A 144,179-nucleotide genomic window follows, 5' to 3' on the forward strand; every position below is an offset into this window, starting at 1 on the left:
AAGATTTTTACTAATTAATGGTTCCCTGACCAGCCTGTGATGGCTTAAGTTGTTCTCACGTTTTTTCTGGGCATGTGTGTTCCTCCTCCCTCCCCCCTCCCTCTGAATTCCCCTGGCTGCTTTTAAATGCTTTAGTTCCTAAAATGTTTTACCCTAGTTTCTTCTCAGGGACTTAGATGTTCTATTATATTCCTCTGTTCATAAGTTCTTGCCCCCAGGTATCCATGGGTCTTCAGTTTCCCTGAAGTTTTCACGCACTGTGGTACCCACCACTGCCTTCCCCAGTGTCTAACCTAAGATCCAAAATTTTCCACCATTCCTGTCTGGGCTCAAGTCAGGTAAGACAGAAACCTGTCCCTTGGGCAGCCCACAGGCAAGGATGAATGCTGCAAACAATTTGCACTCCTATTTCTGGCTAGAGTGAGGGAGACTGGAATTGAGCCCCTTCCTCCAGTCTGCACCTTGCTCTACAGGATAAGGTATGGACCAACAGTGAGGGAAAACTGCATAACATTTCCTTCCATTCGAATTGGCTTCTTTTATTTCTTTCCTTTTCTTTTCTTCCCTTCCCTTCTCTTCTCTTCTCTTCTCTTCTCTTCTCTTCTCTTCTCTTCTCTTCTCTTCTCTTTCCTTTTCTTTTCTTCCCTTCCCTCTTCTCTTCTCTTCTCTTTCCTTTTCTTTTCTTCCCTTCCCTTTTCTTTTCTTCCCTTCCCTTCCCTTTTCTGTTCTTCTCTTCTCTTTTCTTTCCTTTTCTTTTCTTCCCTTCCCTCTTCTCTTCTCTTCTCTTCCCTTTTCTTTTCTTCCCTTCCCTTTTCTTCTCTTCTCTTCTCTTCTCTTCTCTTCTCTTTTCTTTTCTTCCCTTCTCTTTCCTTTTCTTTTCTTCCCTTCCCTTTTCTTCTCTTCTCTTCTCTTTCCTTTTCTTTTCTTCCCTTCCCTTTTTTCTTTTCTTTTCTCTTTCCTTTTCTTTTCTTCCCTTCCCTTCCCTTTTCTTTTCTTTTCTTTTCTTTTCTTCTCTTCTCTTTCCTTTTCTTTTTTTCCCTTCCTTCCCTTTTCTTTTCTTCTTTTCTCTTCTCTTTCCTTTTCTTTTCTTCCCTTCCCTTTTCTTTTCTTCTCTTCTCTTCTCTTTTCTTTTCTTTTCTGATTGGGTGTTCACTTCGTTGCTATAGATCTTTTGTCCAGGACTCCTATAAAGTTATTTCAGTCGGTTTGTAGTTGTTTACTTGGTATTCCCATGGAGGAAGGGAGACCAGGGCCTTCTTAAGTGCCATCTTGCTGACATCTACCTCCAGGGGTTAGTGTTTTCTTTCTTTAATTTTAGAGAAAGAGTGGGAGAGTGTGAGTTGGGGAGAGGGGCAGAGAGAGACAGAGAGAGAGAGAGAGAGAGAGAGAGAGAGAGAGAGAGAGAGAGAGAATTTCAAGCAGGTTCCATGCTCAGTGCAGAGCCCAACATGGGACTTGATCTCACAACCCTGGGATCATGACCTGAACCAGAATCAAGAGTCAGGCACGCAACTGACTGAGCCACCCTGGCACCCCAGGGGGTTCGTTTTTGAGTGCATGGATCTTTAGGCAAATAAATGAGCTTGGAGTTGAGTGGCCTAGTTTCCTGTCGTCTAATTCTGTACCTACAGACCAGTGGACACCTTTCAGAGACTAGGAACAGAATCTCCTGTTCTGAAAGGAAGGATGGGCAAGGTGGGAGCTGGGGTAGGAAAGACCAGAATTAAATGCATTTTTCCTAAGCCTAGGGCTTTCCCTCCACAACAACAGCTACTTATATGACAGGTGAAGCCAAGAGCAGACCTCTTCCTGGTCCTTCCACTTATTAACCATGTCCTTCTCCAAAGCACTGAATCTCTTTGAGCTCCAGGTTCCTCATTTGCAAAACAAGACAAACAATACACACTTGTAACACGCTTGTAAAAATGATAGTGGGGGAAGATGTGCAGCCAGAAATTTTGTTTTTTAATGTTGATTTATTTTTGAGAGAGAGAGAAAGAGGGAGAGAGGGAGAGACAGAGACAGAGAGAGAGGACAGAGCGTGAACTGGGGAGGGGCAGAGAGAGAGGGAGACACAGAATCCGAAGCAGGCTCCAGGCTCTGAGCTGACAGCACAGAGCCCGATGTGGGGCTCAAACTCACAGACCGCGAGATCATGACCTGAGCCAAAGTCGGACGCTTAAACGACCGAGCCACCCAGGCGCCCCCACTCCTGGGTTTAGACCCAAGAGAACTGGGGACACACATTCACCCAAACACTTGCCCGTGAAGGTTCACAGTACCATTATTCACAATAGCCCCCAAATAGAAACAACCCAGTTATCTATCAACTCTGGCACAGCCATACAATGGAATATTAAATCAGCCATGAGAAGAAATGAGGTACTGATTCGTGCTACAACATGGGTGAAGCTTGAAAACATTATGCTAAGTTAAAAAAAAAAAGCCAGGCAAAAAGACCACATATCATATAATTCCATTTACCTGAAATGTCCAGAGAAGGCAAACCCACAGAGACAGCTAGTAAACCCTCCGTCACCAGAAGCTATGGGGAGCAGGGTATGGGCACAGGGTTTCTTTTTGGGGTGATGAAAATGTTCTGGAATTGGTAGTGATCATTGCACAGCATTGTGGATATATGAAATGAAACATTTTTAAAGGGTGATTTTATGGTATGAGAATTAGATTTCAATTGAAAAAAATCGTTGCATGTGACTGGTGGCTACTGTATTTCCCAGCAAAGGAAATTATTTTTCCCTTGCCAGTGAGCAAGGGTCCTATTCAGGCCAATGAAATATAGGAGAAAGTTCTAGAATTCCTCTTGGTACAATCTTCCTTGCTGTTAAGAAGGGGACCCAGGACGAGGTGGCCCCTTTTTCTTTCTCCTACATTGTTTCCTATATTTCCTCCATTCTCCCCCTAAAATGTACTGGATATGAAGCTTAGCAAACCACGGATGCCATATTGAGTCCCTAAGAAGAGCAGGCAGTACAAAGCCCACAGGCTGTGAGGATGGCGGGGCGGGAAGACCGGAAACACATCGGTCTTAGGTGGTATTGTTCAGTCCTGGATCATACTGCACCTGAAGCCCTCCCTCTTCCTCCACTAGACATACAGTTACATGAGATTATAAACTCTTGTATCGTCTGAGCCACTTTGAGTCAGTTACTTGCTGCCGAAAACATCCTAACTGATCGTTATGTGCAATCACCTGCCGCCCTCCTCACCGTCCCCTCCCCCTCATTATCATCACCATAGTTTTCCCTTAAATGTTACTTTATGTTGGGTGAAGCTTCAGCACAAATACAGGAATTTTCAAGCCTGTGCTTGGCTGCTAGGAGGGGAGGAGTTGTCCCTAAAGGGGTTCTTTCTCCTCCCTAAGTAACTGTCGGAGCGAACAGAGAGGCTATTAATAAAGCAAGTGTTTTACCCAGCACTTTTTACCTCTCAAAGGTCCTGCCCATGCTTTATCTCATTGGGTCTTCACTACGACCTAGTGAGATGGTCTCAGCTGGGACCTTTACCCCATTTCGAACGCAGACAAGGTGACGTTTGGATGGAAGTGACTTGCCCCCACGTCATCCAGCTGACGGAGGTGACGGAGAAGCAGGCACTCAAACTCGGGTCTCCAGACTTCTATGCTAGTCGCACTGAGCGTGATGGCTTCTTTGGAGCAAACGCTGGGTGGTGGTGTTCGATCTGCATGGATTTCGTCCCTCCTTTCCAGGAGGGAGGCACACCATGGAATCTGCGGTCGTGATTTAGAAATACTGGCTTTCCCGCATTCCTTCCGACCCTCTCACAATTCCATGACCAGTAGGTCGCGCGTTGGGGCTCAGCCAGACAGAGCACTTCTGGATGTTCAGACTTAGGGACCTGAGTGTTCCTCTTCTCGAGTCATAGACATCTTGCCTCCTGGGCTCTCAACCCACGACGGGGGGTGGGGGGGTGGGTGGGGGGGTGGATCCCGGCTGCGTGGATTTCCTCACTACCGTGAATGTCTGCAGCCACCGAAAGGCGGACGGCTGGGTGTAATCGGTCTGGTCCAGGGCAGCACGGGCACCCACACCGCCAGCAGGGGTGAGGAGCAGCCCGGACAGAAGGAGCACTTCAGGGTGATGCCACCATGACTCCGCCTCTCAAATGCAACAGGGAAAGGAAGCTGGTGCCTGCTCAGTGCCCTCCATGCCCTCGCATCTCGAGTGTCTCAAGCCGTATCTGTCCCCCCTGGTGTCCCCCACTCACCAAAGGTGGCCTTACTGAGAAAATACAAAACAGCCGCAGCCAGGGGCCCTCCCAGCTCCTGGCTTTCCTCTGAGACTGTGGGACGAGACGTCTGGAGGGCGTGACTTTCATCCTCGCCAACATCATCTCCCGCGAGCAGCGCCAACAGCAACAGTACCTGGGTTTTCAGGAACCGACATCCACCGGGCTCAGTGCGCTGCTGGCCCCGTGACGCACTTGATCTCGCTGACTTCTCCCGGCGCCACCGAATAGCTTCTGATGTTTTCCCCCATTTTACAGAGGAGGAAGCTGAGACAGCGTGAGGCGGCCTGCCGGGAGTCACGCGCCCATTCACGCAGACACCAGGCATGTGAGCCCAGCCCCTCCAACTCTGAGCCCCAGAGACCTCGCCAGCAGAAGCAAGTCCCACCCCCTGGGCACCCACAGCTCCCATCCCTAATGCCCACCATCAGTGTGAAAGGCAGACAGGTGTCATCCGCTGAAATTAGGGACGGGGGTCCTGTCGGCCGGGGGTGGACCGCCCTGAGGGCGAAATAAGGCAGTGGAGACACCCAGGAGGACAAGTGACGGCTAGACAGGGAGTCGAGGAAGACCGGAGGCCCTCCTTCCCTCCAGGGAGGGTCGGGGGTGGCGGGCCTCGTCCCCCTGCTCACGAAATGCTGGCTTCCAATTCCCAGCGGCAAGGGCTGTGCCCAAATCCAACTTTCCAGGGCCTCTCCCAGCTTCCTCCAGAATTCTCGAAGGCAGTCTGTAGGCCCCACTGGTGAAGTTGCTCTCCTGCTTTCCCAGGAGGAGGGAGAGTCCTGGTGGGGTGGGGCGGGGCCTCTCCCACAGACACACCAGGACACAGGGGACAGAGGGTCCAGCCAGCAGCCTGGTGGGGCTCCAGTCTTGTCTGCGGAGCACGAGAGGACAGGGGGATCTCGTCCCCTCTTACTGACCCCGGCTTCTGAGTCACCAATAAGGCCATTCTGGGCAAGGCTGAGAAGTTCCTCCCCGCCCCCACACACCCTGAGGGCAGCCACAGAGGGACCCTCCTTACTGACGGTGACGAGGCTGTGCGCCCAACACATAGCGAGCCCTCCATGGGCAAAGCCTGCCAACCGCCACGGCATCATCGTGATCGGGATTGTCATTTTCACCGTGAACGTGGCCGTCATCTCCTGTCTCAGCTGAGCATCGCACCTGCCCTTTCCTCTGCGCCCCCACCCCGCCCCGCCCCTGCCTTGGCCCCCGCCTTGGGGATCCCCAAGCCCGGAAAGCGGCGGGGCGCGTTAAGAACAGGGCCCTCATGCTTCAGTGCTGCCTCCAGGAAATGTCAGAGGCCAGTCTGCTCCTGAATGTAACGTGTGCTGTCAGTCAGCCCCCAGACCGCAGACCGGCAAGGCCCAGGGACAGAGGCCCCCCGAAGATTTATTTTGTCTCACTTAATTGCCCTTTGTGCTTTGTAAACATAAAGGTTGCAGCTGATGGTCTGACAGCCAGAGTAGCCTTTTTCTTATCAGAAAAAAGATGACATTTGGGCTTTTTGCAAATCTTTCCCTCACTCCTAACAGCCCCACCCTCCTTGGCTCGAGCAAGGAAAGGGCCTAGCACGTCCCCAGCACTGGTGTCAGACAGACCTAGACCTGGGGCGAGGGCCTGTTCCTCCCTGGCCTCAGTTTCTCCTGCTATAAAATGGGAGTGGTAACCAGGCGTACCTCCAAGGGGTGTTGGGAACATTCACTGGGACAGCGCAGCGGACTGATGGGGAGCCAGAGCCAGGACCCGGAGCCCTTGGGTTCCAGTCCCAGTTCTGCCACTGGCTAGCTATGCAACTCAACCTCTCTCTGCCTCAGTTTCCTGCCTTGTCACAAAGGGAGGGTGCCAGCTGCACAAGGTTAGTAGGGTTGAATGACTTCATATGTGCATGGCCCTGAGAAGAGCGGCACACGGTGAGGGCTGGACCTCAGAAACCGCCTAAAGCAGCGTGTGCCAGGTGCTTAGCTCGTGCCAAGCGCACAGCAGGGGCTGTTATCATTTTCTTCCAGATCAGAGGTTACCAAGAGACTGCTCAAAGCGCACTTTATTCGCTGGCATTTAGCAATTTGGGGGCTTTCATATGAAGTGCAGGCTTCTGGCTTCTCTTGAGAGGCTGGGGTATCTCTGGCATCGGTGGGGCCGCTGAGGAGTGGCTGCTGCCATTACCATTAGCCTCTGTGGGCATTTGGGTCTCCCAGCTTCCAGCCACAGACCGCTGGGGATGTTCTTACCCCCAGAGGCTGTGGCCACAAGAGCCCTTCTTTTCTCCCAAGATGCTCATCGGGGTCGAGCTCAGGAAATCCATCATCTCGCCACGGAGTGATCTTCTAGCCTCGACTGACCGAAGACTGTGCCGTGGGCTGTGGTTTTCTGATCGACCCCGCCACCCTTGGCCCACACGGGGTCTGCTCATCTCCCCAAAGGGCTCGATATCAATTTTCAGAGGAAAGGTTATCAAGAATCCCCGTGTTGCTGCTTTTCAAATGTGCCCACACATTAGCCATTTTAACTTCAGTTTAGTTCCTAGATGGTCTAAGTCCTTCAAATATCTACGTATCAACATGAGATGTAATTATATGCTTCCCATTCTGAATGTAGGAAGGATCGTAAGCCATAAATGTATGTGCATACGTGCGGATTATCTACACAAATTGCTCTTCTCCGTACTCCAAAGAGTTACCACATCTCCACCTTTCTGGTTTGTACCACCTGTCTCGGTGGAAACATCGGCCTGACCACAGAATGGTCTATAAGCAAATGTCTAACAATGTGAACCTACAGAATCATTTCTAGGACTCACTTCCTCCCTGAAAAAAAAAAAAAAAAAGAGAGAGAGAGAAATGTCCTCAACAGCAAAGATCTAAAGAATTCGGCAGGTGTTAAAAAAAAATTTTTTTTAAATGTTTATTTATTTTTGAGAAAGAGAGAGAGCACACGCACGCGAGCGGGGGAGGGGCAGAGAGAGGGAGATACAGAATCCGAAGCAGGCTCCAGTTGTCAGCACAGAGCCGACGTGGGGTTTGAACCCACGAACCGTGAGATCATGACCTGAGCTGGAGTCAGACGCTTAACTGACAGAGCCACCCAGGTGCCCTGGGAACTTGATGTTTATAAGTAATCTTCCCATTGTTAGAAGCCGGCAATTAACAAGAAGTGCAAAGGGGAAAAACCACTCCGTGAGCCACACGAAGCACATCTGTGGGATCACACGGACCCTCTCTGCAGCGCAGAATATTGGTAATGGGCTTGGAATGTGGAGTCAGAGAGCCCAGGGCTGGACTCCTAATTTTGTCATTTACTAGCTGACTGGCTCTGAGTGCCAACGCCATTTAAACTGCCTGGAACTTCAGGCTCTTTATCAGTGAAATGAAGACATGACTATTTGCCTAAAAGAGTTAGTGTTGAAGATTCAATGAGAAAATTCTTGTACAAAGCTTGGTGCACTGCCAGCAAATAGTAAATGCCCAGAAAATAAATGGTGGCTTTTGGAGGCTTCCCACGTGAGAGGCACATGCTTTTGCAAAGCCTGCCTTTTTTTTCAAGCAGGCTCTGGCCACGGCCAGGGCACCAGATTATGGCCAATCAAAACATGCACATGGTTTGATCTCGGTCGTTTTCAGATCCTTTCCTGGTTCCATCTCCGTTTTCCCCTCTTGGCACTGATTTCTGCAGGGCTGAGTGCACCGACCTCACAGGGTTTCGTTCCAGCTTCCCCTTTCCCACCACCCACTGGGCAGAGAAATGCAAATACCGCTGTTTGCTGTGCGGGGGCTGCAAATGAATTCAGGGAAGACGGAATGGGGGGGTGGTGTGGCATCACATACGGAGTCGGAGAGGCCCCGGGGCAGGGGCTGCTGGTTGCCAAGTCCTTTCTTGGCATGAAGTGAGCAGTCAGCAGAAGGTGTCTTATACACTGCCCCAAATCCCTGTGAATTAGTCTGCCATTAGCATGAAAAATATTAAGCAATAAACAGTTGCGATATTTAACACTCTCTACAGAGGCCCATTGCCACAGGCGTAACCAATGCAGACTGCGTTAATGAGCAGTGGGGAGCCGTGCAGCAGGAGGGAGCGGGGCGGCTCTGGCATCAAGCAGGCTCTGGGCACCTCGCAAACAAAACACGCCAGATCGGAGCTGCGCATGTCGCACGTGGAGATGCACGTACAGACATGCCTCCAACGTGGGCACGTGCACGCACACAAACACGTTCCAGACGTGCAACCCGTCCAGGCAAATGCACACACATGCTGACTCACATGCATACGCACTCGAACACCCGAAACTCATCCTTGGACTCACACACAGACCCAAGTAGACGGTCACACACATACATAAATGCACACACACACACACACACACACACACTTGTCTCCCGAAGCTGAGTATCCTGGCTTGGTCTGATCTGAGAGCAGGACCCATTTCCTGTCCGCTTGGACTACACAGTTGGTCAAATGATGACTTCATTCAGTGATGGCCAACCTTGGTGACAGCTTATGTGATGGATTGTTAAGGACGTATTGCCAGAATAGAACATAGAACTAGGGGTACACATTTTGAGGCTTAAAGACTACGAGCAACCAGGAGAGTGTTAATGAATCATTTATATGATTGGAGACGGCCACAGAATCTAACACTTCTGCTTCCCTCCTCCCTAGTGGTGGAGCTCAATAACTTTCCATGGCTCCCTCTTACCTTAAGATTCAGTCCAGACTCATCAACTTTGTATTCATTCTTTCACTACTGGTTCTAACCCAACCTAGCTACTCTGAATTAGCTAATGTGGCACTTTAACTGAGTTATTGAAAGTATTTCGTGTCTGTGTTCTTCCCCAAGCAATAGTTTCCCAACATCCAGAGCTATGCCTTTTATCAGCTTACCACCGGTGCCTCTCCAGTGTCTGGCTAATACAGGTACTTGATAGGTTCTTCTCAGGCAAAGAGGACTCTATTATAATAGAATGCAAAGGCAGAAACCTGCAGTGAACTATAGGGAGAGCCATTGGCGTTAAGCCCAGTAGCGAGGGAAGTGGGTGGTGATCTCATGGACCTGATCCTTGTGGATGATTTTAAGTGCGATGCTGCGATCTCCCTGGTTAGCGAGATGGGAAAGAGCAGGCTGCAGGATGCTTCCGTCCCTGTGCAATCAGCCAGGGACGCATGCGGGGCCAGGCTGAAGAGGGCAGTGGGAGCGGGGATGGCCACAAGTGGACGAAAAGGGACGGTGGTCAGGACAAGGGGGCGTGTTGGGTAGGGTCGGGTAGAGAAGGAGGGTGGGGTGGGTTTGGCTCTCTGCCTGGATCACTGAGTGGGCAGAGGTTTCATCCCTGGGATGGGGAGATGGGAGGAACAGGTTTGGGAAACAGAGGCTGCTTTTCAGAGGATGATTCATGGGGAGTGTTTTCTTAGGAAGTGAATTCCCAGGAAGCACTGGTAGAGCAGTGGGAACAAAGGACGGGGTGGGGAAGGAGGCCAAGCAGTGGTAGGGTGAGTAGTGAAGTCCAGGGTAACCCGCAGGGGAGCCCTGGAGACAGCGTAGGTCACACCTCAGAGCTGTCCCTACCGTGAACCTGTCAATCATTGTACCTGTCAATCGTTGGGTAAAGACAGCCCCCAGTGGGGACATGAATCCTGAGCATTTCTGGTACCATGTGCAAACAGGAAAAGTGGCTTCCTGCAGCCCGTGTGCAGCTGCCCCAACAAAACAACACACGGGCTGGCTGTCAGGAGTGGAAACCACAGGAAGGATCTAGGGGCTGCAGGCAGAGCAGTGAGGTGGTGAGTTAGAGAGGTAGTTTGGGATGTATCGAGTCCAGGTCACCAGTGGGCTGGCTCATCTAAGCGGAGATCCTCTTTAGTGAGACGGGGGCTCTTTCCATCGATATGGTAGCGTCTGTGCTGTGTGTCTGGTTCTGTTGTAGATAACAAGGTCCTCACGGGACCCCACTCCAGCGGCAGAGGGCAGACAAATGGATTATAACATGATGTCAGGCAGCGATAAGTGTGAGGAAGGAAAATAAGGCCGAGGAAGGGGACGGAGAGGGAAGGGCTGGGCCGGGGTTGACTAAGTCATCTTGAAGGGGGTGGCATCTGGGTTACGACTTGCATGATGGGACAGAGCTGGCCACACAAACATCTGGCGAAAGAGCATCCCAGGCAGAGGGACCCGAGATGGAAACACGCCTGGAGTGATGGCAGGAGGGACAGTGAGGTGGCAGTGGGCTTGGAGGGGGTGGCCAGAGACTAGGACGTGGAGCCTGCCCCTCGGCCATGGGTTTTAATTCTGAGCGTGATGGGTGGTCATTGAGTAAATGGGTGATAGGATTCGTATCTGTTGATTGATTGATTTATTTGCTTTTTAACCTCTTTAGGAGGTTATTACTCTGGCAGCTGGGAGAAGAGAGGAAGCAGAGATTCCGGTATGCAAGACATCGCTGGTGACTGGGAAGCAGCAGTGTAGGCGTTGGGCACCACACAGATTCAGAACATAGTTCACCGTCACACCGACAGGACCTTGTGCGGTGTGGCACGAGGGGCGCGAAGGGGAGGGGGGAGTCAGGATGGATCTTGGTTTTTCTGCTTGAACAGCAGAGGGAAGGGGCCATTTGCTGAAATGGGGGAGATGGGGAGATCTACCAGAGAAGTAGGTGTGGGTGGGTGTCAGCTCAGCTCCCCTGTTGGTCAGATTTAGGAGTGAAGCATCCAGGTGGAGATTGTAAGTCTGGACTTCTGGGCGGACGTTGGGAGCTGTCAGCCTGTTGGTGATATTTAAAGACAGAGAGCTTGGAGAGCTCCCCTCAGGAGTGAGTGCAGCTAGAGAAAGGGTCAAAGAAGCATCCTGGGGCTTTTCCTGTCGCGTTAGGAAGCAGGAGGCAAACCCAGCTAAGAAGGCAAGATAGGGAGGCTTTGGGCAGGAGGAAAAGCAGGAGAATGATCATGAAAGAAGTATTCCAGGGAGGAGAGAGCAACCAACTGAGCCACGTCTCGCGGGGACCCTGGAGTCGGATGTGGCGAGACAGAGGTGGAAGGGGAGCTTGAGATGGTCTGTTGGAATGGATGCAGAAGAGAATGAATCTGGGAGCAGAGGCGATGAGCGCGGAGTCCTTCCGTAGGAAGCTGAGAACGGTAGTCTCGCTGGTTTCTGTTGACACAAGAGCTATTTCAACATGTCTTATGCTGATAGGATTGATGCCATCTGGACAGTCTGACTCAGGGGACACTTCCAAGCGGGAGACAGAAGTTTGAGAGTTGTCAGTGAGATGCTGGCCGCTCCAAATAACAGGAGAAAAAAAATGATCCCAATCGCCACAAATAATAAGGAGACCCCTTTATCTCATGAAACAGTAATTCCAGAGGTAAGGTGCGTTCCAGAGTTGATCGCATTGGTTTACCAGCTCAATGACGTCATCAAAGACCCAAATTCTTAGTGTGTCCCTTCTCTGTTCTCCATTGTTCAGGCTTCATCCGAGGGCTGCCAGTGGCCATGTGGCCACATACTTCTCTATTCATATCCGGTAGAAGAGAGAAAACCTCTCCAAAATATTACTGCAGCCATTCCCTCTGCCTGGCCAACTTAAATCATGTGTCCACAGTCGCCACAGGAAAGTATGCAATGGTTGGCTGGCAATGACTTAGACTGGAGCACTGCCCCAGGATGAGGCTAGCCCTCCTGATGACCTTTCTCATTTGGACACAGGGCAGGACACGTCCTAGCCATTCATACGAAGATGGGGGCCGTGGATGCAGGGAGGGTGCCAGCCTTCATCTGGAGTGAGAATTATTTTGGACAAGGACCAGTGTCTGATATTGGACCCTCTTTATGGCAGAAGGTTCTGTGTCCAAGTGGGGGAAAATATGCACGGGGAACTTATGGCCCGCCTAAACAGCACAGCCAAATAAAGGGTGGGATCCAATAAGGTAAGGCATTGGCCCCAGGCTAACGACCAGTTCAAAAGACTTCAGGTTAGGCCTATAGAGTCAGGATCTCTTTGGAATCGTGTGGGCCATTCCCATGGACCTATGCCCTCCAGTCTTCATGAACAGCTCTCTGAACCCAATGTCTGGCAAAAAGCATAGTCAATGCAGCCTAGCGGAAGGAGCATAAGTTTTATTTTATTTTATTTTTTCTTTTTTTACATTTATTAATTTTTGAGAGACAGAGCGCAAGTGGGGGAGGGGCAGAGAGAGAAGGAGACAACAGAATCCGAAGCAGGCTCCAGGCTCTAAGCCGTCAGCACAGAGCCCCACTTGGGGCTTGAACTCACGAACCGCGAGATCATGACCTGAGCCGAAGTCGGACGCTTAACCGACTGAGCCACCCAGGGGCCCCAAGAGCATACGTTTTAAAGACATACCTGGGTTCGTGTGACCGCGCAGAAGTGACATGACATTTCTCAACCACCATTTCCTCCTCCGTAAAGTGGGTAACATGTCAAATATTATCATGGGGTTGCTGGGAGTATTAAATGAGATAATACATGGAAAGCTTTTAGCAAATGCCAAGCACAGAGTAAGCACTCAACACGTTGAGGTGAACGGGAACCAGGGTCTTCCGATCACAAGGGCAGTTGTTCGCTTTACTCACAGGAAAGACGGAGACGATATCAACAACCACACCCTGGCCAAACCACCACACCGTGAGGCTGATGAAAACAGAACGCAAAAACGGTCAAGGAAATCTCCCTTCTTCGCTCACCTTGTCAGAGGCAATGAACAGAAGCACCTTGTGCCCCGTTCTCCTGACTTCATCACTATTCCAGATGCATGCTCATGGTCTCATCGTGCCAGACCCTTCAGTCGCTCACTGTCTTGGGCGGAAGCAAGTCCCAAATCCTTAATCTGACATTCAGATTGCTTTATGACCTAGAGTCCTACTTACATTTTCACTGTCTTCTCTTGACATTTAAGCTTTGTTCACTTGGCTCTTGCTACGTTCTTGTTGTTTCATTCAGTCTATGAAGCCGTGCTCCTTCATGCCTCCCGCGTGCTACTTTAGCCTGAACCTCCCTTGCCTAAAACTCCCACCTATTCCCGCCCAACCTGATCCCCCTTTCCTAGGTCAGCTCCTAGTGGCACTTTGGGTCTTGGCTTACGGACGTATCCTTGGTTTACTGACTGGGGAGGACTTACCTGGTATCCTGGACTACTGTTATATGTTCCCCTAGTACCTGAAGTTCCTCTTAGCGCCTGTGCAGTTGAAATTAATTACTTATTGGGATAATTGTTTATTTATATTCTCTCTGTCTCTCTTGTTGGTCTTTAAACTCCATGAAGATAGACAGTGTATTTCTTGGAAAAACAACAGCAACAACAACAATAACAACAAAAACAAAATGGTGCACTATGCCAGAAATCTTTTTTTTTAATTTTTAAAAAGATGTTTATTTATATTTGAGAGAGAGAGACAGGGCATGAACAGGGGAGGGGCAGAGAGAGATGGAGACAGAATCAGAAGCAGGTTCCAGGCTCTGAGCTGTCAGCACAGAGCCTGATGTGGGGCTTGAACCCACAAACCGTGAGATTATGACCTGAGCCGAAGTCGGATGCTTAAACAACTGAGCCACCCAAGCACCCCCAGAAATCTTAAAAAGTAAAACAATGGCAAGGATTCTTGCCTCTCATCTATCCATACATCGCCTATCCATTTGTCCTTCCACTCAGCTACCCCATCCATCCATCATCCATCCATCCATCCATCCATCCATCCATCCATCCATCCATCCGTCTATCCATCCATCCACTTATCCATTCATCTTTCTACTGAAGGACTCATCTATCCATCCAACCACCCATCTACCCAACCACCCATCCATCCATCCATCCATCCACCCACCCACCCACTCTATCTAGTTCATCCAAGATGACAAACGTTCTGACGAATAAGTATCAGACCCTTGCTAAACACCATGGAGCCTCATTTACACATTCATTGATTCTGCCACTCTTTCAAAATTTATAGGAGATGCACTTCGTTGCCGTCACAGGACAAGTGGGCAAATATCTAAGTCCTATCTGAAAGAGAATATTGAAGTGTCAAAAAGCAAGTCTAAAATATGTTTTCAGTCAAGAGGTACGGGGCAGGTTGGGACCCAAAGCTAAATGAGTTGTTACGATAAGCTGTGAAGGTTTAGTTGAGGGGAAGAAACTGTTGGCAAGGGCCGGCAGCCTGACCAGCGTGAGAGCTGGGTGTCTGTGGGGCTTCTGGGGGCTCTCAGGAGCACTGCAGTGTGCGGTAGGCAATCCTCATGCATAATGCATATATGATGCGTAATGAAGCGGGCAAGCCAATTCTTTTCTGGGGACTGGGCCAGGGCAGCAGTATTTAAGCTCACCCGTGGCAACGTGCTGGCGGTGGCTGAGATCACTTGTGAGTCCTAGCCCCTTGACTCCATTTCTGCTCTAGTCTCCTTACCTAGGATGTAAGCCCAGAACATTTGGCTGGAGCCCCCCTATCCTCCCTGGACCCCATCCTCTAAGCCCCTAAGGTGACTCTGATAGAGTCACGAGACTCTGATCGCCTGAGGCAGGCTTGGCATCATGGTCCGGTCTCCTATCTAAAGGACCCCCGGAACATTGGGCTTGAGTTCACCGCTAGCCCTCGTCCCACCTTGGTCTTGCACATAGTGAGCTCGGATCGTCGGAAATGTTCCCCCCATTCCTTACTTCTCCCAATGATTCTTACCAGACAGACCCGTTCAGAGGGTTAAGTGAGTTAACACACAGAACGGACTTCTAGCGGTGCCTGGGGTGTGGTGTTAGCCATTGTTTTTGGAGCCGCTGTTGCCTACGTCCCGGGTCACATGCCTAACCCTTTCCACTAATTCTTAGCGCGGCTAACTTACGTGTGATCTGGGGCAAGCCCCGTCACACCTCTGGATGTCAGCCTCCCTACCTGAAGTCACCCCGGAGGCCCTCTTTAACTACAACCTGCCTGGTTTCGACAGGCCTAATTCTCGGAATCCTGGAGTAGCGTGTCGGTTCACTGATACGGGTACAGTGGCCAGTGATTAAAAAGCAAAGAGCAAATGAGCTGAAGCGCGGGACGACTTGTGGTGGTTGTCGTTCACCAGATGATGTCACTAGGGTCACCGTTGTGTCCCCTTCTCCGCTTGAATGTCCTCAGTATTGGCTTCTTCCTCAGGCAGGCTCTCCCCGGGTGCTGGCAGGCTTTGGGTTTTCAGTCTACCGGCTTCGTAACTGCAGATGAAAGACGGTGCCTTTTTCCTTTTCCGTTTCTTTTTCTTTCTGTTGCAATTTTTAAAACTGTTTTAATGTTAATTCCAATATAGTTAGCATACAGCCTTACGTTAGTTTCAGACGTGGAATAGAGTGACTCAGCACTGCCGTACCTCCCCCGGTGCTCATCGTGACAGGTGCCCCCCTTCATCCCCGTCGCCTGTGTCACCCTCCTGCCACCCACCTCCCCTCTGGAAGCAGCAGTCTGTTCTCTACGGTTAAGAGTCTGTGATTGGTTTGTGTCTCTCTCTTTTTCCCTTTGCTTTTTTTTTTGTTTGTTTGTTTGGTTTCTTAAATTCCACATGTGAGTGAAATCATATGGTATTTGTCTTTCTCTGACCGACTTATTTCTCTAGCTCCATCCATGTCGTTGCAAATGGCAAGATTTCATTCCCTTTTATGGCCGAGTAATAAAAACAAATATATATATATACACGATCCCATGACCCTGGGATCGCGACCTGAGCCAAAATCAGGAGTCGGATGCTCAACCAACTGGACAACCCAGGGGCCCCTTCTTTTAATTTTTAAATAAATTTTTTTTAATTAAAAAATGTCTCCAGTGTCCTTGAGATGTCACTGACGTAGAGACAGTGCCTTGGATCCAAAGTCCCAGAATTACTTCTGCAGGGCTGAATTGGATCAGGCACCCCTGCCTGAAGCACTGACTACGACCAGAATGAGGGTGGTCTGCATTCCCGATCAACCCCTGAAATCCGTGATGGGGGTGGGCACCATCAGCCCCACCAGATTGGGGAACGCTAGGGCTGGAGCCCCAGGGCAAACTGGGGTACTCCTTGTGCCAGAAGGAGGGGTGGGTGCAGAGTAGGCAAAACAACGGATGTCTATAAAAAGGGAACATGAAGCGGCCTGTCCTGCGCTAGTTCCCCCTTTCTGGAACCTTCCCTCATTGGATTCCTTGAAGGTGATCCTCCTTTTCTTGGTTTTCCTTCTTTTACCAGAACACCGTCTTACCCTTATCGGCTTGCTGAGCAGTTCCTCAGCCTTGAGAAGTGTGGGGAACAGAGCCTTGTCACTCCAGGAAGGGCCCATTGTTCTTCCCCTGTGCTCCCATAGTGCCTTGCTCTGATCTACGACCCGGAGCCCCCGATGATGTTATGCGCACACTTATTGCCATGCCTGCCTCCTCCACTAAATTGTGGGCCCCGGAGGGCAGTGACTATGGGATTTATCTCTGTGGCTCTAGTGCCCGCAGTGGTTACAGTACATAGTAGGCACTTAATAAATGTTCCTTGCATTAAAAAGATTCAATCAAGGTGCAATTTATCTAAGCCTTGCCAGTGCCCCCAACCACACATCATTTGCCTGCATCCTGGAGGATGCTGGGAAGATCAATGCAACAATATCACAAAGGCCCTGGAGAGGAAGGCAGCCAGTGAAGACAAGGTTTTGTTATTAGTGGTGTATCGCTTATTAAGGGACCCTGGCACACTGCATCTGCCGGGGGGGAGGGGGGGGCCGGCAGAAGAATCGGAAAGTCGTGATCAGAATGCCCAAGTGGAAAAAAGTTCGGCTGGCAAATGCCGAAGACATCAGCTAAAAAGCCCATCATTTACATTGGATTAGCAGGTGAAAGATGATGGGACCGTTGCGACAATCCCTTCTTGGCGTATGAACATCTCATTTATAAAAATATTGATTCTACTCCTTTGGACATAATTGATTAATTATATTTTGGGAGAGAAAAATCGTTCCCAGGTCTCTGCAGGGTTCGCCTGGCCTCATCTCACAATGTCCGTCCCTCCGCCCCACCCCCCGACTGTGGAATAACCTTATTTTTCAAGACTGCATCTTCTCCCTCTCTGTAGGTGGGGGGGCCGCAGAGTCTACGAGAAAATGGGAAAGAATCTGTCTTTGCGAACGCCTTAGGTGGACTACACAAAGAAATAGGCTAAAGATAGAATATCACGGTCATAATCTTACGAATGGAAAGCATCATAGAAATCAACTCAGAAATTAACTTCAAGTCTTACCGTCCACACTCACTGCACCTTAGCGGGGGATGGGCCAGGAAAGTGGAAAATCTGAAACACATTACACCGTTACTTTCTGCCGGTCCTGAAAAGTCCAGGACATGTTCTCTGTGGAAAATTAGAACAATGCAGAACAAAGAAGAAAATAAAAAATGATCTTCCATTATCCCGTCACATTAAGAAAATCACTGTTAATATTTTAGAGTATGTATTTTCAGGCATTTTGTTTTACAACATTGGAATTATTCTCCACATATAACTTTGCAGCCTGGCCTTTCATTTATTATGAGACGGGGTGATGATTTCTCCTTGCTATTGCCTTTCACAACATCATTTTTAATGGATGGGTAGTATTTTTTTCATATATATTTGTATAATACTATCTTCATTTAGGGGCGCCTGGGTGGCTCAGTCGGTTCAGCGTCTGACTTCCACTCGGGTCATGATCTCACGGTCTGTGAGTTCGAGCCCCGCCTCGGGCTCTGTGCTGACAGCTCAGAGCCTGGAGCCTGCTTCCGATTCTGTGTCTCCTCCTCTCTCTGCCCCTCCCCTGCTCAGGCTCTGTGTCTCTCTGTCTCTCAATAATAAATAAGCGTTAAAAAAAAGTGTAAACAATACTATCTTCATTTCCCCAGTGTGGGGTTTTTAGTATGCCTCTAGTTTTCTTGTTTTGCTATTAAAAGTAACAGTGCAATTAGCATTGTGACCTATAAAGCTCTGCATAGATCTCTAGATACTTCCTTAGGCTGTATTTCCTACAGGGTGACCCTGCTGGAGCAAAGGTTGTTCATATTTTCAGGATTCTGATATATGTTTGAGACTGTCTTCCAGAAAATATGCATCAATTTATGTAGTACTTTTTTCCCCCCTATTTATTTATTTATTTTAAATATAATTTATTGTCAACTTAGCTAACATGCATTGTATAGTGTGCTCTTGGTTTTGGGGGTACAGTCCGTGATTCATCGCTTTCGCACAACACCCAGGGCTCATCCCAACAGGTGCCCTCCTCAAACCCATCACCCATTTTCCCCTCTCCCCCATAGCCCTCCTTCCCATCCACCCTCAGTTTGTTCTCTGTATTTAAGAGTCTCTTATGATTTGCCTCCCTGTCTGTTTGAAGCTGTCTTTTCCCCCTTCCCTTCCCCCATGGTCTTCTGTTAACTTTCTCGAGTTCCACACATGAGTGAAAACATATGGTATCTTTCTCTGACTTATTTCACTTGGCATAATACCCTCCAGTTCCATCCATGTTGTTGCAAATGGCAGTATTTCATTCTTTCTCATCACCAAGTAGTATTCCATTGCATATATAAACCACATCTTTATCCACTCATCACTTGATGGACATTTGGGCTTTTTCCATCATTTGGCTATTGTTGAAAGTGCTGCTATAAACATTGGGGTACAAGTGCCCCTAGGCATCAGCACTCCTGTATCCCTTGGGTCAATTCCTAGCGGTGCTATTGCTGGGTCATCGGGTGGATCTATTTTTAATTTTTTGAGGAACCTCCACGCTGTTTTCCAGAGCAGCTGCACCAGTTTGCGTTCCCACCAACCGTGGTACTTATTTTCTGGCACCCTGGTCCAGGCATGATATTAGCATCATTTGTTAAAAAAAAAAAGTTGCCAACTCGATAGCCAAAGAGAAGTGTCCCATTTTTCTTTGCTTCTTTTCGTAAATAGTTTTATTGAGATAGAATGCACATACCGTAAATTCATCGGTTTAACATGCACCCTTCAATGTTTTTAGTATATTCAAAAGGTTGTGCAACCACCACCCTGATCTCATTTTAGAACATTTTCATTCCTGGGGCACCTGGGTGGCTCAGTCAGTTAAGCGTCCGACTTCGGTTCAGGTCATGATCTCACGGTTCGTGGGTCCGAGCCCCGCGTCTGGCTCTGTGCTGACAGCTCGGAGCCTGGAGTCTGCTTCGGATTCTGTGTCTCCCTCTCTGTGCTCCTCCCCTACTCACACTCTGTCTCTGTCTCTGTCTCTCTCGCTCTAAAAAATAAACATTAAAAAAAAATCTAGAACATTTTCCTCCCTTCAGAAAGGATCCCTGAGTCCATGGAAGTCTACATTTCCTCTCCCCCTAAGAGGAGAGGAAATTGATCCATCTTCTGGGTCTTTTTATTTGCCCTTTCTGAACATTTCATATAAACCCCATTTCACATATATATTCTGGAATCATGTAATAGATGGTGTCCGGTGACTGAACGTTTTTCACTGAGCATAATGTTTCCAAGGATTCTCCATGTGGGAGCAAGAATAAGTCCTTCCTTCCTCTTTTCTCATGGCTGAACAATAGCCTGCTGTGTGGACACACATTTTGTTTACTCGTTCATTCGTTGATGGACATCTGGGCCGTTTCCACTTCTTGTCTGTTATGAATAGTGCCGCTGTGACCATTCATGTGCCCATTTTTCTGTGGATGTCTGTTTCCATTTCTCTCGGGTGTCTCCTGTGCATTGAATTCTTGGGTCATGTGTTAGCCTTATAGGTTTACCTTCTTGTAGAACTACTGGACGGTTTTCCACAGCAGCTACACTGTTTCACGTACCTACCAGCGATGACTAAAGGCTCCCATTTCTCCACATGCTCCCCAAAACTTCCTGTCTGTCTTTCTGATGACAAGTGACTTCAGTGAGTGCAGAGTGGTGGCTCAACATGGTTTTCATTTGTACTTACCTGACGGCCAATGACGTGGACGTCGGACATCTCTTCACGTGTTGGCTGGTCATCTGCGTATGTTCTTTGAGAATTGCTCCCGGGTTCTTTGCCCATCGTTTTTTGGTGTTTTGTTTTGTTTTGTTTTCAGTACTCTCCACGCCCAGTGTGGAGCTGGATGTGGGGCTCCAACTGAGGACCGTGAGATCAAGACCTGAGCTGAGATCAAGAGTTGGACAGTCAGCTGACTGAGCCACCCAAGTGCCCCACTTTGCCCATTTCTAAATTGGGTTATTTGTCTTCTTATTTTTTTTTAATATTTTTTATTTTTGAGACAGAGAGAGAGCATGAGCAGGGGAGGGTCAGAGAGAGGGAGAGACAGAATCTGAAGCAGGCTCCAGTCTCTGAGCTGCCAGCACACAGCCCGACGTGGGGCTCGAACTCACGGAGTGTGAGATCGTGACCTGAGCCGAAGTCGGACGCTTAACCGACTGAGCCACCCAGGCGCCCCGATTTGTCTTCTTATTTTTGACCTGTATAGGTTATTTGCATGTTTGGGGTACACACTTCTTACCAGATATATGATCGTCAATATTTTCTCTCAAATTGTGGATTGGCTTTTCACTTTGCAGACGATAACCCTTTGTTTGCAGCGCCCTTTTCAATTTTCATAAAGTCCAATTTATCTTATGTTTTTCTTTTGTCTCTCATGCTTTTGGTGTCCTAGCTAGGAAACCATTGCCTCACACCAAGTCAGGAAGATTCACCCCTGGGTCTGCTTCAGGAGTTTCACAGATTTAGCTCTTACATTTAGGACTCTTGCACCAAAAAAAAAAAAAAAAAAAAAAAAAATCAGCCCTGGGGTTGCACCTCCGTATTTTGTATGGTGTGAATTTTCTGCTTATCTGGTTTGTTCATTTTCCCATTAGGCTGATTTTTCTCTGATGCAATTTTATGAGTAATTTGTATGTTGAATGTTAGCGCTTTGCCTTATTGGTTGCAATTTTATTTGCTGCTTTGTATTTTGCCTATTAATTTTGCTTTTGTGCAAAATCACTCTTTTTAAAAGATACTATTCTTTACCCAGTAAATGAGCAAGGAGACCGGATTCTTGGCATAGGGATTAGAAAAAACTAAAGAGAATTTCCTCCTCAGGCTACATCTGTGATTAGGTGGGCAGCTGCACCACAGAACTGCATGCAGCCCTCCCACAATTTCCTGGTAAATGGGTAAAAACAAAACAAAACAAAACAAAAAAACCCCAAAAAACCCAGGTAATCCTGGATTAGAAGCAACTCATGAAGGATGGAAATTTGGAATTGAGTTAAGGACACAGACTTTGGAATACTTTGATTCAAATCCTGGTTCTTTGTTTTTTTTTTTCATTTTTTCAAATCCTAATTCTGATATTCACTAGCTCCATGACTTTGGAAGGTATTGAGCTCTCTGAGCTCATTTTCCTCCTCTGTAAATATGGGATGATAATCCCTTATTACAATGGTTTTTTAAATTTTTTTTTTAACGTTTATTTATTTTTGAGCGCGCGCGAGAGAGAGCACAAATGGGGAAGGGGCAGAGAGAGAGAGGGAGACACAGAATCCAAAGCAGGCTCCAGGCTCCAAGCTGTCAGCACAGAGCCCGACGCGGGGCTCGAACTCACGGACCGTGAGATCATGATCTGAGCTGAAGCTGGCTTAACCGACTGAGCCACCCAGGCGCCCCAAATGTTTATTTATTTTTGAGAGAGAGACACAATGCGAGCGGGCGAGGAGCAGAGAGAGAAGGAGACACAGAATCGGAAGCAGGCTCCAGGCTCTGAGCTGTCAGCACAGAGCCCGACGCGCAGGGCTCGAACCTACAAACTGTGAGATTATGACCTGAGCTAAAGTCGGACGCTTAACTGACTGAGCCACTCAGGCACCCCCAAAAAAGGCTGTATCCTCTAAGAAAGAGCATCCAGGAACTAATCCACTTGCCAGTAAAGGAAATTTGTCAATTTCTGCCTGACCTCGAGTAGAAAACATCCCTGCACATCTTCAAAACCACAGGCCTCCTGTTCTTCATGTACACTTGACATTCAGAGAATCCTGAAGCTGAGAAAATAAAGCAGCAGTCTTGAAACTTCTTACTAACGAGAGAAGAGGGTGATATTCCCCACTCATTTTACGACCAAAACATCGACACCAAACGATTTCGGGCCAATCTCATTTATAAACATAGACAAAGCCCAAACAAAGTTGTATTGAAAATAGAATCCAGGGGCACCTGGGTGGCTCAGTCGGTTGAGCGTCCGACTTCGGCTCGGGTCACGATCTCTCGGTCTGTGAGTTCGAGCCCCGCGTCAGGCTCTGGGCTGACGGTTCAGAGCCTGGAGCCTGCTTCCGATTCTGTGTCTCCCTCTCTCTCTCTGCCCCTCCCCCGTTCATGCTCTGTCTCTCTCTGTCTCAAAAATAAATAAATGTTAAAAAAAATTAAAAAAAAAAAAGAGAATCCATCAATACATCAAACAGATAACATATAATGTCCAATTTGGGTTAATTCCAGGGATGTGAGTTTGGATCACATTAGAAAGTCAGTTACTGCAATTTACCCCTTAACAGATTAAAGGAGAAATAGCGTGTAGTATTTTCAACATATGTAAAAAAATAAACTGATACAAAATTTTAGCAAAAGAAAAATAAAGGGTGTAAAAAATCCTCTAACAAACATTGCATTTGACAGGAAATGGAAGGAAGGAAGCATTCCCTTTAAGATCAGGAACAGGAATCTATTGTCACTATTATTCAGCACCATATTGGAAGTCCTAGCCGGCACAGTAATGTGGGAAAAGAAATAAAAGCCACAAAGATATAGAGATGAAGAAAAGAATTTAATCTTTCCAGATGATATGATTATTTATAAGGAAAACTCAAAAGGACCCACAGATAAATTATTAGAATTAATAAGGAAAGTTAGCACAATGCTTGTACAAAAATGTAATATACAAAAATAAATTGCATTTCTGGTCAACCTGCTATCAGTAGAGAAAGAGCAATAAAAAAAATACGCACCAATTATAATAGTCCATATAAAGAAATCTAAAGATGTTAAGAAACCTTTAAGCAGAAGAATTATAAAATGTTATTGAAAGAAGGTAAAGGAAACATAAAAGACTATTGTGTGTTCATGGAGAAGAAGACGCAATTTCCTACAGCTGTCCATTCTTTCCAAGTTGATCTAAATTGTCAGTGTTGTTAAGATTCCAACATAATTTTTAAAAAATTGATGGAAATACTACATTTTATGGGGGATTAATAGTATACTTATCACAAAGAGCACTGAGTCATGTGTAGAATTGTTGAACCATTATATTGGACATCTGAAACTAAGATAACCCTGTCTGTTAATTACACTGGAATTAAAAAAATGTGAAGACTACATTTTGTGGAATAATAAAGGGCTCAGATCAAGATACTCCTAAAGAAGAGAAATGAGAGGAAGCTTTACCTTACCTCATATTAAGCACTGCTAGGAAATCTGGTAAAACTCTGCTAATTAAGACCAGTGATGTAGAGGGGGCCCGGTGGTTGTACCCCCATCTCACACCACACAAAAGTCAATTTCAGAGGCATTGAAGATTTGCGTGAAAGGAAAACATGAAATCTTTTAGAAGACAGTATCGGAGTATGTATTTATGACGATGCGTCAAGGAACAGTATTTTAAAAACAATCCACAGCAAGTATAAATCATGAAGGGAAAGAGGAATCAATTTGGCTACATAAAAAAGCCCCTGTTAAAAAACAACAACCAGAAAAACAGAGTCGGAGTATAAGCCACGGTGTGGGAAAGGGTGTTTACAGCAGCAACACCGGTAAATGCTTCGTACCAAGGGAAGTAGTGTCTACAAGTCAATATGAATGAGAAGAACAATCAAATGGAGAGATGGACAAGCACCTTGTAAAAGCTATCACAGAAGTGGAGAATAAATGTCCTTACACCCGTGAGAAGACGCTCAACTCCATTAATATTCTGGGAATGAAAATGAAAACAACCGTAAGACACATCAGAACGCCTAGTCAACCAAAAAACGAAAATCGTCGGTGAGGCTGTGGCCTGATGGCCAATTTGTACTTTTCTGGTGGGAGAATAAAATGTGTAACCACTTCGGAGACCATTTTGGCTTTTTCTACTTTATAAAGGTGAAGATAATCCTATCTACGGCCAGACAATTTCTCAATGCTCCTGGTACATGTCCCAGAGAAATGCTTGCCCGTGGGGGGCAGGAGACACACATAGGAATGTATACGGCAACAATTTTTTTTCATAGTAGCAAAGTACTAGAAATACGAATCAGCTTTGGAATGGAAAAATACATACCCTGGTACATTGCGATTCTGAACAGCAGTGAATGTGAGCCAGAGCTACATGCAACAAGGACGAATCTCGAAAACGTCGAGTGAGCAAAGCAAATTGTCGATGAATCATACACCATAATTCTACCTACTTAGAGCTCGAAGCCCATGAAAAAGTAAACGGTATGTGGTTTATGGATACAAATATGGTAAACTTACAAAGAAAAACAATGGTTAAGCACACATGAGACGCAGGAGGGGGCTGAATCTGAGGGAGAAGGACCCAGCTGAGATCAGGGAGGGACCTTGGGATAAGCCACAAAGATGCTGGCCATGTTCTACTTAAACTAGGTGTTGGGTACACAGCGGCCCACGGCATTACTTCCTGTCTCACACGTATGTTCCATTCATTTGGATCTAGTCAATGTTGTATCACAGTGGTCAAGAAACTTTCTCTGTAAGGAGCCACGTGATAAATATTTTAGGGCTTTGCTGGCCGTAAGTCCCTGTTGCAACCGCTCAGCTCTGCTGTTGTTGCATGAAAAGTAGCCATAGACCAGATGGAAATGAATGAGTGTGTCCGTGTTCCAATAAAACTTTATTTACAAAAGTAAGCGGTGGTGGGACTGGTCCCTCAGGCTATATAGTTTGCTTACCGCTCCCTTGGTGACACCAGTTTATTTATTTATTTATTTATTTTATTTATTTATTTTTTTTAACGTTTATTTATTTTTGAGACAGAGAGAGACAGAGCATGAACAGGGGAGGGGCAGAGAGAGAGGGAGACACAGAATCAGAAGCAGGCTCCAGGCTCTGAGCCATCAGCCCAGAGCCGGACGCGGGACTCGAACTCACAGACCGTGAGATCGTGACCTGAGCTGAAGTCGGACGCTTAACCGACTGAGCCACCCAGGCGCCCCGGTGACGCCAGTTTAAAATTACACGCTAATTAAAAAATTTTCGTACTAACATAAAACAATATTTTTAAAGAGAAATTTATTATTAACAAAAGAGAGATGTATTACGGATGATAAAAAGGGTTGATACAGAACAAAACTAGGAGTGATTTATCAGGAAGATATAACATTCCAGGGCTTATATAGCTTAGATTCAGAACGTATAAAGAAGGTATTGACAAATTTATCAGGATAAGTAAGTATACACATCCAGAATCGGAACGGAGAGTCGAACAGACTTTCCCAAGTGACTGATAGGTGAAACAGACAAAAATTAGAAGGTTATGGAAGATTCACATAACGACACTAAAGTTTTCAGCTAATGGACGTGTATAGAACTTTGCAGGTGATATTTAGAGAACACAAAAATTCTTTTCCAAAATAATTGAATGTTTCTAAAAGCTATGATTCAGCCACACAGCAAATCTAAATAAATGCCAACAAACACTACATCCTGTAACCACAATACCATAACGTTAGAAAAGTAGAAAAATTTATGTGTTTTAGGATTTAACAATGTAAGTGTAGATAATTCATGTATCAAAGAAAACATCACATTGGAAATATGCATAGCTGAATGACAAATAAACCTTTTACATCAAAACTCATGAGATACGGCTAAGCAGGGAGAAAATTAGGTCTTAAATCCATCACTTAGAAAAGAAGGTTTCAAAACCTGAGCGTGTTTTACCCAATATTTAAGGAATAAACAATTTCTATTTAATGCAAGGACAGGAAAGGAAGCGGACAGCTCTCCAATCCCTTTTATGAGGCTCGTAGAAGGTTCTGCTAGAAATGAGAATCATATAAGGACAGTATAGTAAAATATACAGGGTAGTCATATTCCAATTATACCTAGGGACAAAAATCTTACGTGAAACAATCAGCAAATAAAACATAGCAACTTGTAGGGCTCCTGGGTGGCTCAGTCGGTTAAGCATCTGACTTCCGCTCAGGTCATGATCTCACAGCTCGTGGGTTCGAGCCCTGCGTCGGGTTCTGTGCTGACAGCTTATATTCTGTGTCTTCCTCTCTCTGCCTCTCTGCCGCTTGTGTTCTGTCTCTCTCTCTCTCAAAAATAAATAAACAGTAAAAAAAAAATTTTTTTTAACATAGCAACTTGTTTTAAAAATACGTCATGGCCAAGCAGGGATTTTTTTTTTTTTTTTAAGCCACATAAAAATAGTTTACTAATGAAAACTCTAGTTACTATAGTCCAGAGAAAACCATATGAACCTTGCAACAGATTCCGTAAAATGTATTTAATAAAATTCAGGAAATACTCTTGGCTGAAAAAAAAAAAAGCTTTCCAGTAAGTGAGAACAAAAGAAAACCCCTTAACTTGATGAGTATGTGCTGTTACTCTCAAGAGAAAAGACCGTCAAATCCTTAGGTTGGATGGAGAAACCAACCTGTAAGTCATGGTACTTATGATATAAATCTATATAAATATAGACCCTATGCATGAAGCAGGAAATTCCAAAGCCCTTCTGTTGCTTCACATGGAAACTTCCCTAAGATTTGCACCTCTCTGTAGAGATGTCGATTTAAATCCTACTTGCAGGGCAATGGATTATAAAGCAGGAACAGTTGCTTAGAGCTGGAGACATTTTAAGGTTATGGGTGATATTTCACAGCATGGCAGCCATATCTGATGACTGGGTGACTTAATACATTCCTTTGTGTGACTATTCCCACGTATGGTTTTATAGTAACAGGAAACAGAACGGGATTATTTATTTGTGCACTGTTCTCCACACTCAATAGGAGAGTAAGACTGATGAATTGGTTAATATTCTCACCATCTCCCTTTTGAAAGGAACTTTATGATGCAGGAATACCACCTGTGTGTGTGTGTGTGTGTGTGTGTGTGTGTGTGTGTGTGTGTTTTACGGCAGCTCTTTGGGGATTGAAGAAACATTTCCTTCTTCTTCCTGACATTTCTTTCAATAGTGGTTAAAAAGGTCTTTGGTTTCAAGGTTAAACACAGGAAATCCCCTGGCTGCACTGAGAGAAAGGAGTCACCTAAAGTACTTAAAATACCCAAAGAGGGGGAAAGAGGAACGGAAAGAGTTGTAACCAGAAGAGCATGACGTATCCATCACCTCCCAAAGTTTCCTCCTGCCCTCTTTATTGTTATTATTTATTACTTGGTGGTAGGAACACCTAACATAAGATCTACTCTCTTAGCAAATTTTAAGTACACAATACAGTACTGTTAGCCAGGTGGTGGTGATTTCACAGGTGTATACTTACCCTAAAACTCACCGGTCACGTGTCTTAAATATATACAACTTTCACACAGCAATCATACCTCAACAAAATGTTTTTCTTTTTAAAGAAGCGTATAAGATGTGATAGTTTGCATTCAGAACATCCAGGAGCATCAGCTTAGGAGCACTGGGCTCTGTGCTGAGCGTGGAACCTGCTTGGGATTCTCTTCTCTCCCTCTCTCTCTCTCCCTCTTCCCCTCTCCCCTGCTTGCACGCGCGCTCCCTCGAAAACAAACAGCTTTGTTGAAGCATAATCGATAGTGAATTGCACATATTTAATGTGTACATTTGATAAGTTTTGGCACACGCTCGCATCCGTGAAACTACCATTGGACTCAAGATAGTGAACGTGTCCATTGTGGCCCCCCCACCCCACCCGCCCCGCCAGAGGCTTCTCCCTGCTCCTTGGTATTCTCCCTCCTCACCCCTCCTCGCCTGCCAGGGTCTGCCACCCGCCGGTGACCACCCATCTGCTTCTGTTGCTATGGATTTGTGACCCCCTTTTGAGAATTGAATACTAATAACATAATACAATACGTGTGTTTTGCATTTGCTTCGTTTACTCAGATAACCACCTTACGATGTTCCCGTCTCGTATCATGTGTCAGTAACGCCACTCCTCCTGCTTGCTAAGCCTTCCACTGTATGGACGTACCACAGTCTGCTGGCTGATCTTTGCGTCTGTTGACAAACATTTGTGCTATTTCCAGTTTCTGACCGTTTCAGCTAAAGCCACTGTGGACATTTGTGCACATGTCCTTGCAGAGACGTATTGCTTTCATTTCTCTTGCTGAAATCCCTGGGAGTGGAGTGACAGAATCCAAGGTTAGGTGTGCTTTTAACTCTTTAGGAATGTCCAAACTGTTTTCCAAAGTGCTTGTAACTGTTATGCCCAGAATTCGTGATCCCCAAAGACCACTAGGGAGCCGAGTCCGATGCAAAAGCAAAAGAACCTTTATTCGAGCTAGCTCAAGCTCAATCCCCTACCTGCACCGACGCAGCGGTGAGATACCAGGGAGAGAGAGCGAGTTTCAAAAGCACAAAGGTTTTATAGGGGTCTAGGGGCAGTTGGTGAGGTAATGGCTGTGGCCTCAGCCGATTGGCTGGGGAAGGGTCGTGGCCTCAGCCGATTGGTTGGGGAAGGGTCGGAGTCCTGTTACGCAGGTCGCTGGGCGTGTTTTGATCAGAAAGTTTGAACGGGTGAGCGGGAGGTTACTCAAGGGGAGGAGGCGCAGTCTGAGGTTTCTGTGAATTTCCCGGAAAAGGGGTCATGTCGGGGACATAGTCACTCAAGGTGGAGAACACAGAACAAGATGGAGTCGGCCGGCGTAGGCCCGCCCTTTCATTCCCCCCTTGTCATGTAACTTACGGACCCAATCATGGGTCCGGCTGCATTTATGGTGACAAGGGGAACAGAGTTTAGAAGTTTACGCCAAGTTCTGGGAAGCATGTGTCCCTGGGGTGGCTCTGGGAGGTCTAATTAAGTATTGTCCCTGAGCTGGTATCTATGATCTGCCAGGTGATGTTTTGGGGGGTGTGGGGACTCCCGGTAGCATGAGCAATGACAAGCAGAGTTAACAGAGTTACCAATATTAGGTGGGTCGAATGTGCTGTAGCTTGAGCTTGAGCTTGAGCGGGTTGTGTTGGTCCCGACTGATGGCCCATCGCGTGACGAAGTCCTTCCGGATCGAGGAGGGGTCCGCTGGCTGAACGTGGGTGTGATGGACCCAGGTCGCGATGCCGTCTACTTTGAGAGCGGTGGGGGTTGTCGGCACTACAATGTAGGGTCCCTTCCAGCGCGGCTCGAGAGTCTCTCGGTGGTGCCTCTTGACATAGACCCAGTCTCCCGGCTTGTACTGATGAGGTGTCGGGGTCGGGCCAGCCTCGTAGATGGCACGGAGGCGCGGCCAAATATCCTTGTGCGCCCTCTGGAGCCCTCTCAAGGAAAGAAAAAGTTCTTGATCTTTAAACTCTGCAAGAAGTTCAGCTCGAAGGCTGGGAATAACAGGGGGTGGCCTGCCAAACATGATCTCGTAGGGAGTAAAACCCAGAGTGTAAGGAGTGTTTCTAACCCGGTAAAGGGCGTACGGTAGGAGAGTCACCCAGTCCCCGCCAGTCTCCATGGTTAATTTGGTAAGGGTCTCTTTTAGGGTTCTATTCATTCTTTCTACCTGTCCTGAGCTCTGGGGCCTATAAGCACAATGTAATTTCCAGTTTGCCCCCACCGCCTTGGCTACTGCCTGTGTTACCTGAGAGATAAAAGCTGGTCCATTGTCTGATCCTACCATGGCAGGAAAACCATACCTGGGTAAGATGTCTTCTAGTAGCTTCTTAGCCACCGTCTGAGCCGTTTCATGCTTGGTTGGGTATGCCTCCACCCAGCCAGAGAAGGTGTCTGTAAATACTAAAAGATATTTATAACCATACTTTCCTGGTTTGACTTCAGTGAAGTCGACTTCCCATTGGGCTCCCGGTCTGGTGCCTCTGAGCCTGGTTCCTTTTTTATTTGATGTGGCTTTCGCGTTGGTGAGTTGGCAGGTCTTGCAGGCAGATACAACTTGCTCTATTTTGGTGTCCTGTTGGTGAATCTTGATTCCGGCATGTCGGATTAAGTCTTTTAATTTTCGGGCCCCCATGTGAGTAGACCGATGCATGTGCTCTAATATTGAGACTCCGAGCCGGTCTGGCAGCACGAGCTCCTTGTTAGGTGTATACCACCATCCCTTTATCTCCTGGGCCATGGGGAGTTTCTTGATCCGCTGTAACTCCTCCTGGGAGTATTTGGGCTGGTCTGGTAAAACTGGGTCTCCCGGGTCTGGTAGTTGTATGGTCATGGTGGGGACTGGAGTAAGGGCTACTGCCTTGGCTGCCTGGTCAGCCTTTCGATTACCTCTAGCTACTGGGTTATCAGCTTTTTGGTGCCCTTGGCAGTGGATAATGGCTAGCTTGGCAGGAAGCCATAAGGCCGTAAGCAGGTTAAGTATCTCCTGCTTATTTTTTATAGTCCGTCCTTCTGCCGTCAGTAACCCCCTCTCCTGATAAATTGCCCCATGAATATGAGCTGTGGCAAATGCATAACGGCTGTCTGTGTAGATGTTAAGCCGTTTTCCAGCTCCCAGCATCAGCGCCTTGGTGAGGGCTATGAGCTCCGCTCGCTGGGCTGACGTTCCGGAGGGTAGAGCCTCCGCCCATACGGTGTCCATTTCGGTGACCACCGCTGCACCCGCATACCTGTGTCCATCTCGCACAAAGCTGCTGCCATCAGTGAACCAAGTAGCCTCGGCATCGGGGAGGGGCTGGTCGGTCAGGTCCATCCGGAATCCATGTACTTGTTCCAGGATTCCCGCACAGTCATGTAGTGGAGCACCTAGGTCAGGGTCGGGCAGCAGGGTTGCAGGATTGAGGGCTGCACTGGGGTGGAACCGCACTCGTGGAGGGTTGAGTAGGAGGCTCTGGTAATGAGTCACACGTGTATTGCTCATCCATCTATCAGGAGGCTGTTTCAGGACCCCTTCAATGGCGTGTGGGGTTGTGATCCAGATCTCCTGTCCTAGGGTCAGTTTGTCTGCATCCTTGACTAGGAGTGCTGTCGCCGCAATAATTCTTAGGCATGGCGGCCAGCCGGCAGCCACTGGGTCTAGTTTCTTAGACAGGTAAGCCACTGGGCGGTTCCAGGGGCCTAAGGCTTGAGTTAGAACCCCTTTTGCTATTCCCTTATGTTCGTCTACAAAGAGGTGGAAGGGTTTCATAATGTCTGGTAGGCCCAGGGCTGGGGCACTTAGGAGGGCCTTTTTTAACTGATTAAAGGCAATTTCTTCTTTTTCAGTCCATTTAAATGTTTTCCCCTCTTTGGTAGCTTCATATAGGGGCCTGGCGATCTCAGCAAAACCTGGAACCCAGAGGCGGCAGTAGCCGGCTGATCCTAGGAATTCCCTCACTTCTCTTCGGGAGGTGGGAGTAGGGATCTTTAGGACAGTTTCTTTTCTGGCATCTGATAACCGCCGCTGTCCGCCCTCCAGGATATATCCCAGGTAACTTACCCTCTCCCTGCATATCTGAGCCTTCTTCGCGGATGCCCGGTACCCTAAAGCCCCCAGGGTAGCCAGCAGGTCCTGGGTCCCTCGCTCACAGTCTTTGGCCGTGTCAGCAGCAATCAGGATGTCATCTACGTACTGTAGGAGGGTGAGGCCAGGGTGCTCCCTTCTGTACTCACCCAGGTCCTCGTGTAGTGCCTCGTCGAAGATGGTGGGTGAATTTTTGAATCCCTGAGGTAGCCGTGTCCAGGTGAGTTGCCCACTGTAGCCCTCCTCCGGATCATGCCACTCGAAGGCGAACAGGGGTTGGCTCTGGGGTGCCAGCGGCAGACTGAAGAAGGCGTCCTTTAAATCTAGTACAGTATACCAGACCCTGGAGGGCGCCAAGGAGCTCAAGAGAGTATATGGGTTGGGAACAGTTGGGTGTATGTCCGCGACCCTCTTATTTACTTCCCGGAGGTCTTGTACCGGTCGGTAGTCATTTGTGTGAGGCTTTTTGACCGGCAGTAAGGGGGTGTTCCAGGCAGACTGGCAAGGAACTAGTACCCCTAGGCTTCGTAGTCTCCGGATGTGTGGCTGGATCCCCTTCCGGGCCTCCTGTGACATGGGGTATTGTTTGATCCTTACCGGACTCTCTCCTGGCTTGAGCTCTACCAGGACTGGGGTCCTATGAGCGGCTAGTCCCATCCCCCCCCCAGTCTCTGCCCAAACCGAGGGGAATTCTTGTAGCCATCTGTCTATATTATCCTCTCTCGGGAGCGCCTCCTGGTGGAGGAGGTATTCATCCTCCAGTTTATGGTCAGGACCTGGATGGGGTGGCCCTTGCCATCGGTGACCTGAGGCCCCCCTTGTCTGAAAGTTATCTGAGCTCCAATCTTGGTCAGTAAGTCCCGTCCTAACAGCGGGTAGGGGCATTCTGGTATTACCATAAAGGAGTGGGATACCCGGCCCGTTCCCAAATCTACTGTTCTTCGGGTAGTCCATGAATACTGGCTCATACCAGTTGCCCCTTGTACCCAGGACTTCTTGCTGGCTAGTTTTCCTTGTGGGGTGCGGAGGACCGAATGTTGTGCTCCGGTGTCGACAAGGAAGTCAACAGGGGTCCCCTCCACTTTAAGAGTTACCCTGGGTTCGGGGAGAGGGTCCGAACCCCGACTCCCCTAATCACTTAGTTCATCTAGCTCTAGGACTTTTACTCGATCAGTCTTGCTTCCTTTCCCGCCGGCCCTTTTCAGACAATCTCGGGCCCAATGCCTTATCTCCTTGCAGTATGCGCACTGATCCTTCTGCAGCCTCTGCTTCCCCCCCTTGGTGGTTCTTTTACCTTTTCTTGCGTCGTCTGCCAGCTGCCAGAGACGGCGGTCTCGTTCCTCAGGGGAGTCAGCAGTGGTAGCTAGTAGTATTCTCGCCAGGTCTCGAGTCTGCTTACTGCTGGCAGCCGCCATGGCGCGAGCCTGCTTGTCCTCAGGAAGCTCCCGGTTATTATATACCTTTTCGGCTACCACCAGTAAGTCCTGCAGACTTTTTTCTCCTAGTCTATCTATTTTCTGTAGTTTTCTCCTAATGTCTATGGCCGATTGGTTTACAAAGGCCATGATAACAGCTGCCTTGCTTTCCGGAGCCTCTGGATCCATGGGGGTATAGGTACGGAATGCCTCCATGATCCGTTCTAAAAAGGCAGCCGGAGATTCATCTTTTCCCTGTTGTACATTTCCTACCTTGGCCAAATTGGTTGGCTTTCTAGCAGCCATTCGGAGACCCATTAGAGTCTGGCGGTAGACCCGGAGCCTCTCCTTACCTTCTGCCGTGTTGAAATCCCACTGGGGCCGAGTTAAGGGGAAGGAGGCATCTATCTGAGCCTGGTTGGTGGTGGGATTCCCGTCTGTGCCCGGAACTAGTTTTCGGGCCTCGTTGACGATTCTTTCTCTTTCTTCAGTCGTGAACAGGACCTGCAAAAGCTGCTGGCAATCGTCCCACGTGGGCTGATGGGTAAAAAGAACAGAGTCTAATAAATCAATAAGCCCTGCCGGTTTCTCGGAAAACTTAGGATTCTGAGCTTTCCAATTGTAGAGGTCACTAGTGGCGAAAGGCCAATAGTGATGGGGCTGGTTCCCCTCCGCGTCTGGGGGTCCGGTGGCTCGCAGGGGCAGAATAGTGGAGTCGGCGGCGGAGGCGGATTGCTCCCTCTGAGCCCTTTGTCTGGTGAAGGGCGGGCTTCCCACTGGAGCGTTTCCGCCTCCCGCTCTCGGAACAGCATCTGCCTCCCCCGGAGGGGGAGGATGGTGTTCTTCCAGCATCCTAGAGGGGTTATACGAGGGAGGAAAAATTAATTCTTCTTCAGTACCCCCCTGTAAGACAGGGTAGAGGGGTGCTGAAGGCTGGATAAGACTTTTCTTCTTCTTTGTCCCCTGCAAAGCAAGAATGGGTTTTGGCTCCGGAGGGAGCGGGGCTAGGAAGGGTTTAAGCCAAGAGGGTGGGTCTTCCACAAGGTCCTGCCAAGTGATAATGTAAGGGAGCTGATCAAGATGGCCCGTCTTAGGCTGAGAGATGATACTCCTGACTCGGTGGATGGTAGGGAGGTCGAAGGTCCCCTCTGGTGGCCATCCGACATTGAAAGTTGGCCACTCGCTAGAACAAAAAAACTGCCACCGACCCTTTCGGACTTCCACACTGAGGTTGTTAGCTCTTCCCCTCACATCCTTAAAGTGATCAATCATAATACTTAGAGGAGTAGTCTGAGTCTGTCCCATAACGTCCGTCCAGTAAGTCCACAGAACAAAACAGAGAAACACAAAAACAGACAAACAGAGGGCCCCTAGAAAATCTTCCAACTCCATGGAAGCAAAACTGAAAGCTAGCTTAGACATTTGAGGGGATTCCACGTCCCTCCAAAACCTATGAGGGGATTCCACGTCCCTCCAAAACCTATGAGGGGATTCCACGTCCCTCCAAAGACGACGGCCTCACGCCGACCAGCGGGAGCGACCCGCCTCGTCTCAGACCTTTGAGGGGATTCCACGTCCCTCCAGAAGGGAGAATCGGAACGTCTTCCGAAACTCCCGGCCCGTGGTCCTCCAGTGCGTCCACTTAGACCGCGTCGGGCACTACCAGAACTCCAGAAGTGAGCTCACACAGAAAAGACAGAACAAACAAACAGACACTAACCGTGGCCAGTCAGGCTCTCCGGGTCGGGGGTCCCTCAGGGGTCTTGGGGATCCCGGGCCGAGCCCCCAAATGTTATGCCCAGAATTCGTGATCCCCAAAGACCACTAGGGAGCCGAGTCCGATGCAAAAGCAAAAGAACCTTTATTCGAGCTAGCTCAAGCTCAATCCCCTACCTGCACCGACGCAGCGGTGAGATACCAGGGAGAGAGAGCGAGTTTCAAAAGCACAAAGGTTTTATAGGGGTCTAGGGGCAGTTGGTGAGGTAATGGCTGTGGCCTCAGCCGATTGGCTGGGGAAGGGTCGTGGCCTCAGCCGATTGGTTGGGGAAGGGTCGGAGTCCTGTTACGCAGGTCGCTGGGCGTGTTTTGATCAGAAAGTTTGAACGGGTGAGCGGGAGGTTACTCAAGGGGAGGAGGCGCAGTCTGAGGTTTCTGTGAATTTCCCGGAAAAGGGGTCATGTCGGGGACATAGTCACTCAAGGTGGAGAACACAGAACAAGATGGAGTCGGCCGGCGTAGGCCCGCCCTTTCAGTAACCCCCTCACACTCCCACATCCCCAGCAGTACATGAGATTTCCAGGTGTATCACATCCTTGCCAACACTTGGTGTGATCAGTTTCGAAAATTTTGGACATCCTGATAGGTGTATATTGGTATGTCACTGGAGTTTTATTTTGTATTTCCCAATCGCTGACGATGTTGAATATCTTCCCATGCATTTATTTGCCTCCATGTATTTTTAAAAATCTTTTTTGTTTATTTATTTTTGAGAGACAGAGAGAGATAGAGCATGAGCAGAGGAGGGGCAGAGAGAGAGGGAGACACAGAATCTGACGCAGGTTCCCGGCTCCGAGCTGTCAGCACAGAGCCCGACGTGGGGTTCGAACTCACAGACCGTGAGATCATGACCTGAGATGAAGTCAGATGCTCAACCCACTGAGCCACCCAGGCGCCCCAGTGTATCTTTTTTGGTAAGGTATCTGCTCAAATACTTGATCTGATATTATTACTATTTTTTTTAAGTTTATTTATTTTGAGAGAGAGAGAGAAAGCATGAGCAAGGCGGGAGGGGGGGAGAGAGAGAGAAAGAGAGAGAGAGAGAGAGAGAGAGAGAGAGAGACAGAATACCAAGCAGACTTTTGCTATCAGCACAGAGCGCAATGTGGGGCTCAATCCCATGAATGGTGGGATCATGACCTGAGCCAAAATCAGGAGTCAGACACTTAACCAACCGAGCCACCCACGCTGTTTGTTTCTGATGATTGAAGTTTAGTTGATGCACAATGTAACATAATTTTCTGGTGTGCAAGATAGTGATTCCACAACCCTGTACCTCGTGCTGTGCTCAGCACAAGGGAGCAACCACCTGTCACCGTGAACGCTATTACAATACCATGAACTATAGTCCCTGTGCTGCACCTCTCGCCTCTGTGACTTATTCATTCCATAACCGGAAGCCTGTACCTCCCACTCCCCGTCACCCATTTTTCTCATCCTCCACCCTCTCCTCTCTGGCAACCACCAGTTTTCTGTGTTCATGGCTCTGTGGCTACTTTCTCGCTTGTTTGTTTTGTTTTCTAGATTCCACGTAAGGGAAACAATATGGCTTGTGCCTTTCTCTGTCTGACTCGTGTCACTTAGCATAACAGCCTCAGGTCCATCCACGCCTCAAATGGCAAGCTCTCATTTTTTATGGCTGAGTAATATTCCATTTTTTGGTTTTCTTATTGTGTATTCTGGATGCAAGTTTCTTTTGGGGGCGCCTGGGTGTCTCCATTGGTTAAGCGACCAGCTCTTGGTTTCGGCTCAGGTCATGATCTCATGGCTCGTGAGTTTGAGCCCCGTGTTGGGCTCCGTGCTGACAGTGCAGAGCCTGTTTGGAATTCTCTCTCTCTCTCTCTCTCTCTCTTTCTCTCTGCCCTGCCCCCGCTTGCTCTTTCTCTCCCCCCCCGCCTCAAAATAAATAAACTTAAAAAAATAGTTTCTGTTTTATGTGCTAACTTGGGTGTACATTTTAAAAAGTAATAAAGGTTTCTTTTTAAAACAGCTTTATTAAGGTATGATTTATATAGCATAAATCCTGAGTAAAGAATTGAACATTTTAAGAAAATGTACACAGCCGTGCAATAATCACCACCATCCGATTTTAGAATATTTCATCACGAATGAAGATTCCTTTATGTGTATTTGCAGGCACTTCCTGGTCCCACCTCTAGCCCCAACCAGCCGCTAATCTACTTTCTGACTTGCCTTTATGGACTTGCCTTTTTTTTTTTTGGAAATTTCATGTAAAAGAAGTCCTACAATATGTGGTGTTGGCGTCTGGCTTTCTTCGCTCAGTATAATATCTTTGAGGTTCATTCATGTTGCTGCTCATTCCTTTTTCTTTCTGAGTGGTGTCCATTCATCAGTTTTCGGCTATTCTGAATAACGTCACGACGAGCATTTGTGCGCAAGTTTTTATCCAGCTACCTCTTTTCTTTCTCTTGGGTAGATGCCTAGGAGTGGGATTGTGGCGTCTCATGTTAAATTCGTTTTTAAATCTTTGAGGACCTGCCAGGCTTTCTTCGAAAGCGGCCACATCGTTGTACGTTGCCACTATCACTGTTTTCACATCCTTGCCAATTCTTGTTGTTATCTGCATTTGTTATGATTTCCATCCTAGTGGGTGTGAAATAGTATCTCAGTGTGGTCTGAATTTTACTTCCTTGATTGTTAACGACGTCGAGCACCTTTTCACGTGATTGGCCATTGGCCTAGCTGTTTTCTTCGGTGGGGTTTCTACTCAGGTATTTTGTATCCGCTTAAATTTCAGCCATTGTTTGTTCAAACCTTTTTTTATTTTCCATTCTTCCCCTTCAGCCTCTCCAATTTCATATTTGCTAGAGAACTTCTAATTGCCCCGTCGCCCCCTGATGGTCTGTTCATTCTTCTGGATTTTGTGTCTCATTTTGGATAGTTCCTGTTGACGTATCTTCAGTTCCACTGATCTTTCACCCACCCCATCAAGCGCGTTTTGTTTTGTTTTGCTTTCAGGTTTTTATTTAAATTCTAGTTAGTTAACATACGTGGTAAAATTGATTTCACGTGTGGGACTTAGTGATTCATAAGTTATATGTCACACCCAGTGCTCATCACAAGTGCCCTCCTTAATACCCGTGGCCAGCAAAAGAGTGAAGTATTGCCATTTGCAATGACGTGGATGGAGCTAAAGTTTATTTCTCTAAGCAAAGTAAGTCAGTCAGAGAAAGAGAAATGTCACATGATTTCACTCGTGTGTGGAATTTCCGGAAAAAACAGATGGCCCTAAAGGAAGGGGAAAAAAGTGTATTTTTCCCCTCAGACATTTTAGTTCTCATCTCCAGAAGTTGATCTGATGTTTTTATTTGTTTCTTGTGTCTAACATCTTGGATGGCCTCTCCAACTTCCACTTACTAATTCTATCAACCGTGCCAATTCTGCCTCCTCGCTTTTAATTAATAGATTCTATTTTCTTGGATATTTGTATGCTTGGTAATTTTTGATTGAATGCCAAATTTGATTCTGAATTCCACTTTGCTGTGCGTTGGGTATTTTATATTCTTATGACTCCTCTTAACCTGTGCTCTTCCCTGCGATTAGATTACTGAACCACGCCTTGGGGCCCGGTCTTTAAGCTTTGTGAAGCGGGATCAGGACAGCATTTCGTCGAGGGCTGCCTTTACTCCGCGGCTGAGCCAAAACCCTTCTGGCGTTCAACCCAGTGTACTGTGAGTTATGAGGTTTTCCACTGGGACTGGTGGGGACAGACATGATTCCCCGGCCTTGTGTGATTCCTGAGTCTTATACACTTTCAGGCTTTATGGCGGTTCTTTACTTAACCTCGGAGAGATTTCTCACATTTTTGAAAATTCCAGTATAGTTAGTATACAATGTTATCTTAGTTTCAGGTGTACAATATAGTGACTTGACACTTCCACACATCACCCAAAGCTCATCAGGTGCCCTCCTTCACCCCCTTCATTTATTTCCGCCATCCCCCCCACCAACCTGCCCTCTCATAACCACCAGTGTGTTCTCTATACTTAAGGTCTGTTTCCTGGTTTGTCTCTCTCCTTCCTTCCCCTTTGTTCATTAGTTTTGTTTCTTAAATTCCACATATGAGCGAAATCTTATGGTATTTGTCTTCCTCTGGTTATCTTATTTCACTTAGCATTATACTGTCTAGATCGGTCCACGTCGTTGCAAATGGCAAGATCCCATTCTTGAGTTGATCAGTGTTTAGCTAAGGACTCAACGGGGACCTTCTGCAGATCCCTGAAGAGCCCTCTCTCTGAATAACTTTTTCCTCCCTGGTATTTTGTCTTGTGAACTCTAGCCATCTTGGCCTGTCTGGAACCTCAGACCTGTCTCCTTACCTCGGGTGGACCTCCCTCTGCCTGGGGTCACCCTCCTTGGGCTGGAAACTTTCTCTGGGTAGGAATCTGGGGCAGTACCAGAGCTCACCTCATTTCCCCCCCCCCCCCCCGGGTTTCAGAATTCACTGACTGTCTTTGCCTAATACCCAATATCTTGAGAACCGTTGTTTCATGGTTTTTTAAGTAACTCTTTCAGATGTTTCAGGTAAGAAGGTGAGTCTAGTTCCTGTAACTCCATCTTGGCCAGAAAAGGAAGTGCTTCTATTCAGTGTTGAACTGGAGGCAGGATGGGGTGTGATAAGACACACACAGACCCGCATACAGGCACGCAAAGAAATAAAAGCTGTAACAATGGTAGGGAAAGAAAAAAAGGCCTGTCAGTATTCACAGTTGATATGGTTACGCGGAAACATTCTACAGAATATACAGTCATGTTAATAACAAATACAAGAGTTCATCAAGTTGCTGATACAAGATCAATACACAGAAAAAAATCAATTGCTTTCTTAAACACCAGCCAGAAACAATTAAAAACAGCAATTTAAAAGATTCAATGTACCATAACAACAAAACCTCTAAATTAATTAGAAATATAGCTAGCAGAGGGTGTATATAAACTTCACGTATAGTGTCTTCCTGAAAAACACATGAGAAGACCTAAAGAAATGGGGAAATCGTCGTGTGTTCACGGATCAGAAAATCTCAGTTAAGATGTCAGTTCTGACCACGTTTAGCTGTAAATTTATGTCATTGCTCTGCAAATATTCAAATGCTTCATATTAATATTATTATTTTGGTGCAGTTCCACAGTAAGGTTTATAAAACCCATGTGGAAACACAAGGGCCAAGATCATCCAAGAAAATTTTGAGGAAGGAAAGAAGAACATCTCCTTCTTCGGCATCAAGATTTACCATAAAGTTGCTGTATCAGTAAGGGTCCCGTCAAGAGGCAGATGCCACACCAGTTGCTTTAACAGAAAGAGTTTAATGTAAAGAACTGTCAACTGGGTAGGAAATTGATTAGGTAAATAAAAAACACAAAGCTGTCACGGAGGCAGCTACAGGAGCTGACGACTAACGCGGGGACTAAGGGACAAAGGGAAGTGGATGGAATTATTGAAAAGTCGATGCTGCGGGGTGAACCCCACATGACTGGCTCTGAGTTCTGAGGAGGGAGCACAGCTGGCTCGTGCTGGTGTCCCGGAGGGGGTGTGGCAAGGCTGCTTCTCAAGAGCAGGGGTGGGGGGGGGGGCACTGCCAGCGGATAAGCAGCCGCTACAGGAAAGAACCCTGCTCTTGGGCCGAGGAAGTGAGGGTATGTGATGATCACAGGGACCACAAGCAGACAGGAGGAGCCAGCCTCTCGTACCCCTCCCACCCCCTCGGTTTGAGAGCCCACTCTTGACAACGGCAAAGCAGAACGGGGGGTCGCAGGGTTCCAGCCCCCGCATCACAAAGCTGGGTGTGGGAGTTTGGAGCTGAGACCCAGTAACCTAATAACTGGGAAAGGCACACAGTGAAAACCACAGCAAAGGCGGTCTGGGCGTGGGAATGAACCCAGTAGTTGGGACAGTGTTACAAACCCATCTGGACGCCAGACCTTCCGCTAAGTACGGAGGTTGGTATATGACACGATAAATTAGTTAACCACTAGTACGTAAGTGATTTGCTATCCTGTATGGAAACGGATTCAAACTAGATGCCTACCTTTATGGGAAAAAATTCCGGATGTGTTCAAATTATATATGTGAAAAGCAGTAATGTAAATAAAACCTTTAGAACAAAGGCTGGGAGAATCTTCCTATGAGATTCAGTGGGAAAGATTTCTCAAATAGAACAGGAAAAGCTTAAGCCACAAAGGAGAATATTGATAGACACTACCACGTTAAATTAAAGCTTCCGTATGACAAAATATGTATTAAACCTTGGGAACAGATAGTCTGAGGGAAGGTGCCTGCCAACCATATAATTAGTAAGGGATTAGTACGTCGGATGTATTAAGAATCCTCAGAAATCATTAGGAAACAAAGAACCCAATAATGATAAAGTATGTGCAAAAGGAACTTGAAGGAAAAGAAAACCTGAAATGCAGCGGACTGTAAAAATATTCTCGAAGTCACTGTTGGCTCTATTCAAAATGTAACCGTGAAATACCAGTGTGCACTTGTCAGACTGACAAAATCAATAAATTTGGTAACACAGGTGTTGGTAAGGATACGGAGTAGCGGAAATTCATGTTTATGGCGGGAACATAAATTGGTAAAGCCCCTTTGGACAGCAATTTGGTATTACCCAATAAAGCTGGAGATACCCGTGCTCATTACCTACCAGTTCCGTTTCTGGGTGTTTGTGCTGGAGAAAGTCTCCTGTATGTGCCCAAGGAGAACTATACAACGATGCTTATTATGGTAGTTTGTCATCGCAAGAATGTAAAAACAACCCATATTCTCTCAGCTGGGGAATGGCAAATAAATTATAGTTTATTTGCAACAGGATATGATATTACAGTTTAAATGAATGAATCAGCTCCATAGGTATCAATAGAGATAAATTAAGAAAACTAAGTTTGAGGATGGAACAAGTTTTAAAATGCAAAATTTAAAACACACAAACATTAATATATATATACACATATATATGCACACACAAACACACATGTATAATAAATATGGCTTATGCATATATATGAAAACAGAATGAATGTAAACATAGCTGTACTTTAATTCATACCAACCCAATGGTGAACCCGACCCCCTTCTGGAGAAGGATGGAAACACAGAAAAAAATACCGGCTATTGAAAACGTGTTTACCAGCGTCTCTGATATTTTGTTTCTTTAAAAAGAGTTTTAAAGCAAGATGGTGAAACATTAACATCTGCTTGGTCTTGGAAAAGATCATGTACGTGTCTGACACCTTCTTTTCTGTACATTTGCAATGTTACGTAACTAGACAAAGGAAAAGATTAAAGGGGAGAATGTCCGCAAAGCACCGAGCCCACACTGGGTTATCAACATTTTGAGGGTTAAACTGAGTGTCCAAGGTCATTTTTGGACAGTCATGGCCTTGGGATCCAGAGGAAGCTCCCTGTAACTTCTGGGGTTGGTCATGTTGACTGAAAGAGAGGATATCCTCCTGTAGGCTTTTCTGAAAAGGGCATCACCCTTCGATCCCTCTGCTGCTTATTCACATCACCGATTTAGGACAGTGTGGTCATTTCGCAGCTGCGGAAACTGAAGCTCGGGGAGGAACAGTAATCTGTGCACAGGGACCCAACCAAATAGTGTTTCTTCTGGAGCTGGGACCCTTTCTAAGTTCTATTCTCCATTATCTTTCTGGCCCGGAACACACCAGGCAAGACGGAGCAGTGCTGTTGGAATCAGCCACACGAGCTCATGTCACGAAGGTCACACTATCCTCCCTCTTGGAGTCATGGTTTCCTCAAGAACAACAGAAATGTTGGGAAGACGAAAGCTGGTTCATGGGGATACCGCAGAGCTTCGTGGCTTGGCACGTCACCCGGCTCCTGGCTTAGAGAGAAACTCAGTCACTTCTGGTTCTCTGATTTGCTTTCCTTGGTGGGGTGCCTACCCAGAGGGTGTCTCCTCCCCTTGCTTCACCAGAAGAATCCAGCTCTTTTCACTCACTCTCTGTCTTTTGTTGAGCAAACGGGCTCTAGAACGGAACCTGAGGCCCGGAGTTCCAAATTGCACCAGTGAGTTTGAGCCATTGGTAAAGCTCATTGGATCCAGCCGCACCTGAAACTTGCATGAAACTTTCACTTATACAGGCGACTAAGTCCCCCTTCTCCTCCCTTGCTTCCCCTCCCTCTAGTTTCCTTTGTTTGTTTCGGCCTGCTTGAGTTGGATGTCTACAACTCACAACTGAAAGAGCTGAAATCCGTGATGTCTCAAGGTTTTAATCATCTCACCGACACCAAGACGGTGCTGAGGGCACCAAGAGTTCTGCAACCGGGTTCATTGTATTGGAGGCTGACCTCCCCACCTGCCCGGCTGTTTTCCTATAGAACAGTCATCTAACATCTTCAAGTCCTAGCTCGTGGAAACGCTGCCTGGATGCTAAGGGTCAGTGCCTCATTGTCTGGCTCTGACGTAAGTCTCTTTCATGAAAAGTATTCAGGAAGATGGAGCAAATTCTTCCCTGTGATTCTTTGAGCACCAGACAGGCGGGCGGTGAGGCAGCCGCCTTAACCCCCGATCTGGGCAAACGCCTGCAGAGTCTTCCAGCTGCTGTGATGAGGCAGCCTGATGGATGGCGGGGCTCCCGGTGCTCCGTGAGACATTTTGGCAGCGGGAACACACAGGCAGAGAAGAACGGTCTGCCGGTCTGGAGCGTGCCCAGATCCTTTCAGCCATAGGTGCCGATTACAGTCTCCAGACCAGCTTTATTCCACCCCGTCGCCCGGCCCCACCAGGAAAGAGACAGCTTCTCTATGGGTGGGACGCAGAATCGTGCTGCTTGTCACGGCCAGGTGACTGCGTCTCTGACATGATCCTGTATACCTGCCCTTGCAGCCTTCCTAGTGGGCAAGGCATGGGCTTCGGAGTCAGAAAAAGCCTGGGTCCCACTAATAATCTTTTTATCCCATATGAGCCACGGGATCCCGCCTCTCAGAGCCCCCGCCTCTCCATCTATAACATGTGGCCGATGAGACCGTCTACCTCCGAGGGCTGCAGCGAGGGTCAAAGAAAATCACGTGGTAAAGCACTTAGCATGTGGCCTGGCATGCCTCAAGCCCCCAAAATGTTCATCATCATTATAACAATGATTATGACTCTTACTTTCCTCCACTGTGACTGCAGTGATGCCAGTCTGTCCGTCCCCAAGGGTCACTAGTAGGACCTAAAATTAGGGAAGGGGCTGCTGGGCTTGTCCTGGGAAGTAGCAGGAGGGGAGGAGTGAGGGGGACCCTTGGAGGTACGGGAAGTTTTCCCGGGTCAGGGCTAGGGCTTGGGGACTATGAAAGAGACGGGATCCCAGGGACCCAGCCAGGGACAGCAGTGACCCCTCAGGACTGACATGCACTGTCTCCATCTCTGACGCAGCAGGCCCAGGGGGTCCAGGGGCACCTCTTTCCCAGAAGCCCCTCTGCCAGGCCCCTCCAGGGCCCCCTCCCTCCACTGCCAGCTCATTTGTTATGGTCACCAGCGGACAAATGGCCCGGCAGCCCGAGGCGCGAGAGGGCGGCTGCCCTGTCAATTTCCCCAGAAACCCTGTCTCTGCTCAGCCCAGGCTGGCTCGGCTGCGGGACGTGGGAGCTGGGCCCTGGGGGTTCAGGGAGCCAAAAGGGAGGTCCCGGTTACGGAGTGGGGTACAAATCTCCTCTCACAATTTCGGCAACGTCAGAAATAGACTTCGATGACGTTACCGAGCTTGACTCAGGGGGTAGGAGCTGAGCATCCTCAGGGGGATGTTCTCTCACCCCCCAGGGGCTCGTCTGAGTTCGGAGGTGCCAGGACCTCGGGGGGGGGGTGCGGTTAGTGGGAGGTGGGTGCGGGCGAGGGAGCTTCGTCCTCGGCATTGCCCCGTCTCCGTTCGCTGCCTCCGTGCGGCGCATGGTCCCATCCTGTCTTGTTCTGTCCTTACAGGTCCCCACTGTGTCCTCCTCTGTGCCCGGCTCCGAGACTCCGAGACTCTGGTGCTTCTAACACCCCTCCGCGTGGGGACATTCTGTGGCTCTCACCCCGTGCAGGGTCTCAGGCCTTCCGTCACAGATTGCACACAGATCGATTTCCTGCTCCCCCTCCGGCTTGGTGCAGGGACCTCCAGGGTCCTGCCTTATTCTGGGACTTTCACCCTGGGAGGGAGAGCAACAGGTCCTCTCTTCTTGAGGGTCCCCACAGGTATCTTGGGGTTCTGCACTTCTCTGCCCCATCACTCTGAACTTGGCCTTGGGAAGAGAACACATGGTTCCTTCTCATTCACTCCCCAAAGTCAAAGTCTCCTACCCTGGCATTCTCCTCCTTCCCCCAAGCCTCGCAAGCGTTTATTTAGTCTGGGAGTCTGTCTTTTTATGTTTCTGAGCTGCTTCCCTTACTGTACATTCACCTAGGGTCTTTCGACTCTTCTGGTCTTTGTGTTCTGAGTTGTCAGAGCTGAGACATCCGTCCTCTGAAGCCGGGTATTGGCCACCTTAGATGTTCTGTGAATGGAGGAAACGTCACAGGGCAACAGGCATTTCCAGGAATGGAAAGAAAAAGGTACACGTTGATTAACATATCAAAGTCGTTATTCCCCCAGAGCCTGAGAAAGGCTTTGGCAACAGCACGTAAGAAACTTCTTATTTAGCTCCAGGCAGATGGTTTTCTTTGGAGATCAGTTCCTGGACCATAGCTTGGATTTCTGGGGAAGAAGGATGGGAAGTTTTATCTTAAAATGATGTGATTACGGGGCGCCCGGGGGGCTCCGTCGGTTGAGCGTCGAATCCGGCTCAGGTCGTGATCTCACGGTTCGTGGGTTCGAGCCCCGTGTCGGGCTCTGTGCTGACAGCTCAGAGCCTGGAGCCTGCTTCGGATTCTGTGTCCCCCTCTCTCTCTGCCCCTCCCCTGCTCACACTCTCTCTCTCTCAAAAGTAAATAAACACTTAAAAAAATAAAAAATAAAATAAATTTAAAAATGACGTGATTACAGTGTTCCATCCCTATTCCCCCCTCAGTGAGCTCAGGCCCCACCAGTGTGGTGGGTAGCACAGTATTTGACCCACAGTTATGGCCAAAAGTCTGCCGTCGTAGGAAGCAAGGGACCCGCGTTCAAACTGTGTCCCCAGTTCGCTGGGTAACTTGGGTGCGTCATCACTGTCTCTGGGCTTTATTTTCATCGTGGCCAAGAGAAGGAGCGTTGTCACAGTCACCCCCTTGGGATTGTCGTGTGGATGGGTGAGGTGAGCTATGAGCAGGTCATTAGCACGTGCAACCACGACGAAACAGTAACAGAATCTGAGAGGGTGAACGCCAAAGTCAACACGCAGCCGTTCCGACAAGAGAGCGAAGCATGCGTGGCTCCCAGTGACTTCCTTGGATAAGGCGAGGGCGCCTGTTGTTACGAAGTCAGACTCCAGGTTTGACGGCCAAATACCAGATCTGTGACTTTGGGCGGGTGACTTGGCCACTTTTAATGGCATTTGTCATAGGGTCTGGTTTCTGGAGATACAGAGATTAAATGAGATAATGCATGTAAGAGCCTAGATCCATATCTGGAACGTGTAGTAAGTGCTCAATTAAATGCAAATTCTTACTGACAGGTAGGCAATGCCTCCCGGGCATCAAGGGTTCAGCCTCTGTGAGTGCAGTTTTCCGAATGAAAACATTTACCCTGTGGATAGAGTAGTACGTACTTTCTGTCCTTAGATCCTTAGATCATTCACCTGTTTTTGCTTCAAAGCAAAAGGATCTGTTTTTTCAAAGCCGCCTGGGTGGCCCGGTCGGTTAAGCGTCCTGCTCTCGATTTCAGCTCAGATCACCCTCTCACATTTCGTGAGATCGAGCCCCACATAGGGCTCCGTGCTGACAGCACAGAGCGTGTGCTTGGGATCCTCTCTCCCTCTCTCTGCCCTTCCTTGGCTGTCTCTGTCTCTCAAAATAAATAAATAAACATTAAAAAAAATCATCTGTTTTTCCAGCTCCCTGAATATTAGCCTGTTTGACCATGGCTGTGCTTGGAGCTGGCACGTGTGGGCTCGTCTCCGTACCTCTTCTTCCAGTACCAGCCCCCTGGTTGGGCCTCCGTGCCCCACTATGGACCCCGGTCTGCCCTCCCCACTTCTCTGGGGCTCTGTTACTTTCCTCGGGTGAGATTGTCGCGGGGCAGGGGCTGCATCTCCGATTTCCGGTGCACCTGCCTCTGAACGTTCCTCCCTGAAAAGGCCCAATTTACCTGCTGGGAATCCCCAGCCGAGTGCGGACGACTCTATCCAGGGTGCTTGTGGCTGCCCTCAGTGGGTTTTAAAAACACCTGCCTGTCTGGCCCTTTCTATCCAGTACCTGTGGCAGAGACTGGAAAACGATTTCCCGAACCCATTTCCTCCTCTTCCTGGGAGTACTACTGGATTACATCTTCTCCCTTCCCGGGCATGTGGCCAGCTGACTGAGCCTGTGCCCTTCCAGACCTGGCCCCTTGGGGGCTCCTCTTCCCGGCCGAGCTTCTCCAGCCTTCCAGCCCGTTTGCTCTAAGGTAGGGTAGTCATTCACTCCTCCAATTCCAAGCTCTTTGTGCAAGCTGTGCAGTTAGCACATCACACCGCGGTTACCTGGTTGTGGGTCTTTTTCTCTCACTAGACAGTGAGCTCAGAGGGGAAGAGTATTAGTATTCATTTGGCCCGCAATCTGCAGGGACAGATTGACTCTGTCAGTAAGGCGGAGGCGGGAGTCTGCATTCCAGAAGCAGTTCAGCCAAAGCATTGGCCATAAGGCTGGCGATGATGTCACCTGGCCTATCTAGGAAGACAATGGATATGGTGTAGAAGAGGAAGAACATTTATTCCGGGTGGCCCTGGGGGTCCTGGGGGAACCAGGACCCGCGGCTGGATGTGGGGTCTAATGTTATTTTGGTCAAAAATGAACCTTCCCCTGTTCACTGAAATATTAAAAAAAATTAAGGGGCCGGGGCACCTGGGCAGTTGGTTAAATGTGCGAGTTCAGCTAAGGTCATGATCTCACGGTTCATGCGTCTGAGCCCCCCGTTGGGCTCTGTGCTGACAGCTCAGAGCCTGGAGCCTGCTTCAGATTCTGTCTCCCTCTCTCTCTCTTTCTGCCCCTTCCCTGCTTGAGCCCTGTCTCGTCTCTCTCTCTCTCAAAAATAAATAAACATTAAAAAAAAAATTAAGACATGTTTCAAACATCAGAAAAGCTCAGAAAAAAAATCATACGATGCACCTACCACTCAGGTGCGAAGACATGGGCATCTTGCCACGTTCGCTTCAGTCTTGTCTGTTAAAGAAGTAAACGTTGCAGAGTGAAAGACGCTCCCCCTTCACCCCTCCTTCCAGCCCTTCTCAGAGGCCACCTCCGCTCTGAGGTTACTGTGTATCTGTCCCATGCAAGCTTTTGCGTCTTTTCTAAACACAATATACATTATTGTAAAGTGAATTTTTACGTATATTAAATACATATAAATTAATGTATGTGTGTATACAGTATCATAGTGTATATATCGATACTGTGTTCTTAAGGCTTCCATTTGGTTGCATGTAGGTCCAATGAATTTATTTGAATTACTGGAAACTCCCACTACTGCGTGGATAAACCAATTTGCCATCTGTTGGCCTACTTAGAGATATTTGTTTTCATTCTTAACTATCATAACCAGTTCTAAAAAAGAACATCCTTGTTTATGCTTCGTTGTGTGCTCTGTATAACACGTTCTCATCACAGAACTGACTTCGTCCAGAGGTAAAGGGCTTCCGGTCGCTGGAACTGGTCATGGAAAAGATTATCAAAGAATGCTATCAGGGGGTTTCCCTCACTGGTTTTTAAAATGTTTTTATTTATTTTTGAGAGAGAGACAGAGTGTGAGCAGGGGAGGGACAGCGAAGGAGGGAGACACAGAATCCGAAACGGGCTCCAGGCTCCGAGCTGTCAGCACAGAGCCCGACGCGGGGCTCGAACTCACGAACCGCGAGATCATGACCAGAGCTGAAGTCCGATGCTTAACCGACTGAGCCACCCAGGTGCCCCTCCCTCACTGGTTTTTAAATTACATCTGTTAATATGTAAATTGCCTTCCTACCCCAAAGCTCAAGGTTTTCATGAGTTTGGGAATAAAATATTAAATATGGATGTCATAGGGTTTTCTCTGAGTTCCGGGGTCACAAGGCAAGTGTAACAGAAGCTAATCAGGAGGAGGGTGGTGGCAATGATCAAAAACGTCTTCAGAGATGATTTATTGCAGCCCCCATTATTGGTGGGTGTCCTCATGCTGGTACTAGAATGTGCTGGAACTGCCTTTATGCTAAGCACTGTTCATTAAGTCATTCAACAAACGTTTATTGAGCACCTATTATGGGCCAGGCACAGTTTTAAGCGTTAAGCCTGTGCGGTGGGGACAAGGTCTCTCATGGAGTTTATGATTGCAGATAAGATGTGTAACATAATGTCAGGTGCTGTTAAGGGCTGAACTGGGTCCCCACAGAATTCATACGTTGGAGCTTTAACCCCGAGGACCTCAGAATGTGACCATCTTTGGCGAGATCTTTAAAGAAGTGAATTAAGTGGAATCGGAGCCATGAGGGTGGGCCCTGATCCAATCTGACCACTATCCTCATGAGAAGGGGACACTTGGGTTCTCAGAGAGAAACCAGAGAGCACATGTGCACAGAGGACCACGTGAGGACACAGCCAGAACCTAGAAGAGAAGCCCCAGGAGAAACCAAAGCAAACCTGCCCACGCCTTGACCTTGGACTTCTGGCCTCCAGGATTGTGAGAAAACAGATTGCTAGTATTTAAAGCGCCCAGTCTGCCGCCTTGTGTTCTGGTGCCTGAACAAACGAATACAGGAGCTGTGGAGAAAGATAAAACGAGGTAATGGATGGAAAATAAAGGTCCTGTGATTTTATTATGGCCGGGAAAACGCCACTGTCTGAAACATCCACTGAATCTGTGATAACTACCTCTGCTTTACAAAGGAGACCATGTCAGCTCAGAGAGGTTAAGTGACTCCCACGAAGCCACACAGCGGGGAAGCAGCAGAGATTCAAGCTTCCGGCTTTTGATTCCAAATTACTCTCGTGCTCCCAGTGCTGCTCCGCTCTTATTGTTTCATTGGACGGGCAATTTGCATAAAGATGATGCTGTACGGTCAGTTTGTAAATTGTTTCCATATGTGCTCTCATGTTTGGTCCTCGAGCAAATTATGTGGGGGAGATGGGCTCCCTCCTCCTCCTCTTTCTTACCGTCTGTTCACTGTGGCCGAAAGAAGGTGAAAGACTGGCCTAATCGCACAGCAGCCCAAAGAGTGGGGCTAGAACCCAATTGTACCCCACTGATCTTTTCACTCCGTAGGAGAAAATGTTTCCCCTTCAGACAAAGCCTTGATCGGTTCTTGAAATCTACACGGAGCTACAGCCCGGTATTTAGTCTCCCGAGAGAAGTTCCACCCAGACTCCCCGGCGGTGGGCTGGACCATCAGAGTCGGAACATTAAGCTCGTTTCTAAGAGGTACCAGCACCCCCCTCAACCCCCCCATCGACCACCCCACCCTCTCCCCAGCTGGGGGACAAGACCCGGCATGGCCCATCAAGCCTCCTGCCACTGGATAAATCAACCTAACTGTGGAGAGTTAATTTGTCTGACTATAAAGTGCATTCAATAAGTGTAAAACAAAACTAATTGGTTCTCTTCCATACAAATTTAATCATACCATAAAATGTGATCAATGCAAATAAAAACCATTGAGTAGGTTAAGTGTCGAGGATCCATAGAGGGGAAAAAAATGGTCCGTGTGCATAATCGTAGGCATCGAAAACGGGACGCGTGGTCACCCGCGCATTAATCACCTCGCATGCCAGAGCTGACAATAGCCGGGATGTGCCGGAGGGACACGGAAAATGTCCTTCTTTTATGCCAGTTGTGCGGAGGAGATAATTTCCTCATTGATTTTGGGGTGCTTGTGTTATCAGCTAATACATTCTGGTTAATATTCATCAGATGCTTCTCTCGTGCGTCTTTAGGCCTGCACGTTGCCCCTAGGCGCTGCCCAAAGTTTCTCCGGGCTGAGACTGGCTCTTCTCCCCGTAGATAAAGAGTCAGGCTTTCTGGAATGTACTTTCCGAAGCGTTCAGTGATGCAGAGGGAGGGCGGTGTGGAGGCCTCTTTCAGGCACCATTTATATGGGTAGAATCTGGTGCCTTCTAAAACATCAAACCCAGTCCTTGGTTTTATCATTACTCCTTTTCACCCCGGCTGGCATCACCGGGCCCCCCCTGCCTGGAAGCCGGGCCAAGGGGAAGGGCGGTCTCGCTGCGGTCTCACTGCCGCAGAGTATGTGCCCGGGAGATGACCTGCTTCTCTTTCGCATTCTAACCAAAGCCTCTTTCAAGCTCTTGCCAAAGCAGAATTCCACTGGAACCAGGACGTTCCCACCTGCGAACTCTGAGCATCACCACGGCCAGGAATGGACTGAAGCCCACATGCCATGTACCTGGCCCTCTTTGAGTAGATTTTATATTGTCTGCTCAAGTCAACGTCCTCTTCCTCTTTGTCACCTGCCCTTTCTGCTCCCCCTCCCCCCTCCCCAAAGTGGCATTAACTGTGAAGTGTCACGAGAATCCATTTTCTTCCACAGCAGTGGAGTCACACGTGGGCACATGGATGCCCATCCGGGGACTGTGGTTCCAAGTCTCCCTTGCGACTGGGTGGGACCCTGGCTAAGCTCTTTTCCAGTGGAATATGAACAGATGTGACGTGAGCCGCTTTCGGCATTGACCCACAAAATCTCCAAGGGCCAGGCCTCGCTGCTCCTTCTCACCTCCCGTGATAAGAATGGAAACGATCAGAGAGATCTAGGGCGTGTTTAAGAAGAAAAGTCACCATTAGCCTGGGTCCCTGAACGTCTGTGCGGATTACAGCACCTGCCGACATGAGGAACCTTCCCTAGATGACGATGAGGGAGAAACTTCTATTGTGTTTGAGCTATTATTTTGGGGGGTCTGTTACAATACCTGAGCCCATCCTGAGTGATACATCTAGTTGAGAGCTTCAGGCCGTGCACAAACTGAACCGTCCTACCACCTACTGAAATTTTAGCTCTTTGATCTAACTCAGTCTTCATTTTCTCACCCCCAATGGGTAGCGACCACAGAAGTAATACATGTTTATTGTAAAAACATACAACGAAGACCTGTGCAAAGAATTAAGTTTAAATTGCTGTTAATTACACCGTCCACAAATAACCACCTTAAGCCTTTCTCTCTATTTTATTCTTTATTGTTATTTAATTTTTTTTAATTTAAATTTATTGCATTTATTTTTGAGACAGAGGGAGAGAGAGCGCGAGCAGGGGAAGGGCAGAGAGAAAGCGAGACGTTGAGTCCGAAGCAGACTTCAGAGTTTGATCTGTCAGCACAGGGCCTGATGCGGGGCTTGAACTCACGAGCTATGAGATCGGGACCTGAGCCGAAGTTGGACGCTTAACCGACTGGGCCACCCAGGTGCCCCCACGTTCTTCATTAAATACACCCATTTGCAAAAACTGTTTTTACTGAAGCATAAGATATATAAAGTAAGGTTCACAAATCATAAGTGGACAGCTTAGTGAATTTTCATAAGGTGAATCCACCCTTATAACTAGCAACTGTATCAAGAAACAGAACTTTCCTGCACTTAAGAGACATTACTCTTACCCCATTCCAATTGTTAATATGCTTTTTAAAGAAATGTAATTGTATTACGATTCCTACTGTTTTGTTTTTATTGAGAGTTCATCGATATGTAACATTATATTAGTTTTAGGTGTATAACAAATAATTCGACATTTACGTACATTGCAAAAAGATCACCACTAATAAGTCTAGTTAACATCTGTCACCATATATGGTTACAAAAAGCTTTTTGTGTAATGAGAACAGACATGCTCCTTTTTAAAACAAAGATTTGACTCAACACTCTTTGTACACTGATTCCTAAGAGTTACTAATATATCAAAAGCTTCTTTCCATGTCAATGTGTAGATACCTATCATGATCATTAATAATTAATAATCTGGGAGCACCTGGGTGGCTCAGTCGGTTGGGCTTCTGACCCTTATTTTTGGCTCAGGTCATGATCCCAGGGTCATGGGATCGAGCCCCACACTGGGCCCTGCACTGAAAGGACAGAGCCTGCTTGAGATTCTCTCTCCCTCTCTCTCTGTCCCTTCCCTGCTCGCAATCTGTCTCTCTCTCAAAATAAATAAACATTTTTTTTTAAAGAAGAGAGAAAACTTTATAAAAAAAAGAATTAATACTATGCCATTTAATGCGTCATAATGCATTTAATGTACACATTTTGGTTACGTCTTTCTTGCTACTGAAAAGAATACCGCAGTGAGAATTCTTGTACACGCATCTTTCGACATTTTTTCCTCCTAAAAAGGCAACCATAGAAATCAGCTTATTGGCTCAAAGTATAAACACCTTAGGGGTTTTGAAAACACGTTTTTAATTTTCTCAACAGAAGGATTGCACCAGCCAATACTCCTGTTCCGCCACCCCCTCAAACACACGCTGTTCTTATGTACCCGTCCCCTCTTGGAGCAAGTTCCAGTGTTTTGGCTGAACATTTGCACTTCGTTCCCTACTTCTGGCCATAGTTCCTGACCCTCCTGGCAACTAGGGCGGTCATATGACCCAGGCCTGACCAATCATCGTATTCTTTGGAACGGGCCATCATCCAAGCACAGCCAACGAAGAGTTCTTCCTTGAGATTTGTATCCAAACAACGGAAAAGAGACATCTCTATCCACTACATTCGGTACACTGGGAGGATGTGACTTCGGGGCTGTCTGTGGCCATCTCCCTCACAATATGGAGGGCGTTTTTTGGTTTGTTTTCAGAATGAAACTAGAAACAAGCAGAGTAAGACACAGGATTTGAGGCAGTAGGAAGACAGACTGTGGTTAAGGTTGAATTTCTGAGGCTCTGTTTTTGTGGGTCTCTGCTCACAGGCACTTTTTGGTATCCTTCTTGGTTTCCAGTGGCGATGAATTACTTTTTTTTTTTTTTTTTTTTTTTTTTGCTTCAGCTAGTTTAGGTTGTGTTTCTATTACTTACAATGGAAAGAGTTGCGGTGATAACGCACTTCTGTGGGAAGAGTCAACCCGAAACAAGGAGGGAAAGTTGCTGACATGGGGATCATAATTCCCCACAGAAACCCCCTGGGAAGAAAGACTGAGTCACATCCAGTCTTAAAAACCAGGCTTAGCGACTAGCCTTCAACTGAGGAGGGAATGTCTGCCTCTATCACTCTGCTGATGATGTTTGAAAAGTCTTTGTAAATTGTTACCCAAATGCGAGGGTCTGTAAAGTATTTAGAACTCTGTCATTAGGCGGGGTGGGGTGTATCGGAATTATGCTGAGTTTGTAGGGGAGAACACTGTGGCTCCAAACAGTGTTGGTGACTCTTTGGTCAAAAGACTCTGTGACTTGGCTGAAGAAGAGCCCAAGTCATTTCTGTATTTCTCAGGTGAAATGTCTTAGGTGTGGTCATCCCCACCAAATGAGGGCTCCCATCTTGGTCTCACCTTCTTGCCACATTAGGAGGTTGATGCACCTGCAGGGGCTAACACCAGGGGTACAGGAGAGAGAGGAAGGTCCAGCATATGCGGAGGGCCAGTGGAAGTCTAAGCAAATGGTCTGTGGTGTGTGTGTGTGTGTGTGTGTGTGTGTGTGTGTGATAGTTGGACATCCAGGCAGGCATTAAAGAATCCTATCACTAAGGACTAGTCCTCCATCAGCTGGGACTCCAGGAGAGTTCTAGTCCCCAGCTGGGAATCTGGGAATCTGGCAGAATAGGGGAACATCCTTTCCTAGAAGTATTCTGAATAATTAGGAAGATTTGCTAGGCTGGGACTGAAGCATGAGGGGTGGGGGGTGGGGGAGGCAGGTCTGAGTGTTTGGAGGATAAAGTCCACAATCTATGACCACATAGGTGACAGTGTGACACTTGGCCCATAATAGTTCTGAGACTCAGTGTTCGCATCCCTAAAACGGGCACCAGAAAACCCACCTCAGTAAGTGGCAACTAGTGAGTCATGGACCCAGAAACGTGGAAGTCAGAATCTCCTCGTGTGGGGAGGGGCGTAAGGGATTTGCCAGGGATTTGCCAAACGTTAGCATCAGTGTGGGAACTCAGATCTCAGAATTACTTGCAGCGGAAGTCCTAAACCTCAGGGCCTTTGCACTTGCTATTTCTGTTGCTTGAAATACCCTTCCCTCCACTCCTATTTATCTTTCAGATTTCAGTTTAAGTGCTATTTCTTTTGTGAAGCCTTCCCTTTCCCACACTTGCCGCAGACCAGATTAAGCTTCTATTTTTGTCGTGTACTTTTGTTTGTTTAATGATCTGCTCCCACAACTATCCTCGGTTATACTGGCAGCTTTGGGGGGCACCCTCATAGCACAGAGTTGGCACTTCATGTTTATTGAACAAGTGAACGAGTAAGTCAATGAGTGGAGACTTTGGGATACCTTCCTGAGGTCCATCAGGGATGGTGACTCCAGGTCAAGTTCAAAGGATGACACCCTAGAATGATTGGAATTCTTTCAGCCTCAAGATTGGAAGTGGGGCTGGGCGAGCTTATAAAGGAGGTGTAAGATCTGGAACCCTGACACCCTCCCCAGGCTGGGCAGTCAGGACAAGGACATGTACTAATGGTCTCCCTGGGCTCTTTTTCTTCCAGAAGAGTTGAGAAAGGTCACATCTTGAGTATCTGATGGTTCGCAAAGGGAAGTCCATCTGGCACATCTCCTGGTCCCCCCAGCCGTCCCCCCCTCAGCACCAACTCTTTCTGGAAGTCAGTCTCTGCCTGTGATTCTTTATTCCCCGGGACCTGCTTCACCCTGTGTTGCTGGGGCTCTATCTTCTTCCCTGTGATTGATCACCGCAACACCTCTTGCCGTTCTCCTCTGCCATTTGTCTGCTTTCAATAATTATTTAAGCTTTATTAGATATTTATCAAGTAAACTGTCAGCTTCTGAAGTTTGCTTATTGTAGCCAGAGGTTTAGAAGGGCAATTTATATGCATCTCAGAGCTCACACGGCAAATCCTCTCTCTGGATTGAAATTATGATATGAACAGGATGTTTTATGAGATAATAGAAGGAAGGTTTTCAAATTCGAGGGTTGGATATGTTGGGGTTTTTTTTTTCTTCTCCTCTGAGCTTTCCTGGGAAAGAAATATGTAAGCAGCTCTGATGGCTGGTTATCAGGAAGGAGGGTGTGGAAATGTACCCTCTGTGGGGAGCTGAGAAGGAACAGATGAATGGTCCGGTTCAGATGGCCTTTAAATTCATGAGGTTCAGTGCAAGCCAAGTTAAACACCGCTGAGCTCTGTAGCTCCCTGAACTCTGCTGAGACGGGAGATTAATCTGGCTGTAGGGCACTGAAGGGGGTACCACCAGCCAGGGGAGAGTTAGGAAGGCAGGAAGCACAGTTGGACGCGGTTGCGAGAGTGTAGGGGAGCCATAGTGTCGTGACCCAGAACGTGGGCAGTGGGATGGGTTCAGATGGCATCTTCGCAGAGGGTGAGAGCCAAAGGGCTCTGACACATAATAGGAGTGGCACAAGCGTTCTGAATAATATTTCTGGGGGCAGAAATTCTTTTGTTTCTGTTTCCAGTCTGATACAACCCTGAGGGGTAGACATTTTTAATACCATAGTTTCTCACGCATAGAAACTGAAGCACCAAACGTCACCGAAGAGAACACCTGTTGTTTTCATTTGTCTGGTATCTATCCCCCCCCCCCCAACCCCCTTTCTGGTAGCAGAAGCCAGAGTGTCTTTGGATGGCGGAGAGGGAAGCATCCATTCTCCCTTCTCAGTTCGTGAAGTTGGGATAGGATTGATCAAGCGTCCAGCTTCAGAAGTGGGCATGTGACCCAGGTTTGGGCAGTGGGTGTATTTTGGTCCCCTGACCGGAGTCACTGCTCATGTATGGAGTGGCCTCCTGACCAGACCAGGGCATTGGCTCTCCGTTCTGGGGCTTTGTCTCAAACGATTAGGGAAGAGAAGCCTTTTCTCTACTGTGAAGTCCGGGGCTGTTAGAAGCCTCCAGTAGGGGACCACCTGCCTATAACTGAAGGCAGAGGAAGGAGAAGAGAACTGAGAAGAGAGAGATCTAATGACCTTTGTAGGCCTGGACCTAACTAGTCCTGAAGAGCCTACGTCCGTCTTTTTCAGACGGATGACCCAGAAAGAGCTTATAGTACCACTATATGATATATAATACTATTCTATTAATTAATAACATTGATAATTAATAGCAATAATATTAATCATAAATACAAAACATTATATTTTATATTATATATAATATAAGCTGTATTACCGCTTACATTCAGAGCTATATGAACCAGAAAGAGCTTACGTTACCTCCATTATTATTACCATCATTATTTTCTTATATCATTTTGGGTAATATTTTCTATCACTTACAACAAAGAGCCTTAGTCAATACTCAGTCATCCAGCTAGAGCGGCAGGGACGGAGGTGATGCTCGCAAGGATGATTCTGGGGGGACTTAGATCTCAAAGTCTGTACTACTGACACCGGGTTTGTTGTGAGGGAGAAGCACGTAGAAAAAGATAAAACGAACTGCAGGCAGTCCGATCCCTTGGAAGTCATCTGGAAACTAGGAATCAAGGCAAAGGACCAAATTCTGGCTCAGCAGCTCATCTCTGAGTGACCTTGGGCAAGACCTCGACCTCCCTGGGCTTCAGAGCCACATTCTTACTTGGGGACTTTCATTTATGGTTCTAATTTTTTATTTTTATTTTTTGGGGGGTGAGAATCAGAAATTACAAGGATGTTCTGTAAACAAAAAGGTCTGTAAGTTTGCTGCTGTTACAATTACTACTCTTAGTACAGTTCCCCGTCGCCGGGTTGTCTCAGAGAGGCTGGACGCCCACCTGTCCCGGGTATTAAATACAAGCAACAGACAAGACAGGTGGTTAGAGTAGACGGTCCTCAGGAACCTTGATGAAGGGAACGTGTATCTCGGAAGCAATGACTCTGAGTCTGGAGCTTGTACGTTAACCCGCTGGGTCCCGCTGCACCTCTTCAGGGTTGATTTACTACCTGCATTTTACCACTTGGGAGTGCAGACTCCTCGTTCAAGGTCACACAGGGAGCCAATGGCTCACCTGGGTCTCTCTAGGCAGTTCCACTCGACCCTACAGGTCTCGTCTTTCCACTGAGGTGTCCTGCCTCTGGATTTAGAGCCGTCGTGTGGGGGAAACTCAGGAAGCTCATAGAAAGAAGGGAAAAGATACGGCCTAAGGGATTGTCCGAAATGTGGCCTTCAAGAGGAAAGACAGAATGTCCTCAGTAGCTAGCTACCTAAGACACAGCTACGAGATCTGCAAGTGGGTAGAAGGCCTGGCTGGATCAAGTCGCTCGACCCACTGGAGTCTTGATTTTGTTAAGGTTCGTTCACGCATTGATGAATTCATTCATGGAACATTTGTTGGGTTCCTACCGTGTTCAAAGCCTTGGACTAAACTTGTGAAGATGAATCAATCCCTGTCTTTTCCTCTGAGGAATTTCACCCACGGAGGGAGGTATTCCTGCAAATAATTCTAGTACAATGTTGTCGGTTCTAGTACAATGTCATAAGTTCTAGTACAGTGTCCCAAGCTGTGACCAAGATGTGCATCATAGGGACTAAGTAAATAGAAACTAATCTGAGATGAGGAAATCTTGGAAAGGCTTATACAGGAGGAGGGACTTATGAGTGGGGTTTTGAGGACTACATAGGAGTTTGTTGAGTGCACAAGGTGAGGGAAGGACGTACCCGGCAGAGGGAATGGCCTGAGGAGAGCTAGAGAGGAGCCCGTGGGTGGAGAATAAGTAGCTGTTTAATCTGGTTGGAACATGGGAGGTGGGTGTGTAGGAGATGAGCTTGGAAAATTCGGGAGGGCAAAGGATGAACAGATGCGAAGATATGGTTTGGATATTAGCCTGGGTGCGATGTGCAGCCTTTGAGGGAATTCAGTCTTGGGAATGACAAGATCAGCTTTGAAATTTGCAAAGCTGAACCTTGCTGTGCTATTGGAGGAGGGACTGGAGGATTCCAGACCTGATGTGGTGAGGTCACAGAGGGGGCTGCTGAACTCATCAGGGAAGGGAACATACGGGCTCGAGTCAGGACAGAGGGGCCCTTCACAGCAGTCTTGTCTGCTTGTATACCTCCAGGGACAGGGAGCTCACTATCTTATCGGCTAACAAAGCCCTTTTTAAGCTTCCCTATAGCTCTGAGTTTCCCAATGACCACTCTTAGAGTAATGGTTCCCCCCTGCCCCCACTTCTTATCTATGGGCTCCTGGAGAGAAGAGATAGAAATCTAACTGAAGGAGGCTACGAAGATGGGGGCAGTTTCAGTGCATCCCAACAAGTCAGGGAAAAGAAATCAAAGACTGTGTCACAGGGGCGCCTGGGTGTTTCAGTCAGTTAAACATCAGACTCTTGGTTTCAGCTCATGTCATGATCTCACGGTTCATGAGTTTGAACCCCGTATTGAGCCCTTGTGCTGGCAGCATGAAGCCTCCTTGGGATTCTCTCCCTCTCTCTCTCTCTCTCTCTCTCTCTCTCTCCCTTTCTCTCTGCCCCTCCCCCACTTGCATTGTCTCTGTCTCAAAATAAATAAACTAAAAAAAAAAAAAAAAGAATTTATTATGCTTTATGCGTGGAGAGGTGGAGAGAAGAACTCAAATGCCAGATTCCTTCTGCCTTGGGATCCTCTTTGGAATGCCCTCTGAACTCTACATCCTTTGTAACAAAACACACAACCAAGAAACATCCAGGTTTCTAGACATCTGGACCACGGGTCGGTAACCTTTTTCTGAAAGAGCCAGAGAGCAAATGTTTTGGGCTTGGCTGGCCATAAAGCCTCTATTGAGATGACCCAGGTCTGCTCTTAGAGCGTGAAAGCAACCACAGGCAACACGTAAATGAATGAATGAGTCGGCTGTGTTCTAACAACACTGAATGTATAAACCTGGTGGGGGGGGTGCTCCACGGCTGCTGTTTGCCTATCCTTGATGTACACAGGACGCTTGGGTGGAGAAACCGAGGCTTCGCTTTGAGAAACAAAGTAAAACAAAACGAAATCCCTTGTTATCTTATAGTCCCTTAACAGTACATGCTTAGCTAAGAACACGCTTCCTAAATATTGGTTGAATTTTTATCTATACGTGCCAATTCTTGGTGGTAATGAGCTTAGTCTTAGAATGTGTATTCCTGGGCTATTGGGAAGGAAGGGTGAATGGCTTGACTTTCAATAGTAAGTTGCAACGCACTCGAGCCCATAGGAAGGAGGGAGGAGATGCCCAGATATCTGTCTTCTTCCTCCAACAGCCTTAGTCTTCTGGGCCACCTGGTTGGTCTTGGAGGGTCGTTAGGGAATGTAGGACCTGTAGCAGACTGAGTTAATGCGTGATGAGGGAGGACAGCCAGTGTTGGGTCTCCAGCTGAGTGGTGATACCACAATGGAGCGAAGTCAGTGTAGTTTTGCCGTATCGAAGCCACACCAGGGTGTCAACCGTGGAAATGGGTTACTCCCGAATGAGATGATCCGTAGTCAGAAACCAGAAACACCTGCTCTGATGGAGCCGGTTCGGGAATCCAAACAGACTCCTCGTTCTGCTACTTCCCAGCCATATCAACTCAAACAAGCATCTTGAACCCTCTGAGCCTCATGGTAAAATGGGGATAACACTGCTTTCCTCTCAGGAATTGTCTTGGAAATTAAATGAAATCGTGAGTATAAAGCGTCTTGCATCGTGCTGGGTATTAGCGAGTGCTTTGTTGTTAGGGATTATTTTGTATCGCTGTGAGGATGGAACACCCGCAGGGATGGTCATGAGTTCGTTTTGTTATATCGGGTCCCTCTGTGTGTTAATGGGTGTGAATGAGGTCATGGTGGATGTATCGGTGTGTAAGGGATCACAAGGGAGGAAGTGCTTAGCATAGTAAGTTCTCCATTTTTAAGAGTCTGGGGAGTGAAAGATCCCGAAGTCCGAGCACAGCTCTCTCAGGGGGAATACCTCCCACACTTAAGGCAGAAATCGATAGTCTGTAATCTTTCTGAGGCCTTGCTGGGGTCACCATAGGCCACTCCTGGAAGATTCTGGAACTTCTCCCTGCCTTCTCTTTTTCTTTCCTCCCTCCCTCCTTCCCTCCCTCTGTCCTTCCCTTCTTTCTTTCCATTTTTCCTTCCCTCTTCCCTCTCTTCCTTCTTTCCCTCCTTCCTTCTTCCCTCCCTCTGCCTTCCAACCATGCATCAAAGCTTGCTCTGTGCTTCTTGGCCTTAAGGGTGCCAGGCACAGCTTGCATTATATAAGAAGCCAACCGAGTCTCCTTCCTTAGATAGCATCAGTGACAGAGTGGGTGACTGCACCAGGTCAGCTCTGGGCTGCCCCACCTCCTGTGAGCGGGGGTCTTCCAAAGGCTCGGTGGACCCCAGGGGTGCCTAGGACAGAGGCACTGTGGAGGCTTAGCCCTGGTAATCCTACTGCCCGGGGCCTGCCAGTCTCCATCATGCCCCCGGTGAACGAACCCCTGCCCTATTAGCCGTCCTCCGTTTTTCCATCGTGTTGACTTGGTGTCTGTGGCTGGTGTCCATCCCTGGCCAACACAGGTCCTCTCTTCTGGGGATGCGGGGGCCCGAATTTCTCATCTTGCTCCTCAACCATTTGCTTAGAAGCTCTGGGGCCTAGAACCACAATCGTGCTGACTGCCTGACTTCAGGCTCCATGACTGCCCGGGTCCTCGCGAAGTCCTGTCTCATCTGAGCAGACCCTCTTGATGGTCATGTGTCCAAACTCTACTTGGGACCCTTGCCCCTGCTTTCCACAAGGCAAGTCAGCCAACCCTGGCCTGGACCCTGTTCCTTTTTCCACCACGTCTTCGCCAAGACCAGAGGGCTCGTTAGAGATCGCTCCTTCCTATGGAGGCTGCCAGGGTGGGGACGGCCTGGGGGTCTCCGGGTCTGGTAGGAGACCAAGAACGGATCGGAGGCGGAATCCGGAACGCCTGGTCCCACAGAGACGTATAAATCGCCTGACTGCTGGGAAGCCTTTTAAATGTTTTGACAACCCTCGATCCATCAGAGCCTTTAATTGGGTTTTGACTGAGTTGTTCTATATGTAAATACCAGTTACTGGTGAGGTTGTTTATAGCCAAACTGTCTGTTTATGCAAATTGTGTTCCAAGATCACAGCGTTTTCATTGCGGGATAAAAACATTCCTTTTATTTAATGCCAAAATCGCTTCTTCCTTGGGCTGGGGTTTATTTTCCTCTTTGGTTTTTAAATACAGCACGGCAATTTGGCGAGCCAGAGAGGCGGCTCTGACCCAGCTGAGGCTCGCGAGGCCTCTCGAGGAGCGGGACAGTGAAGGTGGCCGTTGGGGGTCCAACATGGAGTGTGCTCTCGGCCGGTCAGCCCAGCACCACAGCCCCTCCCCTGCCCCTGGGAGATGGCGGCGTTCACGGCCCCTCAAAGCAGTCTGGCCCATGTTTGGGCAGTTCTGACTACCGCAAAGCTGTCCCTTAGAAGGATGTCGAATTTGCCTTCCTGAAATTAACCTCTGCTCCAACTGGCATCTCCCAGGACCACCTGACTCCTCATCGCTCACCTGGATGATTGTCACAGCCTCTCACTACCCCCAAGTGATCTCCTCAAAGCCAGACTGGACTTCTGGCAATGCAGAGCTGTCCCTGTCTCTCTCGTGTGTCTCCACCTTTTGCCTTTAAGACAAAGCCCACTGTCTCTTGCGTGGTTTGTCTGATGCTCTGTGACCCATCTTTGATGTCCTGCCAGGTCATTCCTTGAACCCTAAACTCCGGCTTTAGTGAATCACTTCAAGGCTTCTCTCCCTGGCTTTCCAAAAGATGCTAAGGAAACGAAATGTCACAGAAATGTACATTCATGTCCCTAGTTATCAAGTGCACCCAACTGAACGTTGGTGATGAGGCTGCAACCAACGCAGGGAAAGACTCTGCCGCCATGGAATTTCTCTCCTAGAGGAGTTTAAATACCTGGCCTCCAGTCTCAACTGGGGAACATCTCCATCTGGGGTCCACAGTCAGCATGCGATCAAGGCTTGCTTCTTTACACGCTCACTGCCACCACTGCAAAGGAACCCTTCTCTGTCTTTACAAAGATTACAGTCAGCAGGCAAAATCCCCCTGTCGTCCTTTTCCTCCCCACCTGAAACTCACAGCCCCCTCATTTTAGAGGAAGATCGTGCCAGGTGAATCCACCTGTATCCCCAAGGCCAGCCTGTCCTGTCCACTCGGGGATTCTGCTCTGGTGACTGTTGTCCGTTTCTCTTACATATTTGTCTCCGCCTCTTTATGCTTTGTCATCACCATTTCAACATGCTCAAGAATCCCTCCCGCTTTGGAATAACAGTTTTATAACAAGGCTCCCCCCACTGGCACACATTCATCCTGCTCAGAGGCTCTCAAACATCACAGAGCAATTGACACAGAATGGGGTGGTCAGGAGCCCAGGAATCAAGATGTTTTGAAACTTCCCCAGGTGATTCTATAGCCAGCCAGGGTTCAAAGTCACTGCTATTGTCTTACTGCTTCTGTCCCTGCTACAGAAAATCTGTTTAAAATTAGCCCAAGATACTGCCTGAATTTTCCACCTTTTCACCTTAAAGCCCACCTTTCAAAGACTCTTCGTATCACAAACATTAAAATCTAAGGTCCTTTTTTTAAAATATATTTTTTAATGTTTATTTATTTATTTTGAGAGAAAGAGAGTGCACACAGGGGAGGGGTAGACAAAGAGGGAGAAAGAGGATCCCAAGCAGGCTCCGCACTGTCAGTGCAGAGCCCTATGTGAAGCTCGAACTCATGAACCATGAGATTATGACCTGAGCCAAAATCCAGAGCCACCCAGGCGCCCTCGAATCCAAGATCCTTAAGATGTGTGTGGTTGTTACAGTAGGATCATCATGCGACTCACAGGAAAAGGCCAGTGGATAAAGATAGTGGATGAGGCTCCTTTCATGTAGGCCAGGTCAAGATTTTCTACGCACACGTGGATGACCAGAGTGGGAGGCAGCATTGCTCTGAGGTGGAGAACTTACTGGACCCAAGTCTCCACCATGCATTCCCACGAAGGCACCCCGCTGCTCAAACATCCTTAAGAAGATCCCTTTTGCAGTTTTGCTTTGTGTTTATTCCCTCCCAAGTCAAGTGGAGAGGCTGGTTATGTGCATATCTGCTCACCAGGTGCCAGCAATGGCTAATAACCCCAACCACTCTTGGGTTCTTCCGTCAGCTTCCCCCAAGGATGGCTGGATCCCAAGTCAGTTTCCCAGCTGTCACCCCTTCCCTCTGTCTCCGCAGGCCCGGGATTAATGCCCCGCTCAAAGTCTACATCTGAAGCCTGGCTTCTGCCTCTCCCTCCAGCCTCTTTTTCTGCCATCCCCTACCTCACACCATACACTCAGCCACACTGAAGTCCCTGCAGGTACATGAATGTGTGCTGATCTCCTTTGTCTCATTGCATTTACCTGTACAGTTCCTCGTGTCTGTGTCCCGGGTACTTCTGTCTCATCCTTCAAGATTCACCCGGCATATATCCCAATTAATGACATGAATTTAAATATGACAGATGATGCTGAGTTGCTGAAGTAGTTTTCCGTTGGCAATGTGCATATGGCATTGACAGTTTTGGGGAAGGATCCTTCGAGTGTGTTATGTCAGTTTTATGATGGGAAATCTTTTTCAATTCTAACCACAGCCAGATTTTCTTATCTGCAGCAGGAGAGTTAAGACTATGGGCTTTGGAAGCCAAAATGTATGGGTTGAAATCACATCTCCACCATTTGCTAGCCGTGAGCCCGGGCAAGTTATTAATATCTGTGTGTCCTGGCTTTGTTATTATGATTAAATGAGCTGATGGGAGCAAACCGGTACAGTGTTTGAAGCCTTCATTGTTATTATGCATGAGAGGAGATGTCACTTGGCACAAAATGTTGTAAATTAAGTCAGTCTCCACACATTTTTCATTAGCCAGAACCAGTTAAGGAAGTACAACCTGGAGCCATATTGATCCTTATACAAGCATAAACCCAGGCATTAAAAATTTATGACAGTACCTCTAGGTAAGATGATCTCTCAGGGGATCTTATGTCTCATCTTCACTAGACAGAACTACTGTTAGTTGAACTTGGGCAGATTTGGAGCGTCGAAAATTGGAGGAAGTTGGAGTTGATTGAATCTCTCTAAGAATAAGAGCCCACAGGCAAGTCTGCATTTTACAGGATGAAGTAACTCTTTACTTAAGAGTTATTTAAGTTAGTTGTTTATTAATGACTATCAATTCATCTTTATCCATAACCAGACTGGGAAGTTCACTGAAGGTAAGAATCGTGTCTCTTCCTTTCTGTTTTCCTACTGTTTAGTAGAAAGTCTGGCAGATCTTTGGCCTCATGAGATATTTGTGGAATGAATGATTGAATGGATGGAGGGATGGATGGATGGATGGAAGGATGGATGATGGATGGAAGGATGGATGGATGGATGGAGGGATGGATGGATGGATGGAGGGATGGATGGATGGAGGGATGGAAGGATGGATGGATGGAAGGGTAGATGATGGATGGATGGAAGGATGGATGGATGGAAGGACGGATGGATGGAAGGATGGAAGGATGGATGGATGGATGGATGGGTGGATGGATGGATGGGTGGAAGGATGGATGATGAATGGAAGGATGGATGGATGGAAGGATGGATGGAAGGATGGATGGATGGAAGGGTGGATGATGGATGGATGGATGGATGGATGGATGGAAGAAAGAAAGGATGGATGGAAGGATGGATGGATGGATGGATGGAAGAAAGAAAGGATGGATGGAAGGATGGATGGATGGACGGATGGATGGGTGGATGGATGTCAGATGAGCTCTTGGCAAAAGCATTCAGAGCTTCAACTTTTAGTCAAGGCAAATTAATTCCAAACACTGTACCTACAGGTGTAGCAAGAATGCCCTTTCTGAAATGTCGTTACTGTTTTGACCTCATCACCATGGTGAAATTTACTACTTTCTCACGGTAAAATACTGTCATTGTTTATTTTCACTGTCATTGTCTTGTTTATTTGTGTGTTTATGGGCTATTATCTATCCACTCCACTAGAATGAAAAATCCCCAGGGTCAGAGATCTTGTTCACAAGTGTGTTTAGCTCAGGGCCTCCCAAGTTTTTGAGACGAGATACATGTTTGTTGAATGAGTAAATGGCCTTCCTCTGCGAGGGGGCCGCCTGTAGAGGGCCATGAACACTGAGCTGACTGGAGGAGGTTCCGGAAGATGGCGGCGTAGGAGGACGCGGGGCTCACAGCGCGTCCTGCCGATCACTTAGATTCCACCTACACCTGCCTAAAGAACCCAGAAAACCGCCAGAGGATTAGCAGAAGGGAGTCTCCGGAGTCAAGCGCAGACTAGAGGCCCACGGAAGAGGGTAGGAAGGGCGGCGAGGCGGTGCGCGCTCCACGGACTGGCGGGAGGGAGCCGGGGCGGAGGGGCGGCTCGCCGGCCAAGCAGAGCCCCCGAGTCTGGCTGGCAAAAGCGGAGGGGCCGGACAGACTGTGTTCTGACAGCAAGCGCGACTTAGCGTCTGGGAGGTCATAAGTTAACAGCTCTGCTCGGAAAGCGGGAAGGCTGGAGGACAAAGGGAGGGAGAGCTGCTGAGCCCCCGGACGGCAGAGCTCAGCTTGGCGGGGAACAAAGGCGCCAGCGCCATCTCCCCCGCCCATCCCCCAGCCAAAATCCCAAAGGGAACCAGTTCCTGCCAGGGAACTTGCTCGCTCCGCGCAAACACCCAACTCTGTGCTTCTGCGGAGCCAAACCTCCGGCAGCGGATCTGACTCCCTCCCGCTGCCACAGGGCTCCTCCTGAAGTGGATCACCTAAGGAGAAGCGAGCTAAGCCTGCCCCTCCAGCCCCCGTGCACCTTGCCTACCCACCCCAGCTAATACGCCAGATCCCCAGCAACACGAGCCTGGCAGTGTGCAAGTAGCCCAGACGGGCCACGCCACCCCACAGTGAATCCCGCCCCTAGGAGAGGGGAAGAGAAGGCACACACCAGTCTGACTGTGGCCCCAGCAGTGGGCTGGGGGCAGACATCGGGTCGGACTGCGGCCCCGCCCACGAACTCCAGTTATACACCACAGCACAGGGGAAGGGCACTGCAGGTCCTCACCACGCCAGAGACTCTCCAAAATGACCAAACGGAAGAATTCCCCTCAGAAGAATCTCCAGGAAATAACAACAGCTAATGAACTGATCAAAAAGGATTTAAATAATATAACAGAAAGTGAATTTAGAATAATAGTCATAAAATTAATCGCTGGGCTTGAAAACAGTATACAGGACAGCAGAGAATCTCTTGCCACAAAGATCGAGGGACTAAGGAACAGTCACGAGGAGTTGAAAAACGCTTTAAACGAATTGCAAAACAAAATGGAATCCACGATGGCTCGGCTTGAACACTGAGCTGACTGAGAAAACAAAGCACTGGGGAAAAAGGAGTGTTTAGCACCAACAGCCTGACCGGGGCTGGGTCAGAGGAGAGGACAAGAAAAAGAAAGTCTCTTGCAAAAGAAAGCCTCTACAGATCTGCGTGGGGGCATTCCTTGTCTGAAAGTTTTGGAGAAGGAGACAGCTGGTGAGCCCACTGAAAAAGTCTAGGGTGTGGGTTGGCCCCAGCAGGGGCTGATGACGTTTGCAGCGGCATTGATAAAAGAAGGCAAATGGTAGCAATGACAATGAGCAGTTAATGAGCGCTTACATGGGTCTGGCCGCTGTTCTAAGTGCCTGATTGTATCGACCCCCACTTCTTTGTATGACCTTCAGAGGTGCATGCCATGATGAACCCCATTTTACAGATAGGAAAATAGGCATGTAAACACAAACTAACTGATCTAAGTTCACAGAGACGGAAAAGAGCAGGCTTGGTCTTCAGTCCCTGTGCTTTTAGCCACTTGGTTCTCCAACAAATGCCGCATCCCCCTGCCTCCTCCATAGGGGACCAGCACTCCCCCCCCACCCCCGCCACTTCTGGACTTTTCTACTTCTTCCCTTTGTCCTCATGCTCCAGCCACCTTAGCCTCCTTTTCGTGTTCTGAACTCACCAAATTTGTTCTTGCTTAAGGCTTTGGAAATCACTATCACATCGGACTTTAAAATGTGTTATGTTCGGGGTGCCTGAGTGGCTCAGTCGGTTCAGTGTCCGACTCTTGATCTCAGGGTCATGAGTTCAGGCCCTGTGCTGGGCATGGTGCCTACTTTAAAAATAAATAAATATGAGCTAAATGGGTAAGGAGCACTAAGGGATCTACTCCTGAAATCATTGTTGCACAATATGCTAACGAATTTGGATATAAATTAAAAAAATACAATTAAAATAAAAAATAATAATTTTATCAAAAAATAAATAAAATGTGTTATGTTTGAACTGATGATATTTTCATCATTAAGAGATTTCACAGAGAAATCCGAATACCCAGGTTAACCCATATAAAAAAAAAAAAATCACAAGATGTGACAACATAGACCCTGCATTCCCACGTGGCAAAAGTTGAGTGATGCTGAGCCCTAGTCGGGCTGCCCTGATCCAGCCCCTGCCGTAGGCCACTTACATTTTTTCTTTTTAACATCTATTTATTTTTGAGAGACAGAATGTGAGTGGGGAGGGGCAGAGAGAAGGAGACACAGAACCTGAAGCAGGCTCCAGGCTCTGAGCTGTCAGCAGAGAGCCCAACACGAGGCTCGAGCTCTGGGGCTCGAACTCGTGAACCGTGAGATCATGACCTGAGCTGAAGTCAGACGCTTAACCAACTGAGCCACCCAGGCGCCCCAGCCATAAGAGGAAACAAACCCTTTTCACTTAGCTACAGTCCCCACCCCTCCCTACTGCCCCACACCCAGGCTCCTTTGCTAGTTTATGTTACTTGCCTGACCTCTGTAGGCATTTGACACTGTGAGTCCTACTCTGCAGCTGGCTCATCACTGGGGCCAGAGTGACCTGAGGACGTGGCATGAAGACACAGCCTTCCCAAAGCTACTGGTTTTAAATAAGGACCCTGGGGCGTTTTTTTTTTTTTTAAATGTCCCTTAGGGGCTCAGCACAAATTACCTTAGGATCTTGTTACAATTCAGATTCTGATTCAGCAGGTCTGGAAGAAGACCTGAGATTCCACATGTCTAACGATCTCCCAGGTGATGTCAATGCTGCTGGCGAGCAAGGATGAAAAGAAATGTGGTTGGTTCCTCTTTTTTTTTTTAACCCATTAAAAAGAGGTAAAAAAAAAAATCCTTGCTGTTTCTTTTCCCTTCTTTTATTGTGAAACATATTTCAACAAATAATTGCAATTGCAGACATGCGGAAGTCTCGAACTGAGTGCTGCTGCAAGCACCTTCGAGATCGCTTGGTGCAACAGAGAAGGGCCCAGAGGCCCAGGGAGGGGACGTGATGTGCTCAGGGCCACACAGAAAGTCAGGGGGCAGAGGCAGGCTTGAGACCAGCTGCTTTGATTCTCTTCCCTACGAATCTCTGTACGGCAGCCCACAAAGTGCAAGGTCAGAGAGAAAGCTGTGAGCCGCAAATCTGTCCCCATAGTGGGCACAAAGCCCCTAGGACACCTTCGTTAATATTGCACGGCAATTCCTGTGTGCCCGCCCCCTTAGTCATCAGGAGCGGTGCAATTATCTCCGCGTTGGGACTGGGGGCAAACTGTCCACGTAGGCTCGTTAAGAAGTTATGTTTAAAAGCTGGACGAGAGCTTTAGGTCATTTATAATCTACTAAATATTTAAGTGTGTATGTCTTAAGGCATCTGAAAATTACAGGGATATTTCATGGCCTCATTCGGGGGCATATATCTGGTTGGTTAGACACGGTCCTGGCTGTGGGCGGATCTGTTTTGCTGGGGAAAAGCTGGGGATAAATAAAAGGCTGGAAAATGCAGTCGTTGAAATGCAGAGTGGTGGAGGGCAGTGTGGGGTGGGAGCAGACCTGACAGCCAGCAAAACCGAGGCCGTGGGAGGGTCAGATCTGAGGACGGCTGTTACGGAGACCGAGATGATGCGGGCAGGGGTTACAGGAATGGCCAGGACGGATTTGAGGGTGTATGGGACAGAGGATCTAAAGCAGTCTGGTCAAGTGCCAGGGAAAATGGATTGGCCCCATGACTGGTGGTCTTTTTCCTTGCTTTAAAAAAGAACATTGAGGGGCGCCTGGGTGGCTCAGTCAGTTGGGTGTCCAGCTTCGGCTCAGGTCACGATCTCATGGTTCGTGAGTTCGAGCCCCGCTTCGGGCTCTGTGCTGACAGCTCAGAGCCTGGAGCCTGCTTCGGATTCTGTGTCTCCCTCTCTCTCTGCCCCTCCCCTGCTTGCACGCACATACTCTCTCTCTCTCAAAAATAAATAAAACATTAAAAATTAAAATTTTTTAAAAGAATATTGATTTACGTAATGCCCATATGGTTAAAAGAAAATAACAAAACAACCCAGACAATAAAAGAGGTAATATGGTGAAAATAATTCTCCCCCCCACAACCTCTGTCTAACCTTCAGTCTCCGAGTCTGCCGGTCCCCCATTTCCAGAGGCAACAGGCCACGTCTGGTTTTTTACGTACCTCTTGAGATACATTACACACGCACATTTATTTTTCCACCGATGGGAAGATATTACAAACTCTGTGCTACCCCCTTTTTTTTCTGTGTATCGATATATCCTATATCTTGAATATCATTTCTTATCAGTACAGAGTGATCTCCCTTATTATTTGAACAGCTGCATTGTATTCTATTAAAACGGAGCCCTGTAATTTATTTAACCTGCCCTTTATGGATGGATTGCTACGTTATTTCCAGTCTTTTGCTACCACAGACAATTTTGCAAAGAATATCTTTGTACGACTGTCTCTGCCTCACGCATGACTGTATCTGTAGGCTGACTCTTAGAAGTGAAATGACTGGGTCAAGTGTGTGTCTGTATTGCTCATTTTGATAGGTATTGTCAAAATTGCCCTTCAGAGAGATTGCATCACATTTATACTCTCACCAGGAATGTATGCTCGAGCCTTTTCTCGCACCCCCGCAAACAATCTCTTGAGGCGTAATTCACAAACAGTGATGGGCACAGACCTTAACTGTACAGTTCAGCGGGTTTTGACAGATGCGTAAACCCACGGCACCTACACCGCAATCGAGACTGAGAATCATTCTAGCACATTCTATCACTTCTCTCCCTTCTGGAGGCTTTCTCACGCCCCTTTCCTGTCACTTTTGGCACCTGCTCCGAGAAGCTCTGCTCTGATTTTTATCACCGTAGATTTTGTTCTTAAACTGCGTTTGCAAGGAATTATGTTATGCGTGCTCTCCTGTGTCCGACTTCTTTCGACCGATATAAGGCATGTGAGATTCATGCCGGCTATTATTGGTGTCCAGCCATCTTCGTTGCTGAGTAGTATTCCATTGGTGACCATATCTGGATTTGTGGATCCTGGTCCCCTCTTGAGGGCCATTTGGGTTGTTTTCCAGTTTGGGCTGTTAGAAGTAAAGCTGTCAATAACATTCTGGAACAACTCTTTGTGTTTGTACGTGGTTTCATTTCTCTTGGAGGCACGTCCAGGAGTAGAATTGCCACACCATAGGGAAAGTGTGTAGTTAGCTACAGTAAGAGACTATAGAGCTGTTTTCCAAAGGGCTGTACCATTTACACTCCCACCAGCAATGCATGAGACTTCTGGTGCCTCCACCTGCTCCCTGATTTTCGGGGTTGTCAGTCAGGGAGCATTGTGATCATTCTATTAGGTGTGGAGCTTTATGTCACTATTTTTCATGAGTGTTTAATGTGTTTCAATGAGTTCAAATGTGTGTTTCAATGAGTTTCCAATGAAACACCTTTTCATATATCTTCTTTTGTAAAATGTCTCTCCAAGTCTTGACAACTTCTATTGGGTTGTCCGTGTTCTATTATTGATTTGTAAGAGTTCTTTACATATTATGGATACTATTCTTTTGTCAGATATATATTTTCTTCCAGTCTGTGGCTTGCCTGTTTTTTAATGTTGTAACTTGATGAGCAAACTTCTAAAATGCCGATGAGTTCCAATTTATTTTCTTTTATGGTTAAAAGTTTTCCTTTCCTAAAAAATCATTGCCAGAGTTATGGAGTTGTTCTCACATGTGTTGTTTTTTTTTTTTATAGTTTTAGCTTTTAAGTTTAGTCTATGATCCATCTTGAATTAATTTTTTGCATATGCTGTGAAGTAGAGATCAAGATTCATTTTTTCCCCTACGTGTTTATTCAGTTGTTCCAATGCTATTAGTTAAAAAGCCTTTTCTTTCCCCCATTGAGCTGTTTAACCACTTCAGTGAAAAATCAGTCAGTCAGCCAATCAATGAATCAATCAATCAAACTGACTGTAAGTGTGGGGCTTTTTTTTTCTGGGTTTTCTTGTCTTTTCAGTGATCTTTATGCCAATGTCATACTGTCTTGATTATTGCACTTTTATTACAAGTTTGAAATCAGGTTGTGGGAGTCCTCCAAATTTGTTCTTTTTCAAGGTTGTTTTGCCTATACTAGACCCTTCATTTATATACACATTTTCAAATCAGTTCGTTAATTTCTACAATTTCTGGAAAGTAGCTTTTCTTTCTTTCTTTCTTTCTTTCTTTCTTTCTTTCTTTCTTTCCTTCTTTCTTTCTTTCCTTCTTTCTTTCCTTCTTTTTTTCTTTCTTTCCTTCTTTCTTTCTTCCTTTCTTTCTTTCTTTCTTTCCTTTTTTTTTTCTTTCTTTCTTTCTTCCCTTCTTTCTTTCTTTCCTTCTTTCTTTCTTTCCTTCTTTTTTTCTTTCTTTCTTTCTTTCTTTCTTTCTTTCCTTCTTTTTTTCTTTCTTTCCTTCTTTCTTTCTCTCTTTCTTTCCTTCTTTTTTTCTTTCTTTCTTCCTTTCTTTCTTTCTTTCTTCCCTTCTTCCCTTCTTTCTTTCTTTCCTTCTTTCTTTCTTTCTTTCCTTCTTTTTTATTTCTTTCTTCTTTCTTTCTTCCTTTCTTTCTTTCTCTCTTCCTTTCCTTCTTTCTTTCTTTCTTTCCTTCTTTCTTTCTTTCCTTCTTTCTTTCTTTCCTTCTTTTTTTCTTTCTTTCTTTCTTTCTTTCTTTCTTTCTTTCTTTCTTTCTTTCCTTCTTTCCTTCTTTCTTTCTGAGAGAGAGAAAACCCAAGCAGGCTCCATTCACAGCAAGGAGCCCAATGTGGGGCTCAATCACATGACCTAAGGTCATGACCTGAGCCGAAGAGTTGGATGCTCAACTGACGGAGCTCAACTGACTCTTGTATCTTATTTTTAAAAATAAATTTAAGAAAACATTAGATGAGGTTCAGCATACTTTCACATTGTGTGATTCACATATGTAGATTGTCTTTTTTCTGTGAACTGCCCCATGAGTTTATTCACATTTCTGCTGGGCTCTCGAACAATTTTGCTTCCATCAGACTCGTCTATGCTCTATCTGTGTCTACGTCTCTCACTCTCTCTGTTACCAGGAATGATCATCTGTAGTACATTAGCTTCCTGCAAAGCATTCGTCTGTACTGGAAAACAGTTTTTACGTCACATCAACCAATCGCTACTCAGTGTTCCTGCCTTTGAGCTTACCATGGGTCAGGCACAGAGGTAAATGTTTTGCGTACTTTATTATTCAAGAGGCGGAATCTTGTACTGAGGTTCAGGTTCAAATACAAGACCCCAGCTTTTCCCGGCTGGGTCCCTTGAGCGAGTTCTCGAACTCCTTTTTCCTTCAGTCTTGCCATGGATAAACTGCAGCTGATAAAAATAGCACCCAAGCCACGGTGCTGTTATGAGACTTAAGTAAACAGATACCTGTGGAACCCATTGCATTACTCTAAGTATGGAGTAAGTGCCACATGAGTGCTTCCAGAAATATCTCCTTTAATTCTCTTAATAACCCTGTGACAAAATGGATTAACCTTGTTTGGTGGCTGCACGCACAGAGGCGCAGTCCAGTTAAGCAATTTATTTCACTCTGCTGGCGAGTAACTCCATCAGAGTTTGGATGTAGGCGTTTTATTCCAAAGATTTTACTTGGGTCTCGTAAACGCTATTCCTTATGAAATATTACTATCCCCGTGACAGATTTGAGGAGACTGAGGTACAGAGAGGATTGAGTGACCCAGGCAAGGTCCATGAGGGTCTTTAACCTTGCTCTTAATCGGGATTTCGCACCGTTCCTCCTAACATCCTAGCTTCTGCTTTGAACCTTGCCTTACGCCTCTCCCAACGCTGCCCTGCCTCCCCCTGGTTAAAGCCTGGCTCTGCGCTTTCCAGCTGTGTGACCTCCGACAAGTTACCTAACACTTTTGAGCTTCTGTTCCCCTCTGTAAAAAAAAAAATGGCACAATTAAAAGATTATAGATAATAAGGTGGGAAGAAACGAAGAGCACCCAAATGAGATCGGAAGCTACTTATTCGGAGCTTCCATATGTAGTAAGGGAGTCGGGCACCACCCACGACTCCTGTCTGCCAGAGACTCTGAGGCTGTCCGGGGAGCAAGAAAGCCTCATCGTGGGTAAGGCTTCGGTTCGCCCCATTTGGACGTTGTTGGCTTGGGGAAGCTGGTGGTGAGGTAACCAGAAGTATCTTACGTCCTTGGCTTGGGAGGAGGATGCTTGGCTCTCTCTGGCTGGTCCTGAGTTCGAAGCAGTGGCAAAAAAATAAAGAAGTCAGCTATTGCTAATCAAGTCCTGACTATTCGAGGCTGATTCGTAGAGAGGTTGTGAGTCTGAATTCTACGATCCTATACGATCGGACCATTTCCTATCAGTCTCCCGATGATAAGTAACTCAGGCATCTGGAAAGATGAATTTTAAAAGCGTCGTGCTTTTCGAGCACGCGCTCAGCAAGTGTGATTGAATCGGAGTCCGATTTGCCACCTGGGGAAGGAGCCCCATGCCGTCCTGAGCAAAGGGACCTTCACCTACAGATCTGATCATGTTCTGATCCCCGCTAGGGAGGACTCACCACACCAGGCTCCAGTGACACCCAAGGCATCCCAAGAAGATTGGGCCCCAGCAAAGCTTTCCCTAACGTTGCAATTCTCAGTCCCAGCTGCATGTTAAAAATCACCTGGGGACTCCTAAAAAATACTGGTGCCTGATGCTGAGTCATTTGCTCTAGAGTAAGACTTGGGCATGTTTTTAAAGTTTTTGAGATTTTAATGTGAAGCTGAGATTGACAGCTATTGGCTTAAAACATTAATTCTATATTGTCCCCCAACACTTATCTACTGCACCTTATTTCATGCCCAAGCCATCGCTAGGCTCAGAGATAAGACAAGATCATTCATTCATTCATTCATTCAACTATCAGGACACGGTGCCTGCAGGGTGTTCAGAGCTTTGCTGGGAGCAGTATGAGTGGTGAACTCTCCCTTTTGTACTGTATCCTGGGTAAGAATGTATAGGCTTTGGGGTCAGACAGTCATGGGTTCAGTATAAATCTACCTTTTCCCTCTTCCGTGATATTGGACAAATACTTCTGACTCACCTGCTCCACGGACTTACATAAGACTCAAATTTCCCTCCATTTTCTTGCCTATAAAATGGGGTCGCATTAATTGGGGTTTAGTCGAGAAAAGAGACATCCCCCTAGGTATTTCAAATGGAGAGGATTTAATACAGGGCATTGGTTACTCAGGTGTTAGGGACCTGAACACACAAAAGGGGGAGGTTAAAGTATCCTAAATATTAGAAATGCAGGAAGCAGCAGTGATTCCAAATGCTGGGGAACAAAAGGGAAGACGTAATGTCACAGAATGTGGGAGCTCATAGGAGGATCCCTTAGAAGTGGGCACTTGGACCTCGAAGGGAAGCCCTGCACAGGTGGTCTCATGACCTGGGGGACACCAGGTGGCTGGTCATTATCTCTCCGGGTGTACTGAGTGACCAATGCTGGGAGCACTAAGAGCCTCAGCTGTCCTCTGCTGTTGGAGGGACATCACAGAAACTAGACAAGAGCGAGCCCCTTCTCTCTTCCTGCCAGTCTCCCAGCGGTGCCCCCTTCTGGAAAAACCCAACAGAAATCCAGGCATCGAGGGATTCTGGGAAATGTGGCATGCAGACATCCAGCCCCATAATCACAGAGCAGGGTAGAGGTCGGCAAAGTGGGGGTCACTGGTCAGATCCAGCCTGCTGCCTCTTTTTGTGGGGCCCGCGATTTAAGAAGGGTTTTTATATATTTAAATGGTTGAAAAAAAAATCAAAAGAAGAAGAAGATTTTGTGATATGTGAAAAGCAGATGAGATTGAAAGTTCAGTGTCTGCAAATTCCAGCCACGTTCACCCGCTTATGGGTTGTTAGCGGTTGAACCCGCTTAAGCTTCAATAGCTGTGACAGAGACTCTAGGGGCCACCAGACCTCAAATATTTGCTATCCTGGCCCTTTACAGAAATGTGTGCCACCCACCGCAGTGTGGCATAGGTGGTGTTGGGGGAGCAGGGGGACAGCGAGTAACTTATCCCGAGCCCGTGCAGAGCAAAAGTAAGGAATAAAGGAGTCATGTGTCTAAAGTGCCTATTGTAGTGTTTAGAGCATGGCAACGCCATTAGACCATTACCACCCTGGACTCAGTGTCAGACACGAGGCTAGAGTTTGGGGTGCCCGAGGTGACTAACGTCTAGTTATGACTTCCAGGAGATCCCAGCCTGGCAGTGGTGACAGGTGAGAAAGATATGCAAAGCAATATGACAAACGCGTGATTAATTTGCTACTCTTTGCCATTGCTGTGGGAGGCTCCAGGAGAGGGGCCGCAAAAGAAAGACGGGCCAAAGGCACTTCCTATCCTGGAACTTATGTGTGTCCCCACTCTTCCTTCCAAAGTGCTGCTGGCATAATTATTTGCCTGGGATTCTGTCTTTTCCCCAAGTCGGGGAGACCAACGCTTTATCTCCAGATTCTAGACTAATGTGTAGAAGATAGTAGGCATTGACGTGTGTTTGTTGGATGACAGAATGAACACAATAGGATGAAGTAATAGGACATTCAGAAGACACCTTCTCATCTAGACCAAGTTCTTTAAATGGAAAAGTTGAGTTTCAAAGAGCTTATGTAACTTACCCTCTGGATGGTTGGATTAAGAAAACCCTGCCCTTCTCAGGGCAGAGGAAGCCTCATGCCAAGGCATGTGGTTTGGTGGGCAGAGCTCAGACCAGAATTTCAGCCCCTTCCTACTTCCCTTCCACTAGGAGTCTTGTGCAGTACGCGACCTGTGCAACCTTCCACGGTGGCCCCAACCTACCTGCCCGATCTTTCTCCAGTATCTGCCTTTCTGCACCCATAAGCTTCTATTCTCAATTTCTCTACCTTTTCCAGAACACCTCCTGGGGTATAGCTGGGTCGGGGAGATGATGTACTTACAGCTTCGTGTTTGAAAAAGATCCAAGGGTGAAAGAGATTCTAAATCTTTCTGCAATTGGGCCGCACTAATGACTTCCTGTTCCTGCGGCTGGAGGCTGGCATTGCTCTAAGTAGCCGGCTGTCGCGGCCTCACATACATATTCCTGTTGTCAGCATTAATAAGGTACAATTGCCTGGGGCCTTGTTACCCACCAATTAAACTTTGGATTTTATTGTGCAGCCTCAAGGATGCTTTATGGTATCAGAAGCGTTTGGCAGTTAAATACGGCTAATATTCATCGCTCCCACATGGGCGCTTCACATCCTGCTCCATTCACAGCATGATTAAGGAATTAATTGATTTGGATGAGACTGGCACTTGCTCGTGACAATGAAACGGCCACTCCTTTATTAAGCCGGGGATACAGTGGGCTTGCTGCTGCTGCATTCGGGGCCGGTTAGTGGCAGCTCACCACCGGGCATTTGGGAAGAGGCCCAGAGCACAGCGACATTCTGGTCTGGCCAGAGGAACCCGTGGATTGCAGCTGAGGGCACCTTTCCTGCCTTCTGGTTCTCTCCCTTCCTTCCCCCCTCCTTTCTAATTGGTTCCTTCCCCCTTTCCAACTTTCTACGTAACACGCTCCCTCTCTCCCTTCTTTCCACCCTTCCGTCCATCCTGTCTCTTTGTCCTTTCATCCCTGAGGTTTTATTAAAACACCCATCTGCATTCTCTAACTTACCGGCAATCCCTTACATCACGCCCATCTGATTTGCCTTTCTGGTTGGGAACATTTTGGTTTCCCAGAACAGAGCCTGTAATGGGGTCAGGTCTCATGGATACAGGCCCTGGGTAGGATGGAAATTCCAGATTCCAGGGGCCTGAAGTTTGTGCCAAAAATGTGAGAGACCATTTATTGTAAGTTTCTTACGCACTAGGTGCTGTGCTAAGTGTTTTATGTGCTTTATATATCACTGGGTCTAAGGGGGAACCAGAGGCTCAGAGAGGTGGCCTGCCTTGCCATGAAGGACTCAGCAAGTAAGTGACAGAGCAGGAATTCAGACTCAGGCAGACGTGCTCAAATCCCAGCTAGTACTCATCAACCCATGTTCCGTTGGCCACGTGGGCATTCAGCCTACACATACATGACCAGTCAGGGCTGGCTGGCTCTGGTTCAACCTCGTTACCTTTCAGATTGTCCTTCCAGCATCTGTGAGCGTCTTCCAACCTCTCTTGTCTCTGTGTGGGATTATCTGACTAGTGCTCCCCAGGGGAATGTTAGGTAGAAGTAATATGTGTCAAGTCTGGAATGAGGTGGCTAAGAAATGGATGTGGCTTTCCTCTTTCTCTTTCCCCTTCTCCCCAGGTACAAAGAAACTCTCATTGTCTAGGGGGTCGTAGAGGTACCCTATGCAAGAACTGTGGGTCCCTACATCCACATGGGAGAGCACTTCCCACCATGCAGGGTGACCTACGTGGAAATACCACGTGGCCAGAAAATTCTCTTCCATTTCATTAAGCCGCTGAAATTTTGGATTTATGCGTCATAGCCCCTAGAGTTTCCTGGACAAATATAGTTTGTGAACCCAACATAGGAAGATAGGATCCTAGGCACGGAGCCCCAAGCAGTGCCTCGTTCCTGATGCAGGACCTCCAGGAGCAGACGACAAGGACAGTGGTGATGACTGTGGTGAAATTCACTCTAAGGTGGACCTTCCTGTTCCCGTCTTCATCTACTTTGCCTAATCCAAGAATGGCTTTAGACCAAGGAAGGGGATGCTGTAATGACTGAGATGGGACTTCTCTCCAGGGAGAGAAGAGTCCCCGTCAGGTTGCCTTGAGCAAAATGAGGTGATTTTCCTTTCCTTTCTGAGTTTGTGGACTGAGATTAATACTCAATGAACTAAAAGACAAGCTGCATCATGTCGCTCCTCTGCTCAGAACCACTGACTTCTCAGTTCACTCTTAGTAAAACCCAGAACACTTGCTATGGAGGAGTCCATCGCCAGAATCCTTACTAAGGGGGAGTCCATCTCCAGAACCCTTACTATGGAGGAATCCTTCTCCAGAACACTTACTATGGAGGAATCCTTCTCCAGAACCTTTACTAAGGGGTGGTACATATTCAGAACCCTTATTGTGGAGGAATCCTTCTCCAGAACCCTTGCTATGGAGGAATCCTTCTCCAGAACCCTTACTATGGAGGAATCCATCGCCAGAACCTTTACTAATGGGGAGTTCATATCCAGAACCCTTGGAGGAGTACATCTCCAGAACCTTTACTAAGGGGTGGTACATATTCAGAACCCTTATTGTGGAGGAATCCTTCTCCAGAACCCTTACTATGGAGGAATCCTTCTCCAGAACCCTTACTATGGAGGAATCCTTCTCCAGAGCCCTTACTATGGAGGAGTCCATCTCCAGAACCTTTACTAAGGGGTGGTACATATTCAGAACCCTTATTGTGGAGGAATCCTTCTCCAGAACCCTTACTATGGAGGAATCCTTCTCCAGAACCCTTACTATGGAGGAATCCTTCTCCAGAGCCCTTACTATGGAGGAATCCTTCTCCAGAGCCCTTACTATGGAGGAATCCTTCTCCAGAACCCTTACTATGGAGGAATCCTTCTCCAGAACCCTTACTATGGAGGAATCCTTCTCCAGAACCCTTACTATGGAGGAGTCCATCTCCAGAACCTTTACTAAGGTGTGGTACATATTCAGAACCCTCAATGTGGAGGAATCCTTCTCCAGAACCCTTACTATGGAGGAATCCTTCTCCAGAGCCCTTACTATGGAGGAGTCCATCTCCAGAACCTTTACTAAGGGGTGGTACATATTCAGAACCCTTATTGTGGAGGAATCCTTCTCCAGAACCCTTACTATGGAGGAGTCCATCTCCAGAACCTTTACTAAGGGGTGGTACATATTCAGAACCCTTATTGTGGAGGAATCCTTCTCCAGAACACTTACTATGGAGGAATCCTTCTCCAGAACCCTTACTATGGAGGAATCCTTCTCCAGAACCCTTACTATGGAGGAATCCTTCTCCAGAACCCTTACTATGGAGGAGTCCATCTCCAGAACCTTTACTAAGGTGTGGTACATATTCAGAACCCTTAATGTGGAGGAATCCTTCTCCAGAACCCTTACTATGGAGCAATCCTTCTCCAGACCCTTACTATGGAGGACTCCATTGCCAGAATCCTTACTATGGAGCAATCCATCTCCAGAACACTTACTATGGAGGAATCCTTCTCCAGAACCCTTAATATGGAGGAATCCATCGCCAGAATCTTTACTAACGGGGAGTTCATATCCAGAACCCTTCCGATGGAGAAGTCCAATGCCAGAATCCTTACTATGGAGGAATACTTCTCCAGACCCTTACTATGGAGGAATCCATCGCCAGAACCCTTACTATGGAGGAATCCTTCTCCAGACCCTTACTATGGAGGACTCCAATGCCAGAATCCTTACTATGGAGCAATCCATCTCCGGAACCCTTACTCTGGGGGAATCCATCATCTTTTGCTCCTCTGCTCTCATCTTCCATTATTCTCCTTACTGTTACTGGTATGTGCTCCTATCTCAGGGATTTTGCACTTGTTTCTTCTTATTAGAGCACACCCCCCATAGCTGTCTTCATGGCTTTCTCTCAGTTTAAGTCTTTTTAAGGGTCTTCTTCTACATCTATTCATTTGTAGTTCTCCTTTCTTATAATGCCTTCATCTTGTTTGAGTATTAGGGTGATGCTAGCTTTATAGGATGAGTTAGGAAACATTACTTAGCCTCTACCTCCTGGAAGAGATTATAAAGAATTGGTGTCATATCTTCCTTAAATGTTTGGTAGAATTCACTGGTGAACCCTTTGGGGACTGGTGTTTTCTGTTTTGGAAGATTTTTAATTATTGATTTGATTTATTTACTAGATATAAGTTTATTCAGATTATCTGTGTCTTCTTGTGTGATTTTGACCAATTCTGTCTTTCAAAGAATTGGTCTATTTCATCTAAGTTATGAAATATGTGAGCAGAGAGTTGTTCATAATATTCTTTTGTTATCCTTTCAAAGCCTGTGGGATCTGTAGTGATGTACCCTCTTTCATTTCTGATATTAGTAGTCTCTGTCTCTGTCTCTGTCTTTCTCTTTTAGTTAGCTTGGCTAAAGATATAACAATATTATTGATTTTTTTCAAAGAGCCACTTTTTGGTTTTGTTGATATTTTCTACAGATTTTCAATTCCCTTGATTTCTCCTCTAATTCTACTTTCTTTGAATTTAATCTGCTCCTCTTTTTCTAGTGTCCTATGGTGGAAGTTCAGATTATTTATTTCACATCTTTCTCTTTTATCATATATGTCTTCAATAACATAAATTTTTCTCTCTAAGCACTGCTTTCAGTGTATCACATAAATTTAAATAAGTTGTATTTCCTGACCTATATTATTTTCCTTCACTCTGAAGAACATTTCCTATCTCTTGCCAGGCAGGTCTGTTGGCAATAAATGCTCTCAATTTCTGTTTGAGAAAGTCTTTATTTCTTCTTCATTTCTGAAAGATAATTTTGCAGGATACAGAATTCTAGGTTGAATACGAGATATTTCACTCTACCTTCTTCTTACTTGTGTAGTTCTTCAGGAGAAGTCAGATTGTAATTCTTATCTTTGATCCTTTATAGGCAAGGTATTTCTTTCTTTTGGATTTTTAAGATTTTTTTCTCCTTATCTTTGATTTTCTGAAGTTTGAATATGGTTAAGTGTAGCTTTGATATGGCTAAGTGTAGCTGTTTGCATTTATCCCGTTTGGTGTTCTCTAACCTTCCCGGATATGTGGTTTGATGTCTGACATTAATTTAAAAGTACGTTCTCAGTCATTACTGCTTGCAACATTGCTTTTCTTTTTTTCTTTCTTCTTCTTCTGGTATTACCATTACATATATGTTATAACTCTTATAATTGTCCACAGTTCCTGGATATTCCGTTCTGTTCTGTTTGGATTTTTTTTTTTCAGTCTTCCTTTCCTTTTCAGGTTTTGAAGTTTCTATTCTCATATCCTCAAGCTCAGAGGCTTTCTTCAGCCATGTTTCATCCACTGAAAAGCCCACAAAAGGTCTTCTTCATTTATATTATACTGTTTTGATTTCTCGCATTTTAAAATTCTTTATTAAAATTTCTCTCTCTCTCTCTCTCTCTGCTTACATTATCTGTCTGTTGTCTATTTCTTCCATTAAAGCCCTTAGTTTATTCATCATAGTTAGAAACATTCCTGGTTTGACAATCCAACATTCTTGTCAGACCAGACTCTGGTTCTGATTTTATTCATTTTCTTCAATCTGTGTTTTTAGCCTTAAATTTTGTTTTGTTTTGTTTTAAAGGTAGATACGATGTACTGGGTAAAAAGAATGGCAACAAATAGGAATTTAGTGATGCAGTCCTAAGGTACAGAGGGAAGAGAAACATTCTGTAGTCCTGTGATTAGGTCTCAGTCTCTCAACGAGCCCGCACCCCCGAAACGTGAACTTCATCTGTGCTTCTCAATATTATTTCCCCTTAGGTGGGACTGGATGGGTGGAGGGGACTGCGGTTGGGGACTTCCCTTCCCTGGGTAGGTTAGGTTCTGATGTAACCCCAGCAGGTTGAGCCCTGGAATCATTCTCTCTCTTGAGGGTAGGCATGGTTAAGAAGGAAAGAATGTTGTGGCATTGTCAGAATGGTTTCTTTTCCCTTCCCTGTACCGGAAGTACAAGGGATTGCTCCCGCCCTTCACTGTGAGAACTAGGTTGGGCTCCTGGAGGTAAAAGTCACAGAAATGTTTCCTCCCTCCTGCCCCGATGATGGGGCCCCACTGGAGTTCTCCTGTCTCCAGTTGGCCGCACGGAACCTCCAGCCCCTTGTCAGCTGCAGGTCAGATGTCCCTACCCCAGCGCTGGTTCCCACACAGATCGGAGGCTCCTGCTCCTGGGTTTCTTCTCGGTGAGCTGCCACTCTCTGTACCTGCCTGCCTGTCTCTCCAGGTCAAGGCGCAGCTGCTTACCTTGTGACCTCACCTCTCTGAAGGATCTAAGAAGAGTTGCTGGTTTTCAGTTTGCTCGGCTTTTTCCTTGTTGGTAGGATTGAGTGGCCAATCTCTAAACTCCTTACATGCCTAGCCAGAGGGCAAAAGTCCATGCTGTTTCTAAGAAAGAAAAAAAAAATAGAATGGGTGGTCGGTATTTAAAAATTGAACCATTCCGTACATTTCTGGCTTCTCCAGCATAAGCAGACAACACTAACCTTCATTTCTACCCAGTTTGAGTTGAACAGCAGGTGCTAATCTTGATGGGGCATCAGTCCTCTGGTTCTCCATGATCTATTCTCAGCACGGCTCATGCAGTTATTTTCTTGCTTTAGCCCCGGGGTCATTTGAGTTTGTGATCCTGACTTCAGATTTTTGTGTTGCCCCAGATCTCCCCTCCCTGACCCTCCCTGGGTGTATTGTTTTGTATTTAGGGTCAGAATGGACTCCTAGTTCCAAACCTACATCCTGAAAGATGTAGCACCTCTCTAGTCCATATCTGGTGTCTTTGATCTCACTTGCTGAGCTAAAAACATCAGACTGTGCTTCTCTGGCTCATCTCCACTTGGTGACTGAGCATATCAGAAAGTTCTCACATCAGGGCATCTGTCTGCTTCTGGCCCCTTTTCTCTTCCTGCCTCTCTCCTGAGCAAGGTCCCGGGGTGACAGATGGAGGGCCAATGACCCTACGAGTGTTCCTATGACGGCGGTGGTCTGTTGGCTCCCTGCCCCTATGAACCTCTGACCTGCACAGCTACTGCTACTTAGCCCCCAGCAGCAGCCGCTGCCCCTCTGTGATTCAGAGCTCTGAGCGAGCCATGCTCAGAGAATTATTAGGAGCTCTTGGCAAAAAGCTCTGGTCCAACATGGATAATCTCAGCAGGATTGCAGCAGAGCACAGAGACCGCTGGTTACCCTGAAGTCAGTGCCTGCCCTTGGATGTACTTTTTGGGAGCGACTGGAGCATTTCACTGAAAGCTGATGAAAACAAAAGCAAATGAAAACAGGGAATTATAAATCAGAGGGGTGGCTCATTGTCTCCAGATGGAGGAAAGGAGAGTGAGACCCCAGTGTGCTCAGACAGAAAGCGATTGAAGGAGCTGGACAGCCTCTCCCCTCCTCTCCCATCACATAAGGCAGAAATGACAGCTGCTGGCTGAATAATGGTGGCGAAACAGGGCAATCCTGTGAGAGGGCTGGGAGGGATTTAATCATTGCCTGCTAATGCCAACTTTTGAGTAAGAAGGACAGTCACTGGTCACCACGTCCTCCACTCCATTTCACTCCTTTTATCAGGAATCTTTTCACACAAGCGGCAACCCTACGCAACTCGTGCAAAGAGGTAAGAGGACGGTAAAGGGATTTGTTACTGAAGTTCAGGATGTCCCGGCTTCAGGTAGGGTTTGATTCAGGTGCTCACATAATGTCGCAAGGTCTTCCCTCCTTCTTGCCTTTTCTGGGTTGAATCTGATTTCAGAGTCTCTACCTGTGTGATGGCGACGTGGCTTAATCCTCACATCCTTCCAAGTTCAAGTCCGGCGTAAAAAAGAGTGTCTGCAATACCAGGTTGATGCATGGAGTGTTAATCACAGAATGACAATAATTCAGCATGACAGAGGAGCTGTTTGTACTTTATCTTTCACTGCATTTTTATGAGAAGCAATATATTTTCTTACTTTCCTCCCAAATACTGTAACAAAGAGGGAGAGAGAGAGAGAGAAAGAGACAGAGAGACTGTCTTCCTCTCATCTAACACAAAGCCCAGATTCCACTTTGATTAGCCCAACTTTGGGCACATGCCAACCTCTGAACTAATGCTAGAGTTGAGGGGGGGGTTTGGTTGGGGTAAATGGCCATCTCTGGGTCATGTGCCTCAGCCCCGGAGTCCGGCATGAGGTCCCCCCCAAAGGGGAGGGGCGGCGATTAGACCCTGGTGCTCCCCAAGTATCTGTGTGCTCCTCAGTCCTTAAGATCTCCCACTCCTTCCGCCGCTTCCGCAAAAAAACAGTGAATTATATCAGTAGTTTGTCTTAGTGGGTTTGGGCTGCTACGGCAGAAAACCATAGACTAGGTGGCTTATACACAGCAGAAACTTACCTCTCAGCGCTCTGGAGCCCTGGGAAGTCCCAGATCAAGGTGCCCTCAGATTTGGGGTCGGGTGAAGGCCCAACTCAGGATGCACACATGGCCCCATATCTACTGCGTCCTCACGTGGAGGAACAGGCATGGGAGGCCACTCAAGTCTCTTTGTATAAGGGCACTAATCCGATTCACGAGGGCCCCACCCTCCTGACCTAATCACCTCCCGAGGGCCCCACCTCCCAGCACCAATACTTTGGGGGTTAGGATGTCAACTCACAAACTTGGGGGAAACACAAACTCTTAGTCCACGGCGGTGGCCTCCTCCTTGTGAAAACCATGGGTAATTGTGATGCGCTGTTGTAATGAAATTGCTTGCAGAACTGGGCTCTGATTGTATGTTGATATGCTGTCCACAGTCCCAGACCCCTGTCTCTTTTTATTTTATTTTTACGGGCTCCCCCTCTTTCGCCCACCCATCGAATATCTGTCGTTACTCCCCAGGGTTAAAGTCATAGCCCTCGTATCAGTTAGGAACACATTCAGCTGTGGATGACAGATTGCTTGAGCAACCGTGGCCCAAATCATGAGGAATCTCACTGTTTCCCTGAAGCGGTCTCTGGAGGTCTTAGGGTTGCCCGGTGACGTCGTTAAAGACCCGGGCTCTCTCTGCACTTTTCCCTCAACATCTTTAGGCTGTTTGTTAGCTTTTCTCCCTGAAGCCTGTCAGTCTCACGAGCTGCTGTGGCGGGGGGCAGGGACCCTGCTGAGGAGGAGCACCGGTGCCCCTCTCCATGTAGCTGGCCTTTTACCAGTAGAGCAAAAACCTCCCCAGAGCCCTCCCGGGGAACCTTCCCTTTCGTCTCATTAGCTGGAGCTGGGCCACATGGCCAGCCCTGGCTGCAGAGGCGGTGGGCAAGGGCTAACCAGTCAGTGATGTCTGCCGCCCTCCACACTCACCCCTGCACAACCCTCTCCATCCCCAAAGCTTGGATTGCCCCCAGAGGTGACCTCACAACTTCCCTCTGCGACACGGACCAGTGGAACCAGCAGGGGACTAGACCCGTCTGCCTGTCTGGATCCCTGCACACGCTCAGTGCGCTCAGCACGGACCTCAACATCCCCCTCAAGTGTGCTCTCCGCCTCAGAGAATGACACGTGACACGCACCTGAGCCGCTCGCACAGAGAAGCACCCGGAGACCAGCTTTGAGTCTTCCTTCCTGGCCTTGCTCTTGCTGTGAGGGGTGGAATGGCCTCTGCGATGGCTCCCACCCTCCCGCACGCAGCGGTCTCTGTGCTCCTTGCCATGTGGTTCTGCCCTTCGGCCCAGTTGAGGCAGGGTACCTTTCTCTGTCCCGCTAGCTTGGGGGCTTAGCCCGGATGGGGTTGGAAGCGTCAGAGCGTCTGTCTGTTCTGGGCAACGTCGTAAGGGGCTCCGGGGAGCTGCCCTGAGAAGGGTCTGGGCCCGGAACGAACCCACATGGAGCCCACCCGGGCCAGCCCAGAGGCTGGAGTCAGTGCAGACGGCCTGTAGCCACCCAGATGAGCTGAACTGCGGTCATCCCACAGACCCACGAGCATGCGGTGAGCGCTTTTCGCCACAAGCCGCCGAGTTCGAGGTGGTTTGTTATATGGCACTATGGGGGCAGGGGTTCATTAACACACACGACGATCCAACCCTCAACACGTCTTTTATATCCGTGCTTCATCCGCTTCCCCTCTCCCGCGGGTCCGTCCTAGGCAACCATGGAGATTTAACCGCAATACCGTCTTCCCCACTCTGTCGGGGTGCTTGCGGTCCATCAGGGAAGCAACCGGTGAGCGACTACTCGTCCGACGTGTGCGCGTTTGAAAGGGGAACCTATCGGGTGCTATGCAGCTTGAGCCCGCAGCAAGGGACGCGAGGTAGCTTCTGCGTGGGAGTTACTGAGGGCCTCCCTGGGAGAGTGGCATGTAAGCAGAGTTACGAAACATAAAGAAGGTTTGGCCAGACGAAGTGGGGAGGCAGGAACCTACCAGGAATAAGGAGGAGTTTGCGCGAGGATCCTGAGGGCAGGGAGCGCGGGCCGGCGTGAGAGTCGAGAAGAGGCAAGGTGGAGTCAGATCAGGCAGGGCCCAGGGATCTGGCCTTCTCCCCAAGGGCGACAGGAAGGTTTTAGACACAGTGACGTGATGGGGAGTGGGTCGTAAAAGGCAGAGCGGGTCCTTCCCTGGGGACCCTCAGGAGTTTTCGCTCTATGATCACACTCTGCATTGCAGCTACGTCTTGAGGGGTGATCCTTCTCTCTAGCCTCTGAGCAGCTAACCGGAAGAGAAGGACGGAGGTGGCCGCTGACCTCTGCAACCCCAGGGCCCAGGCATGGTGGAAGGAAGGGACGAAAGCAAGTAATTGAAATTCAAATAAGCACGACCTTTGCACCAGGCACTGAGTTGGGTGTTTTATCTGGTAAGAGGGTAGAACTTTGGGGAGGATGGCGGGAGGGAGCGATGAGGGAAGAGGGCCCGTCGCTTACTGTCCGATGCATCCCCAGGACAGGATCCAGCCTGCAGCCCAAAGGGTTCAGATCAGATCTGGGCAAGAACTACTTGTGGAGAATGAGGGATGTTAGAAGCTCGAGTGCGTTTTCAAGGCCGGAAGAGAATTCCTTCCTCTGGCACCTTCAGGAACGCGCTCAGTTCTCTTGGGGACAGAGTGGTTAAGTGTAATTGTGCCCGGAGCCAGGGTCACGTGGGGGGTCTTGTAGAGTGCCCAGTGTCTGGGCTATTGTGGGAAGGAGATCTTGCCAAGTCCAAGGCAAACGATGAACATCAGGAGCTACCCAAAGCCCAGGCAAACTGGGGAAAATGACTTACGTCATTTGCAAGATGGGGCTTAAGCACGATGACTTCGTAGGGTTGCTTGAGGAAGCAGATTATCATATGCTTCCTGTTCAATAAGGGATGGAGGTCTTTTCTGTGTGGTCGTGACCTCTCCTGTGGATGAGGGGCAGATCCACACCCTTGATCTCTTGATGGTCTCCCCCTTCTATTTCTGCTTTTAGAGCACAGAGAGGGGAGAAGGGGGGAGGGGGAGAGAGAGAGAGAGGAAGATATCAAGTGCACCGTGAGATCATTTTAATTTTCCCCCTTTCCAGAGGGAGAGAGGGAACAGAATGTCTTTTTCCACCTCTGTGCGGCTGCACTGTGATATAGACTTTCAGAGATATTCATGTTGTGATTTATTCAATTCTTTTTCTCCATTGATTTTAATTAAGTTCCCGAGCTGTCTCCAAGCCCAGGGAGCGGGAACAAACCATGAAACACTGAGAGCCGAACGCCTTTCTTTTACAATTGAGTTTCCCCGAGTTCTTAAAGTGCTTCACAGGAGAGAATGAGAGTGGAATCCAGAGGCTGAGCCATTGCCTCTGCTCGGTCGGTCCCCAAATAATAAACATAAAAATTAAAACCCGGTTAAGAAAAAAATCACAGAAGTCATTACAGCTTGGCGGCTGATGGGGGCTTTGATCAAATCTTTTTATGCAGTTTCATAGTTCCGGGGGTGGGGGGGGGGTGGGTGGATTTTGCCGAGCCAGCGTCAAGATGTGGGTGTCAGAAGACCGGTTTTTCCCAGCAGGCGCAGTGCAGAGAGCACAGGACCTGCCCCTCCCAAACCAACGTCGTCTCTGGTCTAAATCCACATCATGCTCTTTAAGGGAAATATCATGGTGGCTTCTGGTCCAGTCACCCGGGCTCCCATCAGGCCAGCCCCCACCCCACCCCCAGCAGGCCTCTCAGGGATCTGGAAGGCCAGCGAGGTCCCAGAGCCAGTGTCCTGCTCTCGGGCCAGGGGAAGGTCCCTCAGCAGTGTCTAACAGCCAGCTGGCTGACCACCAGCCCACTCTGCCTCTTGTAGAAACAGCTGAAAATGCAAATGCTAACGGGGCCAGCCTGTGACCTAACAAGAGAAATAACCCAGAGGGAGACTTTGGCAAAATGGGTGAGCACAGGCGGGGTCCACGGTGGACAGCCCTGGACAACTGTTATCACGCCAGAATCGTGGCCTTGGTGATGTCAGATGTCCTGAATTTTCTAAAAGCGAGAAACTAGGATACCTTTAGTCTTAGGAAAACAACAACGGGAATGGCCCCAAGTCCTCTATTTAAATATTGGTTACCAATCCAAACAATGTAAAGCACGCTGTAGGTCAAACAGGATACATCTGCAGGGTTTGGGGACACCAGTTGGCAACATTTGACATGTTGGTGGAGAGCGATCTCTCTGGATTAATGTCGGGGCACCTGCCAGCTCTGTGATCTTGGCGTGTGTTGAACTTCTGAGTCGCCATTTTAAAAAAAATTTTTTTAATGTTTATTTACTTTCGAGAGAGACAGAGACAGAATGCGAGTGGGTTAGGGGCAGAGAGAGAGGGAAACACAGAATCCGAAACAGGTTCCAGGCTCTGAGCTGTCAGCACAGAGCCCGACGCGGGGCTCGAACTCATGCGCTGTGAGATCACGACCTGAGCCGAAGTCGGACGCCCAACCGACTGAGCCACCCAGGCGCCCCTCTGAGTCACCATTTGTAAAGGCAGTATGTAGATCACGGGCTACACACGAAATAAAGATCCTGGTGCACAATACGGATCTTCTAAATGTAGGCATCACCACCATCATCATCCTCTGCATCATCATCATTGTGTTATTTTGATTCTATAGTAAGAAATGCATATGTGGTCTTCATGCTGTTCCCGGGGCAGAGCTCCTAAAACTCTTGGAATTTCCTCTGATGAGAGAGAGAAAGGATTTGTTGTGTTAATGAAGCGGCCTTTGGAAAGCAGCTAAGGATGGGGGCTGGTGGAACCAATCCCTATGATTTTAGGCTCACTCCCTGATTTTTGAGGAGGGGGAGATGAGCTGGAGGTTGACTCGATAGCCAGTGGCCAATGAGCTGATCAATCATGCCTATGTGATAAAGCCTCTAAAACCCCCCAAAAAGACGGGGTTCAGAGACCTTCCAGGTCGGTGAACACATGGAGGTTCTAGGGGAGTAGATCCCTCGGTGAGGGCATGGAAGCTTCGACCCCCTTCCCGCGTGCCTTACCCTATGCATCGCCGCTACCATTTTGGTGTTTCTGAGTTACAGGTTTTTTATGATGAACCAGTGATCTAGTAAGTCAAACATTTCTCTGAGTTCTCTGAACCTCTTCAGTGAATTAATGAAACCCAAGATGGGGGTGGTTGGAACCTCCGACCTGTCAGTGGTTAGTCAGAGGCACGAGTGAAAACTTGGACTTGCTGTTGGGCATCTGCAGGGGGTCCGTGAATGACCTTGCCTCATTCGGTGTGTGAGATATTTCAGCACCATGTGGCACACAGACGGCACAGTGGAGGCCACTGCATGGTGGCTGGTGGGCAAAGGTCTGACTGTCCTTCAAGCTACTGGGCTGCAGGGGGCTGGGGAGGGGCGTCTCCAGCGGTTTTGCTCCAAGCCCAGAGGCCAGGAGTCTTTACTGAAGCTGCCAAGTGACCCTGCCTTCCCTCGACCCTGGATTTGGAAGGCAGGGGGACCAGGAGCTGGCAGGGTTGGAGTCTGCCTGGAACCTAGGCAGAGCGAAGCTGCATCAGGGTTTGACCCCCCAAACCACCCCTCGAGCTGTTGGCTTTTTAGGTCATCCTTCTTCGCACGTGCAAAGGGAAACCAATGAGACTAACACAGCAATGGAAGTGAGGATAAGAGGATTCTTGAGCTCAGCTCTCATCGCTGCCTCATCATCGCTCACCTCTCTGAGACGCTCCAGGATGGAGTCCTCCATGTTCTAGCTCTTTCCCGGTCAAGGCAACTGTGGCACTGCAGTCTGCCCCCGCCTCCATTTGTCCCCCCCCTTCTTCCTGGGAACAGGATCACCTGTCTACAGACTGCATTTCCCGGCCTTCCTGGCAGCAAGGTGCGGTCCTGTGATGTGTCTGTCCCCGGGGAATATGAGTGGGGGCCATGAGGGCAACGTCCTCTCCGCCTGCTTCCAAAGAAACTGCTCGTCCCGGAGTTCTTCTCTTCCCTCTTGCCCCAGGGAAAGATGGCAGATGAACATGGCCGTGTCTCACCACGCAGGGGAGGGGGTGCTGGGGCCACACTGGGAAAGAAGCCAGATCCTTGTGGGAATTTACGGACTTACTTTTCCTACCCGCCTGGATTGTTCACGTTGCGATTATCATGCAGATGCAAACTTTCTATCTTCTCTCCGCTTCTCTGGCGCCTCTTTGATTTATCAGGGTAACCTGGTCCTTTGACCAGCGACATCGCTGGCGTCACCTGGGAATGTGTTGCAAATCCAAGTTCAGTGGGTGAATGGGTGAAGAGGGTGCATCCACACAGCGGAATATCATTCGGCCTTAAAAAGAAGGAAGCGCTGCCGTTTGTGACAACGTGGACGGACCTTGATGACATCATGCTGAATGAAGTAACTCAGACAAAGACAAATGCTGTATGGTCTCCCTTAGATGTGGACTCTTAAAGGGCTGGACGCCCAGAAACCGACAGCAGACTGGTGTTTGCCAGGGGCCGGGGTAGGGGGGGTGGGGAAAATGGGAATGATGATCAAAGGGTACATACTTCGGGTGATAAGATGAATAAGTTCGGGGGTCTAATGTAGAGCACGGTGTCTAGTTAATAGAAAATTACTAAGAGAACAGATTTGAAATGTGCTTGCCACACACACAAAATACTAATACGAGGTAAACAGACGCATTAACTAACCTCATTGTGGTAATCGTCTCTCAATATAAATGTACATCAAATCGTCATGTTGGCCATTTTGGACTTGCACAGTGTTCTATGTCAAATGTTTCTCAATAAAGCTGGGGGGAAGAAAAGTAACGCGCTAGGAAAAGAAATGCAATTTCTACCGCGTGAGACTCCTAGTCTGGGGCTGGGGTCCAGCAATACAGTTTTTATTTTAAGACAGTAATTCTAAAGTTACATCCAGTTGTCAGAAATAATACAGAGAAATCCTCTGTAAGCTTTCCCCCTTCCCCCCCAGTGGCAACATTTGGCAAACTGTGGAATACGATCATAGCAAGAACATTGACATTGATACAACCCTCCAGTTGTGTAGTCACTTGTGTGTGCGCGTCGCGTATGTATTCGGTTCTGTACAATTTTATCGCAGGTGTCGGTTGGTGTATCTATCACGGAGTCAAGACACTGAAGAGTTCCTGTGTCAAAGGATCCCTGTAGTTACGCTTTTAGAACCACACCCACCTCCTCCCCAGCAATCTTCCCCCGCAACCCAGCTTTATTGGGATGTAATTGACATAGAACATTGTGTAATTGACTATAACATTGTGTAGGTTGAGATGCACCTCCTGTTGATTTGATACATCCATATATTGTAAAAGGACTGCCACCCTAGCTGAGCTAACACCTCCATCCCGTCATGCCATTACCATTTCTTTTCCGTGGTGAGAACATATCTAGCAATCCATTTTGAACAAGCGCTCTTGTTATGCTGGTATACTAGAATTTGAAATCCAAGGATGCCCGGTTCTATAAAGAATTACTGTCGCCAGGTTTTTGTACTAGCCTTGGGCGGGGCACAGAGCTAAAGCATTCACATGGGTTAATGAATGTGATCTTTTGAGCACCCTAGGGGGTAGGTGGCCATTATTAGCCTCCTCTGTTAAGGGAACTGAGTGCCCACACAGGACCGGAGATGTGATGGCAAATAAGACAGAGGTCATTGCTGCACAATTAATAACAGGCCAAGTAACCATTGGAATCCAAGTCTCTGACTACAGGAACCAGGCTATTACCTAACAGTCTACACTGAACTTCCGGTTTCAGCACAGAAATATACAAAGTCTACCTAGGGGCTCCTGGGTGGCTCAGTCGGTTGAGCAGCCAATTTCAGCTCAGGTCACGATCTCACGGTTGGTGGGTTTGAGCCCCTGCATCGGGCTCTGTGCTGACAGCTCAGAGCCTGGAGCCTGCTTCTTGGATTCTGTGTCTCCCTCCCTCTCTGCCCCTTCCCTGCTTGTTCTCTGTCTCTCTCTGTCTCTCAAAAATAAATAGATGTTAAAAACAAAACAAAACAAGTCCACCTAGGAGCCACGACCTCGAGTGAGTAGTTTGCATACCTGAAGCCAGCCTGGAGTCGGCCAGTAGGGTCTCTCTGCCCCTTGGTGATGCCTCCCTTTGCGCATTTCCTCACTATTCCTAATCAGATTTGAATCCCAGGAAGGCGTGATACTGTGGCACTCCCGTAAATGACCAGCCACATAGAAGGAGTGGAAAAAAGACAGAGGTCTTAGTGTTCTAGAGCTCAGATACCATGTTAGAAATCCTTCCGGCTGGGCTGCAGCATTCACAGGTGGGAAGAGGCAGGCCCAGGGAGGGGGCCATGGGGTGCCGGACTCTTGGGGATGTGGTTTCCAGTGAGGTGACTCTGACCCTGGGAGCCAAGTGATCAGCACTGGCCCCCGGGATCTCCAGGTAGTGTCTTGGCTTAATTCTAAGCGACACCAGGTGTTGGAATTGAATTCTGGAGATACTCCTAGACACGGACAAGACAAGTCCCCCCACCTTTAATTTGGGTGTTCGCCAGCTTGGTATTTTGTTCTATGGGGAAGAGGCTGAGGACCTTCCGGGAGGACAGGAAAGGTAAATTCTGTCGCAGGATGGAAGGGACTTGCCACTTGACACGGAGCTCCTTTCACTGACCCAGAACCTTCCGTGTACCAGGCACTGAGTTAAGCAATCGTTATACATCGTCTCAGTTCTTTCCTTTGACCATCACAACAACCATCCGAGACAGAAGTGCTTAGCGCCCTCGCTGCACATTTTGGGGATGTGAAAAAGGAGGGCCAAGGTGCTTGAGCCAAATTCCCAGTTCACTGCTTGGGCTCCACACCCTATCCACTGGGCCATGCTACCCTAAGGAGCCAGCAGAAAGCGGAAGAATAGTCTTGGGTTTATTTTAGAAGTCAAATCGTTGTGTTTCCTGGTCCCCCGGGAGGGGCCGTTTCCTGCAAATAAATGCTGTTGGCACCTGTGACAGAATTTCCTGAGAACAGAGCCAGCCAGCAATCCCACCCGGTCTTGCCCCTTCTCTAAACACCTCCTCTGCTCCCATCTCATAGGTAAGCTAATGGGGCCCAGAGAGGGCAGGGGACGTGCCCAAGCTCACACGGCCGGAGCACATCACAGCCAGGATTCGCCCTTGGGTTGGAGAACTCAAGCAGAGAGCTCTCCCACCACGCTGTGCCTCTCCTTATCAGAGACACAGTGTAATTAAGTGCCCTGGGCTTGCCGTAATTCGAAATGCACTTGCCGCCACAATCTACCCAAGACATCAGCCACAGTGAAGCAATGATGGGGAAACTGGCCTCGTAGCAGGGGTGAGAGCCTGCTGCTCTGACCCCATCACCACCATCGCACGCTGGGTATCTCGATGATTCCCCCCCCCCCCGCCCCGCCGTGAGACGTATTGACAGCGATATTAAAAGGGAGACGAAGGGATACGTTTGCTTCCTTATGTACGACATATATTATCCACCCATGCCCGTCAGAGCCCCGACGATGCCAGACAAGGCCAGCCACAGCGTGGTGATGGGAGGGACGTCTACTGGTCTCCAAGGGGCCGCCTACAAACCTCCTCATCTGTACAGCGCTCCACAGTTTATAAAGCACTTTATCTTCCATTTGCTTGTCTGAGCCTTGTAACAGCCCCGTCGTGGGAGACAGATCACGGCCATTATCACCTCGTTTCTCAGATGGGAGACAGCAGTGAACCGATGGGCACCGGGTGACCCCCTCTGGGACGAGTGGAAGCAGCACTTGACCCCGGACCTTCTGGCTTCACATGCCCTGAGATCTTTATACTACAGATGTCTCCTGCAACGCCTCACTCACTCACTCACTGGCTCACTTAACATGTATTCGATGAGAACCTGTCTTGGGCCAGGCACTGTGCTAGGTGTCGGGGAAGAAACAGTGGTGGAGACCACCTATGCCCGCCGCTCGCGTGGGGACAGGGGCGGGGCCTCCCCCAGGATGATCTGGCCCCCAGGGAACACTGGGCAAAGGCTGGAGGCATTTTTGGTTGTCACAGCCCGAAGGGTGCTACTGGCATCTAGTGACCAGAGGCCAGGGACGCTGTTGGATGCCCCACAATACAGGGGACACCCCCAAGACCGTTATCCGTCCCCAAAGGTCAACAGTGCTCCAGGTCAGAAACCCTGGCCTAGAGCAGAGAAGAGCCTCGAAGACAGAACTGATCAAATTATCCCACCCTTGAGGATGTAGTTACAGAGAAACAGGAAGTGTATAAACAGCGACAGCCACAGCTTGTCGGGCACTCGCGTTCCAGGCTCTTCTCCAAGGGCCGGAATCTCTAGTAAGTCCTTTAGTCCTTCAAGCAGCCCTGTGGGATTAGGATTACTGTCATCTCCGGTCATAGAAGAGGTAATGGAGTCTCAGAGAGGTTAAGTACCTCGCCCAGAGTCACACAGCCAGAGGATGGACCGGGATTTGAACCAGTCTCCGTGGCTTTGGTCTCTATGCCGCACTGCCTCCTTTCAAGACAAGGAATTTACCATGATTTGGGACTTGAGGGAACTTGGGGACTTGGGACGCGTGAGGTGAGGGTTAAGGAAGCCTAGGGTGTGCAGGACGGAGAGAGAGCCTTCCAGTCACAGGGCACAGCAGGTGCAAACGCCACGTGGCTAGAGGCCAAGGGGACTCGTCGGGAAAGCCGTTGACAGTGTCTGTGATGGGGCAGCGGAGAGCTGAGGTGGAGAAGAAGCTGGAGGGTCCGGCAGGGCCACAAGCTGGGTGTGCAGGGATGCAGGGACGCGGGCTCGGAGCAGAGGTGCGGCGGGGTCGGACGTCGACGCTGAAAAGCGCACGCTGGCTGTCGGGTGCAGGGCGGGCCTGGGCTAGAGGCGAGGACGAAGGAGGGGGAAACAAGGCGACGCGAGCGGCCTGGCAGCGAGGGGCTGCAGAGAACCGGACAGACAGACGCAAGGACTGTTCAGGGGGCGGGACCGCCAGAATGTGGGGACGGACTGGATTGGGCGTCGGGGAGGACGGTGGGTAAGGCACTGCTCCCCGCTGGGAGCCTGACCTTCTCGTGAAGTGACCCAGGCATTGCTTGTGCACAACCCCCGAGACTGCTGGGAAGGGCGGCTGGCCTCGCCCACCCCTCCTTGAACTTGCAGAGCCACGTCCCTGCTCGTGGTCCTGGCTGCAGAGCACGGGGACAGTGAGGACGCTGCTTTGCTCTGCTGACGGCCGCCTGTTTGTGCTCTCAGACGCCTGTAACTCACAGATAATTAATGTCACTGGCTGTCACCGCACCCTGGCTAATCACAGTGTGTGGGGGTGGGCACACTGGTCGATGCGCAGCCCAGGGATCTGTCAGACCCAGGAAAGGGCGCGTCACCTGGCCAGTCGCTGCAGAGTGCCTTGAATTCTCGCACATGCCTGTCTGCTCTGGAGGCACGGACAGCCCTCATCCCCTGGGAGGCAGACACTCAAGGTCACATCTGCGGGTCTGGGAACCCAGGCGGGCCAGAAGGGCAGGAAACAGGAGGGAAGTTTGCTCCCCACAGGTGTGGGCACATCCCCTCCCTTTTCCCTTGTGCGAGCCACAACCGCCAAGGGTCCTATCTCAGCCTCCGCGCTGCGCGCAAAATTCCGAGTGAAAGTGCCTGTGCACAAGACCGCAGTGCTTTTCCTCGAGCCGCCACCTGAAACCCTGGCAGCTTTGCAGACAAGTCATGCTTGGCCACGCCTCTCCGCCTTTTCTGGGCGGTTCCTTCTGCTCAGTTGTGGTCTCTCCAATACCCACACGCCCGGACCCAGGAGCCATGAGGTTGAATACATTGTTTCACACGCCCTTTCCCAAGGCGCTGGCGTCTGCCCTCTATGTTCCAACAGCAAGCTGCATAAACAAACCTCTAGGACGTTCATTCATTGGGTGGTTCCTTCACCCCATTGGCGGTGAGCCCCCACAAGCACCTGCTCCCGGCCAGGGGAAATGGTGATGGACAGACAGATGCTGTTTGTCCTGGAGCACATAGTCTGCAGCATTCAACCAAGATGATACAAAGCGTCCATCAGTTAGGGTGTGATCGGCTCTCCTTTTTGTTGTCTGTTTCCCTTCCTATGACCCTCTGAGGTCAGGGCCTGTCTGCTGTACTTGGAGAATTTCTGTGCCCAGCCGAGAATATTCACAGTGAATGGGGAATGAGAGAATGAGTGAATGGAGCAAACGGCAACTAGGTTCGCCCACCCAGGGCGATTAATACTTCATCCGGAGAGCGATGTGCCCTCCCAGCCACCCAAGGCAGTTTGGGGAGGTGGCAACACAGTTGAGCTTGAAGAATATTCAGGTACATCAGAGACAGCCTGGGCCAAGGGGAGCATCCTTCCTCTGGGGTCTGATTACCTGGGAGAAAACCCAGATTGCCGCGTCGAGCATCAGCTATGTGTCTAACACCGTGCCAAAGCATGAAGGGTGGGGGCCCCCCTCCAAAGGTGGATGCCAGGCTGAGCTCTGGGGCAAGAGTCAGGGTGGGGGTGGCAGGGCCCCTCCCTGCCTGATCTGGGAAACCCCAAGGAGCATCAGCCTGCCTACCAGTGTGGTAAAAAGGAAACTAGACAGGAAGGGGCAGTGAGGGAGTGAGCTCCTCATCTGGGCAGGTATTCAAAGAGGTTGCAGGAGACGGTTTCCTGGGTGCTGCATCCCCAGTTGGAACAGGAAACTGAAAGAGCTGTTAGGGTTGGACGAGGGGTGTGACCATCAGCGAGCCTGTGCCACGGGTCTCATAGGGAGGGCGACCTGGGGTGTCATCAAGAGCCCTTATCCTAGAATCAGACAGACCTTTGATGAAGTCCTGGCTGTGGCCTCCGAACAGCTGCGCAAAAGTGAGAAAGTCATTGAACTTCCTCAGTCCTCCGTTTCCCCTCTGTAAAACGGGGGCAGCAACACTTAAGTAACAACACCTGCAAAGCGCCGGGTCCAGTTCACCACACGGGAGCTACTTGTGTTGCTTGTCAAAGATCGAAGCCCAGTGCTGTGCACGGGACCAGTGCCGGGGGCTGGGGGAGTGGGCCAGGACTGGGGCAGGCTGGCACCCACGGGAAAGCCACACCAGGAGAGGGCCAGTGGGTGGATGGCTCAGGGGCTGGGCATTAACCTACAGGAGGAGGGTGAGTGGGTGAGGACCGGTTGAGCGGGGCCCCCACCGGAGGATGGCCAGGCTTCTGGTTCCAGCTCTCTCCTCTCATGTTGAATCCCCAGCAGAGGATTGCTACTCGGCTGGGGTCTGACTTCCGGTCTCTTCCAGCTCTGCCGTGCTTTGAACGTTGCTGGGGTTGCAGGCATCAGCAAGAGTGGCTCCCCCCTGCCCGTCCGCTCTGTTTCCTCCCTCCCCTCTGGCAGAAGGCTCCTCATTCATTTACTCCCCCTTTGAAAGTCAGTCAACAAACCTGAGAACCATTTCCTTGCTGGCTTCTAGTCTAGGGCTGGCACCGCACAAGTGTGATGGAGGTGGACAAACAGGGCCCCTGTCCTCAAGAATGTCCCGTCTGGGTGTGGAGGCAGGAATATAGCAGGCGATTGTCACACAGTGTGGCAACAGCCGCCACCAATACAACCATAACAATAGAGCTAACACTGTATGCTCGTGTCAGGGGAGTTTACCTCACTGAGTCTTTGCCGCAACCCCTGGGGGCAGAACTTGGATCTCAGAGAGGTTAGTTCACATGTCTAAAGGCTCCTCACGTATTCATTCAACAAGTATTTATTGATCAGCTACTGTGTGTTGGGCACTAGAGTCCGGTGCTACTACAGAGAACAAGGCATCTACAGTCCTGCCCAGGGGGGAGTTTACCTTCTGACAAAGGTGGTTTGGAGCACAGAAGAACCCTTCTTGGGTACATCGCTCATGGGGGACAGGAGGGTAAGGCGGTGGCCTGTGAATTGGGTTCTGAAGCATCCATAGGAGTTTGCCAGCAAACTATGGAAGGATGTATGGGGGCGTGAGGTCCTGCTAGTCAAGGAGGAAGTGAGACTAGCAAGCATAAAGGTCTGGAAGTGTGTTCCTGGAATAATGAGAATTTCTTCCCTTCCCTCCCCTCCGCTCCCCTCCCCTCCCCTTCCCTTCTCTTTCCCTAAGCAGTACATCCACATAGTTTGAAAATCTAAAGGCAACAAAAGATACATAGTGAATATCTCCCCTTGCCCATCCCTTCCTCTGCCCCGTGCACTTCCCACCCTCCTCCCTGCCCACCCCCCACACAACCACTTCCTTTTGTCTCCTGAGCAACTTTCCAGACTTGCTTCATGCAAATGCAAGCATATATACGTGTTTTCTTGTTTCCTCCTCTTTTATTTCGGAGAGAACATACTGTGTCTGCTGCTCCCGAGAAAGATGAGAGTTTTCTACGGCCGAAGCATAGGTTTGGAGACCTGGGCAGCAGGGAATATGGGGGACATGTGAAGGGCCTTGAATGCCACCCCAAAGGCCCTTTCGTCTGGGCACATTCCGGGCAATTTTTCAAGTTTTTCTCCAAGTTCTGACACTTTCAAGGAAACTACAAACCCAGCCAGAGTTATCAGGAGCTGTCTGATGGATTTTATTAAAAACCAAACAACAGCCACAAGCTGTCCCCGTCCCCCACCCAAAATTAAGAACAATGAAATTTGAAGCAAAGTTAAGCACCACGAATCTATCGCATTGGGAGCTAACTGTCTCTCTTGTGTTCCCCTTAATTTATTTTCTGGAAAACATTCACTGAGTCGGAGAACAGCTCCCTTCCCTTTGTCAGCAGCCAGCCCTTGGAACCAAATTGCTGGCTAAAAATAATGTATTTTTATTAAAAATCACTTTAAGCGGGTGCATATTTCTACGACAGATTCGCATATGGATAACCACCCAGTGTTGCTTGCTATAGATAAGTGATGAATTATTTTAATCAGAAATGGATTTAACAGCACTGCAAAAATAAATTTGGGAGATTTTTCACAATCTGGTTGTCTTTTCTGATTCTTCATATTTATATTTAGGATTCAATGAAAACTAATGGTGATGGCCGGACATTCAATCAAACTTCCCCCAAGCAGATGCATCCCGCCCATAATCAAGATTGACAGCCTCCCCCGTCGCTCTGGGAAATGTCTCCAGGCTTTAGGTACAGCCTTAGATGGGAAAATACGTACACGGGCCTTCTCCCCGAACACCAGCAGACATCTCTGATTGCATTGGAGCGGTGCGTAGCTGTAGTTAGTCAAACAGCATCCTCTACCGTGGGCTCGATGCCCCAGGCACCACATCGGGGGAGATTAGTACCGAATGAGTCAGAAAGGGCTCTGTCCTGTCCCAGTGCCACAGCCACAGGCAGTCAGAAGGTCCTCAACAGCCTCTCACCGTTAACCGGTTGTTCTGGGAACTGAGCCTTGGTTTTTAAAGTTTATTTATTTATTTAGAGTAACAAAGCTTGAGCAGGGAAGGGGCAGAGAGCGAGAGGGAGAGAGAGAGACAATCCCAAGCAGGCTCCGTGCTGTCCGTGTAGAGCCTGACATGGGGCTCCCTCCCAAGAACTGTGAGATCGGGACCTGAGCAGAAATCAAGCCACCCCTGAACTGAGCCCTGTTTTATTTCACATCCCGGAATGAAGCTTCTCTGTGAACGCAGAAGAGTAGGTCCCGGGAGTGGGGAGAGCCGAATAATCAGGAGACTGTATATCCATCAGTTAGGCGTCTGGGAGTGGAAGCAACAGAAAGAGATTTGGGCTTATTTAAGGCACAGGCCGCGGTACAGAAGCGCGATGCTAAACGTCACCAAATAGCTGTCGGTGTTTCATGGAAAACTCAGTGGGTTCTAGAGAGCGGGGAGCCCCTCTCTAACCTTTGCTCCTCTCTCTCTAGCAAAAAGAGACCGAACCTCAGGCTCGCAGTTTTCATCTGGCGGATGATCCCGAGCCACCATCGTGTTAGGTTGTCGTCAAATTTGTCTTCGGGGCTACTTTTTGCTGGGGGCAGTGCCGGTGTTTCGTTTCCGGTAGTGACCTCAAGTGTCATCTGAAAAGTATATGTATTTGAGAAAATGAATGAGCCAAATTCAAGACACCATGTTAAGTCAACCCCAGGACGGGGAGGGAGGAAGCCGTGAAGATGACATTCCATTGAGTACATCTTACTCGTATTGGTTTGTGGGGCCGGGAAGGGATTGAGGGGTTCGGCGGGGAAACATGGGTTAGGCATGTATTTTCTAAGTTCTTCAGGTGCCCTACATAAATGAATTGAGTGTCTAGCTTCAGCTTATCAACAAGTGAGGTCAATATGCCCCCTTAACGCCCCTCCAAGTTACTAATGGAAAGGTTGTCTGGGACGGGACCAAGGGCAGAGCCCTGTGACCCTCCCGTCCAGACCTCCCAGCTTGACTCCAATCAATTAGAAGCACCTTTGGCCAGGGGGGTACAGCTTCTTACGACGTCTCTCACTCTAGGGGCCCACGAGAGGGAAAGGTCTTCTTTCCAGGGGCATGCGTATCTCTGGGATCCAGAGGACTCCACAGAACCTCACGCACCTTTTTTTCCTAGTAAACCAATATCATCAGTTTTTGTTCATCAAGACATCGCTCTGGGTTGATGGGGCTGACATCACCAGCTGGGATTAATATGTTTCTTCCCTCCTTCCATTTATTTGGAGAATCTCATTAAGGCAGGTTTCCTTCAGGAAATTGATGCTTTAATATTCTGCGTTGTCAGCTGAGGGCTTGAATTTTATTTCTTGAATAACATTTAATTAAACGTGCAGGCTCCCTTTCCCTGACGCATCAGCGAGCACAGCGCTGAGCCCACCTCCGCCGCTCTTCGGAAAATCAGCAGAAAGCCAAGTTGGGGGCCAAAGTCCTGCGGAGCAATAAAGTTTATGGCCTGTGCCTCTGTTGTAATTAGTGTCCAGGGTCCTGCTGACACGGCCTGTTTCAGGTGCCTTGACCAAGCCTCAACCACCTTGCAAATGCTGGTGCCCGGATCATAACCTGCATTTTGTCCAAGAGATGTCCTGGAGGGGACTCTCCTACATCAAGAGGTGACAAACCAGGACCTGTGGGCCAAGTTCAGCTGGCTGCCCAGTTTTGTAAATAAAGCTGTGTCGGAACACAGCCACGCCCATCATGTGATGTGTTGTCTATAGCTGTGTTCAGAACTCAACAGCGGAATCCCAGACCCTGTGGCGGGTCAGTAAGAAAGGACTGGAACATCCTCTAGCGGACCTGGGCTTGTGTTAGGCTGAGTGCTTGCTCTCTGTCGAGCGCTTTGTATCCTTTGTCCCATTTCACGCGTTCTTTCAACAAATATTTATCGAGCACCTACTACAAGGCAGGCGTGGTTCTAGGTGTTAAAGATGGAATGCTGAACGAGACAGGGGAGGGCCCAGCTTTATCTGCTGAAGGAGAAAGACAGACAATACCCAAGTGCCCCCAAAAATATGCAAGAGGGAGCATTTCAGATTACAACACAGATCATGGGGAAAATAAGCCAGTGCGATGAAGTGCACGGGTGGGAGTGTTCAATAAGGTGGTCAGGGAGGGCTTCTCTGAGGAGGTGACATTTAAGCTGAGATGTGAATGATGAGTATGAATCAGACGGAGAAAACCCTGCAGGGGGAGCATCCTGAGTGTGCATGTCGGGGGTGGGGGGGATCAGCTAATGCAAAGCACAAGTGGAAATAGGGAGCAGAAGGAGGGAGTCAAGGGAACCCGGTGAGAAGTGGGATCAGGAGGTGGGGAGGAGCCCATGGGCAGGGCCACATGGGCCCTGCTGTGGTGTCTGGACCTTATTTTAAGTCTAATGGCAAGCCTAGAGCACTGACCTAATTTCCTTTTAAAAATTCCCTTTACTTTCCGTGACATAATAACGAGATTGGTATTTCAAACATAGCACCTTTCCTGTAGGTTTTCATTTTTTGTAGTTAAAAAAAGATCTTATTGTTTCCTCTCAGATAAACGTGCTCAGCGTTGTCAGAAATGTGGGAGGCTTTGCCCAGAGCCAGCCCATCAGCAACTGGCAGAACCGGAGCTTGAACCCAGCTCTGTCTGACGCAAAGGCCGCAGCTCTGGGCTTCCCCGGGGTGAGGCCAGGCGTGGCGAGCCTCAGTTTCTTTTTTTTTTTTTTTTCTTTTTTTTCAACGTTTTTTTTTGTTTTTTTTTTTTGTTTTTTTTTTTTTTTTATTTATTTTTTGGGACAGAGAGAGACAGAGCATGAACGGGGGAGGGGCAGAGAGAGAGGGAGACACAGAATCGGAAACAGGCTCCAGGCTCCGAGCCATCAGCCCAGAGCCTGACGCGGGACTCGAACTCACAGACCGCGAGATCGTGACCTGGCTGAAGTCGGACGCTTAACCGACTGCGCCACCCAGGCGCCCGCGAGCCTCAGTTTCTTAAATCCGTAAGATGGGTGAATAATGGTTCTTACCTGGAAGAGGACAAGATGCGATAATGGACCTAAGGAGTGCGAGGCATATACGTTTTTAGGGAATATTCTTCTCATCCTTTCTCCCCTGCCCTGATTGTGGAAAGAGCAAGAGGAGGAGGGGGAGGGGGAGGAGGGGGAAGAAGGGGGAGGAGGAGGAGGGGGAGGACCAGGTGGGGGAGGAGGTGCAGGAGGGAGCAGTGGCCCAGGGCAATAGCCAGCACTCCCCCAGAGTCCCTGAAACCCTGTTAGAGAGTCAAAGGGGCAGAAGGCCCTTGAGCCATTTGGGCTGCCAGGAAGAAGCAAGCGCTCCCGGTCGAGCTAGCCGGCGAGAGCCCGACGGTGCCGAGTGGGATTGAGGAGGCCGGCTGTTTCCCAGATAAGAAGGCCGAGGCTCAGACCGAACAGGCTCCCAGCCCAGGTCTCAGTCTCCGGTGTCCTTGTCTCTGGTTCTTCCCACAAAGCTTCAAGGTTCAGGCCCGTGAGAGCAGGAGGAAACCAGCAAGGCCTCGGCTCTCCCTTTCGGGCGCCCACACGGAGCGCAGAATGAACTCCTCCTCCAGGGCGGTGGTTGCCCGCTGTGTAGATGGTACACGCATCTGCCCATACCACCCCGGGAGCCTTCGGACTTCCTGATGGTGTTCCAGGCCACCGTGCTTGATCAGCGTCTCCGGGGGTGAGAGCTGGGCATTATTAACGTCTTAAGAAACCTCTCCAGACGTTTCCAGCATGCTGTGGTTAAAAACTGTGGCGGGTGCTGGGAATACAGCTGTGAACAAGAAAGACAGAGCTTTGACCTCCTAGAGCTTATTGCTTGGAGGGGAGAGGAAATAGGCACGAACCGTATTATCTCAGTGTAGACACATAATTAAGGGCTGGGGTAGTCAAAAAGTTCTGGGAGCCACGAAGGTGGGCAGTGGAGAGCCGACTAAAGCAGGGGTGAGGGATGGGTCCCCCCGAGGAAACGATGCTGAGCCGAGGTCTGAAGGATGGGCCGGTACTGACGAGGGGCCTTTTGGTTCTGCTGTCCCCGCGGCTTCTGCCTGGTGGCTGGGACCTCCAGACAAGACCATGTTCAGCAGTAAGCTCCTCATGACCGAAGGAACCACTGGACATCAAGACAGAAAGGATATTTTGTACTGTATATTTCCTTAATTTCTTTTAGTTGTAATGTTGTCACCCCGCCTGTGTGTGTGTGTGTGTGTGTGTGTGTGCACATGCCTGTGTGTTAGGATAGGATCCACAGTAATCTGAGTAGTTTGGGGAAAAATAATGCAGATGGCCATTCGTGATATTTGTCCCCAGGGGCTAATTTAAGAGTGAGGGTGTGGGGAGGGGATGCTTGGTCCCATTTGGTTGAGGCAGAGAGTGAGGGACCCGTGGCGACTTCCCATTTCAGCCTTCTTTCCCCTTATTTGGATTGTGGATGGACAGATTTTCCTTTAATCTATTTTTAGCGACATTTCTATATCCATACATGGGTACAGTAAGCGAGTATAATGTTGAGATTAAGAAGATCTGTCACCAAAAAGACCCTCAACCACTGCATCGTTCGTCTTCCTCGTCACAGATACACGATCTTTTTTCTTCAGAGCAAGGCGAGTTTTTGGCTTACTTTATTTAGCGTACAGACAGAGGTCATTAACCTCACCTAACTCACGGACGTCCTCCTAATGTGGTCTTGAGAGAGAATCTCAGGCGATAGTTTGATGATTTTTCTAAGACCCTCTGGGGGGATTAGATGAAGGGCAAGCAAAGCATTCTGGGTGGTAAGCACAGCACATGCAAAAGCCCTGGGGCGGGAAGAGTCACGCACGAGGACCGCACCGAAAGGAAGCCAGAGTGGTTGGAACTCGGGGAGCAAAGGGGAGGGGCAGGCCGGAAGCACCAGAGGGAAGTAGAAGATGGGCCGTATCCTTGGGGCTGTGGAGCAGAACCTGAGCAGATCGTGTCATTTTGTGCGGCTCACCCGGGCCGCGGGAGGGAGAGTGTGTTGATGGGGGGGGGGGGGGCTGAGCGAACGGGCCCACTGGGGAGACACAGCTCGGTGGGGTGTCAACAGGCAGAAAAAAATACATGTAATACGAGCCCACGTTTAGAAAGAAGACCCAACAGTGCCCCCCTCCCCCACACCCACGTGCCTGTGCGGGGACGCAGCCCTAACACAAAAACACGAGCGATCATCGCAATGGCAGGCAGCCACTTGGGGGCCCGGGTGGGTGGCTGGGGTTGAGCGCGGGGTCGTGGGGGAGGCCCGAGGCCGCAGCTACTTGCTGACTGGTGTGGGCGTGTCTCAATATTCCGTGACAGACTGTAAAACAGAATAGTGCAAAAGGGAAGTTAAGTACGGGGGCTTTTGAAAGGAAGCACGCACCCCCTCCTCCAGCTCCCCTCCCCTGTTGCGTGGACCTGGAAAGAACGGCCCCTCCTCTTCCCTCCGTGGCCTCGCCTTCTTCCTACTCACCACACAAGACCTCTAGTCCCACCTTCTACGGAAACTGCATTTGCCAAGGTCCTGCGTGCCCTCGCCCCCATCCGATGCTAAAGCCCATGAGTGCTGCTATGGCCTCCTGCTGGTGGAGTGCAAGGTCAGAATTGGATAAGCTTCCAGGTTCCGTCCCGGATCTCTGTGCAACCGACGACCCGCCTCACCGCTCCCCGGTTTCCTCGCCGGCACAATGACTGGGTTGGGCCATCCATCTGATCGCCCCCCTCCCAGGGCTCTGCTGCGTCTACCCCGCCGGTCGCCAACCGTTGGTCTGCCCCATGGTGCTGGTCCTTGCTTTTCTCTCCTGGACCTACGTGCCTTCACTTTGCAGCGTCCTGACTCGGATGTTCACCGGCACCCGTATCTTTCTTCAGCCAGGGTGAAGTCTCATAAACTCCTGCTTCTTGCGTGTGTCTTGCCATCTGAAGTTACACAGATGTTGTTACCTTCAACTCATGCACAGTTAAATCCCCACCCTTACAACGTGGTCTCTCTCCTGTGTCACTTTTTTTTTTGAGAGACAGAGAGTATGGGTGGGGGAGGGACGGGGGGGGGGGGGGAGGAATCCCAAGCAGGCTCTGCATTATCAGCTCGGAGCCCGACGCGGGACTTGATCTCACGAACTGTGAGATCGTGACCTGAGCTGAAGTCAGACGCTTAACCCGTGTCCCTCTTAATGATGGCAGCCTCCACCACTCACCCAGGAAGTAACAGAGTGTCATCACAGATTTTTCCCTCTCTCAATGGGTCATTGGGCCTTGAGTTGGAATCCCTCGTTTTTGCTCAGCTGTCACACCAGCCTTCTCCTTGGTGTCCCTGCTGCTCATATTATGTCCTTCCAATGCACTTTCCTTACTGCTGCTAGAGGAGGCCTTTCAAAATGCAAATCTGAACATGTCCTTCCTCCCCCTAAGACCTTCACTAGCTCCCCATTGCCCTTGTTTTGAAGACTTGTATCATCTGATCCTGTGTCCAGTGTCTTCTCCGGTTGCTCACGTGTGAACGTGACCCCCTTGTCGCGAGGACCATTCGTCCTCAGAGTGTGGACCGCTCTTTCTCCCTGCCACGCCTCTGATCACATTGTCTTCCACGTTGCTCGTCTTCCCTCCACACCGTCTGCCTCTCAAACACCTGTTCATTCTTCTGGAATGAGCATTTCCTCCTCTAGGAGGTCCTGCCCGACCCCCCTACCCTGGTCTGTCCGCCTCCACTGGCCCGTGCGTCTCAGTCGCCCCGACAGTGCATCTACACCAGCCGGCCGAGAGGGGACGTGGGGAGACCCCGCTTATTCCTGACATTCACCTGCTCCTCGGGACAGTGTCTCTGGGAGCACGTGAAAGATGGGGCCAGGATCAGAGGGACGCTCAGCTCACTCAGCTGTGGGGACCTCTTTCCAGGACAAACACAGAGACAACCCAGGCCATCTAGAGTGTGAGCCGCCTCTATGCAAGGACACAGCCGCACCACTGGTTTGCTGTGTGACCCCGGGCTAGTTACTTAACTTCTCTGGCCCGTTTCTGCAGTGAGGGAGGTGGACGGCTCCTCTCCAAGCTGGACCTGTCCCATTGAATGGCATCGTGCACGTACATGCACGATGGGTGCATGATGGGTGGGTGGCTGGGCCGAGCGTGTTCGGGTTGATCTATGAGGCCGTTTGCAGGAAGGATGGCCTCAATTCTGCCCCGGAAGTGTGGCCTGAGTCGTAGTGCTGACCCATGTTCCGGGCTGTCAGACATTTCACGGGTGCCTGTCTGGACCGGGAGACACTGTATATGCCGTGTCCCTGCCTTGTGGTCCTGCCGCCTGGTCGCTCAGGCATTTTGAGTCCTGTCCCACCTACCTGGGGCCCGGCAGGGTGTCTGTCTGTACCTGCAGGGGTGAAGGCAGGCGGTGGGGAAGGAGGAACAGGCAGGAAGGGTGAAGGGAAGCTTGAGAAGATAGAGCGTCACAGAAAGAACGCTGGGCCCTGGAGATGATCGGTCCTGGGGTCCGCTGTGTGAGGCGGGCCTCCCTGGGAAGCATGTGTAGGGGTGAGAGTCATATGAAACGGGTGAGAGTCGCGTTTCAGTTTGAACCTAACAGAGGCTCTAGCCACCATCCCAAGAAAAGTGCCAACAAACCCAAACTGCCCTCTGCCGCGGGATCTCGCTCCGTCCGCCCGGCTGCCTGGGAGTCCGCCTGCCCTCGGCCCGGCTCGCTTCTGGTCACGTCTTGGAGGTCAGCTCATGTGTGACTTCAGTTAGCCTGCCCTGACTTCTCCATTTATCCTCTGGCACAGCATCCTGTTTGTTTTCCCAGAAAGCATTTATTGCCGTTTGTAATAATCCAGCCGCTTGACCGATTGCTTATGATCTGTTTCCCTGCACACCTGTGCCCTCTGCTTGGACAAGGGCCGCGTGTGTTTTGGCAGTGGAGCCCCTGGGTCTAGTAAGGCGTGGGGCCTGGCGCGGAGCAGGGACCCCGTGCATGGCTGCCGGATGATTGAACAGATGGACAGACGGACGGGTGGTCACCCAGCCGGTCACCGGAGCCGGCCCTGAGAACTCGACAATGAACTCATTCATTGCCCTGGAACAATGACATAGGCGTCCCTTCCAGCATCAGAGCGCAGCCCTGACCTTTGGGGGAGCCCGAGATGGTGGCATGGGCTGCCGTTCTGGTCCCCCCAACTGTTCTGGGAACTTTCCACTTGTGGTGGCGCCTCCTCCGCCCGGCTCGGCCCGACACAGAGCTAGGCACACCGAAGCCTTGTCAAGGACTTGTTCCCTTTTGCTCGCGAGCCGCTCCAGGAATCCGCTCGAAGAGAGAGCTTCCATAACACTGAGATTGAATTTCCCTCCCGCCTGTGGGGGGGGGGGATCAGGGGATTAAAGGCAGATTTCATTTGATTTTAGGCAAATAAAGTACTGTGACATTGATTGCAGACCTGGGGTGCGGGAGAGAAATCCTGACCGGCTACGGCCTCTGCCCAGCAACAGCGTTGCACGCTGTGGCCTGCAGGGGGCGCCGGCCTCTGCCCGCAAGGAGGGTTCCCGGGACACCAGAGCTTGTCCGCTGAGTCCTGCGCCCAGGGGCTGCAAACCCCTAGGGGGGTTGGCGCCCCTTCTGGCCCCAGCCTTGCATGGGGCAGGAATTGGAGGAAGGGAGCGAGCATAGGCCGTGGACGGTGCCAGGGAGCCGTGCGGGAGCGGGGCAACGAGGCCCGGACCGGAGCAGGGCCAGTGGGAGAAGGGCCGGGACCGCGGGTAGGTGGCGCCTCGTCTCCACGACATTCGGACGACGGAGCACGAAATGAGGTTTGCCCTGCTCTTCACAGGTCCTTCAGTCCTCTGGTTGCAAAAGCACTTTACGTTTGTGCACTTTACGTTTCAGGCTTTTTTTCCCCTGACAAAGCCAATGTGTAACACTGTTCTCAGATCTGCTGGAGAGACCCCCCCGGGAGAGGACATGCCATCCACTTGTCCGTCCCTTCGTTCCTTCCTCCAGGAAAACTTACTGAGCACCTACTGTATGCCAGTAGGTATAAAACATAACGTTTTATAATACAATCAGAAAAGCAGTCAGGGGAACAGATACAGACAGAGAAGAGACAGTTGCCATGGAAGTGAGATGGTTCCAGTGAGCCTGGTAGGAGGGCAGATATTTGGGCTAAGACTCTTCCAGGCAAAGGGACAAGTCGGTGCAAGGGTCCTGGGGTAGGACATTGTCCGGCAGACACAATTTTCACCTTGCCCACTACACCCCTTATCTCTACTTTATGTACACTCCCAAAGCGGGGCGCATCTACTCTGGGGCTCACCTCCACGTGTCAGGAGAACACAGGAAATTTCAAGATGACCAAGGTTCGCTTCACTGGGGTTTCAATTTTATGAAACTTTTTTTTTTTAATATTAAGAAGTAGGATGCAAACTTAGACGAATGTTTAAGTGAAAATGGGAGGCTTGCAAGATCAACAAAACTGGAAGGCAACCTCCAGAATGGGAGAAGATATTTGCAAATGACCTATGGGATAAAGGAGGCTTGCAAGAAATATCATGCTTGTGTTTGGAGTTGCTTCCAAACTTCTCTCCAGAGCCCTTGTCTCGGGGGCCCTGAGAGAGTTGTGCTGTCATTTTGGGTGGCTGGGTGGGAGAGGATGAGGTCCTGGGCTGGGTGTATACATCTCTCTCTCTCACTGTTTGTCTTTTAAGGTCATTGTTGCCGCTGCTGGGCACCTTGAGGGCATACAGAGCATACCCGTTACAGAATAGTCCTTCTCCCATCTTCATGCTTCTACATGAGCTGCCCGTGGCCCTCGGAGTCTTGGGCTCAGATCTCTCTCTGTAAAGGCCTCATGGGCTTCAATTCATGCAGGTGCCGAGACGGTGAGAAAAGCCAAGGAAGTGGGCTGGGTGTAAGACAACAGGGAGTAGTGAGGAGTGTGGTGAAATGGAGAGCACCCTGACCTTACAGAAGGAGCGGTTTCTCCTTACCTCCAGGTAGATGCCGGCAACCACATTTTCCAGTGCTTTTAAGAAAAATCAGACATCCCGGTTGTCATGCAAAAAACATTGAGTTTTCAAATACAGATGGCTATATCAAAATGTCTGTAGGCAAAATTTGGGGATAGAGACCAGCAAATACATCCGCAGAGACCCAGAGCAAGAGATAAAGCCTCCCCAGGAGTCCTGAGTAGCTGACTGAGGCCCAGTGACATGTGCTCTGTCCAGTCCTTGGGCTGGAACCTGCCTGATCAGGTAAGACTCCTTGGCGGGACTAGTCACCCTCAAGGGTGAGTGAGTTCATCCTGGAGAGACCTGAAAGGAGGGTGGGGGAGGGTCCGGCTGAAAAATCCCAGTTCCCTACTCAAAGACGGAGGCTGAGGGGGGAGATACATGTCCAAACTACGTCTATACCACTCTCTACTTATAAGAATTAAACATACTTAATCTGAAAGGGGGAACTCGCTGGCTCATTAAAATAAAACATTGAAGGGGTCTCGATTCAGGTATGGTTGGATCCAGGTGTTCAGAGATGGCCTCAGGAAGCTTCCTCTCTCCTTTGACTATGCTTTCCTCTGTTCTGATTTCGGTATCAGGGAGGCCCCTACCCCAGAGTGCCAAGCGGTTTGTCTGCAGTGGCTGATTTATATCAGCCAACTTAGCAACCTCTGTAGAAATAGTGCATATTTTCTTTTTTTTTTTAATTTTAAAAAATGTTTACTTCTTTTTGAGACAGACAGAGACAGAGTATGAGGCAGGGAGGGGCAGAGAGAAGGGGACACAGAATCTGGAGCAGGCTCCAGGGTCTGTGCTGTCAGCACAGAGCCTGACGCGGGGCTCGAACTCACCAACTGCGAGATCATGACCTGAGCCGAAGTCGGCCGCTTAACCGACGGAGCCACCCAGGCGCCCAATGGTGCATATTTTCTGAAAGCTCCAGCAAAAGCCCCCAGTTTGGCTCCAATGAGGATGTGTTGAATTGCACGCACACATTTAGAGACTGGCAGTGGGTTTCCAGAACTACATCAGTGGGAGTGGGGGAGGGGTTCCCCAATCAAGAGGGCATTTCCAGGACACGTGGAGAGAGAGGTGTTGGGCAGGCAAAACCTATAGGGTTCTCAGTGGACTGAAACATTGGGCAAGAATTCTCAGATTTCTAGCCATCATCTGACCCTCCTTCCTCCCCCCTTCCTGTATCCTCCGGGCATCCATCCCTGTGGCCTTTGGCAAGGAGACGCTGCTGCCTCCATCTCGGCAGGGGTGCTGATCACCTGTCAGACCCTTGACCCTCGCATTCATGTCATATGGTGTGTCAGAGCCTCCCGGACCCCAGCCTCCGCCCTCACACCTCCACCTCCGTCCCTCCCTCTCTGTCTCCTGGCAACCACTCTCCTATTCTCTTTTGACTCTCACTTGACTGGGGCGTGCTGACATTTTATTCTTTCTACCTCTTCTCCAGACCCTTGATTCCTTGGTTCTTTAGCGAAGCTCTGAGAAAGACTGCCATTCTGCTACTTCCCAGGAGCTATCCCCTTGTATTCCAGATGCTTCCCGTGCCATCCAGGGGACGGCAGACCTTGCCCAAAGCTTATCGGATGAGATCCGAGACTCTCAGGGTGTGCACCCTTAGGCGAGGGTCCCTTGAAACCAAATAGGGTAACTGGGGCAAACAGGGCTGAGCAGGAGGACAGAAGTCACTGCCTGGAGGGAGATTCTAATGGACGCTGAGTTGAACAGATGGATTTAGGAGTCTGGGAAGGTCAAAGCAAAGCAGGTGGGGTTCACAGGGCAGAATACTGAATGAGAGAGATTCATGGAGTGAGAGAAAGAGAGAGGGAGTGAGAAGGAGAGATGGGGGGGCAGAGGACCCTCCCCAAGTCTTCAGTTGTCTAAGGATCAGCATGTGGGTATCAGGAAACCACCTAAGATCAAGGAAGGAACCACTGGAGAAGATCAGGGGAGCTGTCACTAGAGTTTCCAGAGGGCTGGATATAGCTCCTGTTCCCACCAGCCAAAGTGGAAAACCTTCTCAAAACCGCAAAGCATTGGCTAAAAAGAGAATACTCGGCAGTCCAGCCTCACAGAGTTTAAAAGCCCCCAAAACTCAAATTGACCCACAGAATCTTTATAGCACCCCCGAACAAAGTTCAGGAATATTTGTAAGAGTACAAAACTATCTAGCAGTCAACAACAGAGTCCACAATGGTCTGGCATTCAGCAACAAGATTGCCAGGAATGCAAAGAAGTAGGAAAACACGACCCATAAGGAGGGGGAATCTCAGGCAATGAAAGCCTACGAAGAAATGAAACAGGCGGTAGAAATCACAGAAAAGGACATTAAAGGCGTTATGGTAGCTGCATTCCATGTCATCAAGGACCAAAAGAAAAATTAGGTACATTAACAGGAGATATGTAAGATAGAAGAAGACAGGTAACCAGATAAAATTCAAGGTGCCCAGTTAAGTCTGAATTTCAGAAAATCAGTGAATTTTTTTAGGTGTCTAACTATGCCCCACATACTGCGTATAACATACGCATGCTACAAATTACCCACTGTTTATCTGAAATTCAAATATGACTTTGCATCTTGAATTTTTATTTGCTAAATCCGGCAACCTGAAAAAAGACCCAGATTGAACTTCTGGAGATAAAATCCACAGTGACTGTGACTGAAATATATAATATATAATATATAATATATATAATATATTATAAATAATAAATAATATATAATATATATAATATATTATAAATAATATTTATAATTATTATTATAATATATAATTATATATAATATATTGTATAATATATAATTATATATAAATTATATATAATATATTATAATATAATATATATAATATATATATAATTATATATTATATATTATATAATATATAATAATAATTATATATATATTATACATAATATTTATATATATAATATATAATATATAATATATAATATATAATATATATTATATATATTATAATTATTATAATATTATAATATTATATTCAATTCACCAACTAAACCATCTGGGCCTGAAAGTTTCTTTGTTTGTATTCCAAATTCAATTTCTTTGAGAGATTTAAGATTATTCCCATGATGTTTTTTTTTCTAAAGTGAGAGATTTGCTAGTTTGTGTCTTTCGAAGAATTTTCCATTGCACCCGAGCTGTCAAATCTGTCAACATTTGTTTATCTGTGTCTTTACTGTCCTCTCAGTAACTGTAAACTCTATAGCGATTCTGCACCTCCACCTTCTACATTCTTTTTTTATTATTTTTTAAAAAACTTTTAATGTTTATTTTTGAGACACAGAGTGTCAATATATAATAATAATATATATTATTATATATATTATATAATAATAATTATAATAATTAATAATATATATTATTATATTATTATATAATATATATAATAATATATATTATATAATAATATAAATATACATATTATATATAATAATATATAATATATTATAATAATATATATTAATATATTAATTATATATTAATTAAATTTAAATTTAAATTAAATTTATTTTATTTAAATTAAATTAAAATTAAAATTAAAATTAAAAATATATAAATATATAAATATATTAATATATCAATATATTAATAATACTAATATAATAATATATAATATTATTTATATATAATATAATATATAATATAATATAATATATAATATATATAATATAATAATAATATATATAATATAATAATAATATATATACTATATATTATATATATAAATATATATATATATATTTGTGTGTAGACGTATATACCCCCTGGATGGAATTAAGAGCGATTAGATTTTGTAGAATAAAAGCTAAACGAACTTGAAGACCTAGCAGTTAAAACTATCCAAAATCAAAGAAAGAAAAGGGGCTAGAAAAAAAAAATAGATGGAGCACAGCAACCTAATACACATTTAGTTGGAGTGGGTGCCCAAAGGGCAGAAGAAGGGGGATGGAGAAATAGGTACAAAAATAATGAGCAGAAAATGTCCATATCTGATGAAAATTATGAAGCCCCAGACAGAATGTGAGCAAGTTGGACCACCAGTATCAAGAATGAAGAAGGTACAAGGGCACCTGGGGGCTCAAAGCCCCCGACTTCAGCTCAGGCCATGATCTCAACCCTTGTGAGTTCGAGCCCCACGTCCAGCTCGGTGCTGAGAGTGCAGAACCTGGAACCTGTTTCAGATTGTTTCCCCCTCTCTCTGCCCCTCCCCCATTGACACTCTGTGTCTCAAAAATAAACATTAAAAGTTTTTTCAAAAATAATAAAAAAAGAATGAAGAAGGTGGAGGTGCAGAATCGCTATAGAGTTTACAGTTACTGAGAGGACAGTAAAGACGCAGATAAACAAATGTTGACAGATTTGACAGCTCGGGTGCAATGGAAAATTCTTCGAAAGACACAAACTAGCAAATCTCTCACTTTAGAAAAAAAAACATCATGGGAATAATCTTAAATCTCTCAAAGAAATTGAATTTGGAATACAAACAAAGAAACTTTCAGGCCCAGATGGTTTAGTTGGTGAATTGTATCAAACATCTAATGAAGAAATGATATCAATTCTATTCAGGATCTTCTAGAAAACAGGGGAGGAAGAAATACATTCCAACTCGTTCTGTAAGGTCAAAATGACCCCGATGCAAAAACTGGGCAAAGGCATCACATGGAAAAAAAAGTGCAGAACAATGCCTCTCGTGAGCTCTCATGCAAAACTCTTAATAAAGAGAAAGCAAACGGAATTTAAACATGTATAAAAGACTAATACGTTGTGACCTAATGGGGTTTATCCCAGAAATGCAAGATGGGTTTAACATTCAAAATTCTCCCAATTGAATTTAGTATATTAATAGTCTATACAAAGAAATCATACATTCATCTAAATAGATGTAGTGAAAGCTTTGGTAAATTCCAACAGCCATTCCTTAAAAAAAAAATCTGTCAGGAATGGTAGGAAACTCTCATTTCGATAAAAAGCGTTAATGCAAAACCTATTGCTAACATCATACTAGTAGAAACGTCGAGTGTTTTCCCCCTAAGATAAGGAAACATGTAAGGATATACACTCCTACCTTTTCTAGTCAACATTGTGTTGGGAGTTCTATTTGGTACAATAGGCAAGAAAAGGAAATAAAAGACATTGATGGTGAACAGGAAGATGTAAAACCATCTTGCAGGTGACATGAAAATATATGATGAAAATCCTATAGAAACGACTGGAAGGCTGTGAGAATTAATACACGGCAGGGTACAAGATAAATGCACAAAACCCAGCTGTATTCCTGTGTATGCACAATGAAACAGTTGGAAATAGAAATTTTAAAAAATACCATATATAATAATGTAAAAATATGAAGTGCTTTGGGGTAAATCTGACAAAATATTTGAAAGACCTGTACACTTAAAGGTACAAAACGTAACTGAAAGAAAGGGAAGATCTAAAAAAACGAAGAGCTTACCCTGTTTGAGGATCCCAAGACTCAATATTTTCAAAATGTCAATTGCCCCCCAAATTGATTTATATATAGATTAGTCAAATCCCAGCAAGCTGAGGTTTTGTTTTGTTTTGTTTTGTTTTGAGAGAGAGAAAAATACTCAAGTTGATTCTAAAATTTATATGGAAATACAAATGACCCATAGTAGCCAAAATGACTTTGAAAAAGAAGAACAAATTTAGAGAACTTATACTATTTGATTCTAAGACTTATCATAAAGTTACAGCAATCATGATAGTGTGACACTGACATGAAGATTGACAAATAGACCAATGAAAGAGAACAGAGACTCCAGAAACACCCGAACACGTACGTAGTTAGTTGAATATGGGAACAGCAGTTTCAGGGGAAGGATATGTATCTACTCAACGAACGGCGGTGGAACAATTGGATATTCAGAGTAAAAGGTGAATTTCCATACATAACGTATGCCTTGCACAGAAGTTAACTCAAAGTGGGTCGCACTCTTAAACGGAAAACCTGAAACTGTAAAACCTCCTAAAGAAAATGTCTGAGGAAATTGGTGATCTTGGGTTAGGCCATATTTCTTAGACATGATACCAAAAGCAGTGTCCCTAAAAGTAAGTAATCGATGAGGGGACTCCATAAATTTGAGCGTCTGCTTTTTGAAAGACATTGTTAAGACGGTGAGAAGACAAGCCACATGTCAGAAGGAAGTAGTTGCAAATCACGCGATGAAAAGGGACTTGAGGTGGAATAAACACACGGACACAATTCAGAGAAGAAAAGAGATGAGCCAGTAATCATGAGCTCGTTACATCCCTATGTACGTCCTAACAAGCACATGCCCATATACAGGCTTTGCCGCAAGCATTCATTACATATTCGTTATAGCCATAAGCTGGAAATAAACCACACGTCCACCATCAGGGGAAAGGATAAACAAATTGTGGTATATCCATATAACGGAATACTATTTGACAATAAAAAGGAAATGAGCTATTGCCACATGCAACCCTACAGATTAATATAAAAATAATTGCATAGCGGTGCCTGGGCGACTGAGTTGGTTAAGCACCTGCCTCTTGGTTTCGGCTCAGGTCGTGATCTCCCGGTTCATGAGATCGAGCCCCGAGTTGGGCTCTGTGCTGACAGCACGGAGCCTGCTTGGGATTCTCCCTCCCTCTCTCTCTGCCCCTCCCTCACTCATGTGGGTGCCTATATTTTGCCAGCAAGCAAACCAGTGGTGCTTTGGGAATGGCTGTCAGAGGGGTTACGAAGGGGATGAGGAGACTTTTGGAAGCATAGGGTCTATTCATTATCTTGTCTTTGTTTCACAGGTGTGCCTATGTCAGACTTATCAACCTGTATACCCCAAATATGTGAAGTTCGTTACGTGCCAATTATATCCCAATACAAATACTAAACAATACCAGAAAACATGATACTCAGAGAACCTGACCCAGGAATGTCTTGATAGGACTTTTATGAAGATGTATATGTGCTGGGATGTTCACTCTGGCGTTGTTTGCAGTGTCAACGTCTTGGCAAACTAGCCAAATGTCACAACATAAAGATCTCTTAGTAAGAAAGTTGTTAAAATAATAAACAGTGTATCCGTATAACGGACTGTGGTCCATCCATTTAAAAATTCTTTATGTGCCGAAGTAAGGTGACGTCCAAAACCCACAGTCACACAGGAACAGCTTCACGATCTCACAGTGTCATGGGTTTGAGCCCTGTGTCGGGCTCCACATAGACCGTGCAGAGCCTGCTTGGGGTTCTCTCTCTCCCTCTGCCCCTCCCCTGCTTGTGCTCTCTTTCTCTTCCTCAAAATAAATATATAAACTTAAAAAAATTGTTTTTAATTTTATATATACAATCCAACATATATGTTAGACACCAAGAAGATTGGTGATCTCTGTTATATATTTAGATCTGGATAGATAGATGGATGGAAAGATAGATAGATAGATAACATTTCTAAACGAATATCCAAGAACTTAGTTACTGTGGTTGCTTCTGGGGAACAGAAGCCGGACCACTGGTCTTAGGGAGAGAAAGGAAACTCAGTTTTTACCGCACATAGACTTGTAATTCTGATCGCTTTAGTTTGTGCAAGAATTGCCAATTTTTTGGGGCGCCTGGGTGGCTCAGTCGGTTGAGCGTCCGACTTCGGCTCAGGTCACGATCTCACAGTTCGTGAGTTCGAGCCCCGCGTCAGGCTCTGGGCTGATGGCTCAGAGCCTGGAGCCTGCTTCCGATTCTGTGTCTCCCTCTCTCTCTGACCCTCCCCCATTCATGCTCTGTCTCTCTCTGTCTCAAAAAAATAAATAAATAAACATTTAAAAAAAAATTAAAAAAAAAAAAGAATTGCCAATTTTTTAAGGTCCCAAAAATATCAAAATCATAAAAGTTAAAAAATGACTGAACATTAGAATCTCCCTGGACATACGCACGTTGGCAGCATATTTCAGTGTTTGGCATAGGTGTGCCAGTCTACAGTTAGGGTAGACTAGGGTGCGTTGCCCTAACGGACAGCCCCCAACATGTAACGAATCAACACCTCGGACGTGTAGTTTTCATTTATGGAACAGCCCTGCTTAAGCGTTCAGATCACGCGGGCAGCTTTTCTGCCCAGAACCATCCAGAGACGCGGACTGTTTCCATCTTCTGGCTCCCCCTTCCCTTAGGGTCTTATAACACGCCTAAGCATCCGGCAGAAGGATAAAAAGGGAACGGAGAGGCAAGCCTGGGAGGCTTTGTGGACCAGACTTGGAAGCGGCTCCCATCGTGTCTGCTCTCATTGGACGGACTCTTACCCTTTCTTGTGACCACACCCACTGCAAGGGAGTCTGGGAATTGTAGTATTCCTGGTGCGTGGGAGGGAGGAACAACGGATTTGGTGGAGAGCCGGTCGTCTCTAAGAGCCGTGGTGTATCTCACCAGCCTTCAAAAATAGACACGGAATCAAAGGTGTGCAGCCTTCCCGCAGGAATGCAGCCCGGTGCATGGTTTCAGGTCCCCTCTGCACTCCTCGGGCTCTGTCCCAGCATCTGCCATCTGAGCCCAGACTTCTGAACTGTCATTGGGGAGGCTTTAAATAGAAGCAGCCTGGGGCGCCTGGGTGGCGCAGTCGGTTAAGCGTCCGACTTCGGCTGGGGTCACGATCTCGCGGTCCGTGAGTTCGAGCCCCGCGTCGGGCTCTGGGCTGACGGCTCAGAGCCTGGAGCCTGCTTCCGATTCTGTGTCTCCCTCTCTCTCTGACCCTCTCCCGTTCATGCTCTGTCTCTCTCTGTCTCAAAAATAAATAAACTTAAAAAAAAAAAAAAATAGAAGCAGCCTCCGGAGGCTGACAGAGCATAACGAGGCTGGAAGGCAGAAGACCTGGGTCCTTGTCTGCATTGTAATGATCTGAGTCTTGTTTCTTTGTAAAATGGGGTAATGCCATTTTTGTTCCCGGAAGGGTTTGAGCTCTGCCTTGGTTAGTTCAGTCTTGAGCGGTAGGTGAGGACGGGGAGAAATCTAGGAAAGGGGGAGGAAGCTAATGGAAAGAAGGAAGCTTAATTAAAATTTTTTAAAATGTTTTATTTATTTTTGAGACAGAGAGAGACAGAGCATGAATGGGGGAGGGTCAGAGAGAGGGAGATACAGAATCCGAAACAGGCTCCAGGCTCTGAGCTGTCAGCACAGAGCCCGACGCGGGGGTTCGAACCCATGAACCGTGAGATCATGACCCAAGCTGAAGTCGGTGGCTTAACCAACTGAGCCACCCAGGCACCTCCTAGGGAATCTGAATTATTATGACAACTTCTCTGTGCCAGATTCGGCTAGTTACTTATTAGGCATTAATTGTTTTAATTCTCAAGACAATGCTGTGGAATGTCCCTATCACAAGCCCCATTTTGTAGGTGAGGAAACTGAGTCTCGAGTGGTAAAGTCATTTGGCAGGGTCACTTCACTCTCAGGGTCACACGACTAGCATGACAGAGCTGGGATTGGAACCCAGATATTTATGACTCCAAACCCTGAAACCCTGTGCTCCGTGAAACGCCCGGTGCGATGCCGCCCTCGGGCTTTTGCGTAAATCCACTTTCTTTGCCAGAGCTTTGGGTCAGAATCCCCTCTCTGCTCATAAACACACTGGCCTGGAGAGGTGGAGGGTACTCCTTCTGTTGATTTAATATTTTGGAGGAAATAGGTTTATGACCTAAATATATCTCTCCCTGTTAAATGTTACAGCTTCTCTGAGCTTCACATTTGGCTTAATGTTGCTTTACGGTTGGTTTGGAGTCTGTGCGGTGGGTTTGGCTGGGGTCCTCCCGAGGCATTGCTGCCCACTTCTGAATTCCCCTGCCACAATTTACCCTAAGTCTTACTGTGTTCATATCTGGATTAATTAGAGATTGCATTTTAAAGCATGTAATAGAAAGCTTAATTACACTGACCGAACAAAAGAGAGGTTTCCTTTTCTCAAGTAACCAGAAATCTGGAGGGAGTCATCCTGTGGCTTATTCAGCAGTTCTGTGGTACCATTCGTATCTTGGGCTCTCTCTGCCTTGTCTTTCTACCATTCCCAGCCTATGGAATTTGGCCTTATGCCTATTACCTCATGGCCCCGAAGTGGCTGCCACGCCTCCTGAAATAGCACCCAGATTCCAGCACCCAGAATTCTGGAATTCTGTTCCAGATTCCAGGACAAAGGGTCAAGCATGAAGGGAAAATGCGAGAAGAGCAGGGGAGGGGCAGAGAGAGAGAGGGAGAGAGAATCCCAAGCGGACTCCCCATCGGCAGCACGGTGCCCGATGCGGGGCTCGAACTCACGAACCGTGAGCTCATGACCGGAGCCAAGACCAAGAGTCAGACGCTGAACTGACCGAGCCACCCAGGCGCCCCTTGTTTCCTTTCAAACCCAGAAACTTCACCCGCCGTCTTCTGGCGCATGTGTATTAGCCAAGACCAAATTGCGTGAGAGCCCTCGTCTGCAAGGAAGTTTGGGAAGTGAGCGGTTTTCAACACGCACCTTGCCAGCCAGGACTTATTTGGGATTTTATTAGTAATCGAGAGAGTGGGTCCTGGAGCAGGAAGCTGCTAATATCTGCCACGATCTTCTAAATACCTTCCAGATGTTTCCGTTTATCTACCTTGGCGCTTCAGGCCGTTGCTGTTTCTCTCTCGGACTCTGAAACAGCTTCTTATTTGGTATTTCCACATTCCCTCTTGGTTCCCCCACCCCTACCCCACACACATAATCTATTTTCTACACCGTGGCCAGAGAGATCTTTATAGGCCATAAATCTGACCATGTCACTCCCCTGCAGGATAATGTATTGAGTTAGTACTGTGTGCTTTATGTTTTTGCTGCTGTTAAAGAAAAAATGAGGATTACCTGCCTCCCTTCTCCTCAAAATTGATGTGCAAGGACACTTCTAATTGAGTCTGAGCAACCTGGGGCTTCTTCTGCCCAAGGGTAGAGCGGGGAGCCGCAGGGATGCCTGGGGTGTGGAGACAGAAGCGACCTCAGTCGGGAGAGCGTTTCCCAAAGATGTGGGCTGGGGACAGGGTTTGGGGGTCGGCTGCATCAGAACCTTGAACGCTGACTCCTAGCAGTTCCCTTGGGAAGTGGCCGACTGAGATGCAGAATGGCCACGTGGTTGATCAAGGGGCACTGGGCTGAGACGCTGAGGTATGGACGGACAGCTTCGAGGGGCCACGAAGAGTTGCCAAAGGAACCCACATTTAGGCAAGACCAGCCTTGCGGGCCTGCGACCTGTGCATTTACGCAGAGCCCCTCACCGAGACCCTGGCGCTTGGTCGAATGCGTTTCTGTTGCCATCTTAAAATTCTCGATAACCTTTGAACGGCAGACCCCACATTTTCATTTGGCACAAATTCGGTCGCTGGTCCGATCCTTCGGGGAGCTGGGCAAGGAGCCCCGTTGATCACTGAGGCCGAGCTTCCTTCCAGGCGAGCGGTCAGAGTCCCGCTGAATTGGATGATTGGGACAAAGGGAAATGAGCTGGTATTTCTTGTGCCTGAGTACGGTGGGGGTGTGCAACTCATTCTTGTTTTACCTTCAGAGGTCCCTCCCGATGCTCAGGAAACACTCTACTTCCCCAGCGACCACGCAAAGCAGAGTCAACAGAAATGCAAAGATCTACAAGGCTGATGTTTTGTTCCTGCGAGAAGAAACTGTGTGATTCTCTCAGGGGAAGAAGGGTGGAGAGATGAGAGGCAGGGAAATACGTCCCAGGGCAAACGTGCACCCGCTTTTCCCTTCCAGAAGCCCAGTAGGCTGCGTTCAGAGGCAAAGGTGCGTTATACCTCATTCTCTTGGATCGGGTCGCATATGCACATTTCTGAAGCCATCACTGTGGCCAGGGGAACAGGTGCACTGACTGGCTTCTTTTTTTTTTTTTAATTTTTTTTTTTTCAACGTTTATTTATTTTTGGGACAGAGAGAGACAGAGCATGAACGGGGGAGGGACAGAGAGAGAGGGAGACACAGAATCGGAAACAGGCTCCAGGCTCCGAGCCATCAGCCCAGAGCCTGACGCGGGGCTCGAACTCACGGACCGTGAGATCGTGACCTGGCTGAAGTCGGACGCTTAACCGACTGCGCCACCCAGGCACCCCCTGACTGGCTTCTTAAAGCCAGCCCTACCAAGGGCCTTCTGGGTAAAGGAACTTGTCATCTTTCTGCTCACGCTGGTTTCTACTGGGTTTTCTATTTGCAACCAATGGGCTTGCTTCGCCTGGAACCCAGGTCTTAAGGAGTCCTACTTCTTTCCACTGAACTCAGTCTCTCCCCCACCGTTCACCAGTTCTGAATAAGATTGACCCCGTAAAGAGGTCAAGGCCAGAATGAGCCTCTATCCCTCTGGCCCCTACCCAAGGATCCTGGATGAAAAGGATCCTAGATTCCCCTCCCCTCCCCTCTGAATAGCCTGTTCCCGTCGACATGATTCCCCCCCTCGTTTTTACCATTTAATAGGAAATATTTTAAAAGATTTAAAACACTTAAGTAGGTTAATTATTTTCAAAAAAGGACAGCAAAGTTTTCAAAACTGCTTCTGTCAGTGAATTTAAAAATACGATAAATAATTTAGGGCCCAATTTTCTCTCCACAATGAAGAATTACGAAGCTTCAGTCTTTCAAAATATTCTCTTTTTCAGAAGCTACAAATTCTTCCTCTCCTCTCTCTGTCCTCCGAACTTGATAGGACAGGAACCCACAAAGATGTGGGACTGAAATTCCCTTTCCAGCAGGAAACGTTTGTTTTTTGTTTGGTTGTTTTGCTTTTTGTTTATTCATTTATTTTGAGAGAGAGAGAGAGAGAGAGAGAGAGAGAGAGAACATGAGTGGAGGAGAGGGGCAGAGAGAAAGGGACAGAAAGAATCTCAAGCAGGCTCCATGCTGTCAGTGCAAAGCCCTACGTGAGACTCGAACTCACGAACCGTGAGATCACGACCTGAGCTGAAATCAAGAGTCAGATGCTTAACCGACTGAGCCACCCAGGTGCCCCCAGGAAACATTTCTTTTTAATTGGGGGTGTTTTCAGGGATATTCAGATTTTCCCTTTGTGAGTGAAAGAGATGAGATATTTATGGCCATTTTGCAGAGGCAAAAACTGAGACCCAGTAAGGTTAAGCAACGGAACCGGGCAGGTACAATAGTCTAAATAAATGCACTTCTACAGACAAGCGGATTTCTCTTCTCTGGAGGAGAAGGACCTAGCTTCATTCTGAAGGGTCAGCTCAGTCAGGGGAGAGCAGGACACATAGCTCTTTGGGGGGCACACAGTGATGGGAAGGACGGAGTTTCAAAGCAGGTGCGAGCAGGGCTGGGCTGGGGAGGCAGCCAGCGCTCGCTGCGGTGAGAACTCCTAGCATTGAAGGCACAAATGGAGGAAGACACAAACGGGAGCCCAGAAAGATCTAGAGTCGAGGAGGAGCCATAGAGTATAGTTGTAGTGGGACGGGTCCAGGAGGAAGAGGAGAGGGTGTGCCCCAACCCCGACTTTGCTGTCTTCCTAACTGGAAGGCGGTGGGGGGGGGGAAAGGGAGCAGGGAGAGGCAGTCCCAGGGGACAGCCTCCTGGGCCACAGGGCAGAGCAAAGAAGAGTAGAGTGTGGACCACAATGGGTGGGTGGGGTGGGGGGCAGATGACCCACACTGTGGTCACGATCCTTTCAGCCTTAAAAAAAAAAATCACTCTCTTTCAGACTCAGCTGAACTTTATTGTTTCCCACTGGTACACCCCCCCCCCCCACACCCCGGGGTAAGACATACCCATTTAACAGATGAGGAAACTGAGGAAGTTGAAGAGACCTTCCCCGAGTTATAGAGACTAAATGGCAGAGGAGGGAGGTAAAACAGGTCTCAGGATGACGAACCATCATCGGTACCTCTTTGCGAGGCAGGGGGAAAGGAAAGAAGGGAAGGAGAGAGAGCCAGAGGGAGATCATGTTTGCAGCCTATGCTCCTTGTGGGAGATGGCAGTTCCTAGGCTCCCTCTCACGCGGTGATATGCGACTTGTGCCCTGGGGGACCCCTCCCCTTTTTACTTAGCTAACTCTTCCTGTATCTGAGGTACACACACTGGGATGAGGTGTCAGACCTCTGATAGTTTGCGTTGCAAAGATCTGTGATCTAACGTTCTTGGGCACCTAACTTTTGTTGTAAACTGTTTCCAGTTTTATTGCGATGTAATTGACACGTAATATTGTATTAGTCCAAGGTGGGCAACATAATGGTTTGATTGTAAAATAGTCACCACGTTAAGTTTCCTTAACGTCCATCGCTCACATAGGTACAAGTTTTTTGTCTTGCAGTGGAAACTGTTAAGGTTTACTCTCTTAGCAATTTTCAAGTACACGATGATGCAGGGTTGCAGCTGGAATCACCGTGCCGTGCATTGCTTCCCCATAACCTATTTATCTTATAACTGGAAGTTTTTACCTTTGAAGCATCTTCATCCATTTCCTCCAACCCTGCCTCTGGCAAGCACCAATCCGTCCTCTGTATCTAGGAGTTTGGATTTTCTAGATTACAGACATAAATGAGATCATACGGTATTTGTCTTTCTCTGTCTTGTTTTCCTTAGCAAAATGCCCTAAAGTTCCATCCATGTTGTCACAAGTGGCTGGATTTCGTCTTTTTGTGGATGAATAATATTTCAGTGTGTGTGTGTGTGTGTGTGTGTGTGTGTGTGTGTGATCACACTTTCTTTATTCATTCCTCGTTAGACACTTAGGTTGTCTCCATGGCTTGGCTACTATAAATAATGCTGCCGTGAATATGGGGGGGGGGGGTGCAGACACATGTCTTCTTGAGAGAGTGATTTTATTTCCTTCGGATATACACCCAGAAGTGAAATTGCTGGGTCATATGTTAGCTCTATTTTCGTAGAGCCATTTTCTCTGGTGGTTGCACCAATCTATCATTGCATATAGACTCTTGGTGGTTCTAGTGTCTTCTGGCTCTCGCTTATGGTGCGTTGTTTCCTCTTCATACTGTGATTGTTGGGTTGGGAACTTATCTTCAGTAGAGCTTTATCCGTGGGAATCCTGTGTGGTCTAGTGTGGTGACATGTCTGCCCAGAGCAATATTATTTTTGCTCCTTTCAGGTTGCCCAGGGGATAGCAACAACTCGGGGCTGGTTTTAATGTTCGTTGATCAGGGGAGTCCGGGGCAAACTCAGACCTAAACCTCTGTGAGGTTCCTCACAGAGGCTTCCTTGTCATCTCCCTGTGCTGGTGGTACTATCGTTCTGGTTCGTGTCTTCTCTGGGATGTAGCCCCTCGACCTCTCCTATTTTAGCATACATCTATGGCCCAGTCCCCTCCCTTCCTGTGTCCCAAACCTTATCTTCAGTTCCTCCACATGCGTGAACCCATCCTCTCTGATCATCACACAGGCCATACGTTCCATGAACAAAGGCAGTATCATCTCAGCTCTTGTCTCCCCTCCTCACTTGCACTGCCCCCCCCTCCCCAGGGACTCCTCGTACTTTTTTGTGAGGGAGGCATGCATTTAAAAGGATGTTTATCATATTTATCCCTGATTTCTAGGTGTTTGATTCTAAGAGGGGGTTTTCAAGTTATCATCTCTTAAATTTTTCTGGAAATGGTTGACCTCTGGTTTTGTTTGAAGAAGGGGTTCCATGCCTAACACAGTGTGTGAGACCCAGTGATCTAGTCCAACATCCTTCGTTTTGCAAAGGAGGAGATCTCCGTGTTTCAGCCTAGGAACATATTGAATCACAGGGTGTTGCCTTCGAAAATCAATCTCCCGTGGTTCGACTGAATACAAGTCAACACAGTGACTCAATGCACGGCATAGCCAGGTTGAAAGAAAAATTTAGGAATCACCCAAGGGAAGGAGTCTCGAATTCTGGTCCAAGGACCAGCTCCATTAGAATTGCTTGAGAAGCATAAAATATCACACACACTCCCAGAGATTCTGACGTGTAGCTTGGAAATATCACATCTTCCAGAAGGCTCTGGTGCACGGCCCCGTTTGAGAACCTCTGACTGGGAACAGTGCCACACCCCAAGCCCACACGATCACCCTGCCTTGGCAAGGAGTTGTCCTGACTCTGCTCACAGCATTCCAGCGGCATGCAACTCACGACCTCGAACTTTCTGACTCAGGTAGCAGCAGCTAAGGCAGATGAGAACATGGGGTGTATTCTCGAAGGTCTGGCGTGCCCTCAGAGGTAGGGAGCTGAACAGCGAAGCAGTTAGACAATGCTTGCCAGGATTTTCCTCCTGTCACTTTGTATAATTGGAAACAGAAAGTTCTCCTTCTGACTCTGCTTCTGGAAAGGTTATGATCAACACGTTTCCTGGGTCCTGTCTCAAGAATTCCTTCCGTCAGGTGCTGTTTGTACCACCTGCTTTCAATTCTTGTGAAGGATTTCACTTGGGAGCTTTTCAGCTCTCTGGCGAGGAAGGGGGGTCGGCGTGGGACCGCATCCCCTTAGGACTTGGGCGTCGAGAAGACAGCAGGACTGTGTGGACGGGAGTGTGAGACGTTCTACTTGGTGCATCAGGGCAGCGGATAGTGTCACTTCCCGTCCCCCCTGGGGGATGGGGCTCGGACGAGGGTGGCGTAAACGGAGGCAGGAGACTCTTACTATTGCTACTTGGCGTGTCCTGGCCCTGACAGGAGCTCAAGATTTGGCCTCTGATGACAGGCCCCCAGCGTGTGTGTGGTAGAGGTGTGGGCGTGGTTTCCCCACTTGCTGTAAGTGGCTTGCTTGTGCCCTTGTCACTGTGACCATAGCTTGTGTCTCAGGCTGGAAGACACTTCTCCTGCTCTGTCGTCCTCTTGCCGTGTGGTTGGGAACCAGAGAAACTGTGTGTGTGTGTGTGTGTGTGTGTGTGTGTGTGTGTGTGTCTCCCACCTGTCCCACATGGCTGCTTGCTCTTCCTCTCCGCTGTGGGCCCCTGCTGTCAAAGTCACCTGCCACTCCTAGATCCCCACCTCCAAAGTCTCTTCTGTGAGCTCCGAAGGAGATCAGAAAACGAAGTTTGTTCGAATTCTGTGGAGCCCATGACTAAGCAGTCTTAGAGGGAACAGATGGGCTCGTGACAGCATCTGGCTGCCGGAGGGCCCTTCTTCGCTGTCTGTGGGTCGGCTGAGCCCAGGTAGGTGATGGGTGACAGCGACCCGTCTTCGCAGACGAACCTTATCCTATAACAGATCGTGTAAAGTTCGGTCCCGGGAAGAGCAGTAGTTGCCTCACCAGTGTCTCTGACCCTTCACAGAAAGGATCAGTTCAGCCTCTTTCAAGTGGGATCTTCCCTCGGGTACTTGAGGACTCACTCATGCAGAAACCGGAGGCAGAAATACCTAAAAATAGTACGCTGTATGCCCCTGGCTCAGACACGGCTCGGAGAGGGAGAGAAACAGCCCAACCAGATCGTTAAATCCAGAAGATTCTTTAGGGTTGACAGAGTCAACATTGCAACCTAGGATTTGCTCCTAGGATCCCCGGAAAAACACATGACACCTAGTCTCTTGTTTCAAGAACTTCTGCAATCCGTAGGATCGTTGGCGTCAGCCGTCTAGTCAACCCCCTGCCGCTAAGATAGGGTCCTCACGCTTGACGACTACGGCGTGAGGCTGGCTCAGGAGCAGCACCGAGACCAGGATGTGGACGCACATAGGTGTGTTGGGGAGCAGACTCTGGGAGGCAGGCCCCACGTGCCTGCACAAGAAGGGCGAGCAGTGCTGCACATGCCTGCGTGGCAGTGTCGAGTGGGGTCCCGTGGGCCTGCTCAAAGGTGGCGAGTGGGGTGGGTGGTGAGGGGATGGAGGTGGAAGCCTTCAGAACCTTCTACAGTTATTTAGTAATTTTTAAGAGGCAGTCAAGAGCAAGTCCTCCTGTGTTGGCGTTCACACACGGTACCAGTTTCCCCAGTATCCCTCCCCTTAACCCTGTGGGTTGGGACTCAGTGAGAGCCTTACCCTCCTGTCTTACATGTCTGAAGTTGTTAAGGATTCATCTGAAGATGCTCGCGGCCCTCGTACCCCAAGTAGAGCCTAGCCATCGAATCCTTAGTTATTAGCAGGTGTCACTTCTGATATGGGTGCTGTCGCTGTGGAGCTGATATCCCCTGTTCTGGGGGGCAGCCCTGAGCTCCTACCAGCCCTTGCTGCCAAAGTCTCTAACAGGGAGCCTGTGGCTTCGTATTTAGCCCACAGACAGTTTTGTTTGGTCTACAAAGTGTCTTAAAATACGTGAAACCGTTTTTTGCAGATGACATGATATCATACATGGAAAACCCAATAGACTCCAGCAAAAGTCTGCTAGAACTGAGACATGAATTCAGCAAAGTTGCAGGATACAAAATCAATGTACAGAAATCAGTTGCATTCTTATACACTAATAATGAAGCAACAGAAAGACAAATAATGAAACTGATCCCCTTCACAATTGCACCAAGAAGCATAAAATAACTAGGAATAAATCTAACCAAAGATGTAAAAGATCTGTATGCTGAAAACTATGGAAAGCTTATGAAGGAAATTGAAGAAGATATAAAGAAATGGAAAAACATCCCCTGCTCATGGGTTGGAAGAATAAATATTGTCAAAATGTCAATACTACCCAAAGCTATCTACACATTCAATGCAATCCCAATCAAAATTGCACCAGCATTCTTCTCAAAGCTAGAACAAGCAATCCTAAAATTCATATGGAACCACAAAAGGCCCCGAATAGCCAAAATAATTTTGAAGAAGAAGACCAAAGCAGGAGGCATCACAATCCCAGACTTTAGCCTCTACTACAAAGCTGTAATCATCAAGACAGCATGGTATTGGCACAAAAACAGACACATAGACCAGTGGAATAGAATAGATACCCCAGAACTAGACCCACAAACGTATGGCCAACTATCTTTGACAAAGCAGGAAAGAACATCCAATGGAAAAAAGACAGTCTCTTTAACAAATGGTGCTGGGAGAACTGGACAGCAACATGCAGAAGAATGAAACTAGACCACTTTCTTACACCATTCACAAAAATAAACTCAAAATGGATAAAGGACCTGAATGTGAGACAGGAAACCATCAAAACCCTAGAGGAGAAAGCAGGAAATGGTCTCTCTGACCTCAGCCGCAGCAATTTCTTCTTGACACATCCCCAAAGGCAAGGGGATTAAAAGCAAAAATGAACTATTGGGACCTCATGAAGATAAAAAGCTTCTGCACAGCAAAGGAAACAACCAACAAAACTAAAAGGCAACCGATGGAATGGGAAAAGATATTTGCAAATGACATATCGGACAAAGGGCTAGTATCCAAAATCTATAAAGAGCTCACCAAACTCCACACCAGAAAAACAAATAATCCAGTGAAGCAATGGGCAGAAAACATGAATAGACACTTCTCTAAAGAAGACATCCGGATGGCCAACAGGCACATGAAAAGATGCTCAACGTCGCTCCTCATCAGGGAAATACAAATCAAAACCACTCTCAGATATCACCTCATGCCAGTGAGAGTGGCCAAAATGAAGAAATCAGGAGCCTATAGATGCTGGAGAGGATGTGGAGAAACGGGAACCCTCTTGCACTGTTGGTGGGAATGCAAACTGTTGCAGCCACTCTGGAAAACAGTGTGGAGGTTCCTCAGAAAATTAAAAATAGACCTACCCTATGACCCAGCAATAGCACTGCTAGGAATTGACCCAAGGGATACAGGAGTACTGATGCATAGGGGCACTTGTACCCCAATGTTTATAGCAGCACTCTCAACAATAGCCAAGTTGTGGAAAGAGCCTAAATGTCCATCAACTGATGAATCGATAAAGAAATTGTGGTTTATATACACAATGGAGTACTACGTGGCAATGAGAAAGAATGAAATATGGCCCTTTGTAGCAACGTGGATGGAACTGGAGAATGTGATGCTAAGTGAAATAAGCCATACAGAGAAAGACAGATACCATATGTTTTCATTCTTATGTGGATCCTGAGAAACTTAACAGAAACCCATGGGGGAGGGGAAGGGAAAAAAAAAGAGGTTAGAGTGGGAGAGAGACAAAGCATAAGAGACTCTTAAAAACTGAGGACAAACTGAGGGCTGATGGGTGGTGGGAGGGAGGGTAAGGTAGGTGATGGGTATTGAAGAGGACACCTTTTGGGATGAGCACTGGGTGTTGTATGGAAACCAATTTGACAATAAATTTCATATATTAAAATCAATCAATCAATCAATCAATCAATCAATAAAATACGTGAAACCAGTTGCCAGCATTTCAAATGTGTGGGGTATTCATACAAACTCTAGATTTCTGGCTTCTCTTGAAACACCGGAAGACCTGGGAAGGTTGGAGTCCTAGTCCCATGTGCCAACAGCGGGCTGGTGCTGAGTAGCAGCTGGTCCCTTATTTGGAACACGGACTTCCCAGGTCACCAGTCTCCGCTGGGCTCCCTGACTCACTGAGAATCCTTCCCTGTCCTCCATGGGCACTGGTGTTTACCACCCTTCTCCTGCCTTCCTCGACCCCTGCTCTGCCACCTTGACCTTATTTTTCTGCCCGTTTCTTTGCTTGTCTGCTGGACTGCAATGCTACCCTGTTCGTTCATCCCTCTGACTTTGGTTCTGCTATTTGGATTCTCTCTGGATTTTACCAGCCTCTTCCACCTAGGATGTAGGACTCTGTTTCCTGTTCTCTTTGCCATTTACCAAAGTTGTGCCATAAATGAACAGGAATTATGATCTTCTCCCCCACACCAGACTTTAAGTGCCACTTGTCACCCGGGATCCTGCTGCCTTTATCCACTAATTACCATGGACATTCTTGGATTTGATGCTTGGCTGGACTAGAGCCCCAGACAGTAGGGAACTTTGGTCTGTGTATGTTTGTACCACGGTTAATGTCCTTGGGAGAAGCACTAGGGTTTTACTTATCTCTGGAACTCCCCAACCCATCCACCTTGGGCTTCTCCACTTCCCACCAACCCATGCTGCTGAAATCCCAGCATGCTTTGCACTTGGATCCATTCAGGTTATTAACATGAAATATATCATAATTGTCACCCTCACTCTGAGAAGGTGCAAACCATGCAATTCGAATTCTCGTTTCTGGTCTGAACCCAGCTAATTAGATCTGCTTCAAATCTGCTGTTAGAAAAGAAGACAGTGCCAATCTAGCAAGCAGACATCATTTTTCTACAGTCTTTGTCATAGATATAGTTTTTTTTGGGGGGGGTTCTCTGTGCTTTTTTTTTTTTTTAAGAAGGATGAGGTATTAGAAGGAGGAGGGCCAGGTGATTTGGAACTTTGAGTGCCATCTGTTTCATTGACCAAGACTTTTGAGGTGGGAAGGAATGAAGGCAGAGAAAGTGATTTCTAAGAGCTTGATTCACTTTGCATCTCTCCTTGGACAATGCAAACTGCACATGATCAAGCTGCTTTTAGATGGAAAATGACTGATACAAGGACAGAAACAGATGAGTCACTTATTTTTGCAGGTTATTAACTGGATAGGGTTTGTTAGAATTACCGTGTCATAGAATTTGAAAATTAACTGTGACCCAACCCTGCCTTTTGCCGAAGAAAAAACAAAGCACAATATTCATTCATTCTTTGATTAATTAAACCAGTCCCGGCATTCACTGACACCCATTCACTGACACCCAGCATTCCTGGCTGGCGGGGACAGATTCCACAGAGATGGCAGTTACAGACTCCACAGAGACCCAATTTTTCAAGTTGGGAGACTGAACAGCAGGTGGGGTTGTGGTCAATACCTGCCTGGATTTGCGGCCAGATCTGCCCGGCTCAGATCCTAGTCCTACTTCTTCCCTGGCTCCTGACTTTGAGCCACTGATTCAAGCTCTCTAATCTAGGATGGACATATTAATGCCTTCCTTTGAGGAAATGCCATGAGTATTAAGGATGATTTGGGTAAACTGCTTGCTATATAGGAAGCTCAGGGACTGTAGTTAATATCTAAGTAAATAATTTCAATGAAAGGAGATGTGTGCTGGGAGTATAATAGAGGGACACCCAACTCATGCCAGGCAGCCTGGGAAGGCTTCCAGGAAGAGGGGATAAGAAGGCATTACAACAGAGCTGGCAGCGTGGTGTGTGTGTGTGTGTGTGTGTGTGTGTGTGTGTGAATGTGTATTTGGTGAAGAATATGATCTATAAAGGAGTAAAGGAGGGATAGAGGTGAGGGAGCCAAAGGCAAAGTGATGGCAGAGTCAGGACAGCACAGGGGAGAAAAAGGGAAGATTTCAGGGAGGAGGGCACCCATTTCTTGATCTGGGTCCAGATCACTGGTGGATATGACAACATCTATCCATATGACAACAATTGCAGGGGAAGAAAGGGTGGAGGGGAAGTGAGGGTCAGCAGTTAGGTGGGCTTTGTGTGTTGGTGGGACTTCCAGGGGAGATGTCTCATAGGCAGTGGTGACGTTTGGACAGAGATGAAACCTAAGGAGATGAGATAGAGAGTTCTCGACACATGGATGATAGCTGAGGAAAGAGGTGAGGGCAGAAGCTCACTGAAGAAGGGGAAGAGTGGGGACAAAGGAGGACCTGGGGTAGAACCCCAAGCAGCAATGCGTTTAGGGGCTCAGCAAAGGAGGAGGGGCCAAAGGAGAATGAGGAGGTGATGCTCAAACCAGAGGTTAATTCATTGATCCATGATATTGAGGAGTTGGGCAATTGTCAGGCTATAGAAATGGCTGGAACAAAATCTCAGATGATGATATGATATGATATGATATGATATGATATGATATGATATGATAAATTTTCTCTTTCTCTTTCCTCTTCTTCTCCTTCTCCTTCTTCTTTTCCTTCCTTGTGCTGATTACACACTCGGGCAAGTTTTATCCTTGGGGTAGGAAGATGGCTTCAGTCAGCTCTAGGTTTGCATGGTTCCCAGCTCCATCCCAGCAGACAAGAGTAGGATCCATTTACCCCATCAATAGTCCCATGCTGACTCCTGGGCCTCTCACAGCTGGCTGAGGACTTGGATCTTATACCCGCCGTGGACTGTAGGAACGAGTGCAACACCATCCAAGCCAACAGACTGAAAATGAACGAGGGGTCATTCATTCGTTAAAAAAAAGTGAGAGGAAAAAGGATGCTGTCCAGGCAAAAACCCAAGGTGTCTTCTGGAAAAGCAGGAAAGATAAAGTCTTAAAAGGAAAGATTGGCTGGATTTAGCATTATGAAAATCTGACCCTATTCATCCTTTGTTTTCTCTTTTTGCTCCAGCCCGCAAACAACTTTGTCACGGACAAAGTCTGTGTTGGTGGGGGTTTGGAGACCAAAGGGTAAGGCGAGGACCCTGGCTTCTTCCAAGAGAACGTGCTCGTCACTTTTCTATTTTCATAAAGGGAGAGAAAAAAATCTCCGAGTCTCCCTACTGTGGCAGAGCAAACATAACGGCGGCTCATGTTTCACAATTTGTGGAGCCGACTTCACATACTCTTGACAGTTCTGTCGTGTTTTAGACGCTGCGAAATATTTGTTTTCCTCTGTGAAGCTGGCGTGGCGAAAATCCACTTGCTTCTTGATTACTGATACTCTGTGCTAGGGTTTCTCCACCTCAGCCCTGTTGATATTTGGAGCAAGACAATTCTTTGTGGTGGGGCTGTCCTGTGCACTACAGGATGTTAGGGAGCAGCCCTGGTCTCTACCCACTAGATGCCATTAGCAAGCTCCCAGCTTTGACTACCAGACACATCTCCGGGCATTGCCAAGTGTCCCCTGGGGGCCCAAATAGCCCCCGGTTGAAAACGATTGCTTTATACCTTGTTTTCCAGTCATGAAATGCGCTAGGAAGGCAGTGGAGATACGGAGGGTCAGGGAATCAGAATAAAGCACAAAAGGATAACTCTTGCCCCTTTGCATAAGTTGACCTTGATGGAGCTGCACCCTGAGGACCGTCTGCCATAGCCTCTTACATTTCTCTCCCTTAGATCTCAGGAGAAGGGAGACACAGAACCTCACCCAGCAGCAGCATTATTAAAATTTAGGTCTAAAATGAGCTGCTTCTAATATAACAGGAGCTCTTCACTCATTGAATGGAAGAAATCTGCTGCCTATAAATAGCACAAGTGGCAGCCAAACCCTCTGAAAAACACTCAACATGCCAGTGTCAGAGGAAGATGTGTCCAATGCTTTAGACGCTGAAAATAAATACCACGAGTCGAAAATAAATGGCATTATTAGCATAAAGGGAGTTCCTAATTAACCAGCAATCGTCCATTACTGCAGCCTTCAATTCATTAAATTGCATAATTACATAAAAACTCAGTTGACACTTGATTCAGTCAGTGTATCTGGTATTGTCTCCTCAATAATTAGTCCTATAATTGTCAGTTTGACAGGGCAATTAAAAATGTTTGAAGACATTGTGTCAGCTTCCCCATGCGACGCTGCACTCCATAGGACGCGTCTAGGAGAAACCTTCCATCTGGGCAGCTGGATGGCTCTGGCTCCTGGGATGAAGAGAAGGAAGCGTAAATGTTGGAAGGGTCAGAAATGAATGATCTGTGGCTTTCTGGGGGACTTTCTTCTATCTGGGCGAACTGAGTGTCTCTGAGTGGTCCCCGCTTTAACTGCTGGGTGGTGGAAGAGGCGAAGGAAGCCAGTAGTAGGGGTTGTATGTGAATGGGCGGGGAGAAATCTGATTCTGGGTTTGACTGTGTAGACATCAATATTCAGAGTGTTGGTTCTTAGGAATGAGGACCACAGTCTAAGATATTCAATGTCAGGCTGGCTGACAGCATCCTGGCCTGGAGTTTCAGTCTGATTCGAATCAGGAGATCCGTTGGTACATGGCAACATGGGAATGCCGTCCCACATAGGAAGGAGATGGTCAGCCAGTTGGTATGGGTTCAGGATCCCCAGGTTTATATATTTGTGTGGGTGAGGGAGCCAATGGTTCACCAGGTTCTTGGTGCTGAGGACACACCTCAGGCACAAAGACATCAGATCTATGACCACAAAACTGATTATAGTCCCTACCTCACTGGTAAAGCTGTCTCGGTGGCCCCTTCAATGGTCCCAATTGGCTCAGGAACTAGGGGTGATAGTTCCCCAGGCCCTCCTGCTGAGTGGGGTTGGGGAACACCCAGGTCATTTGGATGGGTTGGACTCTACATGGTTAACACTTAATTATTCTGGTCTGCACAGAACTGAGAAAGCCCAGCATAGGGTAAACCATCTCCAGCAACATGTCTTAAGATTCCTAGGTAGCTGTCCCAGATTTCCCTTGCTCTTACACCCTATCTGTTTCTTGCTTGGCTTCTAAAACTAGTGAGGAAGGTGAGCTTCCTCCTCTTAGAAATAGCAGCAGATGAATATGTTGACAAGACAGAGAAGCAAACTGAAGGGGAATGTCAGATGTCAGAGAGCATGATCCGTGAAAGGAAGAATGTTTTGACCAATGCTACATTCTTGGATCATGACCCAATTGGATCTATTCCGCATAGAAACTCTCTTTTCTTGGGATGGGATTGAAAGGAGGGCTGGAAATTTCTACCCACATTTTCTATTCTCTATTGTCTTATTGACCAGGGCTGATCAGCCAGGTGTGCTGCTGTCCACTCCCCAAGCTCTCAACCAGGGGAAGAGAACGATGGAGTCCCAGCACACTGTTCCCTGCTCTTCTGTGACGTTCTTCTCCGATATATACAAGTGACTCTGAATATGTCAATGCGATGAATGTTCTTGCATTTTTTGTGACTTTGTCACAAGTCTCTAACTGTGTACCAGGTCATTAGTTCAACTAAGGCCATTCCAGGGTTACTGTAGAGTAGAACACAGTTACCGCAGAGACTGCTCTCACCCTAGGGCTTCTTAGGGAGAGGCATGCATAAGACCTCATCCCAGATCTAGTGAATCAGCACAGGAGCACACACAGACAATACTTGAAAATTTTAAGTTTAAAAGGAAAAACTATTAAGATTTGTTAGTATTCAGAGCCTCCTCTCTGCCCCACTATGTGTTCTGACATTAATCACTCCTCATGCTTTCTCAGCCTCCAGTTCCCTCAAAAGGTGGGTCTGGGCCCTTTTGTGTAAGTCAGGGTAGTTATGAAAGAGCGAGGAATTTCTGATGTAATTTTCTATCTATCTATCTATCTATCTATCTATCTATCATCTATATCTATCTATCTATCTATCTATCTATCTATCTATCTATCATCTATCATCTGTTTATATGCAAGACATAGACCCTATCTATGCGAGAGGGAGAAAAGACAGGAGTCTATGGGGATAGTTTATGGAGTGAAGGGGATTTAAAAATTTTTGTAATGTTTATATATTTTTGAGACAGAGAGAGAAAGAGAGAAGGAGGGGTAGAGTGAGAGGGAGACACAGAATCTGAAGTAGGCTCCAGGCTCTAGCTTTCAGCATAGAGCCTGATACAGGGCTCCCATCCATGAACGGTGAGATCATGACCTAAGCTGAAGTCAAATGGTTAACTGACTGAGCCACCCAGGAACCCCTGGAATTAAAGGGATTTTTTTGATAGAAATCATCTTTATCTCACATTTTGGTGAAGGGTTGTGTTTCTTTGAGGGGATAAGTACACTGGTTCTATGGGTCATGCTGGGTTTTGACCTTGGACAAGTTCTTGAATCATTCAATGTCATAGTTTTATGGTTTGTTCATTGTAAATGTGGAACCTATTTATTCTTTCCACAAATGACTATTGAATATCTTTATGTGCCAGACACCGTTTTAGGTGCTTGGGATACATCACTGAATAAAGCAAAACCAAATGTCTATTCTCTTGTAAATGACATACAGGTATAGGGAAATAGATAATGAATAACAAATACAATAAATATGTGAATTAAGTGCTATGCCAAAGTAGAGCAAAGTAAAGGATATGAGGAAGATTGGTGTGTGTGGGGGGATTGAATTTTTAAATATCAGAATATTTAATTAAATATGTTTAAAAAAAAAACAAGAGTGATTGGAATAGGCCTCCTTTAGAAGATGACACCTGAGCAAATAAATTGGAAGGGGAGGTGAATTAGCCATGTAGTTATCTGGATGAGGATGTCATCCAGAAAGCCAGATAGCCCTAGGATGGGAGCATATTCAGGAAACAATGAAGAAGCCAGTGTGGCTAAAGGGGGACATTAAAAGGTGAGGTTGGAAAGGTTTTAAAGAATTTGATCATATGGGAACTTGTAGACCAGAGTAGAGAATTTGGCTTTTGTGCTGATCACAATCAAGGAGCTCTTGGAAGAGCTTGAACACAGACGGGGCATGCTATAACTTGCATTCTAAGTGGATCCCTCTGAGAGATGCGTTGTCAGAAAGTTAGGAGGGCATGAGTGAAATTGGGGAGATGAAAGGTGGCCCGGACCAGATTTAACAACAGGACCTATCTCAGAGGGTTGCTGTAAGGATTAAGTGAGGTAATGTGTGAATAAAAGCTGAATACTGCCTTGCCTAATGTATGCATACAAAACAATGGAAACACGTTATTACCTAAATGTGATCTCATGTCAAGATGGAGCCATAAGGAGCCCTGGAACTTATTTTGATTTTAACTCCTTCTTTGGAGTTCTGGAAAAGTTTTCCAGATGATTCTACTCCGCATCTCGAGGTAATGCTAATGGTCCAATACGTTTGTACAAATTACGCTCAGTAACGTATCCACACAAGCTCTCCAAGAGAGGGTTATACAATGTTTTTGAAACAATAGGATGGACCAAATACAACAGGGTCTTAGCAATGTAAAATACATTCAATATTCCTTCATTAAAGCTGACACTCTACCATATATGTCTTCCTTTTTCCAAACAGTTCCATTTCCAGAGAAGCACCAGAGATGCAAATAATATACAAAGTCAATTCTCCTACCACATAAACTTCTCATTCTGCTTCGTCAGGGCTAGATGCCTCACTCTGGTATCTTGTAAGAATCTGATTGCTATATTAGGCCATTGGAATCTTACTACTTCCCCTTTGAACTAATATTATTCCTCTAGCCTCTTAAAGTTAGATACTTCAAAACCCATTTCTCTCATATATCCCATCTTTACAAAGTTTTGGCGCTACCAGGATCATATGGTGAACACAAATTTCCTTGTACAATAGCATCTTGCCCCTCCTCCTTCTCCTCCTCCAAAAAAATAAGAGAGATTTCCAGACATGCTACAAATGCTTCTTACAATTTCCATCTGATTGCTGTTAACAGCCATAGACTATAAAAAATCTCATTTTTATTTAAGGGCAGCAAGCAGGTAGGGAAAGCAGAGCAAATAAAAGAAAATGATATTTCAGTTTCACTACATTTGGGTCAATTGTTCAGAGTCATTGGAGTCTTATGAACTTAAAACCCAAGTAAACATCTCCAATCAAAAAATTGATTGTGACGTCATGCTTCTCAAATCCCGGAGAAAAATTTTACCACCCCTCTGCCTTTTCTACTGAAATGTGTGAAATGCATACCCCTAAACATGAAATTAAATAATCCATGTAAGGATTTACAAGAGCACCTGGGACCTAGTTAGTGCCCAGTAAACATTAATCATAGTTAGTTATTTTTCTAGCCAAGTTTGGAAATGTGCAATAGGGATGCCTCTAATTTGACATCTTTCTTTTGGTAACTATTTCTCATAATGAATGTTTACATATTTAAAATGCCAGGACCGCCTGGGTGGCTCAGTCAGTTGATTGTCCGACTCTTGATTTTGGCTCAGACCATGATCCTGGGGTCTTGGGATCAAGCCCCACATCAGGCTCCCCACTGAGCATGGAGCCTGCTTGAATGTGTGTGTGTGTGTGTGTCTCTCTCTCTCTCTCTCTCTCTCTCTCTCTCTTTCTCAATCTCCCTCCCCCCGCCCCTCTCCCCCATTTGTACTCTTCGTCTGTCTCTAAAAGAAAAAAAAAACATAAAAAAATAACAAATAACAGCCCTATTTCCCTCTGTCCCCTGAATTCATGGCATTCCAACGCCAACATCTACATGAGCTCTGTCCAGGGTCCTGACCTCCAAGTCCTCAGATTTCAGGAATGGGGTACTGTGGGTGATAATTCTCAACTACCTATCTCCTTGGATTTCCTAAAACCCTATTTTCTCTATTGCGTGCTTATCCTTACAACTTTGCCTTTTTTAGCTTATGAATTTCTCAGGCCTTGGGTAACTTCCCTTACTTAGACGTGAGTGTAAACATCTCTCCTGGCCATCACTTTCCCTGCTGCAGCAGGGTCTTTACTTCCCTCTGACGTTCCGTTTCAACATCCCTCTGGCATTCCTCTGCTTCTTTCATGTGGATCCTGCCAGGATTTCAAAACTAAAGTCTGCCTCTCAAATTCCCCCTGTCCTTCTTCTCCCACATGCAGGGCTAAGGCTGTTTTCTGGAGCCTAATAGGATCTGCCTCATCTGCTTTCCCTTTTATTTTCTTCTGTTTCCCTTTCCTACTGTTTCTGTTCTGACTACAAGATAAAATCTTGTGTGTGTGTGTTTTAAATCTATTCCTTTCAGTAGAAGTTCTCCTTTAAAAAATCTGAACCATAGTTTTCTGTTTGCCTACCAACACAGAAGCCTTCCTCCCTCCTAGCTATGCTTCTACAGGTTCCTGGGAAAACCTGTCTCCCAGAGCCACAATGGTACAAGAACTTGCCTTGTTATATTTGTTTCACCTCTTGGGTTTGAGATAAATCTGCTGGAACGTTAACAACAACCCCCAACCATGATATCAGGGTGCCATCTGTTGCTTGTCATGAGCCAAACACTGAGTTAAGCACTTTGTGCTAGATAGTGCTGGCCCCGCTTTACAGATGTGAACACTGAGGCGCAAACAAACAGAACAAAATGTTCTTTCTACAATGATACCCTCATTCCTATTTGTCAGTCTATTTATAAAATCTTTTACCTTATGTGCTCAAACCTACCCTCTGGGTCACCCAACTCCACCAACCTAAACGGGCTTAGAGGTATGTTAGCTCCTCATATGTGAATAAAAGCAAAAAAGGAAAAGGAGCAGAACTTGAGGTAAGGAATTTCATGTTGTACTCCAAATGCCTGGCTCCAATCCATAATCCTGGCTGGATTAAAATGAACCTGTCCTGCCCTTAGAAAGGAATGCAGATTATCACAATACAGGCAACAGGCAAGATCTTCTACTAATTGGGATCTAGGCTTTTTCTTCAAAGGACTTTGCCCAGAACAGAGCTGTGAGACCGAATCTAACCCTCCCTGGTGCTGAACTCTGCCAAGTGTTAGCATGATAGGGATCTTGACAGAGATCCAAAATTGACAGTCCTAGTTTGCAGGATGATAACCCCCTTCCTAATTCCCTGAGGACCACTGTCTGTATTTCACAGAGCCCAAGTGTTGGCCATCTGGCGAACTGGGCTGGACAGGGCTGTTAGACGTAATAGGAGGCTCTGATGGAATTCAGCTAGGGCGCAGCTGTCTGGCACTTGCTCTGACAACTCCATTGTCCCCTCATAGGACTCTGGAGAAGTCATTACACCAAGAGCAATATCAATAGCAAACAAGGCATCATTTTGATCTTAAGGGCCCCAATGGTACCCAACGGCCAATACCCAATGGAAAGATCTAGGAAGAGCTGGAATAATAAAGAATATAGCACATTCTCAGGAACTATAAGCCTTTCTACTGCTTCCTAAGCCCAAACCAGCTGGCCCCCAAGCTTGAAGTGAAAGCACCATAGCATGATCATGGGTGAAGGTGGAGAGAAAGAGAAAGCCCACAGCATGAAGGCACAAAAGTAGGAGAGAACAGATACGTACATCACTAGTTTGCAAACTTTGATGTGCACGAGAATTGCCTTGGGACAGTGTTAAAAACACAGACGCCCGAGAGACAGTTTAGAACTACTGAGTTAAAATCTGTATTTTTTAATCCACCTGCTCAGTGATTCTGATAAGTAGTGACGTCTGAGAACAATTGAAGTTTGAGAACTCTGTGATCCAGCTCCCTATCGTACAGTCCATTCAATGCCCTGGGATTGGACTCAATCCAATTGGTATGAGGCAGTAGGTAGAGAGAAAAATGAAAGCACCTCCACCTTATTCACGTGTGATCTTTGAGGACTCTTTTTACCTAGGTTAGAGGAAGCCTTAGCAGCCCGTCCTTGCCCCTTTTCCTGGTCTGACCAATTTTTTGTTGAGCCGGTGTGGGGTGGTCCTCCACAAATCCCAGATTTATAGAAAGCCAATTCCAATAAGGCAAAGGGAGAACTTCTGGACAGGAAAAAGAAAGTATTTGTAAAGTGAGCCTCTAAATGGAAGAACTTTTAACCTACTGGATCCTTCCACTAGAAGGTCTATCTTATATTACCATGGCCCAGCAGACTTGGACCCCCACTGGAGCTCCAAGCCAAAGTGGTCAGTTTGTGTCTTTCCTGGGAAACACCACTAAGTTGCAGGAAAATAGGGACCTTGTCTGTCTTCTCTGCTATGCCTAGCGCAGTATCAGGCACATTGTAGGTTTGGTAAACACTAGTTGAATGGATACATGAGGAAATGGGTGAATAAACTAGGAAAGGCTTGCTAAATCTTAGCAGGTGCCTTCAAGTCTGTAACCCAGATCTTTGCGACCCTGGACAAATCACCTACCACTGCTGGGTCTGTTTGCTAAACTCAAGGTAGGAATAATAATAGTACTCACTTTATAAGGCTGTTTTGAGGTTTCAATTAGCTATTACATGTTGAGTGCTTAGGGCAGTATCTGGTTAGTGATCACTATCCACTGTGATTGCACATAATCAAAAAATAAAACTAGTCACATTAATTAAATTATCATGTTTTTATTTTTCTCAATATGTTCTTAAAAAGATAGAAGAAATATCACTTATTACCATCAATTCATTTGGAAAGGACATCTTCACATAAGACATGGAAGAAGGGACGGGCATCTTCTCAGAGTAAAGGTCATTCCTTTGAGTTTTTAAGAAACCTAACTTTATAAAAATAGTGCCTGCATGGTCTTGATTGTTAAAAACATTTGTTAAGGACTAGCAGAAATGTTTTCACAGTGGTCTATGTATTTTTTCTCTCTCAGAATCATGGAATGGATTGCCTCTCTCTGAAGGGCCTGATGTAAGATTGATGATCATTGCCTAGAGGACTTGGTATCTCTTTGTTCAGAGTGGGCTCTGAGTTGTGAAGAAGAACCCTGGGCCATGTGGGCCTGGTTGTAGCTGGGCAGTGTATGAGTTGGTCATTTTTGCCTCTGGGGGCCATCCTGACTTAGCAAAGAGGGTTCTATCCCTTTTGTTGTGACACCTTGTCCCCACACACTTACTCTTGAGGTATTATTTAGTAAGAATTCTCTAGAACTCCTTTGATTCCTAGCAGTGGGGTGGGTGCTAAGGCAAATCCGGGAGGATAGGAGTAGGGAGGAACCCTGAAAGTTGGGTAGATTCCTGCACCAAGTACAAGTCATGGCACTGAGCTCAAAGAGATGGTTTGTGTGAATGGAGGTGTGAAGAAAGCATGCTCCTTACCCTGGTTCCTTTTCTCTCTGAGTGGCTCCACAAATTTCCATCACCTGAGCCAGAATTTAGGAGTCATTTCCTTGACTCCCTCTTTCCCTCCAAACTCAATTGGTTACCAAGTTTAGTTATTAGTGCCTCTTAATATCTCATAAGTGATTCTCACCACGGCAACCACTGCAACCAATGCAACGGCCTTAACATTGGTATCTTTGCTTGAGCTTCTTTTCCATCTTTCCTCCATATTAATTCCATCGATTAATCCACCCATCCATCCTTTCACCCACGCACACACCCATCCATCCACCTACCCACCCGGTCATCCGGCCATCAATTTGCATATCCATCTATGCTTACATAGTGCTCGTAAAGTCCATGAATGATTTTTCTAAGACACAGGTTTGAGCATATCATACTCACTCCTATCTCCTCTTCTAATGAACCTTACTCTCCTGTCTGCAGGGAAAAAAGATATATTAACCTTGTTCAAGGTCATTAATGACTAAGCTTGAGGCTATTTGTTGAGAGTTCAGCTAAAGTACCCCTTAATGTTGCTGCCGTGACATCCATTTTGTAAGGGCAAGTGGCCTGTAGGGACCTTGGACCAACATTAGCCTTTCCCTTGAACAAGTGCCGTAGATAGTAGCCCTTAGACTTACAAGGCTTGGTATGACTCTCCCAACCGCCCTTGTGATAAGC

This window comes from Panthera leo, chromosome E3, assembly GCF_018350215.1.
Source record: "Panthera leo isolate Ple1 chromosome E3, P.leo_Ple1_pat1.1, whole genome shotgun sequence".
Taxonomy (NCBI): domain Eukaryota; kingdom Metazoa; phylum Chordata; class Mammalia; order Carnivora; family Felidae; genus Panthera; species Panthera leo.